A 142,130-nucleotide genomic window follows, 5' to 3' on the forward strand; every position below is an offset into this window, starting at 1 on the left:
CTCGGGTTCAATCTCTGGCCCAGGAACTTCTGTATGTCATGGGCATAGCCATAAAATTAAACGTAAACAACTACAACAACAAAATTAGTGGTTACACATATAAAGTCCCTACCAAGTACCTGGTACCCAGTAGGTGCTCAACAAATATCAGCTATCGTTCCTGCTGTTATATGTAACAACAATGACAACAGAGATGTCAAGTAGAGTTGACCCTTGAACAACATGGGTTTGAACTGCTTGGGTCCACTTACATGCAGGTATTTTTCACTAAATACTATAGCATCCCCCTTTGATGTGGATTCAACTGTGGACACAAAGGAACCCCATATAAGGTGGGTTGACTATAAGTTATATGTGGATTTCTGACTGCCAAGAGGGTGGGGGCCCCTACCCCTGCCCTGTTCAAGGGTCAGTGGTACTAAGTTTGAATCTCTTCTGACCTTCACTTTCATGGAGCCATGCTCCTCTTTCCTGCTCTCTAAGTGGTAGAGGCACACGCTCCTAGATTCCTGGAAGAAAGAGAAGGAATACCATGCCCTCTGACTCATTCCATGGGGTGACCAGGTTGTCCTGGTTTGCCCAGGACTGTACTGGTTTTAGCTCTGGAAGCCCATGGCCTTGGATTTAAGACAAACTGGGCTGACTGATCACTCTACTCGCCATTAGCCTGCATCTAACCACCAAGCCATTTTCCAGAGTATTAAGATTTGTACTAGAAATCTGGAAGGACCCAGAAATATTAGCTTGAAAAGCCACTGTAAGTCCTCTTGATTTAAGGCAGGGGGTTAAATAAGTGAAAATTTAAAAATTAGCTTTAAGGAGTTCTATCGCGGCACAGCAGAAATTAATCCGATTAGGAACCACGGAGTTTCGGGGTCAGTCCCTGGCCTCGCTCAGTGGGTTAAGCATCTGGCGTTGCCGTGAGCTGTGGTGTAGGTTGCAGTCACTGCTTGGATCCTGCCTGTAGGCCGGCAGCTGTAGCTCTGATTCGACCCCTTGCTTGGGAACCTCCATATGCTGCAGGTGCGGTCCTAAAAAGCAAAAAAAAAAAAAAAAAATTAGCTTTAAGATTCATTATGTTAGGTGTAAGAAATACACAAAAAATCAATAATGAAGCCCATACATTGTAGGATTCTGTACATGAAATGTCCAGGACAGGCACATCAATGGAAATTGAACGTAGATTACTGGTTGCCTAGGGCAGGGGGTGAGGTGCAAATGAAATGATGAGTGATTGTTAATGTGTATAGAGTTTGTTTTTTGGGGACCATGAAAATGTTCTAAGATTGATTTTGGTAACGGGAGTTTCTGTTGTGGCGCAGCGGAAATGAATTCGACTAGGAACCATGAGGGTGGAGGTTTGATCCCTGGCTTCGATAAGTGCGTTAAGGACTTGGCGTTGCCGTGAGCTGTGGTGTAGGCTGCAGACTCCGAAGATCTGCCGTTGCTGTGGCTGTGGCATAGGCTGGCGGCTACAGCTCCGATTTGACCCCTAGCCTGGGAATCTCCATATGCCGTGGGTGTGGCCCTGAAAAGACAAAAAGACAAAATAATAATGAAATAAAATAAAATAAAATAGATTGTGGTAATGATTGCACAACTCTGTAAGTATACTAAAAAGCTATTGAATTGTATACTTTAAATATACAATTATACATTTAAATTATGAATAATACGGTGTGTGAATTGTATTTCAGTAAAACAGTTGAATTTTCCAAAATATTAAAAAATTTGAAAACAATTTTTTAATTAAAAAAAATCAATGGTTCCTCCCACTTGGGACTCTCCAAATCTAAATTACTCTTCCAGTTCATCTTTGGAATTATCTTTTTACTGGCATGGAAATATTTAACCTCTGCTAGGGAATACCACCTCCACCCTTGATTTTCAGGGGAGATGAGCAAAGCCCACAGGCAAAATGTAACAGGAGCTTCTGCTCAGCTCTATAGAGGAGGCCAGTGGAGCCTGAGGCAGGAAGGAGAGTGGGGGGGGGGAGGCCAGAAGAGGCTGGGAGCCAGTGTTTACAAAGGGAGGAAAGAGACCCTGGCCGTATAAGGCAGATAGAAACAGACGAGAAACTGAGGTTCTTCCAAAACACCACACAAGGGTAGATAGGCAGCTCTGGAAAGGTTGCAAACAGTTAAGTGGGGAGGGCATCCCAGGCGGAGGAAACAGCCTGGGCCAGGGCTCTGAGATGTGAGGGGAAGTGGCTTGTTAGAGGCGTGCAGGCTGGAGCATGGGATGTGCGGAGGGAGGGAGAGGACCTGGGCCAGGTTGCAGGGCACCCCGGACACAGCCCACCACGTGCTCTAAGTTTAATTTTGTCCTGTGGACACTGGGAGGTCCAGGGAGGATTTTTAGATAGTAACAGTTTGCGAAGGGTCTCAGAAGCCATGTTACAATGTGAGAGGTGGAGGGTCTTGCATGAGGTCACCAGTCAGTGGTCATTAGTGGTCAAACTGACTGCAGTGCTAACCTAGGGGCTCCAAGGTCTGGCCCACTCCATCTTCTCTTATGCCAAGCTGCTTGCCAGGACATTCTGCTTGTCCTTTTCTTCTCCCCTCCTCGGTCTTCTCTAATTCCTCCCTACCCCTTCCCTTGCTTCCTCTCCACCTTGTTGCTTTCAGAGGCCTGGGGTCTGGCTGTGGCTGAACTCTGTTGCAGATCCCGGAAGATCTATTATTTGCTTTTAACCCTCTTGGTGGTCTGGGTGCTGTGGCCCCCGTAGTGGGAGAAATGAGTAGGAAGGGAGCGTGTCCATCTTCTCCAGTGAGTCTGGACCTAGGAAATATTAAAATTTGGCACAACATTGTTAATCAAGTATTCCTTAAATTAAAAAAAAAGTAATTAAAAAAAGATGAAAAAAGACCCTCCAAAATTCAACCAAGTAAATCTGAAGATCTAATTGGTTTTATTCAATGGTTCAGAAATCAGACAGTGTCTGTCTAGCAACTAGAAGGGCACTCAGAGGGGTTGTACAAAATGGAAGGGTTTTATAGGAAGAATAGGGCAAGGGAGCTATTAGTAAAAGAAAATAAAGAATTATTTTTTTATGCCCTAACATCTTCTTTTTTGGAGGGAGAAAACTGGCAAGAGTTTTATCATGCAGATTGCCTCTTCTTCCTCTGGGGAATGGTGAGGGTCCATGTGACAGATTACTATGTGACAGCATCTCATTGGTGCTGGCCAGAGAATTCGAAACTGGTTAAGATTACATTTATGGTGAAGGTTGAAACTGCAATTAGGTTAGGTATTAAATCTAGGTTTGGTATCATGGGCTTTGGCACAAGTGACACCATTTTGGGCCTGTGGGTTTTCTTCTTAACAGAACTCAAGGAGGAAAGGAGGCAGAGCAAGGACAGGCTTATAGAAAAGGAAGCAACAGCCGTAGGTTCTGTGGGGCCCAGGTTGGACGTGTTCTCTGGAGGATGCGTATGTGGGCATGATGGGGTGGGGGCTGCACTCTGCTTGCTTTGTTTTTGCACTTCTTTGAAAATGAGACCTGATCATTCATAGCACTTTTCTAGAGAACCTACTAGAACTAGGCTAGGTGAGAGGCCCAGAGAGGGTGTGTCCTCCTCCAAAGGGCATCTGAGACCCAAGCTGCAGCATAGGCTGAAGTCTCTGGTACTGATTCTCAAGTAGGAAAGTTTCCACATTCATTGAGCACCTCTGAGACCAGGCACTGTTCAAGGGCCTGGAGCAAAAAATAAAAAGTCATAACCATTGTCATCAAGGGGTCACAAGTCCTGTAAATACTTACAGAGGATTTATCTCCTAGGCCCCCAGTGGGATCACCAATAGATGCTGTTTCTATAAAGTACACAACGGTTGGCATAGTATAATGTTGGAAAATTGCCCCAGGAGACAAGGCTCAGAATGGGAAATAAAGTTAGGAATGTGGTGGGTTCTAGCTCCAACTCTGCCAGTCTTCACTCTGAACTTCGGTTTTCTGAACCTTGAGATCTGTTGCGTGCTTTTTAGTACGCTGAGGAATCACTTAGGAATGCTTGTTAAAATAAAGATTCCAGAGTCCAATCGTAGTTTTTTGAATCAGAATGGTTGGATGTGGGACCGCGAATCTGCATTTTTACACCCCCAACTTAGGGGCAGTTTGAGGTAGGCAGTTGCACCACAGTTTGAGAAGTACTGCTTAATGGGAAGATAACGACCTGCCCTAGCGACAGGCCTGGAGAGCGATTCAGGAGCTAAGAAGGCAGCATGAATGAAAGCCTTGTCAAAGGGAAAGCAAACCAATTTTTGCAAATAATAGTAAACCAATAATACAAATAATATCCTAAAAATCCAAATAACGATACTACTACTAATTGTAAAAGAACTGGAGAGCGCACCGCAAAAGCACCGCAGTCTGAGTCTGTACCATCAACTGGTCCACAAGAGCGAAGTCGGCGCGACTGTCCCTTTAAGACGAGCCCGCCCCACTCCCGGTCTCACCCGCCTCGGGGCGTGCGGGCCGACGGGCGGCGCGTGCGTGCTGGCAGCCATCGACCGGCCGATCCTCCCAGCCGGGCGGTCGCGGCGGCGCGACGCCGGCGCTTGTTGCGTGCGCGCCTGGCCCCGCCCATTGCCCGCCCCTTCCCCTCCCCCTCCGCGGGCCTCCCCCGCCCGCGCGGTACAGCTGGGCCAGTGACGCGGAAACTGCTGCTGCCGCCGCCGCCGCCGCCGCCGCCGCCGCGTTCCATTCTCCTAAGCCGGCGACAGCCTGTTTCCCGACTCCTGCTTCCTCGTTTTGCAGCGCCGCCCGGCGCCAGCCAGACAAGGGTACGCGGGGTCTCGCCCAGACCCTAGAGGGCCGCGGGTACGCGCAGGCAGCGGAGCTGATTCCTGCGCGGTGGAAGGTGCGAGCGCCCCCATCCCGGAGGTCGCCACGCCGTTCCCCGGGTGAGTTGTCACCGCGGCCGGGGGGCGGCGGGGACCGGCATTGTGTCACTGGACCGCTGGCTGGCTGTCAGGGGCGCAGGGCCAGCGCGCACCGCCCGGGAGGGATGCTGGGGAGCTGGGGCCGGCCACCCAACGTCCGCTGCTCTCCGCACTCCCCGCGCCGGCCTCGCTGTCACCTCGACGCCCGGCGGCGAGCCCTGTGCCGGCGTGGGCCGGCCTGGCGCGGGACTGAGAGGGCGGCGGGGTGAGCTGTGCCGGGCTTGGAGAAGGACTGGGCGGCCGGTTTGCGGCCGGGAGCTTGGTGGCGGGGGTCTCGGCGCCTGGGGTCCTGCTCTGGTCGGTAGTTCAGGACGGAGACTACGCTTTGCAGATCGCTGGAGTGTAGATAAATAGGCAGAGGCTGTCTTGCTGTTACTATTAGTGTTACTGTTTTGCACTCAGACCGACTAAAGCTTTGGATCCTGCTCCGGGCAGGGTCGGCTTAGCGACGGTGGACCTCGAGGACACCTTGGAGCCCGGGTATGGAAGCCCCGGAGCTTTTTGGAGTCCCTGTGCCTGTTCTGGTCTTTAACCTCAAAAACTTTTCTTATTATCCGGGCTGACAGACACCGAAACCACTTCCTGTTTATGTATGTAGACTTTCTATTTTACTTCTGGCTTTTAGGGACTCCAAATACTGGTTTAGGTCTGACCTTCCCACGGGGTTGTGACTGTGGGGCTGCAGAATTGGGAACAATTATCTGTAAGGAGATCAGGAGGGGGAAGTGGTTTTGAGGACTCTAAGACCTGGGAGAATAGAGGCATCAGAAACAAGTCTTTGGCTGGTTCCAGGGAAGTTCACAGCTTGGCAAAGAGGCCTGATGCTGTTGTTCCCATAGAATGCCCCCTCGGTGGCAGACAGCTCCCTGGGTTCTTTTGCTCCTGCTAACTGGGCTTGTGTGTGCTCTGTAGAGAGGTCCAGTAAAACTACCCAGTTCAATTAAACTGTAGGTCTTCACTGCCTTTCTAGGTCTACTGAGGTGGCGAGTGTGCCTTTTGTCCCTTTTCATTTCTCTTGTTTTCCTCAAATTTTATTGTAATATAGTTGACTTAAAATTTGTATTAGTTTCAGGTGTACAGCAAAGTGAATCACTTATACATAAATGTGTATCCATTTTTTTTTCTGTATAGGTTATTACAGAATGTTGAGTAGATTTTCCTGCACTATACAGTAGATCCTTGGTTATCTATTTTATATACAGTAGTGTGTATGTGTTAACCCCATCCTCCTAATTTATCCCCCTCCCATGGTTTCCCCTTTGTGACCATAAGTTTGATTTTGAAATCTGTGAGTTGGAGGGGAGGCTGGCCCTAGCTCATCGGTTCTTTTGAAATCTAAGAGTTGGTTTCTGTTTTATGAATAAGTTCTTTTTTAATTAAAAAAAAATTTTAAATTATAGTTGACTCACAGTGTTGTGCCAGTTTCTGCTTTCCATCCTTTACACTGGTTAATGCACTTCTTGTTTTCATCGCTGTCATTTAAAATATATGTGTGAATGATGTGAATGCATACACACACCTTTTTTGTTTTGGGAATTCTACACCCAAGTTGTCATATCTAGTGGAGGCTAGTAGAGACATGTGCTTGGCATTGAGTTTTGAGTTTTCTGGGCTGTTCATTTTTAGCCAGATGCATATTCAACCAGAAATGAAAATTTTCATAGAGTTGGGGGGGAGGGTTGTCTGCCTGCTCCTCAGTAAGGAGGTTATTTAACAAGATAAAAATATTAGCAATAACAAGGAAAAGCTCTTGAGGACTTACTGTGAACTGAGCTTTGAGCCAAGAATTTTCTTGATTTTATTTAATAAACAACAAGCTTTTTTGGTAGATTTTGTCTTTATTCCCAAAGCCAAAGCAAATAACTCACCCAAGATCACAAATGTAGCTCCTGGTAGAGGGCACACTCTCAACTACTAGATTATACTCTTAATTTCTAGTTTGCTTACCATTTGGTCAAATTGAAACTGGAGTCTTTTTTTTTTTTTTTTTTAATGTCTTTTTGCCATTTCTTGGGCTGCTCCCATGGCATATGGAGGTTCCCATAGGAGGCTACGCCACAGCCACAGCCACACTGGATCTGAGCTGCGTCTGCGACCCACACCACAGCTCACGGCAACGCCGGATCCTTAACCCACTAAGCAAAGCCGGGGACCGAACCCGCAACCCCATGGTTTCTAGTTGGATTTGTTAACCACTGAGCCACGTCGGAAACTCCGAAACTGGAGTCTTTCTAAAGTCTTTCCAAAGCACTACTTCTATTTCTCGGATCATGTGTATCCTTATCTCTTTCTCCAAGGTACACGTTTATGATATGTTTGCACAATATTCGTATGTTCATTCATTTATTCAGTACTTATAAGTATATGTGATGCAGAAATTGTGCCAGGCACTGGGCTAGGTATTGGGGTTACTGCGATGAATAAGACAGAACCTAGCCATATCCTTATGGCGTTCACAGTCTTTAAGTCAGTTTATTTTGGCTTATGTTGTTAGTTTTCCTTGGTGGCCATTTGCTGCTTAAGGACATTCTGCCCAGTGTGTGAAAGAGAGGACAATACTGGTACGAGGCCTGATAAGTAGAACTTCCTGTCTATAGGGAGGCTCCAGGGTGGCTTTTCTGATACCATTGTAGACATGGCATATGAAACAAAACCTCACCTACAGCTAGACAGAGACAGGTCCCTGGGTGCTCAGAGTAGGACCCACCTCCCCTCTGCCTTTCAGTGTTTAAACCCTGAGAGCAAACCCATTGTGAAATTTATTTGCTGAGGCTTGCCTTCTCAAAGCCCAGCATTTGGGTGGATAGAAAGAAGAGGAGGAAAGGTAGAATGAGGTGTTACAGATGCAGGCTGGCAGATGAAGAGACCTCAGCACTTTTTCGTTTCCTGGCAGGGCTCCATCATGTGGTGATTGAACTTGTGCTCTTATGTAATAGTGCAGCTCCTGGCAGGGGATTTCCTCCCTTGCCATTGCGGGGGCAGCAGTTCCTAGAGCTCCCCCCCCCCCACCCCACATACACATGTATGCACCCTCCAAAGGGAAAGATTCGCCTGGCTTCTTCAAAGTGAGAACTAATTTCAGGTTTATGGCTACTCATCATGGTTGCACTCCCCCCATGCTTTTCCATCCTCCAGAAAAAAAACTTGCCTTATGTTTTAAATCTTTCTTTGTACTCTTTTTCTATATGCTTAGTTCTTCTAATACCAGGTGACTACTGGCATCCGTCTTTGGGCTCAGAGAATTATAATATCTTTTTGAAACTTAGTAAGTCACATAATCTTCCTCATTTCTGTACTGAAACAAGTGACCTGGGGAGCATGTCTTTAGTGGGGCTGCTTGCAGGCAAAGGAGGAAGGCCAGATGGCACCTGTGTTTGTCTTTCCCTCTGATTCCCTTTTTCTCAAGGGACGATTCACGGAGAAGCAGCAGCAGGGACATGATGCCTGCTTTCGGGCCTGAAATGCCCACTTGGAGGTCTGATCTGCAGACCCCCTAGGCCCAGTTGTGTAATTGCCATGCACGAAGCATTTTACTGAGCCCCTGCATTGACATGTGATCCCCTAGCGAAAGCTGGCAAGCGGGCTTCATTTTCCCTCTTCTGTCTGCCTGGACGGGAGGGAAGGTTTGTATAGTGGGCTTTCCTTCAAGCAGTAGGAGAGAGGTGAGAAGGAATAAGGAGAGGACGAAGCCCAGTGCTGTTTTTGGTCTTGTCTTTTGTAAACTTTGAAAGCAGATATTGCAGTGGTGCAGACTTGAGGACTGAGGATTAGGGCATTTGGGTGAAGGGCAAGCACGGGGGTAATTGTGTGATAATTGAGACTCTTTCCCCTGCTTTCTCCTCAAGATGGCTTCAGTCTCGGGGCCGCCCACATATTCCACTGTGGTAAGATTTCACTTAATGGTAGGTTTTTAAAAAATTAATGCTCTGAAGTTATGTTGCCACAATGCAGGAAACTTGAAAACTAGAGCAGTGAGAAATAATGCCTGTGATGTGGTAGAGCCGTTTCCCTGTGCGTGAGAATGAGGGTGCAGCTTGAGGCTGGGGCCGGGGTAGGGTGGGGGGGATTGGGACGGGTATTTGAAGCGGCTCACAGCTGTGGATCTGAGACCAAAGAAGCAGGTTCAGGACGGCGTGGGGGTGACCGTCCTTGAGCATCAGGATCTGTTCACTCCCACCCTGGCTCGGAGACAAGGCAGCGGCCATTGTTCCCTTAGATGGCTGAACATTCCAATGTCTCTGGGTAAATCCTTTATCTGAAAAAATAGAGGTGCTGGGGAACGGGGCACCTTTTACAAGGGTTAGGTTTTAGCGGCAGAGCCTGTCAGGCACCTGTGGGTGTTGCCTTTTGCAGGCGCTCACCTGTGTCTGTGATGGTGCCCTTTTTTCTTTCCCAGTTAGTCCTTTGGCCTGGACACCAGCAGGAGTTCTCTACTTGCTCTGTCATCTTCTGGTTCTTACCTGAGTGTGCAAGGCTCCACTCTGTGGGCAGCCCTCACAGTGGTGTGCAGCTGTGTCACTTCAGCTGTGAAAGGCCACCTGTGCTGCGGCTCGGGCTGGGGGACAGCCAGTGTCTGTGAAGGTACCAGTGCAGCAGCAGCAGCAGCAGCAGAGAATGCAGCGCCTCTAGTGAGGACTGAATGGGTCTCACAGACAGGCGGGTGTTGCCTCTGCTGTATTCTCCCTGGCTCCTCAGTCTCAAAAAAGGAAAATAGCCACCCTTGAAGCATCTGAAACTGCAGGCCAAGAATTCGTGCAGCACTCCAGAAACAGGATATTGTTGAAGCATTTTTCTCAAGCAGAAACAGATGCAGTTCTCTGTTACTGTCGACAGTGTTAGCAGATCTTTAAAATTACCTGATAGCATTGGGCCTTTCAGTGGACTCCCTCCTCCCACACACGTATCCAGGTATTATTTATTAATTTTTTCTTTTTTCTTTTTTTTGGCAGAGCCCCATTGCTTGATTTGGGGGAAGTTAGCTTGGGATTCCTGATAATAGCAATAGGTTCTCAGTGGGTTTGCCGCCGGCAGAGGTGTTGACTGACAATTCTTTATTACTCAGAAGAGGATCTTCTGTGGTGATAAATTAAATGACTCAGGATCCTTTCGTCCAGTAGTTGGAGATTGGATGCAAAAACCTCACCAATAGGGGCTTTTTCTCAGCCTCCCCTTTCTTTCTAACCTTTCGCAAGGAGGGCGAAGGCCTGTCTTTCCAAATCCTACTTCCTGCGGGCAGTGACTTGCCTTCACCCACAGAGGTTTGAGGGTGTGAATTGCTCGTGTGTAGACTCCCCTGCCTGAATGTTTGGCTAGACGAGGCTTGGGCTTCTGACAAAGCCGGGAAAATGAAACTGGCTTATGGGAATGGGAGAGGAGGAGTGTTTATCCTCTTCTTCCTTCTTTGGGCTGTTCTCAGTTGATCTCAATACAGTAAGTGGACAGAGGTTTAAAAAAGGGAACTTGAAAAAGAGAACAAGGTGGTTTTGCTTATTTTGCATTTTAAGTTGTAGTCCAGGCAAACCGAGAGGGTTGTTTTTTGTTTTTTTTGTTTTTTTTTTTGGTCAGTGTACTGGGACAAGATTACGGAAAGCTTGGAAAATAGAGGAGGGGAAATTAATATGATTCTACCATGCTAACACAAAAAAGTATTCTACTTTTTCTTTTAGTTGGTAGTCCTTGTACGTTCAACTTTGTATTTTTTTTCTTTTTGATGTAACATTATAGCATAAACATTTTCCTGTGCTGACACGTAGTTTTTAGAATTATTTCTGGTGGCTTTATAATATCCCATCAAGTAGGTCAAATGTAATTTAAATACCCTCTCTCATGCATCTAGATGATGATGATGATGATGATTATTTTTTGCATCTATATTATTTCTAAGTTTGCTCAAGAAGATTTTTTTTTTTAGAGGGGTGATTTTATTTTATCATATGATGTTTTTAAAAAACAGCTTTATTGAGACATAATTTATATATCAAAAAGATCATCCATTTAAAGTGTACAATTTGGCATTCCCTTGTGGTACAGCAGGTTAAGGATCTGGCATCATCGCTGCAGGGGCTTGGGTGGTTGCGGTGGCAGGGATTCCATCCCTGGCCTGGGAACTTCCACATGCCTTGGGCATGGCTGGAAGAAAATGTGTACACTTCAATGGATTTTAGTATATTTACAGTGTTGTCCAACCATCACTATGATCTAATCTAATCTAGTTTGGGAACATTATCATGTTCCCTGCCACTAATAGTCACTCCCTATTCCTCTCCAACCCCCCCTAGCCCAGGGGCACTGCTAATCCCCTCTCTCTCTTCTATGGTTTACCTATTTGGAGATTTCCTCTGAATGGAGTCCTACAATATGCCGTCTTCAGTGATTGGCTTCTTTAATTTAGCATAATGTTGTGGAGGTTTATCCATGCTGCAGCATATATAAGTACTTCATTATTGCTGAATAATCTGTTGTATAGACATACCATATTTTGTTTATCTGTTCATCAACTGATGAACATTTGGGTTGTTTCTGGTTTTTGGTTATTATGAATAATGTTGCTACGAACTCATGGGTTTTGTGTAGACATATGTTTTCATTTCCCAGGGAGGTATTTTAAGAACTGCATCCATATTTCTGCATTGGGATTAACATTTTACTTGGTTATATAGTTTGTTTAGGCAAGAACAGCATAGCAAAATCTCTTGGTTCTAGTGTATTGAAGATATTGCCTTGAATTAAGAAAAAGTGCTACATACATCTGTATCTATATACATATGTACACAGGTACATATATACACACACACATACATATGTATATATACTGTATACATATATATTTATGAAGTTTGAACTCTCCGATAGCATTGTTTCCAAAGCTTTGGTGCAGAACTGAACTATTGTGAGAGTTGACAGAGAGCAATAGTGCCTAAATTTGGTACGCATGTATCGCTACTTAAGGAAAGCGGGGGAAGGTTCAGCAGGAAGCCTCAGTGTCATTGTGTCTTTTGGAAAGGATGTTACCATGAACCCTACAGAGTCTTCCTTATCAGTATAATTTATAATTCTCAGAAATTTTTCCTTTGCTTATGAAAAATTCCCTGCGAGGGTTCTGTGCACCTGCTTGGAGGCTGCTGCTAGGCTGGAGAGTGGAGTGCTTGCTGAGTAGAGAGCCAGCCCTTGAGTGGGCAGGGAAAGGGGCTGAGTGTGGTTTAACATGAGTCTGAGGAAGAATGCTCTTTAGAACAGCTCTTACAGGCTCTCACTGGTGGACCTTATTTTAACCCGAGGTTAAAAATATAGATCATGCCAGACACAAAGAGGAACAGATGGTGCTGCTGAGAGTGTCATTTCCTCTACAGGATCTACCCCTTGTGGTTTTACATCATAGCAGCCTTAGCACTGAAATAGTGCACTGCCTCCTTTCGCCCTTGCCCTAATTGCAGCTCCTAGCATTTGTGATCAGTAGCTGGTCTTGCTTTTCCTGCTCCTAGATCCCTCCCAAAAGCTTTTGCAAGTGTGCATGTGCAGGCTGCCTAAGGGCAAGAGGGTCAGGATGGTCCTACCTCAGAAATATGTGGGACACAGGGCACATGCCCCTCGTCCAACAAGCCCGACAAAAACTAGGAACTTGAATTATCTTCCTTTGTACCTGGTTTAACTTCCCATACCTGGCACTAAGCCCAAGGACTAGTTCTTCCAGAAAGTTCCCTTGTGTGTGTGCGCACACATATGTGTGTGTGTGTGTGTGTGTGTAAATGTGTAGGTATGCAGCCACAACTTCCCTTGAGTATTGGAGACAGGGCCAAGGAAGAAGCCAGGGCTCCAGTTTCCTAGTCTAGTGCTTTTTCCATGCCAGTGTCATCAACTTCTCTTCTCTGGGCCTGTTCCAAGAAAGGGGATTGGAGCCCAGAAGGGTGTGTGGTTCATATCGATAGGAACAAATTCATATCCCTTTTGTGATTGTGGTTTTGAATCTAATAGCGAAATTTCAAAGGGGAATGAGTCTTTAAATTCAGCACTTCTGAAGAAGAACTGTGCTTAAAATGGGAGTTGTGTTTAAGCTGAACCTGCTCAACTCTTTTCATCTCTGTACGGTGCTTCCTTACAATGTAGAACACACCACCCGACTCCAGGCCAGTGGATTTGTACTCTGAGTCATTTTCCCCTTTGGGTCCCACTTGCTCAGGTGGGACAGGGGCAGGTGCCGTGGCATCCTCCATGTAGTAGAACTGCCTGATATTAGGGAACATGCTATCTGGGAGGGCTGATGGCGCCTCCTTCCCACCCCATTGCAGACCGAAACCCTTCACAACTGTGGTTCTGATTTCCTCAGGTGCACTTTATGTCAGATCAGCCACTCATCCAAATGCAGTGTGAACATTTCTAACTGTGTCTCTAACAAGCCAGCAAGGAAACAGGCTTCTTGAGTTGAGGTCATGTATGCTAGCTTTCTCCATGCCGCAAAGCCAGGGAGCAGTTTTTTGTGTTCCATGGGTGCTGCTCCTTTAGTGGGCATGCGCAGGACACTTCTAGAGAATTAACAAATGGTATGTTGGCTAGCCCGCAGCTTTATCAATCCTTGAGGCTCATCTGCCCACAGATAGGAACTCTGCCCTGGGAAGGCCGTCTTCCTCCTTTCCGTCCTGTGGGGATTTTGCTTGTCACACAGCGGGGTGGCGAGAAAAACAGGCTTTGGGTTTCATAAGATTTTGTAGGTCCATCTTATTTTCCCCTTTACATGCACCTTCAAGTCCTTATGATCTGTGAGCTGAAACTGGTTGGGCTGTGACGTCAGGCTGCAGGGAGGTGAGTGGAGGGTTGCTGCAGAGACCAAGAGGAAGGAAGTAAATCAGTCATTCCTATGGTGGGGATTCGGTGAATGCCAGTGGTTGTTCAGTGCTGGGCAAACAGCCGTGAACAGAGAGCAATATGGACACGGCACTTGTCCTCAGGAAGTTAAGAGTCTGGGGAAACACCCATGGGGTATTTAATTTGATGGTAGTGTTGAAGGACTGTCATGTAAAACGGGCTTTCACCTTGGCTGCTCCGAAGGAGTGGCCCTGGCCTTTTCAGGGACTGTCACCGTGGAAGGGAGGAGGGCTTGAGAAGTATCCTTGGAGAATTCCTGCTAGCCTCCTGAGCAGGAGAGTAAACTGCCTCTCTCTGCAGAGCAGGCTTATTTAGGCTTAGGAGTTTGGTCTGGGGAGGATTCTTGCTTTCCGGCTTTACCTAACCAAGCTTTTTTCATTTTGTTTTTAAGTTTTTAAAAAATGATTTTTATTTTTTCCATCGTAGTTGGTTTACAGTGTTCTGTCCATTTTCTACTGTGCAGCAGGGTGACCCAGTCCCACACATACATGTATACATTTTTCTTCTCACATGATCATACTCCATCATAAATGACCAGATACAGTTCCCAGTGCAATCAAGCCTTTTTTTAATGTGGGAATGTTTTCTGACCCTAAAGTATCCTTTTTTGCAGTTAAGAGAGAGAATAGCTCTTCTAGGTTCAACAGTGAGAAATTGGGAGAAGGGAAGTAGGTAGGGCCAGTGTTGTGAATTCCTTACAGAATGTTTTTTCTGCATTTCCTTTTGGCCTCAGTTTTAGATATATTAATTTGTGATGTCTCTCTTTCTGATACATCTGTGGCTTTATAACCTGCTGGGGGCAGTATAGGACCTAGTACCCTACTAGCACAAATGAGGGTCCCCCAAACCGCACATACCTGTATGGTTTACCTCTGGGGATAAGCCATGTCCATGTAGGCTCAGGTTCCAGGCTGAGATTGGACGTTCCCTGAAGTCGGTGACTGTCTCATCCTCTTTGTGAGAGGGTGAGAGAGCAAGGTGACATTGAGACCATGGGCCTCGATGACAAGGAATGAAGGAGCGGTATTAATGATGAAATTCTAAAAAGAGGCATTGGAGGGAGGCCTAGCTTGAGTTGAAAACCAAATATAAACAAAGTGATAAAAAGCTGTTAACAATCACCAAATTCACGCTGACTGGTGCCAGGAAAAGAAGACAGCTGAGGAACCGTGGAGGTGGGGGGGGCGGGGAAGAGAGGGTATTGGCTGTTGTCCAAAATGTTTTAGCAAGGCCAGTCAAAAACAAGTTACAGGACCCCTTAAAATTTTTTATCCAAGACCAGGGAGTCACCCCTTCTAATTTTCAGGTGCAGGTCTTTGTTTCTGAAAAACTCTGTCATTCTTTTCAAAGCCTCAGGAGGCATGAATCATACCCTAAATCCAATTTATACGTGTGATCTGCTTGCTCAGCCTTTTTTACATGTATATGGCATCCATGGTGAGTTTGGTTGCAGGCAAAGAAGTAGTTAACCATGATGGCTTATTTCTGTTTGTTCTCCAGAACTGAGCTCTCCTGGGGGCGGTTCTTTTACGTCTGAAATTATAAAATATAATTGTGGGGTCCTCCTCTGAAGGTCTGTGCACACGTTTGAAAAACCACATCTTTGAAAGAAGGGCTGCTCTCTGCAACTGTTGACTGCTTTTCTTGGGATGTATGTGAGCAGCAGTGAATGAACAGATTTCAGAGCCTTTGGTGTTGGTAAAACTTTCTGTGGATGGTAACGAGTAGATATTTTTCAACTCATTTGAACTCATTTATTAACTGAACAAGTGTTGAATGCTCTTTGCCATGGAATCATCTTCCCACAGGGATTCTTTGCAACACAGTCTCACAAAGTTTTTGAATTGTTCTCCACTGTTTTGGTTAGTCTTTTCCCCTCATAGATTTCAAACTCCTTGAGGAGGGAAGGGCTCTTTTAAGTTTCCTCTTTGTTTACTTCTGCAGGTTGGGCATTTGTATTAATAGCAGTAAAGATTTCTTTGTTTTACAAAGTACTTTCACGTAAGACAACAGCCAGTACTGTGAGGAAGGTTTCAGTTCTGTTTTACAGATGGGAAAGCCAAGGCCTTTGGTAACCAGTAGACCATTTAGCATCCACTGTTCTTGTAAATAGGGACCCTGAGTCAGCTGGGGCTCAGGCTGAGTCAGACCTGGGTGTCATGCTGGGCAATAGGAAAACTCCTGGAATTGCAGACTTGATAAATGTTAACTTGCGTGTGAAAGGCAATATAATGACCCCTTTCCTCATCCCCTACCCACCCCCATCAGCGTAGGTAATCTCAAGGTCGCTGTGTCCGTGTGCTTTTGGGTACCGATGGGACAAAGATGTGAAAGTGTACATAGTTCAGAAGGACAAGTGTCCTCTCCTTGTGGGGGAAGAGCATTGCTGTATAGTTTGAGAAGCTTTCATTTTTATTTTTGGGGGGAGCAGAGAGGCCATAGGGGCAAGGCCCTTGCCTCTAGAAACCCATGCAGTTTTCGGGTTATTAGAGGGTCCATTTGGGGGTAAGCCTGAGCGGAAATTCCATGTGCCTTGGGTTCTAAGGGCTCAGTGATGGGGATTTTGAGGGCTCTACAGCCTTCCTCTTTATGGGCATTGTTGCAGTCTCGTCCTGTCTTTCTGCAGGTCTGTTCTGACTCTAGGCATCAACTGTGGGTGCAGGGCCTGTCTGAGATGCCCACACCCCACTGTTTCCAAAGCGGGGGGCTGTCTTTGCCTCAGAACCCCTCGGGCTGAGGAATGTCCATCATTTTTTGCTGACACACCGTAGGCCAGGCTTCCTCTTCCCTGTTGCTCCGCCTGTACTTTCAGAGGAGAAGATGAGCCTGAGTGGGCAGGGAGGAGGTTAGAGGTGAAGATCCTGCCTCACCCAGGGCAGCTTAGATTTGAAAAACACAGAGCCATGCTCATGTTCCTGGGGAAGGGTGTGCTCGGACAGCCCCGTCTGTTTTTTCCATTTGGTTGGGAAAGTGGAGGAGTAAGACTGGCTGCAGGCCAGGCATAGTTTCCCCCTTTCCTATGGTGAATGAAAATGGACGATTGTTTCGAGAAGTGGGTATGAGTGGGAGGCAGTAGAAGAGCGTGGCCTTGGAATCAGACCTACCCTGCTTTCCCACTCAGCTACTCAGCCAGCTGTGTGGCCTTGAGCAGATTTAGCCCTCAGAGGCTCAGTGTTACCACTTGTAGAATGGAGATGATAATGTTACCACTGCCTGTCCCTGGAGGGGGGTCACTACCAGAATATTGATGATTACCTGGGGGTGGGGGATTCTGGGATGATAAAGGGTAAAGGGTAACTTCTTAAACTTTCTTTTTGTTTTATTTGCTTCTCGCTATTGGCGTGCATAACTTCATTAAAATTACGTTGAAAAGTAACCCCTCATGCTGTTGTTATGAAAATCAAATAAAATGGGGGTATTTAAAACACTAGCGCAGTGTCTAACAACTAAAAGGTACACAAATGGCAGTTTATTTGAGGAAGAAGTGCTTTTAAGTAGTATTTGATCCTTGCTTTTTGTAGTGCTAGATTTTCCGCCTGGCTTGTGTACCTTGGGTAAGTCTCTTTGTTAAGCCCCAGTTCTTCAACTGAAAACGGGAGCTCACATCAGTATCTACTACATATGGGGGTTTGCAGGAGACACGTAAAGCGGCTAGCCTGGTACCTGGCGCATAGTAGGTGCTCAGTAAATATTAACCGTGACCAGCTGTTAGCCTTACAGCTGTGCTAGAAGTGAGGTGGGAGTGAGGCCCACTTGAGAGTTACCGAGTGTGAGGCACAGAGTGGTTTGGGACAGGTGTCCTGTCTCACAGCCAAGTGCTGAGTTAGCAGCCGGAGTGGCGATGCTGATGCTCACGTGGCCCATGGCCTGGGGGGCCGCAGGGAGGTCTCCCAGGTGGGCAGACACCGAGCACCGGCTGGGGCTGTGGCTGGGAAACACGCCGCTGGTCTGGAGAGCGGGGTTTTTGGAGGGTCAGTGCGTCAGCGAAGGGGAGAGGCCAGTTTAGAACCACGTCCCTTCTCTACTTTCCAAGGCAGATGGACGGCATCCAGACGGACAGACTGAGGGCCTTGTTTCCTCTTGCTTCTCTTTCACATCCTCCTGGCTTGGCAGGTGTTGGACTCCTGACCACCGCCCTTGCTGTGGATTCAGTTTTCTCAGCTCCTTCAGTGCTGCGACTGGAGTCCCGCTGACAGCCCCCCCCCCCCCCCCCCCCGGCCCCATTCAGCCCCTGTCGGCCCCTTGCACCTCCTCTTTCCGTCCTGGAAGGCTTCAGGAGCACGCTCAGCTTCTCTGGGGCAGGCCCCTCTCTACACCACGCTGTCCCTGCCATGGTTTCCCAGCTGCTCCTCGATCGCGGCCTGTCTGCACAGCTGCACGTGTGAGTTAAAGCCAGACCTGGTGGGAAGTAGCTTTTGTGCTTCACTGTGGGCTCCTGCTCTGTGTATTCTCATTTTGACAGGGAAAAACCCCGAGGGATCTCTGCCCAGGACTGTTCCCAGAGAGTGAGAGCTTCTCCTCCCCGGACGAGGTCACGGGCCAGAGCTGATTGTGCCCAGCTTCTCACTGTGGGTTTGTGCAGTACCCTTCCCACCCTTGCCCTTTCATTGCTCACTTTATCAGACTTGACCACACTTGCCTTGCTCCCTTCTTCCCAGGGATCACAAAACACCTACCAGTTGGTGAAAAATCCAGGCAATGCAGTGTTTAAAGTTTTACCAATCCAGGTTTGCCTCATGGAGTGGGGGAAAGAGTGTGCATATTTGTAGACTCTTGCAGTTGATAGTTTTTAATTCTGTTTTCGTGTGTTTCAAATACACCCTTTTCCATTTGCATTGAGTGGTGGCTGGCGAGCTTGTACTCCATGTTTTTTTGGGGTATATCCTTGCTATAGATCTTGGGTTCAGGTCTTATGATTACTTGCCTGTCACGGCCTGAAAAGTAGGCCTACTTTTGAGGCATCACCAACCAAGTCATTGCACCTTGAGACAAGTCTGCTCTGACTCCTAGGCTGCTTGCCTTTCCTTATTTATGGCGGCCTGGAGACCTCCATCAAGTGCATCCAAGTGCTTCCTGTTGGCTTGGCAAAAGGAAGATACTTGGAGGATCTTGAAGACCTCTCGGAGGGGACCCTTTTACTCTTAGTTAATTGCAAAATGAGACTCTTTAGTGGAGAAGCTGCTCTCCCACCCACTTTATGAGAGCCCCTCTAGGACACCAGTTGTTCCGGCTGGTTATCAAGCTTCTGTAGTATTTATGTGTTTTTTGAAGCTCGACTTGCTTCAGTTGAGCAGTTATAAGGGTGATATCTGTAAGTTTTAGAGGAGATACTTAGTAAAGAACCAGACTCTGGGTTTCTTTCAGGCCTAATCATGAACTGGCAGGAGCAGCTTTAGGGCTCCAGGGAGAGAGGAATGGCATGGTGCCTTGGAGCTGTCATCCAGGATGCCACCTTTTGGGAACCAAACTGTAGGCAGTTCCTGGCCTCTGTGAAGTTGTGCCTGGGCCTTATCAGAAATGAACCAGATGGTGTTTCTAGCAAAACTGGCAGATGCTCTTGCTGTCAGAATTAATTTTAAAATTTTACATGTAAATCTGGAATTATGGGAATTTTTCTTTTGGGGTTTCAGTTGCATGTGGAAGCACTACACTTACCTTCCAGAGGCCGTTCTTTATCTCTTGCTTCTGGCCAGAAATGACTCTCAACTCCGTGTCCTCCCAGCCCCTCTGGTTACCCTCCTCACCAGGTGGGTCCCTTGCGGTGGGCAGATATAAAGTGACTGGTCCTCTCTTTAGCGTAATTTGAAGGTTGCTGGTGGGACCCTGAACCCAGAACGTGCCTAGCGCAGAGATGACATGGGTGACTCAAATGTTCATCATTTGAATCACTCCTTTGGGTTGAGGCCTTCGGATGTAGCAGGTATGATACCTAGAAAAAGTGACTGTATCAGAGTCACAAAGCCTAGAAGAGAAAGAAGAGAAATCCTGTGGGGAGTGGGCTCCTTGCAGGAAGTGGGGAGGGGATGCTCTTGGCCGGACATGCGCTGTGCCTGGGTGGGCCTGTCTCCACTGTGCAGATCAGAAAACCAAGCTCTGAAAGGTTGAATACTGTAATTTACTGCGTGGGGCTCGAACCAAGGTTGGAGTGATCCCAAAACCTGTGCTGTTTTCATAGCAGATAAAAAGTATATGGATTAGGAAGTTGGGATGGAGGATGAGGTGGCTCGAGAGGCAGAAAACAAATGCCTGAGAGAAGAAGTGGGGGGGGGGGAGGTGAGCTTCAGTGGATGGTCCCGGATGAAGGATGTGGAAAGGCGGCGTTGATTAGCAACAGTAATCAAGTGGGGAAAAAAGAAGGAAAAAAAGGGTTGTGGTATCACTCGGGGGGCGGGGTGTACCCTCGGAGGATGGCAGCTCTTCCCTGAAGGAAGCTCCGTGGAGTTTATTTGGGGTCTGCCGGTGGGAGTTGGGGCCTGCTGGAAGCCTCGTAATCCCTAGTATTTATAGACTGGCCTGTACTCTACTCGGAAGCAACTCCCTTTTCAGTTAGCGAAGGCAGCATTATCTGCCTTTGAAAGACCGCATTTATGGATCCCCATTTGGCCCAGCAGGAGGGGCTGGGTAATGCCCTGTTATATTATCCTGGTTCCCTGCTGCCTCAGAGGTTGTGCAGGGACAGTTCTGCCTTTCTTCTAAGTGACCTCTGGCTGCTCCCTCTCCTGCAGATGCTCCTTCCTCTCCGGGATGAGGCGGGGGTCAGGACTAGGGAAGTCAGCGCTCCTGTCTCTGTGTTCAGGGTAGCCAGGACTTCCCCAGAACCGTGATTCTGATTTGTTTCCCAGCGCCTCGACGTAAGGCTTGGGTTACTCTGTTCATAGCCTGGTCAGCCCTAACTGTAAACCTGCAGTTCAGCATCGATTTATTGACACCTACTGGCGTGTGTGTGGGAAGTGCTATACAAAGATGACAAGGACAGGTCCCCGACCCAGCCACTGGGACTGATGAGCAGACAGCTCATGAGGAACAGGATGGGTCAGTTCCTTTTCCTTACAGCAGAAAGAGTCAGTAAACTTCCCTGTCTAACTTAAATGGTGACTGTGAGGGCTGATTGTAATAATTATGAATTGAGACTGCTTCGGAAGTATAAAATGCTAGATTCATGCAGAGCCTTCTTAATATTACGAGATGGAGTCATAATAAAAGATAACACATATTGAGTGCTTTCCGTGTGCCAGGCAACTGTTCTAAGTGCTTTATATGTATTTATTTAATCTTCACAGCAGCTTCGAAGTAGGTTGTTTATATCCATTTTATAGGTGTGAGAATTGATGCCAAAAGTGGATTAAAACACCCCTACCTTTCTAGGATGGCACAGGTGGTTAAGTAGCAGCAGACCCAGGCAATCCAAAGTCTCGGCTGCATTGTGCAGCCTCTGTAAAGGAAGCCCTTTACAGAGCCCTGCGGAAGTCAGAGACTAGAAGGAGTCCCACCTTAAGGGGAGGCAGCAGCCAAGGGCTTACCCTCGGAGAGACCAGAAAGGAGCCGGGAAAGGTCAGGCTGGTGCCCAAGAAAGCATTAGCATTTCTGCACAACTTAATCACATCACTGAAACCGTTTCCGAACTTGGAGCCATCTTTCTTGGATAGTAATGTAATTGAAATAGATAATTTAAGCCAAAGAGGAAGGACAGAATTGATGAGCTCGCATATGTGGATGGACACTTTATTAACTCTGACTAAAACACAGAGAGGCAGGACCTTAAAGCCAGTGCATCTTTATTCAGTTTACAAATGAGGGCAAAGACCCCGGCACTGTGCTTGGGACTTTTAAAAAACACACATTTGATGGGACATGATAATGTGAGAAAAAAGAACATATACATGTGTGTGTAACTCGGTCACCTTGCTGCACAGTAGAATAATTGACACAACAGTGTAAACCAGCTCTAATGGAAAAAATAAAAATCATTATAAATGAAAAAAAAAGTACAGTTGATTTGCCAAAAAACCCTCAAAAAACAAAAAACGCATTTTAAAAAAATACCTTGGGAATTCCTGTAAGTGGCTCAGTGGAAACGAATCTGATTAGTATCCATGAGGACATGGGTCCCTGACCCCACTCAGTGGGTTAAGGATCTGATGTTGCCGTGAGCTGTGGTGTAGGTCGCAGACGGGGCTCGGGTCCCGCATTGCTGTGGCTCTGGCGTAGGCCGGTGGCTACAGCTCCGATTGGACCCCTAGCCCGGGAACCTCCATATGCCACTGGTGCAGCCTTGAAAAGACAAAAAATAAAATAAAGACATCTGTAAAAAAAAAAATAAATAAAAAATACTCTTCCGGAGTTCCCGTCGTGGCGCAGTGGTTAACAAATCCGACTAGGAACCATGAGGTTGCGGGTTTGGTCCCTGCCCTTGCTCAGTGGGTTAAGGATCTGGTGTTGCCGTGAGCTGTGGTGTAGGTTGCAGACGCGGCTCGGATCCCGCGTTGCTGTGGCTCTGGCGTAGGCCGGTGGCAACGGCTCCGATTCAACCCCTAGCCTGGGAACCTCCATATGCTGCGGGAGCGGCCCAAGAAATAGCAACAACAATAACAGCAACAACAACAAAAAAGACAAAAAAAAATACTCTTCCCTTCTTAGCCCTTTTGTGTTGAGGTTTCTGTTAAGGATATGGTTATTAATATGCAGTGTATCCATCCTTGGCAGTTAGTTTTCACAGGAATCAAGTTCATTGTAGGGGGTGTGGGGAGGCAACTTCTAGCCAGGTTATTTCAGATTTAGAAGACTGGGGGCAGATTTCTTCCCCAGACGCAGGTCTGTAAGGAGAGCTTTGGGAGTTAAAGTCTCAGAATTCCTTTTTCGTCCACTCTATTCTGTCAGCTTTCTTTCTTTCTTTCTTTTTTTTTTTTTTAACATTTGAACGTATTTATTAATGCTATAATGTCAGCAGCTTTCTTAACATGCAGAACCTCTGACTGAAAGTGATTATCTGTCTCATTAGCAGTTCAGGGGAATTAGCCATCAACATCTAATGACCTAGTTCTCAAATCCTGCGGTGGCTTTAGCAGTTTCCTAGAATACCCCAAAGCAGTGTTTCTCAGAGTATGCTCTAGACTCACCTGGTCCACCCTGTGCCTTAAGGAAGCCTTCCCTTGTTGATGGGGCCCTAGAGTCAGCCTGCGAGTTAAAAGCACTCCCCTCTGCTTAGGATCTGAAGTAAAGCCGGGGATTCAAGTCCAGGCCCACTCAAGAGGGTGTGGGGCTGCAAGCAGCACTGTGCACAGCCTTCAAAGCTTCCTGTTTTCTTTTTATAGTGAATGGAAATTTTGCCTCTTATTCCATAATACATCCAGGATAATTTTAATATTTAAAATGAATTACATTACCTAACATGGAATTGATTTGAACTTCTACCAAGAGTGTATGCTTCGGGGGTCAGAGTGCTGAGTTTATAATCTTGGTCTCATGAATTGCTGTCTCTGTGACCTTGGGCAAGTTATTTAACCTCTGGGCCTTGTCTAAAAATGGACATAGTAATAGTACCTACCTTTTAAGGCTGTCATGAGGATTAGTTCAGGTATTACATGGGAAATGCTTAGATTCATGTGCAGTGATTAGGCAGTCAAGTTCCAGGTAATAGTAATGGTGCTATTATTTTTATTATCCTGAGGTTTTGTGTTCCTGGGAAGTATGCCTACCCCAGTTACAGAGTAGAGTCCTGCAGGCGAACAAAACATCCTCTCCCATTGACACAGCCAAGGCACGGGCTGATAAAAGACCTTTTGCCGTCCCTAGGAAGCCTACACCGAGCCCTGGGGAAATGCTTTGCAGTAACACACTCTCAGATCACATCCCAGTTTTAGTTCTCTGAGCGCCCGTGTGGTGTGACTGTTCTCAGGCAGTCCAGGTCTGCCGCAGGTGGGAGGGAAGCACTTGTTCAGAAAATGTCAGAGAATCCACCACCAGCCGAAGAATGGCAGCTGTTCTTCCTTCAGTCTGCACTCTTTTTTGCCCTTGTTTAATGGTTTGGAAAGCGGGCTAAATCGCACTTTTCCTCTGTAAAGGCACCCATGTGAAATTCATTTCCCCCGCCAACTTACTTGTTTTCAAGAAGTTTAAGCACTCAAAAGTTCTGCATGTTTCTTGAAGAAAAGGTAGGAAATCCAAGTTAGACTTGCACTCATGGAGGGAGAAATCACCTGTGATTTCTCTTCCAGTGATCACCCCTGTCCACCTGTCCCTGTGCTCCTTCTGTCCAGGACGGTCGGGGATGGCAGAGTGACCAGCAAGGTGTCAGAGTTCAGAGGAGGGGCTGCATTTCTGGGAGCCAGGCTGGCCGTCCTGTGGCTCTGAGCCTTACACTGGGCAGCCCTATTTTGGGACAAGCACCTGGCAAGTCCCCAAGTGTCCTGTCCCCTCTGAGCAGTTACTGTGGAAGGCCAGCCGCCTGTTTCCATAGATGCGGCGTCCTCAAGCGTTTCTGGCCTGGTTCCTGTTGGCTCTGCCCTCCTGATTTTGTGCTCATTTTTCACAGTCAGGTGGGATGGGATCTGGAGCCTCTTTTCTCCTCAGGAACTGGTATTGGCTCTCAGGATTGATCTTTCTCTTGCCTCTGCCCTTGCTAAATGTCCCTGGGGAGGCTCTGCCTAGGAGGGAAGCTCCTTGGGTAAAGAGGACACTGCCTCAGGCTTTGTAAATGTAACATGTCCCCCCCCCCCCCCCCGCTTTTCCCTTCTTCCCAGAATACAAGCTGCCTGTAAAAGTTTAGTGCAGAACTGTTGCGATGTATTTATTACTGTTGTGATGGACAAAGGAATTGTCGCTCCTCATTGATCTCCTTCACCCCCTTGCAAATGGGAATTACAGGAAATCACAACTCGCATAAGAAACTGTGGGCAGATAGGAAGAATGGACTGTGCAACCCTCATTCCCAGAAATGGACAGAATGACGGAGCTGACTGACCTCCGAATTAGGCAGTCAGTGAACCAAAGCGTGGCCTGGAGATGTGTCAGCATCTGGGAGTTGAAACCCGAGTCTTCCTGCTCTCTGACTTTGTGTCATCACGACTCCCCTCCTCTGAGCTCCTCCTGGCTAGTCAGTAACCAGCTCCTGCCAGTTTTTCCTTACCTCAAGTGAGACTAGGTAAGAGGATGCAGACCTGTGGGTGGGGAAGGTCACATTTCCATCCCTTCCCAGGTGCTGGTGCTCCTTGAGGGCGAGGACCACAGAGTAGGCTTTTAGTAAATGTTTGTTGCATTGGATTAGGTCATGTTTCCTGCTCAAGAACAGTTGTTAGGGGACCACGGACTGAAACCGGTAACAGCAGTTTGCATGACTTGTCTCACAGCAGGAGGTCCTGACCGGGAGCCTGGTGCTGCTCTGAAGACTAACTGGAGGGTTAGGGAGGGACCCACAGGAGGGAGGAGACAGCCGCCTTCCCGGGATCCTTGGCGCTGGAATCCATCTTGTCTGAGAAGTGCGTGTGCTGCCAAGAAGGACCCTGAGCCAGACCCAGACCAAGTGGGGACTGAGCAAGACGATTGGCCAGAGACCACCCGGAAGCGGACCCCATTCCCGTAAAACCTGAGACTGTGAGCCACCCGGCAGAGCAGGTCTCCTGGGTTCCCTCACCCTGCTGCTCTTTCCCCCCCCCCCCCCCCCCGCCCGCACCGGCACCAGCGCTCCTTCCCAATCAAGTCTCTTGCATTGTGTCAGCACGTGTGTCTCCTCGGACATTTCATTTCTGAGTGTTTGCCAAGAGCCCATTCTCAGGCCCTGGAAGACATTCACGGGCTCCCCACTACCCACTGATCCAAGCAAGCTCAGTTTCTTTGCCTGTTTTTCATGGCTCTACATTCTGGCCTTATTGTGAGTGTACATTTGAATACTTAATACTTTGCAGAATAATCAGAGTATGCTGTGTGATGGAAACCACGGAAACCATAAAAATTGTCTCTTGCCCTGAAGGATCTCAAATTTTCTTTTTCTGCTATTCTTCCCCGATTCTTGGCCTCTCTCTTCTTTCCCTACCTCTACCTTGCCAATTTATCATGCTTACTTAAGCCTTTCAGCCCCAGAAATTCCCTCTTTCTTTCTTCATACTTATTTGGCACTCGAGGCTTTCAGATCACCTCTCCCCCGACTCCACTTTGTTTTTGGCCTCGCCTGTGACATATGCAAAATTCCTGGGCCAGGGATTGAATCTGTGCCACAGCACTGATAGTGCCGAGTCCTTAACTGCTATCCCACCAGGGAACTCCTCCCTCCTTTCGCTTTTAAGACCCTCTTTGATTGTCTTGGTTCAGATCCATTGCTGTCTCTTTTTTTCTCATTCTTTTGTCTATAACTCACAAGTAGTTGCTATCTGTTCTTCCTTATTTTCTAAAATTCATACCTCACCATTTAGCACCACATAGGATACTGAAACAGATACGTTTGCCTTATTGTGTGCCTCGAATGTTTGCTGTCTGGGTACATTGTCCCAAGTTCCATTCCTGGTGAATTGGGGCCTGTGCTGCTTTCTCTGTATTTTGCACCTGTATATAGCAGACTGACAGGAGTAATGATTTGTGGGGTAAACAGAGGTGAATGGTGATCCGACAGTGCTCCAGAGTGCCGTTCTAGCAGGATTTTGGATGGCTTGGAGCAGAGCAGAGGTTGGAGCCCAGAAGACCATTATGGAGTTTTAGGAGTCTGGAAACCAAGATCCTACAGAAAGTGGGAAGGTCTTGTCCCCTAAGAGTTTGTCCCATTCGGAGATTCTCTTGAAACTCCATCCACATGGAAAACGTGTTCATCCTAGAAGTCAGTTGGCCAGTGTTCTTGGGGAATTGTGGTGGGGCCAGGTGCACATGTGACGAGTGCTCTCAAAAGAAGGGTGTGTAAGATGCCTGGTGTGTAAGATGCCTGGCCATAGGGAAGCGGGGAGCTTAAGGGGGACAGTTAGGGGCAGTAGGGAGTGGACATGTATTAATGGCACTTGTATTGATTCCTCTGGGAAGTTTGGGGATTTAAATATATTGTGTAAATACAGACTTCTTTGCTTTGTTACTGATGGGTTTATGGCTTATGTTACATTTTTTCCTTCTAATAATAGAATCTTGCGTGAAATTAAAAGCAGGGTCTTCTTCTGATTTGGCCCCTTTTATTTCTCAGATCCAGCTAGGACTACGAAAACAGGTTAGTAACATCTGTGGCCTGGGACCAGTTTCAGCCAGCTAAGTTCCCTGTAATCCAGTTTAAATCTAAGGGGTACATCTGAACTTACTGGAATTCTAGGTAGGAGGTGTGGTTGCAGAGGCAAAGCCATTTAATTGTAGCTTGTATGAAAATAAAACCAGCTTGAATTTTCTGCTCACAAACTTTGTCTGAAAAGCTTCTTCAGATCTTTTATTTTTGGCAAATGGGTTTTGGGGTGGCAGCCTCATTACGTGTGATGGAGAGGTATAATAAGCCAGTGGGTGATTTCCCAGAATCCTGAGCCTTTGAAAACTGCTGTTCCTCTTGGAAAGTAATAAGCGCAGAAGCCGGGCTGCCTGTCTCAGGCTTATTAGGCCCTCTTCCCATTCTGTTCTCAGCTAGTAAATACTCTGGCCTCAGTCTGCCTAAAAACACAGTGGCTTAAATTTGTTTAAATGTCTGTAGCCGTCGGGTCATGAAGTTCAGTCCTTTAACGATCTCATGACGATGACAGCGATGATGATGAAAAATTGACATTCAGGAGCAGGTCCACTGCCCGAATTGTGAACTAGTTCTTTTAAGGCTCCCAGGAAGAAAATCACTAACTCTCTTTCTATGTTAGAGTCTTAGTGTTGAGTAGAGGAGGCACCAGCCGTGAAGGGTAGAGAAACCATCTGCCCAAAGGTTACCCTTTGGAGAAGTACTTTGAAGGCGGTTGTGTGTTTTCTGTTTGGAATGGGGTGTGTTGCTTCTTTGGAGAAGCCTTTTCACAGTAGTGTAATGGTTCCTCTGGAACTCTTAGCAGGGTTCTTTTTCTGCCCTCTCCTGTATTTACAGCTGCTTTTCCCCTAGGGGAGCATTCATCTGTTTAAAAAAGCAAAGAGAGAAAACAAGTTCTCTCAAACAGTGAGGTTTGGAAATCAGAACTGCATTGGCCTTTCAGGAGGGCAAGTTCTAAAGGGTTGTTGTTTGGATGAAAGAGAAGGAAGTCGAGCTATAATATCTTGATTCCATTCCCCCCACCCCCAAAGCACACCCCCTTCACCCCTCTGCCCAGAGGTTCCTTATGGCAGATGTGAAGGCGTTTGGGGTACACGGGGCCCATTATGGCCTCTTTGTTGTACTAGGCCAAACATTGCTTTTCAGCCCTGGTGTAAGTCAGCTTTTCTGGCATGCCACTTTTTGGCCCTGAATATCTATGTCTAGGATCCTGGGCTGGTGTTGGCCCTGAAGGCCAGGTCCAGCTTGTGATGATTGCACTTGAGTGTGGGGTCAGAGGCAGCATCTGAGGGCATTTAGATTTCTGATCATTAGGGTGCTTTAATTCACTGATGCTTCAAGGCCTTGGAGCTGGGGTTTGCCAGGCGTCTAGATGAGGTTAGTAAATGGACTTAACCCTAGTGCCCCTTAGCCTCTTTCAGCACAATTTTAACCAGCTAGCTGGTTGTAGACATGCATCTTTGTTTGGTTATGGGAAGAAGAGGAACTCTGCTTTGCAGTTGAGTAACTGTGCTTTTTATTTGGATTCTGTAGAGGGTTACACTTGAAATGCTAATGAGAGTGTTCTTCTGGCCTGCACACTCACTGATCCAGAGTGGGCTGCCGGCTGGAGGCTGGGGAACCTTTATGGAGCAAGTGCTGTTGAAGGTGGATATGGAGGTGCCCTGATGCTCCAGGCCTGGTCCCTGGCTGATGGCCCGTCCCCCAAGGCTAGGTCAACAGCGAGGTCTTCAGCTTCCCTGAAATGACTGCTTCTCACAGCTAAGTTAGTGTGACCAACCAGAGGAGAGGGTGGGCTTCCTGGGGAAGAGTCTTAATTAAGCCTGTCTGGTTTGGCAGTAACTCAGACTTGCCTCCGTTTCTGTGTTGGCTGATAATTTCCTTCAGCTCTCAGAAGAACCCTTCTTCGTTCATGCACGCGCGTGTGCGCACGCACACGCAAACACACACACACCCACCCACACCCTCCAAAACTACAGCCTACCTTGAGTGTTGCCGTGTGTGCTTTCTGACTCCTTTCTGGAAGAGGCAGGTTAGCAGCTCTTGTTTGTGCACAAGCTGCGTAGGAGTTCCTGGAGACTGTGTTGCCAGACTTCCTAATCTGGCGGGGGCCTGGACGTGAGCCATTCCCGGGGGCTCCGAATGGACAGAGCACAGGGCAGAACAGTGCTGGGACTGGCACTCTGTCTGAGGTTAGCTTACGATTGGGAGATCTTCAGGGAACCTTGCTTAGTCAAGAGTTGGAAGAACCAAGGTTTAGTTCAGCTACTGACAAGCCCTGTGTCCCCAGGCAAGTCCTGGTCCCTGTCTAGGCCTCAGTTTCTCCCTCCTAACACGGAGAGATTGGACTTTCGGCTCTACTGTGTTAAGGTCCCAAAACAGACCCATGAGTCTGCTCCTGGTGAAGAAGGTGACTGACCAGAGGCAGCAGAGGTGTGTGCAGGAGAACCTTGGATAATGCTAGAGTTGTTTTCGAGGTTCTTCTCGTGGTGGCAGAGCACTGGGTGCCGTTGCCACCTGCCCCCAGGGTGCTCTTTCAAGGTGCTGCTTCCACCCAGGTTGGGCCTGGACTTTGCACCGCTCCTCTGGCTCTTTGTCAGCCCTGGGGCGGGGCGGGCAGGCACGTGCAGATGGCCCCTCTGCCAGCTGCCTGGCTGGGCCATCTGCTGCTTCTGCCAGCGGGTGGGGTGAGGGGTGAGCAGCAGCCTAATCTCCTTCAGGGCACTGAGTGCTCAGCTGAGCCCAGCCCCCTCCCTCCCCTCCTTCTGTCCTCTCTTCCAGCGCTCTCCCTGTGACCCTTCATCAGGGTCTTGCTTTGTTCCAGCTGCCCCCACCCCCGGGAGAAGCCTTGCTGTGTTTTTGTTTACTGTGTGTGTGTGTGTGTGTGTGTGTGTGTGTGTGTGAGCGCTTTGCCCTTTAGCCCGTGCCCCAAGAATCTTCCTGTAATGTAAGACAGCAGCAGCAAAAAACAAAAACCAAAAAACTTTAGAAATGAAACTTCGGACCCCTGTTGGTCTCTGTTCAGATGCAGATGATGAGTCTCTTCCCATCAGAGTTTGTACCTTTGGGTTCATCACCCCCTTTTCCATCCCTCTCCTGGGGCGTCTTTGAGCAGCAGGAGTGGGCTGAATCACTGGGAAAAACTGCTTCGGCCTGTGCTTGACGCCTTGCTTCTTCCTGGCTTTGTATGGATGTAGGAAAGAGGCAGGGAGAAAGGAACCTGTCCCCGTGACTCTGGGTGACTCTGGGTTTGGAGGTCTACAGTGGTGTGTGTGGGTACATGTGCACAAACTGTGCAAGGAGGTGCAATGAGGGCAGAATGGGATCAGAATCTTGAAAGCCATCCTTATAAGTGAGGAGATGACAAAGCAGGTACTAGAAGGGCAGCATGTCCTAAACCAGGACGTCTCGAACTTTAACTAGCTTAGGAGTCACCTGGGGAATCATATTAAAATGCAGATTCTCAGTCAGTAGATCTAGGATGAAGGCTGGGATTCAGTGTTTCTAATAAGCTCGCAGGTCATGCCAGGGCTGCTGTTCAGTGGCCCATACTTTGCAAAATAGCAAGGGCCTAGCCTCCCCCTCCTCCTTTTAACACTGATGGAAAAGCCTGAACCCAGAAAAGCAGGAGGGAAGCTGTTAAGGACTTTCCTATTTTACACCCAAGGGCCTGGCCTTTCCTGGGCCCCTGTACCTGAGCTCCTGGCTTCTCTGGAGCTCCCCTTGGCCAAGTTTGGGCTCCACGGTAGAAGAGATGGACCTGCACACTTACCGCTAAACTGGATCCTTCTCCTTTCTCTTTGGCTCATAATAAGGCCAAAGCTAGCGTTTCAAATAGAATTTTTAGAGCTGAAAGAACTGTTCAATCATCTTTTCCAACCCTTCTAGTTTACAGAGGAGGAAATGGGCCCAGAAGAGTTTTGTGGCAAATGCAGTGTGGCTAGTGGCAGAGCTGGACAGAAAACCCAGGTGTCTGAACTCTTAAGCTTCTCTCTCTGAGGGACCATAAACCTGAGTTAGGGACAACAGGAGGATCCAGATGTTCAGGGACAGGTGGTAGGACAAGAGGCCTTCCAGTGGTATGAGGGAATTTGCGAGATGCGCACACATCTCTTGGCATCTGCTGCAGCTCAGCTCTGGTCCCCTAAGGCCAGGGTTCTCAGCTGCAGCACTGTTGACATTTGGGGCTAAATAATTTTGTTCTAGGGGGGCTGTCCTGTAGGATGTTTAGTGGCATCCCTGAGCCCTACCCTCTAGATGCCAGTAGCACCCCCCCCCCAAGTTATGACCATCAAAAATGCCTCCCGATGTTGTCAGATTCTCTGGGTCGGGGGTGGGGTGTAAAAGATCCCCCAGCTGAAAACCACTAGTTCGGGCAGCAAGTATTTTGTGAAGGAGGGCCCCTCCGTCTTAGGCACTTATGCAGTGGTTTTTTGAAAACAGGGTTGTCTCAGAGTTACAAAGAAAGCATAAAAAACAGATGGGGCCCCGGTTTTCCTGGGACCTTGTAGTTTAGTTTATAATTTAGTGGGGAGACCAGACCAGCCAGTGCCTGGGACAGATAAATGCCCTTTACCCCTGGAGGGTAGAGCCCCAGCCTGGACTTGGAAGAGTGAGGTGCCACCCAGGGTGCTTAATGAGGAGGAGGTTGTGCTACCCTGGGCTGGATCGCATAGCTAAAAATGGAGTACCTCCCAGCCACCTCTGAGTTATTCTTACCTACTTCTCAAGGAGCATGCTCTCATTTTCCAAAAAAAAAAAAAAAAAAAAATTTCATCTGAATCTGTAAAGGCCAGTCAGCCATATTAATCAATAGCTGTGTCGTTGAAGGGAGAGAGGCCCCCTCCCTCTGGCGGGGCTAACTCAATCCTTAATGAGATTTACGATTTATTTCTTACTTGGTTTTCTTCTGCTATGCGATGACTCCTCTGATAGACCTTTCTTGTCTATTTGCCGATGTGTTGTGTTGTCTACATCAGAGCTGTAATCGCTCTTGTTCTGAGTACATAGTTATAAAACATGGGTAAATGCCCCTTTGTATGAGCCTGAGATGGTCTTTAACCCCTTTTTATTCTTCATAGGATACTGTACTTGCAAATGTTTCTAAGACCACTGAGCTTCCATCCTGTGCTCACTGCAGGCCTCCCTGAAAAATCTTACTGCGGAGCACAAAAAATGATGGGAACTTAACTGGTGTCAGACTGGTCCTTAACTGGTCCTTAACTGGTGTCAGACTGATTTTTTTCTCCCAATACTTTAAACATGATGCTCCATTGCCTCGTGGGCTGCATTGTTTATAACAGTAGACTTGCTAGAATTCTTTGTTCTTCTCCTACTCTCTCATGGCTGCTTTTAATATTTTCTCTCTAATGCCAATTTTCATCATTTTGACTGTGATGTGCCTTGTATTTTCTTTTTGCGCTTCTTCTTCTTGGAGTTTGATGAGCTTCTTGAATCTATGAGTTTATAGTTTTCATCAGATTTGTAAAATTTTCAGTCATTTTTAAAAAATTGTGCCTACCTGTGCACCCTCCTCATGCTCCAGTTATACACCTGTTAGGCTGCTCGATATTGTCATCCTGATGACTGATGTTTCTGTGTGTATCACTTTGGGTAATTTCCGTTGTTAGGTTTTCAAGTTCACTAATTTTTTTTTTTTTCCTTCTGCAGGGTCTAATCTGTTAACCCCATCCTGTATATTTTTCATTTCAGATGTTTGTATTTACCCCTCTACAAATTCAATTTAAGTCTTCTTTATGCCTTCCATAGCTCTCCTCATCATGCTCACGCCTTCCTCTTTTCTCTTGAACGCGTAGAGTTTATTTGTCATAGAGGTAAGAACATCCCTGTCCACCAGTTCTGTCGTCTGTGTCATTTCTAAGTCTGTTTCTGTTGTTTGATTGTTCTCGTCATGTGACCATATGTCATGGTCATATTTTTCTGATTCTTTGCAGGCCTGTTAATTTTTTTTTTCTTTTTTGGTGACACCCATGGCATATGGAAGTTCTTGGGCCAGGGTTCAAATCCGAGCCACAGCTGCAGCCTACGCCACAGCTGCTGCAACACCAGATCCTTAACCCACTGTGCTGGGCTGGGAATCGAATCCACGCCACCGCAGAGACAATGTCAGGTATTTAACCTGCTGCACCACAGCGGGAACTCCTCTTTGCATGCTTGTTAATTTTTGAGTTGAAGCCATAGTCACACATTGTTGGGTGCTGGCAACTTTTGTATTCCTTTAAATACTTTTTGGCTTTGTTCTCAGGAGCAATTCAGTTAATAATTAGAATTGGTTTGATGCTTTCAAGCCTTGGTTCTCAGCTTTGTAGAGTGGGTCCAAGCCAGCCTTTAGTCTAGGGCTAGGATAGCCCCACTTCTGAGGCCAAACCCTTCTGAAGATTCCTTCCAGTGCCTCGTGATTAGATTTTTCCACTTTGGCCAGTGGGAACCTGTAAATTTCTGGCTCTCTGAGCTCTGGGAGAAAAACTGCCTCCTTCTTCCCTGTGGTTCTTCCCTTAGCCTTGCTAGTTTCTGCAAACATATGATGGATCAGGACTCAACCTCTGCAAATCTCTGGAGTTTTTTCTCTCTATAGCTCCCTCCTTTTGGTTACTTTGCCCTACATGTTCCAGGCATCTTGGCATCCCCAAATTCCCAACTCTGTCTCTTCAGCCCAGTGGAATTGTTGAATGCTTTCAGCTTTGCTATCCCTACTCTGTGGCCTGAAGATGCCTTAGGGAGTTAGATGGGGCACTAGTAGGGCTCACTCTATTTCTTTCTCTTTTCTCAAGGATCACTGCCCTTTGCTGCTGTTGTTGAATGTCTGAAAAACGTTATTTCATGCATCATATCTTTTTTAGTTGTTAAGAAAGGTGAGTAAATCTAGACCCTGTTATTCCATTAGACTCCTCAGACCAATTTTTAACCTTGAATGTCTTTGTCTGCCTATGTTTACTTGCTGAATGGATCCATTGAGACAAATTTTGTTGGGAATTCAAGCTAGGTTCATGTAAGTTTGTCATTTATTGAATACCTACATTGTCCAAAAGAAAAGCATGGTGTAGTGTCACGCTGCACATGGTATAATCTGTAACTGTACCTGTGATCTAATGCTATGCTTTCTAGCAGAACCCTGGGTGTGTGCTTCCAGGAGTTATCCTGGCATGAACGTACACATATACTTACTCTTGGAGCTCTTTCCTGTACCTCCAGACCATCATCCCATTGTACCTGGGTAACTAATTGAATAGGCACAATTCGATGAGCAAATAGCAGGTGCTCAGCTGCCTGCCCATTTAGGGCCCCGACAGTCCTGTGGGGGGAGAGGAGGAATGCTGAATTTCTATGTGCAGTGGCCCTTCCATCTTAACCTGGTTTCACTCTGTGCCAAATACTATATTAAACTCTTTAAAAATGGGTGAATCACGAACTCTTCACAGTTCTCTGAAATAGGTATTTCTACCCTAATTTTATATACGACAAAGCAGAGGCTCGCTGCAGGTCAAGCAGAACACCCCGCACCCCTCAGAAGCAAGAGGCAGAATTAGGATTTGAATTACCTTTGTATGACTCTAAAAGCCACATGGTAATTGATTCTGTAATTAGCTTTTATTTCCCTCTTCTGGCTCCCATTTACATTCCTGTTTTGTCTTTGACACTTTGGCTGTGTGTTCCCATGTGTTTTTACTTTCCGCCTCATTGTAGTTATTTGTGTTACCTGTCTGCTGGGGAGCCCAGTAGATTGTAAACTCTTTAAAGTTGTGACCCCCCCCCCCCCCAGTCTTTGTACCATACATGGAATCTAGCATGAGTAGGTGTCCATTATATGTGTTGAATGAAGTCAGTAAGTTCTTTAGGAAAGGTTTGTGTTGGGAATTAGTCCAGATAGCTTGTCTGGAGGGAGATATCAGATTCCCTCATTAATTTATGATGTTTCTTTCTCTCTCTCTCTTTTTTTTAGGGCCGCAATGGTGGCATATGGAAGTTCCCAGGCTAGGGGTTGAATCAGAGCTGCAGCTGCCGGCTTACGGCACAGCCACAGCAACACCAGATCCGAGCCACATCTGTGACCTACACCACAGCTCACAGCAACACCAGATCCTTAACCCACTGACTGGGGCCAGGGATCGAACCATGTCCTCATGGATACTGGTTTGTTACCGCTGAGCCACAACGGGAACTGCTGATGTTCCTTTCTCATCTGCCATGTTTATCACAATCCCTCTTAACATCTTCTAGAATAATCCCTGGATTTTATGAAGTTCTTCATTTGCTACCTCTGCCTGAACTTTGACTAATTTGATTACTTTTGAGCCTGTGTTTGGAGAGCTAAGGGAATATTCCTTCTTGTGGATTAATCGGATTTCTTTCTTCCCCAGGCTTGATGGAGAGAGCTGGAGCTAGAACTAGAGGGACGCTATACCTAGAGGGGGTCATGTAAGGGCAGAGGTGGGGCTGGGGGGTGGGACTAATCATGAGGGAAGGAACAGTAGTAGGCAGGCTCCTGCGTTTCATTTTTGCTTGAAGCCTCATAGTCCAGCCTTGACAGCTGACAGGAAGTTTGGGCAATTTGTGAGGAGGAGAACAGGAAGAGTCATGGTTTGGTTGTAAATTAGGAGGCGTCTCAGAACTTACACAAGGTGGAGAGCATGTGGAGTCAGAAGACAGTGTCTTGTTTGCTCTGAATGTTCAGGGGACTCTCCATGGGGTTGGGGGTGTCTCTGAGCTCTCTGGGAAGTTCTCTGGGGCTGTTAAGCTTCAGCAGATGGAGGTGAAGAACATGCTCCTAGGATCCTGAACCTGACCCAGAAGCTCCAGGGAAAATACTCAGGTGACATTGGAGTGGAAAGGAGGGAAATAGCAGAAACTGAGACCATATTTATGGAGAGTTTTCAGGCCTGAGAGACACTAGGAAAGGCCATTTCTCTGGCCCTGCCACTAGGTTGACCACTTGTCCTGAATCCTACAGAAGAGGTAGGCATTTTGGAAGAGGGGTGATGGCATGGAGAGCCTTTTGCTTTTGTTGGAGATTAAGGAAGCAGGCAGGTCTTAAATATTCATCTCCAGTGTCTCCTTAGCATTGGCCAAATCATAGTGTGTAGGAGTGTCAGCTCAGGGGACACTCCATGGGGTTGGGGGTGTCTCTGAGCTGTCTGGGAAGTTCCAGAAGCTTTAACTCAAATCCTTGGGTTAACCGAGAAGGTACAACTTATACACACTTCTCCTGGCCATCATCCAGTCTGTCTTCTCCCTTCTTTTCCAGTTCCTTCCTTCCCCCCTGCCAAAGTTTTGACCCTTATTGTGTCTGCTTTCTCACTTTGAATTCATGTTAAATTCAGCCTGATCTGGCCTCACCAGTATAGTCAAATTGTTCTTGCTGAGATCACTAGTGATAGCCCAGTGGCCAGATCCAGTGGGCGTTATTTTAGTCTTCATTTACTGGACCTTTGCTGCATCTGCCATTCCTCCTCACATCCTCCTTGCATCCCTCTGTCCCTTCCTTGACAGCTGTGATGCACAGGCTCCTGCTCTCCTTGTGCTTTTTAGGGTGCCTTCCCTGGTCTCCCCTTCCTCGATGTGCCTGTTGGGAAAGTTACGTGTTCTCCCGAGGATTCTGTCTTGAGTCTCTTCTCACTCAACTCTCTCACCCGGGTGAGGTCATCTCTTTCACATGATTTGAACCCTCACGTACAGGCTGATAACTCCAGGGCTGTATCCCAAGCTTGGAGCACTTTGCAGAGCTTCATCCTCATTTCTGATTTACCTGCTCGATCTTTCTACTTGGATATCCTTTAAGCACCTGTAATTCAGCCCGTCTGAGAATAACCTGAGTTACATTCATCACATTCTTCACCAAGGCCTGCCGTCCATCTGTGTTCTTTTCCTCCTCCGGTACCTTCAGCCTTTCACCCAGTCACAGGCCAAAAACCTAGGCATTACCTTTTATTGCTCTCACTCATCTCAAGCCGGTTCATTTTTGGCTCTTCTACAACCTTTGGCACATTGTGGATGCTGAGTGAATAAGAGAAAACATTTTTTAAATTTCATCTGATTTTAGTTACAGTTTAGCACTTTGGCCTTGATAAAGCCAAACACCTCTGATTTCACTCTAATTTGGGGACAAGGACATTTGATTTTTGACCACATTCAAATTATATTAAGGAAAAGGCACTTTTTTTTGGTTCAAAACAGGAATACTTTGGGGGGGATTAGTCATTATTAGAAGTGGGTGGATTGGCCACCTGCTCTCTTGGAGCTGCTCCTAGTTAAAGATGAAGTGGGTGAAATTGGATTGTGCTGGTGCAGGAGGTCGTTTGTCCTTCATGCACAGGGCAATAGAGGCAGTGTGTTCGGGGTGAACTTGCCATGTGCTGTGGCTTCATTGCAAGTAATAGGTAAGACTTCTCCCCTGGGGAGAGTGACTTGCCCCCTTTAGCTCATTGATGGGTTTCCTTAGTTGTATTTTCTAACATAAACATTGAGGATGCGTTTGTAACTGTCATGCTTCCCCAAGTTGACCTCCCCTTCTTTCTATCTAATGCCCTTAAAAAAAAAGGAAAGAAAAGAGAGAAGGAAGAAAAGGAGACGATGACTTGAAGAATTACAGGATTTTGGAGCCAGAGATGCTCTTTAAGCAGTGGTCATCTAGCTCAACCCTTATATTTTCAGATGATGGTGACAGTAATGATGGCTGGAAATAACTATAACACTTAGCATTTTTGGTGACTTACTATGCTAAGTGCTTTACATGTATTTCCCGTATGATACTTGTGGTAGCCTTGGGAGGTAGCTACTATTAGTGCTATTTTATAGATAAGGAAACTGAGGTCCAGAAAGATTGGATAACTATATTTGGGTTAAGAGGATGCTGAGCAGCTATTTGTGCAAAGAGATGAAGCGTCTTGCTTAGTCAAGGTCAAGTTTTCTGGTTAGAGGCAGAACGTGAGCAGACTCCAAGTCTCCTGACCTTGAGCTCAGGGAGCCTGTATTTTTGTTTTCACCTGGGAATTCATTCTCGCTGGTCATTTTTGTCTCATTTCTCGTTCAGCCCCTTTTAATTTCAGTGAAACCGAATGAAGCAGAGGAAAGAGTGGTTTAGAGTTGAGGTTTTGGGTGAGTTTTTACAGTTTATTTTTAAATAGGCAGCCTTCCCAGACCGACTGGGAATGTAGCAGAAGGCCTGAGAACCAGGAAGTGACACAGACCTGTTTATACCATCCCACTTGTGGGCCTTTGGAAAGCAGTCCACAGAGATGGTAAAAAGTAAACATAACTGCTTTAGCCATTTCTCTTGGATTTGCTATTTTTGACCTGGAGGAGGTGTTTCCTGCACAGCTATGAGTGAGTACATATTTGAAAACCTAAATCTAGCACCTAAACATCCCCATGAATGAAGGTAGATAGATATTTATTTCTTGCTGCCGACAGCAGCATTCAGAGGGTCTTGACAGACAAAATTATCGCTGTTTATTTCTCCTCTCTCCCTCTGCCATCCTCTTGGTGAATTGTTCTTCCTCTTTTTTTTCTTCCTTTTTAATTAGCCCTATTCATGCAACACTGTCCAGAGAGCTCACCAAATCTGTGTACAGTCTTCAAGGTCCAGCTCAAAGCTTTCTCTTTGACTGCCCCCCCCCACCTCCCAACCAGAAGTCTTCATTCTTAATTTCCTCTGTGTTCTCACGCCACTTTTTAAAATTAAAAACAAAACCTAGTTACAGTTTCACAGCGTTGTATAGATAAACATACAGTTCCTCTCACTAGATTGTGAATTCCTTGAGAGTAGGAGCTGTGCCCCACTTCATCTCTCTGTTCACCCAAGCCTTGCACTGAAGACAGCCAGTAAATATTTGCTGAATTGCAGTATAGTCACTGCAAACACAGAGCCCTAAGAAATCAGATTTAGCAAATCAGCTTCCCAGAGTGTATTTGCCAAGTGGGCATTGAAGCCTGCTCCACTCGGCTCTGATGGGAACCAAGCAGAGGGGTGTGATGACACATAGATGTATCTCTGGGCTCCAGGAACCAATTTCAGCCACTTCTGCCAAGCATCTGTTTTGCTACCTGGCAAAACTTGAGGACTTATGTACCCATTTCCCCTCATGTTTTATATCTGCTGCTACTGTGCCATCTTGTATTTCCTACAGGAGTTATACCTTTGGGTTTATCTTTTTTTCTCTTTCAGTGAACAAGTAAATGTTGAGCACTTTGGGGCATAGACAGAGGCAGAGTTGGTTGTCTCTGTAGGCGTTTACTACCTGCAGTAAATGCAGCATTCAGCAGTTAAGTCACTGTGAGCAGGCCTTGGGGAAGGATACGGTGGGTTCTCCCAGTCTTCCAGGCAGTGATACTCTGGGTTCAGAAGAGCCTATCATACTTGTGGGCTCAACTGATGAATCTTCCCAGAGGAGATGCAAATAAGCTTGACCTTGTATTTGGAAAAAAGAGCAGGGAGCCCTTTGCAGTAGGAAAGCAGGAGGAGGGAAGACTTCGAGGTCCCTTCAGTTCCATGTATCTGTAAAGTGAGGGTAATGGCACCTATATAATGAGGTAGTGAGTGTGTGTATGTGTCTCAGACATGTAAGCTCTGTGCCCTTATCCTTTGCTACAATATATTCGGGCTAGAAAACCTAGGTTCCCTGAGACACAAATAACATTTCAGTATATTTACATACAAGATTATTAACGTTGAGGGGAGGGAATGTTAAGTTCCTTAAAAGAAATATTTTTAGCACTTTATGGGTGAGACTTTTGGAGGTTCACTTGAACTCATTGGCTCTTCTTTTATCTAAACTAACTTTGTGTTTTGAGCCTATTCTCAGGGCATACATTTCCAGCCCAGCTGAAGTGGTGACCTTTGGCAGTCTGGTGGGGGCTCAGTCACAGGCTGTTAGAGCAGAAAGGGGCCTTCGCCAGCACTAATTTGAGGTCCCAGTATTCCACACACTGGAGTTCCCGTTGTGGCTCAGGGGCTAATGAACCTGACTAGTATCCATGAGGATGTGGGTTCAATCCCTGGCCTCACTCAGTGGGTTAAGGATCTGGCATTGCTATGAGCTGTGGTGTAGATCGCAGACGTGCCCTTGGACCTGGTGTTGCTGTGGCTATGATGTAGGCCCGAAGCTACAGCTCTAATTTGACCCCTAGCCTGGGAACTTCCATATACCGCATGTGTGGCCCTAAAAAGACAAAAAGACAAAAAAAAAAAAAAATTCCACACACTGTCCTGAGCCTTTAGATTCATCTTTATTTCTACCTCGTCACAACCCAGTGAGGTAGATATTACTTAACGTAGTTTATAGTTGGGAACTGAAACTAACTTACCCTGGACCACCCAACTGAGACCATCCAAGCAGACCAGAGATGCTGGCCCAGGTCGCCAGGATCTTTCCATAGATCCAGCCTTCCTGAGAGAGATGCATTTGAATTGTTTCGTTTTACTGATGAGGAAAGAGAGGCTCAGAGAGGCGAAGTGATTTGTCCTAGTTCAGCCCGTCCGTCTAAAGAAGTAGTTTCCTGCCTTCGGAGCCAGAAATTTATGGCCTGAGCCAAGTTCCTGCTCACAGGCACTCTGCCTTCTCTCTCCTTTTTTCTGTCCTGTCTTGAGACTGTCTTGTTTTCTTCTCTTCTGTCCTTCTCTTCTGCCTTTTCTCTTTCTCTCTCGATTCCTATTGCCTTGTGTGTGTGTGCACACCGTGTGTGCAGAAGCTTTTGTTGTTGTTGTTAGATGTTTGTTATTTTTGGAAAGCACTTTAGGAACACTATGTACGGATGGTCTATACAAATGTGCTGATGGATTGATTAAGCTCTAAATGGGAAAGTGGAGTCTCCTGAGTTTGCTGCAGTGCAGAGGGAGGTGGATGCTGGGATAGGTCATGGGAGCTGCAGGGGGAGAGGACCGCTCACGAGGAATAGAGGATGGATTTAACATTTCTTCCTTCTAGTGGGACCTTTTGTTGACATATGTTTTCAAAGGAAATACTTCGGGGCTCCTCCTCTTCCCTAGAAGACATTCCAGATTCCTTAGAGCTGAAGGGACAATTGGGGATCATCCAGACCCGTCCCCTGAGGACCAGGAGGCATGATAGGCTTGCCTGAGGCCAACCCACCATTGAGGGGTGGAGCCGGGACTCAGGGCTGTCTCCTGCATTCAGGTCCATGCTACAGTCATCCTGCTGCTAGGTTCTAGGAAAGAGATGTTGGAGACTGTAGAAGGTTTAGGGTGTCTGCTGGTATTCTTGCTGTCTGCAGCGTGAGGAGCAGGGCAGGGGAAGGTGTGAGACCGAGAAGAGGCAGTGAGCATTTCCAGACAGACAAGACACCTCCCCTACCCTGGCTTAGGTGGCTTCTGAGAAAAGCTGAGGGTTAGCTTTGTGGTTTGTAGCAGGTAAGTTTGAAGACAGTTTTGATGTTTGGGTCCTTTGGGCTTTGGAGAGGGAGATGAAAAGGAAATGGATAAAGTAACATTATGGCTGTCAAGGATCTCCAAAGTCCAGCAGACAACCTTGTACCTGTAGAAGCTGTCAGAAGTTAGTGGCACAAGAGAAGGGGGCGATACAGAGGTTGTTAGCAGGATTGGAAGGAGCCGTTTATCTCCAGGGAGGAACAGAGTAAACTGAAGCCACCTAGAAGTCATGTAATTTGGTCGTTTGGAGGCGGGGGAGTGGGAGGCATTAAGATCTGATAAACATTTTTGTATGTTTTGCAGCTGTGGCTCAGCCAGTTTAGGGTGAGTGGGAGAGAAGAAGCGGGGGGACCTCACGGGGGTAGGTAAGGGAGGGCACCCCTTCTCTTGCTACACCCTCTGGGGAGCTTTGGACCTCACAGTTAGCACTTCTTATCTTCACAGGCTAGGACGTCATGGTTGACTTCTGTTCCGACTTCATGAACTGTTCCTTTGTCTCCCCCTGGTCACCTGGCGGTATCGGGCTTGGTGACGATGGCTAATCAAAGGAGCTAATGCTTATTCTAGAGTTTCCAGACTAGTCTGAGGCAAGGAAAGGATTTATGTTGGCTTTACCTGTCCAGGTCCCTCTCATGACTCATGGAGAGATTGCTGTGGTTCAGGGAATAATCTGTCCTGAATATTCTGTGTGAACCGAGGCTGAGCTCATGGAGCTGTAGAGAAACCCACCTCGCCCCTGGGAGCCAAGCTTGGCCCAGGCAGGACCCTCTGCCTCCAGAGAGGAGAGCTCAGGAGAGTGTGACACGACTGTGACGTTCCCCATCGTAGGGATAGGCCCCAGGGCGACCAGGCCTGTGGGCTGTGGAGATCGGCTCTGGCGCTGTCTAGGGGACCGGGGGCCCTGGCTGCTTCACGCCTGGCCCTGCCAGTGCTGCTGCCTCCCTAGGCTGGGAGTCATTTTTCAAGGTGACTCTAAGGATATTGTTAATCTGAGCAGGCTCTTTGGTTAATCTGGAAGCATCTATGGCAACAGCAAGCAAGCAAACTATGTGAACTTTGAGCTTGAGTTACGGGTTGTTTTCAGCACCAGAAGCCTGCCATGCCTGTCATCGTTTTTACGAGCAGCTTCTCAGGTCGCCCTCTGCTGTCTCGGCTTGTCGGCTCAGACTGGAAATAGAAGGACCTGAGCCTTACGGGTCTCCAGAGCAGTCCCTTACATTTTGTCCCCCTGGAGCCTCACAGGAGCTGGTGAGAGAATTCAAAGGAAGCAGCAGCTCCATTTTGCAGATGCTGAACCAGAGGCAGAGACGAGGGAAGTTCCTGCCCAAGTTCAGAGTCTTCCTCTTGGAGGCCCGTCCTGGACAGGAGACGAGAGTTCCTAATGTCACCCTCAGCAGAGCACAGTCACTCAGCTTTTGATGTTTTGGATTCACAGAGCGGGGAGAGGCCAGATTCTCACCCTAAGGGGCTGACAGTAGCTCACGGGGGTCTCCTTTTACCACAGGCTGTCGGCGTGGCAGCCTCAGTCCCAAGAAGGAAGATGAGAAGGGAGAAGGCAGATCTTCCATGACTCCCCCTCACCTGGTGTTCAGAAGGGAAAGCTGGCTGCTGGGGGAGGAGATGGTTATGCAAAGAGAAGCACGTGGCTGAGAGAGAGACCCCAGAGCCCGTCTGTGAAAATGGGAGCCAGAGAACCTTTAGGACCAGCTGGCGGTTGGTGGCAGCTGGTAACGCCAGGCCGTCTCCTGTCTCCTCAGCTCTGGTTTAGATGCTGTACGCCTTGCGAGGATGGCTGGGCGCAGGCTGGGAGAGTGAGGCGTGTTACTTCCAGCTTCCCCTTTAATCATGATTTTTCCCTGGTTTTGTTTGCTTGTTTGTTTGTTTGTTTTTTAATTGTGGCAAGATACACATAAAACAAAATCCACCATCTTAACCATTTTTAAGAGTAGTATTAAGTACATTCATAATGTTAAGCCACCATCACCACCGTCCGTCTCCGTAACCCTTCATCTGGCAGAACTGAAACTCTATACCCATTAAACAGCAGTTCCCCATTCCTCCCTCCTGCCAGCCCCTGACAGCCACCGCTCTACCTTCTGTCTCTAAATCATACGTTTTTGGTTTTTTTTAAATCAGGGGAAGTGGTCACCAGCATACCAAAGGAATACTGAAGTGAAAATTTTTTTCTTTTTTTTTAGTCTTTTGCTTGTGTTTCTCTAGGGATAATGAATACCAAGTCGTAGTTTGTTCTAAGTGTTTTTCTTTTTACTTGATCTAAATCCACAATTCAAGGACAGACGTTATTTTTTTTTTTTAATTCAGTTTTCAAAGCAGATCCTTTCTTTGAATGATTAGATATAGTGTGACCCTTTCTCCACGGGAGCTGGGTTTTCCCATTTTGGGCGATAACACTGGGGTGGTGGGGATTCACTTTTCTCTGTACTGTTTCCGAAGCACTAGCCCTTGGCTCAGCCATGTGTGTGAACAGTCCATGACTACCCTCTGTTCATCTTTTCTCTGCAGAGCCCCCATTCCCACCACTCAATCTTTGTTCTGCACTTGGTCAGGTCTTAGGCTTCATGATGGAGTTGGTCCCTTGGCCCAGGTAGCTGCTTTAAGTGGTAAGGTGGGAACCAGCTGTTTCCTTCTCATAAGTGTGCGTCTCTCCCTGGTTCCATACTGGCTCCTCCCATGAGTATTCATGAGCTTGGCAGACATTTGCTGCCTGCCTGTCAGGTACCAGGCCCTGTGCCGACTCTTGAAGATTCCAAGTTGAGTAATTCACCAGTACCTGCCTTCAAGGAACTTGGAACCTAATAGGGTGAGACAGATAAACAGATGAAGTAACCTGCTAGGGTGCGATCAGAGCAGGGTGCTCAGGGCACTTGAGAGTAAGAAGAGTTCTGCTGGCGATGGGCGTGGTGTGACGTGTCAAAAAAGAATTCCTCCAGGACGTGACCCTTGAGCTGAGCCTGAAGCTGACTGTGTTCCTGGCAGAGGGAGCAGTCAGGTTTATTGGAGTGTCGATCAGTCTGTTGAGGGAGGACATAGGTTGCCAGCAGGAAGGCCTTGCTGTGTTACTTTTATTCTGTGTTTTATCCATTGGTGTGAATAGGCAAGGCAGACACAAGGTGCAGCACTCAAGGATGCTGAAGGGAGTACACACAGTGAAAGGTGAGTTTTCTTCCCTGTTAATACCAGTCCTCCCTCCCTGACGGTACTTGGTAGCTACCAGTTTCTTGTGCATCAATTCCAGAGAGAGATTTTCAGTGTGTACAGGGGTGTGAGTGTGTTTAAAAACACATGCATACACACAAACGGTTTTCCTCACATACGAATTTTGGAAGCCATTCCATAGTAGTACAGACTGAGCCCCCAGTTCTTTTTAAACCACTGCATGGTATTCTATTATATGGGTGTGTGGTCAGTTATTTCACTCAGTCCCCTTTCAGTATGTTTCCAGTCTAAATAACACACTGAATATCCTGCGTGTGTATCATTGAATACATGTGATTCCTCAAGACAGATTATAGCAGCAGAATCGATGGGTCAGAGAATATGAGCATTTGGGGGACAGATATTGTCACATTGTCCTCCAGAGAGCTCTATATACCGTATTATAAAATACTAAATGTAAGGGTCTTTACCGCATGGTAGCCACCCCCGCCCCATGCCAGTCCTCCAAAATCCTTGCCAGAGTGATCTTCCTAAATGAATTTGGTGTTATAACTTTCCTATTTATAATCCTTGTAAGCGCTGCATGGTTTTCTGGATAGAGTTTTAACTTAGTCTAGCCCCTGCCTCTAGCATCTACCAGGAGTGCTCTGTCCCCACTGCTCCGATCCACTTGAACTTGGCGTCTCCAGTTCCTTTTCCACTAGGCACATCCTTGAGCAGTCTGTTTGGCATCACCTCTTCTGAGTGATCTTTCCTGATCCCCTCCACTTGTCCGCCAAACACTGAACGCCACCCTCACCTGGCCTCGTGCGTTCACTGCAGAGGTATTTGTTGTGCACGTGCTGTGACGTGGCACCAGCAGGTGTCATCCTCAATAAGCCACTGGTTTTTGCCTCGAGGGGATGATGACTGTCTGGTCGGGTTAGCTGCTGTGGCTGCATGTACACCATTGCTGCCTGGCTGGTGGCCCTGGGCACATCCTTTAACACTTTGGACCTTAGTTTTGGCATCCGTCAAAAGAGGAGGTGAAGCCTGGTGACCTCCAAGATCCCTGGTGCTCAGATCTTCTTAATAATCAGGACGGCAATAGCAGCTGGTGTTTTCTGAGGACTTGCAAAGTACCAGGCACTGTGTCAGGCGCTTTGTGATCCTAATCCTTACATCAACACTATGAAGATGGTGTAGTTAATTGTCTCCATTTTACAGATGAGAAGACCGAGGCCAAGAGAGTAATTTGGCCACAAGGTCATAAAAGAGGAAACAGATTTGAATTCTGGCATTCTGACCCTACCATTCTTAGCGACATAAATGTTGACACATTCCACACATTTACACACCCATGGTTTTGGGTACTGTTTTGGGTCACTCACAGACTCCCCCACCAGACCTCTCCATGAACCATGCCTGTTCTCTAGCTGTAAAGGCTCAAGGTGGAGTCTGGGTAAAAGCTGGGGACGGAAGACTGCTAGTCATAACTATTTGGTGGTAGTGGAAAAGGACCTAGTGGCTAGCTCTGCTCTCAAACCCCTGGCTCATATTCATGGAAGACCCTCATAGATGGTTTTACTTTGGACTGAGATCATTCCTATTGCTGTTTGCAGTAACTCTCTTCAGAAGGGTTGCATAGCCCTGCGTCCAGCCTTCATACATGGGTTAAAATCAGGTCTGGGTGACATCCCCGGCCAAGTCTCAGGGACCTCCTTTATTAGGGTTGCAGATGGCAGGCTCCCTTACCCGTTTCCATAAAGCCTTAGTGGAGAAGGAGGTGTGTATGGAATTTAAAATGAAAGTGTAACCTTATTAATTGGAATACCTGTTATAAACTAGAATACGTGAAATCAAATGCGTTAACTAAAATACAGTAGGCCTATATCATGATATATTGTCAATCCTTCTACTTCTCTGAAGACAAGTAGAAAAAAATCCTTAAAAGTCTTGATCCCTAGTTTTTGTTTTGTTTTGTTTTTTTAAGATATTGGTTCCTATTTTTCTGAAGTCTTTGTCTGAGCTAGAGTGGGTGGTGGGGCTGATGAACAGTTATAACCCGTTCTCCCCTCAGTCACTGTCAAGTACAGCCAACACATGTGGCCTCTGGGGTCGCAGGTGTGCTGGGTGAGCCTTGATTAATTAGTCCATTTTTGAAATTCGTGGCTGTCGAGTCAGAGCAGATCCTCAGGGCTCATCCAGCCTCTGGTGGTTGAGCAGGCCGAGCCAGGGGCCCTTGGCTCCCGCTGCTGCATTCCTTCTCTAGGCGGTGCATTTCTCCCTTTAAGACACGTGTCCTCTATTTTTTTTTTTTTTTTTTTTTACTATTTGGTTAGTTGAACTTGCTCTGAGTCCAGTGGCAAAGGCAAAGCCAGACTCTGGTGTAGCAGCTCTCTGTCAGCAGCTGTCTCTCTCCTCCTCTTTGCTGGAGCCTCCAAGGCGGGCAGCAGGGCAGAGCCGTAGCAGTTTCTGAAAGCTCTGCTCAACCTGGCCTTCTCCATCTCTGTGTCCTGTTGCAAGGATCTGGCTCCTGGATGCTGACGCTGGTGGCAGCTTGCTGTAGGCCCTGGCATGTCCCCAGGGAGGAGTTGAAAAGCCACTTGTGTGCTTGTCTTTTCTCCGGGCAGCAAAAATTCAGTTGCTAGAATTCTTTCAACTTGGCGTGTCATATGGCTTCCTTACCTTATGTCCTTGTTTTTTATTTTTTTGTAGGTGAATCTACCCTGGGCTGACTTCAGAGTTCTTACTTCTGGCTTTTAATTTTTTTTTTAAATAACTTGCACGGATAAAAGATGTGCCATGGCAGGATAGCACCAAAGAGCACCTCAGCGTTTGCCTCGGCCTCTGTAGGACATGGAGTCTTCCTTCGGCTGGTGATTCTCAGCACCCTCCTTGGAGACGGACTCGCCTCAGGTGAGTCCCAGCCAGCCTTCTGTGGTGGGGGGGACCGGCGGGCAGGCGGTGGGGGGCAGCCTCAGCACCATCCTTTCTCCCGAAGGCTGGTGGAGGGGATTCCGTGTCTGTGCCGGAGCAGTTGCCAAGGGAGCGGAGGGTGGGGGCTTCTGTGCTGTGACAGAGCAGGGAGCCAGCCAGAGGGCTTTGTGTAGGAACCTGCTGGGGATGACATCGTCACCTCCTCCCCCAGCAGTCATCATGGGCAGGACGGAGGTGTAGAAGTTGGAGTGTGATGTGCAGGTAAGGGTGAGGGCCTTGGGCTCAAATGGCCGTGTTCACAGCGCTGTCCTTCTGCTTGCCGGCTCTGTGACCTGGAGGAATCTCTACCACTGTAAGCCTCAGTTCCCTCACCTGTGCTGTGATGGCAGAGTTGAGTGACACAGACCATGTGCCCCCCCACCCCAGAGCCCCAGATATTTAGACTTTAAATTATTTGGCCCTTTATAGAAGAGGTTTGCTACCTTACCCTCAGCCCAGAACGAACTGTGCTCAGTACGAGTGCATATGAGTGGAGTGGCTGTCGGAGTGGGAAAGAAGCACTGGGCAGGGCTAGGACGGACTTCAGAGGCTGTGCACCTGCCCAGGGTCTCAGGGCCAGCTCATGGCAGGGCAGGACCAGAACCTCGCCTAGTGCCTGGTGCGCTACTACCACCACTGTCCTTTTCCGGGGCTCTGCTGGGGCAGCGTCTCGGCGTGTTACTCGGCAGTGTTCGGGCAGAGCGTCTGTCTTCATGTCTGAAGGCCTTGGCCTCTTGAGCTTCATTAAACCATCCCCCAGTTCCTCCACTCTCTTTTATGGGCTTCCTCCTTCCCTCTTCCCATCCCCCACCCCATTTTCCATCTACCCACACCTTCCCAACTTTCCATCCAGGGTCTGAAATCAATTATCAGGGACTGATGGTTCCAGACTGGCTGGATAAAGGGATTATTATTCTCCAGTATGGAAAAATATATGGCTCTAGTGTGGGCTCAGACCAGGATGGGAAAGTTGGCTGTGTCGTTTTTTATTTCCTCCCCATCTACAAAGAATCCTTCCTCCCCTGCCACCCCCACCCCCCACCCCTGCCCAGACTTTTACTCCCCATAAAACGCATGTACTGGCACAGAGCAGGGTTCAGGCAGGGGAAGGGGGTTCACCATTACTTAGATTCAGGGCACCACGTTGTGATGTTTTTCCCTCTCTCCGGAATGGCTTCTTGGGGGAGGCGCCCACACCTTGGCCTGAAACCCAGAGCACACCTGTATGGCCGTGCCTGCCATGAGCAGCGTGCCAAGCAAGCTTGCCAAGAAATCGAGACTCTCAGTCGAGGAGAGGCACTTCAGGTCAGGAAAGGTCTCCTGTTCCTCTCCCTGCATTTCTTACCTGCTCCTGTGGTTGCCCCTGAAGACTCCTTCCAGAGGTGTTTTTCAGTGGGGTGCCTGTTACGCAGTGAGCTCTTGTAGACCTTGCATATGCTCGTGTGTCCTCACACATTCCTAACTGTGAGAATCCCACTGTGTACGGGTCAGCAAGCATCCTCTGGGTGGGAGGTGGGGGGCATTTGCACAGTTTCTGGGCATAAATACAGCCCCTAGTCTTGGTCATAAGTGCTCAGGTTTGGAAGAAAAGAATCATGTGTGAAGAGGCACTTGAGAGTTCTGGGATGAAGTTCTAGGTAAAGTTACCTATGTCGTGTTCAGGGATCAATTTTCCATCCTGGTTCCTCTTATCTGCAGCTCAGGATTTGTGTTTATGACAGAGAAGGGGTTACAGAAAGCATTCAGTTCAGCTTCTCCCTTGGTCATGCCTTGAGCAGAGATGTAGAGAATTATTGAAAGTTCCCTTTGTAAGAGTGGCAAAAGGGCAGTTCCCATTGTGGCTCAGCGGAAATGAACCCAGCTAATATCCATGAGGATGCAGGTCAATCCCTGGCCTCACTCAGTGGGTTAAGGATCCAGTGTTGCAGCAAGCAGCGGTATAGATTGCAGATGTGGCTCAGATCCAGTGTTGCTGTGGCTGTGGCTCCCATTCGAGCCCTAGGACCTGCAGTCCTAAAAAAAGAGTGGCCAAAGAAGCCTATCTTATTCTTCACACTTGGTCGCCTGCAGGGGTAGACCAGATTTAAAAACAAGATCTGTGTTCATACCACGCAACTTGCCTTTCTTGGGCTGGGGAAGAATTAGGATCCCAAACCATCTTGCAGCCTCTCCCAGGTCTCTCTACCTGATCTTAAGAAACTTGCTCTGTGTATGGCTTTAGGTAAATCATTTGACCTCTTTGTGTCTCCTGTAAAACAGAAGTAAGATACTTAAGGGTGTTAGGTCAGTGTTGCATAGACTAATAAAAATGATTGGGAGGCACTCGACATATAACATGTGCAGTGTAATTCCTAAGTAATAATAACAAGGATGGTATGTGACCTACTGTTGAGTCATGCTGGGCAGGGGACTTCATGCAGGTGACATCTCTGCTGTCTTTGAAAAACAAAACTGGAGGAGTTCCCATTGTGGCTTAGTGGTTAACGAACCTGACTAGCATCCATGAGGACAAGGTTCGATCCCTGGCCTCGCTCAATGGGTTAAGGATCCGGCGTTGCCGTGAGCTGTGGTGTAGGTCGAGGTGCAGATCTGGCATTGCTGTGGCTGTGGCATAGGCTGGCAGCTGTATCTCCGATTAGAACCCTAGCCTGGGAACCTCCACATGCCTTGGGTGTGGCCCTAAAAAACAAAACAAAACAAAACAAAACAAAACAAAAAAAAACTGGAGAGGAGTTCCCATGTGGCTCAGCTGGTTAAGGATCTGGTGTTGTCACAGCAGTGGCTCGGGTTGTTGCTGTGGCATGGGTTCGATCCTTGGCCTAGGAACTTCCACATGCTGCAGGCACAGCTAAAAGAAAAAAAAAAAAACCACAAAAAAAACATACCCAAACTCTGGAGTCATTTATTGGGTTCGGGATGAGAGATTAGGAGGAAATGTCAAACTTGAAGAGTTGAGGAAGGATCCCCCTTTTGCCTTCCATTATCTGCTTAGTTGGGTGATCTTAACCCAGCTACCTTGCTGACTCATGTAAAAAGCTTTTAATTTTCGCTCGCTCCCTATTCTGAGCATATTTATTGAAAAAACTCAGTATCTTACTTGTTTCTGATGTTTTCCCCTTTAAGATATTGCCATGACACTCAGGGGGCCACAAGCACCTAAAGCAGGGCAGGCAGCCACTTGAGTTTCAGTGTGGCTGAGTGAGAAAGCCAGGCGGCTAGTGTTTACTGAAGACAGAAAACATTGAGAACGAGCCTCTCGGGAATGGTGTGGCTTTGGCCTTTAACAGGGCTGTGGCAAAGAGCTATTGGCAGGTGGCCCTGGCTCACCTCACCATCTCTGAAAGGACCTGGAGTCAGAGATAACACACAACACACGCCGAGCTGGGAAGAGAGGACAGGTAGGGAAACGATGTGTATGGAGCATTATGTATGTGTCAGACTCTGTGGTATCACATTTTAAAGCTCTCAGAATGCCTTTGAGCTGGATGGTCATGTAACTGCTTCACAAATGAGAAACTGAGGCAGAGAGAAGCTAGGTAACCTGCTCAGAGACCAACAGTTGGTAGGTGGTGAAGCTGCCGGGGTTTGTGCTCAGCCTGTCTGACCCTGTTGCCATGCTCTGCTGAGACCCACACCACGTGTGCTGCGTGGCAGGCTTCTTTGAGACCTGTTTCGTGTGGGTGCTCTATTGGGGCATTCAGATCAACCTTCAGAGGATTATTTTGACAGAGGAAGAAAGACACCGTCTGTCTTCTTCCCCGGATAAAGGGTACAGGAGTCGTCCCTGGGTTGCCCTGTTTACCTCTGTGGTTGTCTCTGTTCTGATCTACAGTGGCGCTTGGTGGTTTGGGTCCTGGTTTAGGCACACGGTTTGCCAAGGCAGGTCTATTCTTGGAAGGGAACAATAGGGACCACAGCAAATTGTTTGCTAAATGAGGCTGTAGTTCCCAAAACATCCGCAGAGCATCTTCCTGTCAGCTGCAAACCCTGCTGACGACGTGATGTAATCTCTCCAGGGTGCAATTACCTGTGACTATAAAAACACTTGGGGGTTGTGGGAGGAGGCTGGGTGGGTCATTATCGAGCTTGCTGAACCCTGGCGTCATGAAAAGACGTTGAGAAATGACCCTCTGCAGGCTGATTGTTGTGCCATGTTTAGAACATTACCAGCGCGTGGCACGAACTTTGCCCCGTAACTTTCCAACAAAAGAAACCAGGAGTCTACCAAACTGAACACCTGAGTGGCTCTCTTCTGGGTTAAAGCCCTCATTAAACACAGATTACACCTACCAAACAAAAGTGCCCCACTCCCCTAGCCTTAATTGCAAGTTTAGAGGTTGTCCTTCCCTGCCTAACTTTTTCTGCAAAAGGGGGGTCACACAAACAAAATAGGATTAGCATTCAGAGTCTTTAATTATTCTCGGTAGGTTTGCGGATGAATTCTTTCACCAGCTCTTACCCCCACTGGGAGATTCCTTTCCTCGGTGTCACCCCAGCAGTGGGAGCCTGCAGAGGGTGTGAGCAGCCCTCCCATCCGGGTGGCTGGTGCTGGAGTAGCTGGCTGTCTGGACTGTGGCCAGATCAGGAGTGACCTTGGCCTGCCTTGTGTTTGGTTTTGGGGCCCGGAGGGACAGCGGTGTTTATTTTTTATTTTTTGTCATTTTAGGGCCGCACCCACAGCATATGGAGGTTCCCAGGCTAGGGGTCCAGTGGGAGCTACAGCTGCTGGCCTGCACCACAGCCACAGCCACGATCCAAGCTGCATCTGTTACCTACACCACAGCTCACGGCAACACCAGGTCCTTAACCCACTGAGCAAGGCCAGGGATTGAGCCTGAAACCTCATGATTCCTAGTCGGATTCGTTAACCACTGAGCCACGACGGGAACTCCAAGGACAGCGGTGTTTAGAGACAACTTTTCCATGGTGCGGTGTGAACGGGAGGGGTGCAGGCTGCTGGTTTCCTCCAGCCCCGTTCACCTGCCTCACCTTCGGCCAACCTAAAGCCTGAGCTCTGAAGTCACTGGAAGATGAGAGTGAATACTGCCTCCACTCCTCCCTACCCATATGAACCGTAAATAATCTGCCTGCCTTCGCTGTCTCTGTTTCCTTAGAAAAGGGAAGACAGTGGGTGATCCTGCTTCATAAGATTGTTGTGAGGATTAAATAAGAGAGACTGTGTGATGCACTTAGAGGATTGCCTGGCATACAGAGAAGTAATTCCCAGGCTCGAAGACCAGATTTGAGCACCACTGATGCCGGCCTACACTTCTGACAGCACGGCTGACTAGCTCAGTTTGGAAGGTGCTCCTTATTTCTTCCATGTGTCTTGGATTTTGTCAGGTTCAGTTCAGTTCATACTGAGTTAAATACGTACTGCGTGAGTTCCTTGTAGTCCACAAGTCCCTACTTCTCGAATGCCACGTGTTGGCATCCCACATGTGAAGACAGGTAGAAAAGAGCAGTAGTGCCCCTTTGTGATGTTGGTGCCCAGGAACCAGCGGGGTGGCCTCACAGTAAGCCCTTTCCTTCAGCGAGGCTCAGAGCTGGGGTTCCTCATGGCTGCTTTGTGTTCGGAACTTGCAGAGTTATGTTTGAAACCGTATAAAACTGAGAAGGCCAAGGGTCTGTTCTTTTAAAGACATATTTCATGTCCTTAGCACAGTGATGTGATTAAAGGATTACATTTTATTTTTATTTTTTTGTGTTGTTCATCTTCTGGGGGCCCCACCCATGGCATTTGGAGGTTCCCAGGCTAGAGGTCGAATTGGGGCTGTAGTTGCCGGCCTACACCACAGCCACAGCAACGTGGGATCTGAGCCATGTGTGCTACCTACACCACAGCTCAGGGCAACGCGCCGGACCCTTAACCCGCTGAATTGAGGCCAGGGATTGAACCCGCATCCTCATGGATGCTCGTCAGATTTGTTTCCACTGAGCCATGATGGGAACTCCTGAAGGATTACATTTTAAAGGATTCCTGAACAACTCCGGGAGAATACGACATTAGACTTAAAAAAAAGAATTCTCTTCTTATCTCTCTATTCGGTAGGCCTTTTGTCTCCTCCTCCTTTCTTAGCTCTTATTTGACAGCCTTTCCTCTCGTAAGAGCCTTTTCCTACCTGGATTCACTTGCTTCCCCAGGGACGAGGTTTTCCCCTTGTTTGACTTCTTGGTTTTGCCAGTAGCCAGATCTTTTAAAAGTACACCTGTTTAATCATTCGAAATTCTGGGAAGTATTGTGGGAAAGATCAACAGATGATTCTCTTCAAGGTTTCTTCTCAGCACGGCTTTTTTTTCTTTTCAGATTCACAAAAGTATTTTTGGTGTGTTAGTCAAGGAAGGGAAATGTGTTTCAGGAAGCATGGCCAAGTACACGCAGGGTGATAAAATAATTCTGCTCTGGCCTTTGTTATTCTGAGGAACAGGCGACACTTTATGAAATACAGAGGGCGTGACGGTCCGCTCTTCATGTGTAGTGGACACGTGTCTCCCCGGGAGAGGGCGGGACCTGTGTGTGTACTGTTGCTGGCTTGAGTTCTGACAGTTTGGCCTTATTGACTCTGGCAGTGGTGGGAGGCACAAGAGAATGTCGTTGGGATTGTCACCACCAGACGGGGACTGAGTGGGCGTGGGGAGCTCCCTGTCAGTATTCGAGAGCACTGGTCTTGGCACAGCAAAGTGTGGGGGCCAACGTGAGTGGAGCCTCGGGTGTTTCTGCTTCGCAGTTGACCTCATTACGCCGGAGGCCAGATTGCAAAGGACCCGGTGGTGTCTTGAGCCAGTGCAGCTCCGCTCAGGCTCCTGATAACCATGTGTGGTGGCTCAGCATTGCTAATTAATGGCCCAGGAAGCTCGCCGGTGACGTCAGTAGGCTGTGTGGCTCTCGGCTTTATGCCCTTCACACAATAGCCCCCTTCAGTCTCTGATTTTTGAGGTCTTCCACTTGATCTTAGTTCATGTTCTTTGTTCTTGGTTTTGTAAGTGTTTGCACACAAGCCTCTTGAAAACAAAGTCCTTTGTGCTTCGTTATAACCAGGTCAGTGATTGTGCTGGGGTGGGAGGAGGGGCTTTGCTTCCAGCAGGATTGTGCAGAATGACGGCCCGACCTGTGTGTGAGGACAAGCAGGACTAGTGCACAGCCCTGTGCGCAGCAGCCACCTCATCTGCTTCCATAGAAGGTTCTGTCCCCTCGGTTCTTGGGAGTGGAGAAGAGTGTGATCGGGTCTTCATGCCCCAGGATGCAGGCGGCGGGGCTGCTCTGAGGAGGGGGGAGCGGGACTGCAGGCTGCCCAGAGAGTTCATCCAGAGCGTGCTAACCTGCAGCCTGAGTGAGGCTCTTTGAACCCAGCGCGGGCCCCCTTAGGTGATGAGGGAGGAAAGGTAGGCTTTCAGTACCCATGGGAGTGAAGGTCATGTGGAAGAATGCAGGTGACGACCATGCTGGCTCAGAAAATATCCTGACATTGGAGAGGCTCAGGCAAGGAGCTTGTGTGGGTTTGGCTTCCTTCCTCACCCACAGCTTCCTCTGCTTCTGTCCCTAAAGTCAAGGCTAAGAGGACTCCTACTCTGATTTCCCTGAGCAGTAGCACTTCAGACCTAGCCCCATTGTCATTTCAGTGGTGAGATTCCTGTGGCTGGAATCCCGCCACCTCCCTTTCCTCCCGTCCGTCCTTCACGTCATCCTTTGAGATCCATTTCAAAGTCACCTCTGAGACACTACCCACCCCCTTACCACTAGAATTAATGGGAGCTGAAGGAAGGAGAGTAGGCTTTGTGTGTATTTGTTGATTGGAATTAGCAGGAGCTCCTGGTCTCAGTCCTTTCTCTTGAGACAACGTCAGGAAGTTTTTCCTATGGACAGGATTCCAATTCCTAGAATCTTGACTGTCTTTGACTATTTGAAGGCATTGGACAGCTCAGTAATAAGACTTCTGAGAACTGCAGTTTGGGGAACCTGAATCCTTTGCTCTGCAGATCATGATGCACAAACCCTAACGACCCTGGGTTGCCAGGGTTACTGTGGGACAGATTGGGCTTGGTATTTTCATAAGTGGCATCAACTCATTTAGCAACGGCGTGTTGCTCTAAGGCAAGCAGGGACTACAGCAAGAGATGGGTAAGGCCAGGGAGCACTTTCCGGGGCCAAGTTCTAGACCAGCTCTTGCTGGAAGTTATCCCATGTAGTTTGGTCCTCACAGAAGCCTGTGCAAGGAGAGCAGCCGCAGGCAGGAGACAGTACTCTCGACAAGGAGGAGTGCAGAGGTGATGGCTTAGCCTTCTGACTTATCCGCAGTTACCTGCTGAGCTCCTGCTGACTGCCGTGACCGTGCCAGCGCCAATTCTGTACCACACTTGCTGTGAGCACGGAAGTCGGCGCACCCTGCACTGGAGGTCGCATGCGGGAGGGGGCTCCTGACTCAGGTGGGGATGGTCACGGATGGCTTCTCTGAAGGGGGGGAGTCCGCACGGAGACCTAAAGGCAAGTAGGGGAGTCAGATGGTGTTGTAAGGTTAACAGGCTCTTGGGCCAGGGTGGTCTGAAGCCTCGTTCTGCCACTAACATGTTGTATAATTTCAAGCAAGTTTCTCAGTGTCCCTCAGTTTTCCTCTGGGTGAGCTTAGGATAACATACCCACCGGATGGGGTGTGGTGTTCCTGTCCCCGTCGTTTATTGTGTGGCACCTCGGCCAGCGTCTTGGGGGCGGTCTTGAGGGAGGAGGGGGTGAGAGTTAGTTTTGTGTCTGCTGTGCTCACCTTGGCCCTTCCTTTGGAACTGGCCATGTCACTTCTGTTGAAACTTGGGAAGTCCAGTGCCTTCTGTCCTCTAAACTGATGGGTGTCCTACCCTGCTGGGTGAATTGAGTGCGCGCCTCTGCTTTGGTGGAGTATGTTTTGAAGCTGGGGTTTCAAAAAAGAAAAATAAAGTCTAGCCTTAGCCTGAGAGTTCACAGATTGGGCTGAGCCTCTTCCAAAGCACAGTTTGCAGGGAGCACCCAGAGGGAGAAGCTGCTGCTGGTGGAGGCAGGTAGGTGCCATTCCTGGCTGAGTTGTCAGAACGGTGGAGGAGGGCGGAGGAGGAGGAGGAGGAGGAGGCAGAAGCTTGGTGGTAAGAATCAAAGGGCTGAAGAAAAAACAAACACCAGTTCATGGATTAAGGGTTGAAGGAGTCTAAACAGGGACGTAAGGAGGGCTGGAGGAGGCTGTTGATTTGGATACCAGTTGTGGAGAAGATGAGGATGAGAAGAATGGGCTCCTGTTTGCCGTGGGAACAGGGAGTGACGGGCTGAGTAAGGCTGCCCTTCCAGGGGTCACTCGGGGCAGGCCCCCCATCCTCGGCCTCAGCCCAGCCAGCCTGTGGGAGGCGTGTCTGACAGGATGACTTATTTCAGCCTGTCTGATTGCACCACACAGGTCCCTTGTGGGTCTCTGCATCAGGAATTCCACGGCGAGGCCGGAGGGTATGGGGAGGGAGAAGAGGGCAGAGCAGCTGGCACCTGGGTAGGCGCGTGGATTCCAGGACGTGTCATCTGGGATGTGACCCTGAGGGCTGTCTGTGATTTGATGTGTTCGAGGTGCAGAGAAGCATTGTGACTTCCAGCGGGGTTGTGTGTTGCGTTTCTCGAGAGAGGCTTTCAGCAAAGGAACCCGTCCTCCACATCAGGCACTTGAGAAGCTTGGCATCCCTCTCCCTGGCATTCAGACATTCCGTTACCAGTAGTGGCAGACCCTGGCCCTGCAGGAATGATTAAGATTGTGAATAATGGAATTAGTGAGGTAATATATGTAAAAGTTCTAGGTAAACCATAAAAGTCTATTATAATGGAGAGGATTATTATACTGCTCTTTTTTTTCTTCCTTTTTATAGCCGCACACACCCCTGGCATATGGGAGTTCCCAGGAGAGGGGTCAAATCACAGCTGCAGCTGGGACCTACGCCACAGCCATGGCAATGCCAGATCCGAGCTGCGTCTGTGACCTATGCTGCATTTTGCAACGACGCTGGATCCTTAACCCAATGAGCAAGGCCAAGGATTGAACCTGCATCCTCATGGATACTAGTCAGGTTTGTTACCGCTGAGCCACAATGGGAACTCCTCTTTTTTTTTTTTTTTTTTAAAGAGAGCATCTTTCTGCTGAATTGCTCAAAGCACTTGGTTTGCATTAACTGGTTAATCCTTCATCCCTCGCTGGGCAGGAGGCCGGCATTTAATTAATAGCCTCGTTTGTATAGGAGATCAAACCAAAGTTTCCAACAGAGCCCCAAATCTTGAGTTTGAGGCCCAAATCTTTGGGATCTAAAGCTTGGACCTCCAAATGTGTAACTGCCTCACCCCTGGGAATAAAGGAGGTGAGAGGAGAAATTTAGGGATCACTAAAAAAAGGTTTTTTTCACAGCCACAGTCATGTCAGACAAGGTTGTTATAGTCAGGATTTTGAGAGGCCTGGAAATCTGACAACTGTTTTCCTCCGGGAAGCCCCAGAGTCCCTGTTGGGAATGAGGGCCAGGTGTAAGCTAGAGAAGTAGAAGGTTAATCATGGTAGGTTTGGCAGGGAAGCAGAAAGGGAGCTGGCCAGGTTCTTTGTTCTGTTTAGGCTGTGGCTGGTGGCACCAGGGTGCCAGCTTCCTGGCACACACCAGTGCAAACCTAGTCGCCACCAGTGCAAATCCAGTTGCCAACCCAGTGTGGCCCAGGCTGTGTCAGGGCACTCACAGCAGGTGCATGTTGGATTCTGTGGGTCCCGTGGTAAAGCCCGGTGGAGGTGGAGTCAGGAACCACCCTGAATGTCTGGCCCAGGCCAGTTTTCCTGTAGAACAAGTTCTACAGCCTCCATCAGGTGGGATGGCATCTGGGCAGATCAGTGTCATGCTAACTCTCCAGTCAGGAAGTGGCCTGAGCCCCTGGCTCATCATGGTCTCTTCTGAAGTCTAGTCTCAGCAGTTCGTAGCTGGCAAAGGGAGGTTCCGTTATCATTTCTAGGTAAGGCCCTTCAGGGCCGTTAAGATCTTTCTCTCCAAGCCTGTGCTTTCCTGCCTCTGGTCACAGCCTCAAGGACAGCCTGTGTACTTTTTTTTTTTCGGCTGCAGCGTGCACCGTCTTGATGTCAGATCTCAGTTCCCAGACCAGGGAGTGAACCAGGCCACAAAGGTGCAAGTGCTAAATCCTAACCTTAGACCACCAGGGAACTCCCCTGTGGTCTTGTACAAGGTCTTAACCCTGGAAGCAGGGGAAGAATATGCTGGGTTGGAAAGCTCTTCCTCCAGTGGAAGCTCTTTGGGCTCCTAGGCTTGAAATTCAGCTCATTCAGCTGTGCCGGTTAAGTGTCACCTACTTGCAAGAGAAGCAACAGGCTGAAGCTTGTAAAATATATGCACCCTTGGGTCTTAAATTTGAATGTGCATTAGAATCCCCTGGAGAGCCCAGATTGCTGGGCCCTGACTCCAGAGCTTCTCATTCATCAGAACTGGGATGAGGCCTGAGAATTTGTGTTTCTTCTTTTTCTTTTTTTTGTTTGCTTTTTAGGGCCATACCACAGCATATGGAAGTTCCAGCTAGGGGTCGAATCAGAGCTGTAGCTGCCAGCCTGCACTATAGCCACGGCAATGTCTGATCCTCGCTGCATCTGCGACCTACACCACAGCTCACAGAAAGGCCGGATCCTTCACCCACTGAGCGAGGCCGGGGATCGAACCCACATCCTCATGGATAACTAGTTGGATTCATTACCACAAAGCCACAACAGAAACTCCAGAATTTGTATTTCTACTAAGTTCTTACAGGTTACTGCTAGTGATCTGAGGACTGCACTTTAAGACCCACCAGTTTACACTTGGGGTGAGCAAGCCCACCTGACCTTTTCAGAGCTAATTTGGTAGTGTAGGGGCAGAGGGATGGAGAGATCATGAACCTGCTGGGAGAGAGAAGTTCAGAAGATACTGCAGGTGGACCAGCCTAACCTGAAAACCAGGCAGAGGCTGAATGGTTAAGGAAGTTACCATCCTGTCTCTTAGCTTCACCAGTCTGGCTCTGGTCCTCGCCAGCTATCTGGAGCCAGACCTGCTGAACCCCTGGTGGCGGCACCTCCAGCATCTTCTCCCTCCACTTCTTATTCTCCCCTCTTAGGCAGCAGTGGGCTCTGAAAGTCTGTCCCCAGCCTGGTCTGTGGTATGAAGAGCAGAGCCCTGAGCTGGAGTCCCGGCATCAGTCCCAGTACCACCTCGAATGAGCAGTGAACTTTGCTTGGGGCTGAGGTAAGGGTTAGACTAGCTCTCCAGGGCCCTTTGAGCTCAGATACCTGGGATTCTTTAATGCCTCCTCTGACGGCTTCCTCTGTGGGGTGGGGTACTTCTGCTTTCTCGTTAGTTTTTTTATTTTCAGTGTGCGAGAGAACTTCCGTTGGTATGCGGTACTGAAGCAGAACCCCATCCAGCTTGCTAAAACTGAAACCAGAGGCATTTAGAAATCGGAGTAACTTTTCTTTTGAAAGAGTCTCTGCAGCCTCTGCAGTTGTGCTGCTGTCCAGAGAGGAGTGACATAGCATCCCTGTCGGGTGCTGATCCCTTTACTGCAGGTCATCACACTCGTCATCGGCAGTGCTTCCCAGGCCATCTGATCCGTGCTCATTTCCAGGTGTTCAGAGTTGTCATCTGTCATTCCGCACAGGCTGGCAGCGCGCTCACGGGAGGCCTGTGGGAATACTTGCTGGTGGATGGAGTAGAGGGGTGTATCCGCGTGCCTCTCTCACTTCTGTCCGTTTCTCCCTTCACCTGGTGTGGGTGTCCTCCTTTGCCCTCCTCTCTGTCCTTCCTCGGTGCTCACTCCACCCACTCTGCGCTCCAGCAGAGCTAGCCGCCACTTGCACGGCGTGTGTGTTGGCGGCTGAGCTGTGCCTGCGGAGATCACAGGCCCCTGTGTCGGCCATCTCTGTGAGGGACACCACCGCCGCAGCTCCCCAGCCTTCCTCCTCTTCCCCTCTCTCCTTTGCCCACCTTATCAGGGGCAGCTGTGAGTTACCGTGTCGCCACCATCCTAGGAGAGCGTGCCGCTCTTCAGGTTGAATTCGACCCCGTTCGCAGCCTTTGTTTCCTGTTGTTTGTGTTGGCAGGCCAAAGGACGCGTGGGCTGGGGAAAATGAGCACGTCCTGCCTCAGAGCCATTGTCTGGCCCCCTCTCTCCAGCCTCTGTCCAGAAGGGCAAATGAAAGATTTCCCAGCCTCAGCTAATTGTCACTTGGCCCCTCTCTGATCTGGCCCGGATGGCTTTCAGGCAGCTCAGGCACTGATGAGCTGGAGGTCTGCCTTGAAACAGGGGAAGATTGAGGTTGATTAAATTCATTTTAAGTGAAATCACCGGCCTTTTGATGATTCCATTAATTTTCTCCCTTCTGAACACCTTCATGTTAGCAGTAATTGGAAATCCTGACTCTGTTTCTCATTTCCCCCACCACGCTGCTTTCATCTGCGGCAGCTGGATACTGCACTCTGCTTTCTCATCTCCTGCAAGGGCGGTTTGAGGAGGACCTGAAGGACTGGCTTTGGCGGTACTTCCAGAAGCTGAGACTGTTGCTGTTCTTAAGTTCTCACCCACGTGGAAGCCACCGTCTCACTCACTTTGCTCCTCTAAAACCCCAGTTAGTTCTTGGTGTGCAGGTGGGAGGGGTCCCTGTGAGAATGCCCTCTTGTTCCAGGTGGTATATGCAAACTTTTCATCACTCAGCACTTACAGGCCTCCAGGGTGTGCCAGGCACAGTCTAGTTACTGAGCCGCCCCCTGCCACCTCCTCCCTGCCCCAGTGGAAGCACAGAGGCCTGAGTGGGTGAGGTTCCAGCAGGGCAGGGACTAACCACAGACCTTGGGACTTGAAGTTTCTGAGACTTTCTCTCTGTGTTTTTATGGTTGCAATGCCTATTCCAGCATATTTCCTTTCTTGGCTCGAAAGAGAAGTAAATGAGTTGAACCACCTCCTGAGATCAGAGGAATAATGGGTAGTAATAGCTGTTAACAGCTTACTACTGTTGACAGTTGGCAGGATATAAAGCACTTTCTTATATATCATGTCGTATTGGTGTTCTCACAAAAACTTACCATGGCCAGTAAAGGATAAAGCTGGATTTGAACCCAGGTCCTCCTAGTGCAGATCAAATACTTTTTGTACTACATTGTGTGTGTGTGTGTGTGTGTGTTTAACACTGACTTTCTCACACAGTTGTCTTTAGCATTATTTCAACCACTTTAGTGTTAGGAAGCTATGCCCTGGGCCCTTTGCCAGAAACTGAAACCCTCACAGTCTAACTGGGGGGAAAGATAAGACACAATATGTCTTCGTTTCCCTTGAGTGGTTCAGGTGCTGAGTGCTGTTAACCCTGACATCGTCCGGGAAGGCTTCCAGAGAGCTGAGATTCCACCAGGCCTGGTGGGCAGGCGGGATGCAAACCAAGGGAGAGCTGAAAGGGGGAGCTTGGTGTTTGGCCACCTAAGACTGGGATGCAGAAAAGGTGGTGAGGTTTGATTCCTTCATCACACTTAGAAAACTGACATCCTCTGAGGTGATGCTTTTCCAGCTTTACTGTTGTTTGCTTTTAAAATCAGATTTGCACACATCCCACCCACAAAGAACCATTCAGTCGGTCTGGAGTGCAGCAGTCTGCATGCCACAGCCGCAGCAACGCCAGATCTGAGCCACATCTGTGACCTACACCACAGTTCACAGCAATGCCAGATCCTTCACCCACTGTGCGAGGCCATGGATCGAACCTGCATCCTCACAGATGCTAGTTGGATTCATTTCTGCTGCACCATGACGGGAACTCTGCAGTCTGCATTCTTTAAGAGTTTTTAATAATATCTGGCAGTCTCCTAGCCCTTCGGTTCTTCTCTTTCCTGCAGGGAAGAAACCAAGTGTGCAGGTTTCATCTGTTCCCTTCCGGAGGCAGAAGGGATTTAACTCACAGGTAGCAGATGGTGAGGGTGGCCTGTGTGTTGAGAAACACTGTACCCTGAGGGAATGCCTCCACGGCAGGAAGCATTAGGGGTTGGGATCTGGGTTTTAACACCATAGAGGCACCACTCCTGAGCACTGAGTATTTAAGATAAACTAAGGAGGAATGGGGCGGAGGCAGTAGTGTTAAATGATGCACGTTGACTCTGACAGCACCTGGGTCACTCTGGCTGCTCTCTTGAATTGAAGGTGGGGAGAGGCATTGAGGCTGAGTACCTTTGAAACAAAGTCCAAGCTAAGAGCTACGGCATGTTCCTCTGACTCCTAAGAAAAGCATTTTCACAGATGCTGTTTGGTAGCTTAGCTTTCAGATGAGTATTGGGGGCGGGAGCAGTCAGGGGTCAGTGGGGAAACTGGTCTGGGATTCAGGGTCCTATATACATTGAGAGCCCTGGCAGAGGTAATCTTTCGTCTTCCATAGGATTTGGCAGTTTGGGTAAATCTTAAGATGTCTGTCTGTATTTTAGAACCAAATGGGACCTGAGGTGGTTGTAAAGATTAGAAAAGTTACCAAGTTAGGGGGTTAGTGTTGTGGCTTGGTGGTAACAAACCCAACTAGTATCCATGAAGACACAGGTTCGCTCCTTGGCCCCACTCAGTGGGTTAAAGATCCAGCGTGTTGCCGTGAGCTGCGGTGTAGGTCACAGATGCAGTTTGGATCCTACGATGCTGTGGCTGTGATGTAGACCAGCAGCTGTAGCTCTGATTTGACCCCTAGCCTGGAAATCTTCATATGCTACAGGCAAGGCCCTAAAAAGACAAAAAAAAAAAAAAAAGAAGAAGAAAAGTTACCAAGTTACTAAATACCCTGTTAAGAAATGACATGCCTTAGTTTGGGGATGTTATAAATTACCTACAGTAAATGTGCAATCTGTTCCTTCGTTTGGGGGTATTACAAATTACCAGTGGTAAATGGCAATGGGTAATAGCCATTTTAAATCAATTATTTCATTCTTAGTTCTTCAATGAAAAATTTCAAGCATTAAAAATACAGAGGCTAATATTCCTGAGCACTTGGCTGCCCAGATTTAATATTTTGCCATGTTTTTCTTCATGTCTTTTTCTCCAGAGATATAGCCAGTATCCTAAATCGATGTGTATCCTTCCAGTCATGCCTCTGTGTTTTTATATACTTACACATGTATTTACATGTATTTTTTTTAAGGGCCCTCAGTCTGTAGAGGTTAGATTTTATTGTTGGTTTGTTGGGGTTTTTTTTTTGTATTTTGTATATTACATGTGCAAGGTTTACATACTCCTACATGCATTCCTAGGCAATATATACTATTGTTTCAAGTTTTTAAATGTATGTAATCTATAGCCTCCTTTTTTCACTCGACATTGTTTTTGAGATTTAGCCATGTTATTATTATCTTTGTTTTACCTACAATAGACTATTCCATTGTGTTAATAGACCAGAATATTTGTAACCATTCTCTCATTGATGGACACGTAGGCGACTTCAGTTTTTCACTCTTAGGAACAGTACTACCAGGAACATCCTTGTACATGAGTCCAAAATAAGTATACAAGATTTCTCTGATGTATACACCTAACAGTGGAGTTGCTGGGTTATTAGAATGTACAGCTTTAACTTCGTGTGTATTGCCAAGTAACTCTCCAAAGCAGTTGTTCATGAGTTCAAACCACTAGTGATGCCTAAGAAACCTCTTAGTTCTCCACATGCTTTGCAACAGCTCGTATTGTTAGATATTGATTTGTGTCCGTCTGACGGACATAAAATGGAATCCCCCATGTGGTTGAATTTTGTATTTCCTTGACTATCTTCTCCCAGTTTGTAGATTATTTTAACTTTCTACGGCAGTCGATCTCAAGAGTCCTTGGGGTCTTTTCAGGAGGTTGACAGGGTTGAAACAACTTTTATATTAATACTAAGATGCTATTTACCTTTTTGTACTCAGTTTTTTCACAGGTGTCTAGTGGAGTTTCCAGAGGTGACATGACATCGGTAGAAACAATCACTCTGATGTTAATTGTTATTATTTTAAATAAATTTATAAGTAATAATAAATTAGTTTTATTTTCAGCTATGGTATATAGTGCTGTAACACACAGACCACTCCTGGGGGTTGCTCAGTAATTTCTAAGAGTGTTAAGGGGGATTTGTAAACAAAGCGTTTGAGAATCACAGCTATATTATTCATATTTTTTCCTTTCTAAAGTGTGTTTTCTTTGACTTGTTTTAAGATTCTCTCCAAATTTCTCGAAGATGGGCTTTTATTTTCTTCTGGAAGCTTAGAAGCTTCATAGAACCTACTTTTGTGGGTGCCATCCTAGGCCCTTCAGCCACTGGAATAGTTTTTAAATTTTACATCTTCTCAAAACATTTGTGTAGTCTGAATAGAAGATTTTACACACCTATCTTTTTTTTTTTTTTTTTGTCTCTTTGTCCTTTTAGGGCTGCACCTGTGGCACATGGAGGTTTCGAGGCTAGAGGTCTAATTGGAGCTGTAGCTGCCGGCCTACGCCAGAGCCACAGCAATGCCAGATCCAAGCTGCGTCTGCAACTTACACCACAGCTCACGGCAATGCCGGATCCTTAACCCACTGAGCAAGGGCAGGGATCGAACCCGCAACCTAACGGTTCCTAGTCGGATTCGTTAACCACTGAGCCATGACGGGAACTCCTCCCTTTCGGCTTTTTTAGGGGACAGTTGCTCCATCTCCATCCCTTGGCTACACGTTCCTGCCCCATAAATTCTGTTTCCCGGATTGACTCCTGTCCTTTTGCCTCCTAGTTCTTTAGTAACTGCAAGAGAAAGGGATTTCTTTTTTGTGGTTAAGGAGCTGATGTAGACATCCTAATAAATTGTCTGCCAGCATAACTTGCCTGCAGGGAGGGAATGCACTGCGCAAATGAATGAAGGCACCTGGGCCCTCACTTTCCTGCCCTCAATTTAGTTATTGCTTTTTTGGAAAAATAATAAATTTGCATTTATTTATTTTTTAATAAATTGACATTTATCTTAAATTGACCGGCATATTTTAAAAGTGGTGCTTGAGTTGCCAGCAGAAAGGCCCTGCTCAGAAGAATTCTGGATGGTGCTGTTTTTCCTATTCAGCCATACCCAGCCTCCTGCCTCCCCACTAAAGCAGCTTGAAGAATAAGATTTCACAAATCCTAGAAATCTGTTGGAGATGCAAATTAGGTAGATTAACTTTTATTTTCTGAAAGAGCTTTGTAGCAGGAATCCACATGAGTACGGAGGAAGGGGGCTCCTGCTTAAAAGACGGTGGGCCTGCATGGGCTGCCATGAGAGGCTGGAGTGGGTACCAGAGAAGCAGATTCAAGGCAAAGACAGGAGCCTTCTTCATATCATTACTGTGTCTGCCTTTCTCTGGTAGCTTGTTTTATGGCCCTTTCGTTGGTTCTTGATGGGGTCAAGTAAGAGAGCAGAAGGGGAAGAGTTGGTCCTTGGCTCATGTTGCCGATGAGGGCACCCTTCCTTCTGGTCCATGCAAACAGGCTGAGGTGGGCATGAATTCTCAAGTTCAGGGAGAAGGGATTTATGCCAAAGAAGTGAGGTCTGAACACTCAAAAGCTGGTTACTAGCTGTGGAAACACCAGGTCTTTATACAGACACGTGAGACTGAGAGCTTTCCTTTGCGGTGATGCCTTTTCTTTCTTATTGGAAGAGTACTGCTAATGTTGCTGAACTGTTTGATTAGTAGTAGTTTTAAGGGCAAAATATGAGGAGTAGTTACATAAGCCTTGCAGAGCACAAAAACTGATACAGCTTTTCTCATTCTACCCCAGTTTGCTCATGTCCCCTCCTCCTCTGAAAGGCAGGCACTCTGGAATATATGAGGAAACAGTTCTTATAATCAGACCTAATACATGAAATGCAAAATCACCACACACACACAACCCAGTTATAAAAAAAAAAAGTATAGTTATTGCAGAAGGATTTTATCATCCACTGAAGGAGTCACTGTGCAGTTGTTTTTCAGAAACAAGTATTCCTGGTGTGCATGAGGCGTTAGCACCCAACTTTATAGGGTCATATCTGTTGTTTAAGGCCTGTAAGAGGAAGAGAAGATGGGGGAGCCTTCAGCAGCATCTCGGGCAGTGTCAAATAAGGCATTCGTTTGTACTCCCAACTCTGAAAACTCTGCCGTGGTCTATATCTGGCCATAAAGATATGCCTCCTTTCCCCCCTGCAGCTCTTGCCTCCCCTGTTCTGCAAAACAGGCTTCTTTGCCAAGGATGAAGAGCCTAGATGTCAAATCCTCTCTCTCTGCCCTGGCAGGGAAGCTGTTCTATTTGTTTTCCAAGAAGCCTTTTTGCACTTGGGGAATTTTTTCTTTTCTCTTATGGGAAGTTGCTTCATCATTTCCGAAAAGTATACCGCACCTCTTGTTTAAACAGGGTGCCCTTGAAGAGCATTGGAGCCTGAACTGGGCTGTGGGTGTTGTGAAATCCTTTGTTTGACGCTTTGATGCACGCTGGAATGCTGGCTGTCTGCAGGCAGAAGTCTCAGAGTTTGCCGGGATTGGGTCTTGGAGTAGGGTGGGGAGAGGGGAGACTCTCTGAGAAGCAAGAGCTAGGATCTTTAAAGAGCATTCAACTAGTCCATGTTGTAAGAGGTCTCAGCCTCTTTTGGACACGGGTTCCATCAGGTATTTGTCCAGTGCCTTCCGTGTTCTAAGGCCCGTGAAGGTGGTTTCTCTGTTCTTTTGAGATAACTCAGGACACCCTGAAGAAGCAAGACCAACTCACCGGTAGCATCGGCAAACCAGATGGTATGTGGTTGTGTGCTAGGTTGTGTAGCCACGGTCACTTTAGTTCAGAGGAAGGAAATTCCTGTAGAAAAAGGCCCTAAGATCAGGCCTTGCACCCTGGGGCAGATTTGAGTTGGGAGGGAAAGTGAGGATATTGAGAGGGGAGAAGGAGCTGAGAAGAGCCAGAAGGCTGATCTGAGGCCAGGAGCATGGGGGAACAGAAGCCAGTGGGGGTATCCTGGTGGGACTTGCCTTTGGGGAAACAGGACAAATCAAATTGTGGAGCATTCCAGAGAAACATTTAGACTTGTGGAACGAAATCCGCAGCCTTTCAAAGATTCTGAGAAGAGGACATCATTAGGAAACATTTGGTTTGGGGGAAGAGTAGCTGACCAGGGTAGGTTAGAGTATGCCTCCAGGTGGGCAGTAGGAGAAGCCCCAGCTCCATCCGCAGTTTTGGAGGAAGTCATACTGTTGGTTCCCGGGACCCAGACGTCCAGGGAGGAATGGCCTGGTGGAAGGCTTCTTCTGTCTTGCATGAGCACGGTCCCACAGTGCTTGTGGCCTCTGACCCCCTGCTGCTCCCCCTGGCAGTGCACAGCAACTTGGGCCATCATGTTGGTGCTGGCTGAGTAGACCAGCTGTTGGGTGCCAGCCCAGGTTAAGCTTTGGCCAGGCCCAGTATGGAGGTGATGTGCTCCATTGGGCCCAGTGGAGCCAGGTATAAGGTACAGCAGGGTCTCCACCTCCAGCTGGTCATTTTAGGCTATAATGGGCTAAGGATTATTGTTCAGGTCAGGAGCACGAGTCACCTCATGCCTAATCAGGAATAGGAGAGTGCTGTTTCCAGAATCCTTGCCAATGCTGAGTACTGTTACCTTCCCCTGTGCCCTGCACCCCCTTAACCATCTTAAATAAGGACCTTGGGTCACTTTGAATGACAAGTAAAGTCAGAGAGGATCAATCAGCAAGTGCTCTTCTTAGTAAACTATCTGGTAGCTGCTCTTCCTGAAAAATGGAAATTGAGAAAATAAATTTCTTTTGAGAGAGATTGTATCAGTGGGGACAAACAAGCATAAACATGTTATGTTTATTTCAAGATCTATTAATTTCCAGTAGAAAGAGGGCAAAGTAAATGACTGCCAAGGGAGGTATTGCCCAGTGTGCCTAAGTCAGAAAAGGAATGATAGTTTCAATACTGGCAGCTGGGCCTGGGCCGGGCCTGCCACTCCCAGCTGACCCATCCATCCCCAGCTCCCTGGCACAGACCCCCAGCATGGCCAGGGCAGACGACACGCTTGCAGCCCTGGGAAGGGAACAGTTCCTCTTTGTGAGTCATCCCAGCCTGTTGCTAGGCCAGGGTGTAGACCAGGCAGAGGGTTTGGGGGTCCTTGTGCAGGAGAGGCTCTGGAGCAACGCTTAGACTGGAGCTTCGAGTCTTCAGCTTTTATTCCATGTTACTGCCTTTAAAGATCAGTGCTTTCAATGAAATCCTACTGTATTGCACAGGGAACTATATCTAGTCTCTTGGGATAGACCATGATGGAAGATAATATAAGAAAGAGAGAGTGAGTTGTGTGTATGTTTGTGTGGGCACGTGCACCATTTTGGTGTACAGCAAAATTTGGCACAATGTTGTAAATCAACTATAATTTTTTTAAGAAGACAATCATCAATGGATCCAGTTTAAAAAAAAAAAAAAAAAAAGACCAGTGCTTTCTAGTAGATAAACTGCTAAAACCATTCTGAGCAATCACTTTGTTACAGTTGTGTAACAGGATGGTCTCTAAAACAAGGTTTGACTTTCCGTGGCCCTGCCCACATTTGCAGAAGACCCAGCTGTCTGCATTGTTTTTCTCTGTCCCTCTGAGAGGCAAGGCTAGCTGGGAAAATTGAGGGGACGGGGTGGGGAGAAAGCAGCAGGCCCAGAGTTCAGCATCAATTGCTCTCCAGCTTCAATGCTGGATTGAGGAGTACGGTTTCATTTGGTTGTGCATAAGGGCTGCAAGTACAAATGGACCTGCCCCAGAGCATCGCCCACCCACTTGCGTGGACTCTCTGAGGCACGTGGATTCTGTTCCCCACAGGCCAGGTTGCTCTCAGTGGCAAGAGAAGGCATTATTGTTCTTCTAAGATTATTCCGCTGCAAGATCTGGCTGGGGGCGTCTGTGAAGACTCAGGATCCCTGAGTGCACGCGTGATATGCCTTTTCCATCAACAAGGCGGAGAGGCCAGGGAAGCCCAGGATGAGCTGTCATCCTGTAATAGGCCTGTGGCAGGTGCTGACTAGCTTGACTTCCCTTTGGTGCCATGCAGACGTCTGGGGGCTGGCTTCTTTGTGAGATGCAGGTGTGCGTGTGTTGCTGAGTGCCAGTGATCCTGGACACACTCCTCATTCGTATCTGGGCTTTCCTGAGAGTATATTTTCTCTGGGTTCACCAAAATGATTCTGGGCCTTTGGGGCTGAGGGAGTGAGGGACCAGGGATCCAGATCTGCGGTGGTTCTGAAGCACTGCTGGGCAGTCATCCGCTTTTAAACATTTGTCTTTGGAACACCCTGTACCCTGGTACGTTGTAAATTGACGCCCCGGTGGCGATCGCCTTTGGGTGATGAATTTGGACTTTCGTGCAGCAGCTGAAAAAGAACCGGTGGGTCAGAGGTGTGGCTCCCTGCCAGCCTGCAGCGCACTCTGAGCAGCCGCACCGGCTCTGTCTGTGCAGCCAGTATGCTGCAGCAGTAACTTGAATTTTTGGACGTTTATTCTCTGCGGATGCGTTGAAAATGGGAAAATGACATTGCTGGTGGTCGTTAGAAGAAGGATAGTTCCTCTAAAGTGGATTTAACTGAGGAAACAATTTGGAAACTCAGTGTTCATGCCAGCAGTGGGGAGTCGTGAGTGTCAGCTGAACGCTGCTCTCAGACTCTTTAAGTCAGCAGCCTGCTCAGTTATGAAGAGGAAATAACACAGTTAAAGAACAGTGTGAAAAAATGCCCAAACTGTGTTGTCCGAGAGTGTGTAAGATAGAGTATAATTAGGTATTTTAGAATCTTGCTTGGCTTTTGGAGAATAGACTTCCTTATAATATGTAAACCTATTATTTGACTTTGGCGGGGGTCTTTCAGGGAGATGGGGGGGGGTGGACTGTCTATAACCAGGTTCCGCTGTGACTAAGGACTGTGCAAAAACAAAACCCTCTTTGTAAGTGTGCAAGGCCCTTCCGGACTGTGAGCCTATCCTTGGGAACACAGTCTCCATTGACCTGCTCTGTTGATGTATCAAGACCTTTCCCCCTGAATTGTACTCACTTATATGCTAATTTCTGTCATCTTTTTTCCATTTAGATACTTTTAACGTATGGTTTTTTAAAGCTGTCAGCTGGGTTTTATTTGGCTACTCAAATATTGCTAGCCTTCTGTAACTTGGAAAGTCCCAGGTTTGGGGAGGTAAGAGAAAAACCAACCACCAAAGAATAAACCAGCTCCTAGACTGTAAACTTTTTAATATACTCCAGTCTCAGTCCCCAATTTTGTGGGTATGCAGTTTTATTGTGTGTGTGCTTTAAGCAAATAAGTTTTTAAGGAAAAGAAAAAAAACAAAAAACAAAACTGACATCCCCACACCAGGGTACCATTATAATGGAAAGAGAAAAATCTCTTTAATTATAGCAGTGTTGTGGGCTTCTCCCATGGCTGGCCAGCCACGGCATGGAGTTGATAAGCATACAGTGTCTTTCATTCTTGCCATTACAACATGTTAATTAAGAGAATTCAGCTGTGGCACCAGCTGGGGATGTCTGGCTTTGTGGAAGATTGCAATTAGATGCTTTATTTTCTATTTTCTTTTTCCCCTTTCAACTTTGGTGGAATGCCTTTGAGTAGGGGCTTTTTAGTCTCCAAGTATAAATACTTTAATGTGCCTAATTATGTAATCATACACTCACACTCCTCTGTGTACACACACACCGTTGTATGGATTTTGGTCCCCCTTTCCAGTCCATGAAACATCTAGCCCGTTTTGGGGTTGGTACAGTGGAGCCAGACTTCTCCGTGCATTGGGCGGAAAGAAGAGGACCAGAGAATCATTTTCCTCTGATTATGGTCTGCCCCACTGCCCCTTCCCCCCTCTGACCCCCTTATGGATGAACCCTTTGGCTTTCAAATAATTAGCATCCCAATAGTTTCCTAGCAAAATCAAGCTGATTTAAAGGAAATTGGACTTTATAATACTGTTTCTTTCCATTAATTTGCTAGTGCAGTCTTTCAAAGTGTGTAGTGTTATTTTACCCATTCCTCTGTTCCAGGCAGGCATAGGCCATGAGCCTGGACATGAGAGCTCATGCGTGCGGGCACAATGGAACCCATTGATTTCTGGCATTCAGCTTCTGCAGAGAGGTCCTGTGACCCCAGCTGTTAGACCAGGACCTGGGAGCAGCTGCTTTCTGAGATCCAGTTCTCCAGGGATAGGCCATCTGCTGCCATGTGCGAAAACCCTGGGAAAGAAATGACCGCAAGATAACTTTGTCCTCCTTTTCTCTGCCCTGGTCCCTCTAGTTTTTTCCTAACCTCCATCACCTGGACAAACTGAAGAAGCATGATGCATCGACACTGGAAAACTCACGTGCCTCCTTCCCCTGTCCCCACCCCACCACCCCAGCACACTGAGCTCCGCTGGAAAATAGCTGTCAGAGGAGGCAGGGAGGTGTTTCAGCGGGATTAGTACTATAGCGCAGACTTTCCTTTTATTAGTAGTAACATGGCTTTGCATTTTAGGATGGGACAGGTCCTTAAAACCTTGTTTTATGGAAGAGGAAACCAAGATTTTTCATTCCTTAGCCTTATAATCAGGGCCTCCCTGTTCTGGTGCCAGACTACCTGTTCGAATTTTCCACCTGTCTCCTGCTAAACCTTGCTGCTTTCCACACACATACCACCTCGTCTCGCTTCTCTGCCTTTGCCCTTACCCCCCACCCCCTGTATGTTCCCATTCTTCTTTATCCCAAGCCGCAATGCCATAGTCACAGTCTTTTATCTCGTGGTCATGGTCCTGTCTCCCCCTAGAGCTAGACTTCCAAGACCATTTCTTTCTTCCTTTCTGATCTCTTTCTCAATGGCTTAACCCTTCTTCAGAACCTCCTGTTGTAGCCCATATTGATTTCTAACGTGTGTCTATTGTGGTTACTTATTAGACAGTAAACTCCCAGAGAGTAGGGCTTATATCTTCATCTTCTTTTTCGTCTTCCCAGCCTCCTTCCCCCCGCTGGCTGCCACAGTGCTTCGGTGCTTGGTAAAAACTTGTTGAAAAAAATGAATGGGTAAATGTAATCCTTACGTGAACTCTGGGAGATAAACAATAGATATTGCTGTTATTATAACCTAGCTGAGGCTTCTTATCCACATCCCCAGCGTCTGAAGTCTCCTCAGGGATAGAACTGTGTATTGTTCGCTCTTGAATTTCTAGCACCAACCTGGCACATTGGGAGATGCTTGTAGTTTTTTTTGTTACGTTAAGGAAGGCATTCCTATTAGGAAAGTGAAATCCAGAGAGGAGAAAGATCAGCACTTGCAGATGTTTTTTTAACTCTCTTCTGGGTAAAAGTCATTAAACACATTCTTTGGAAGACAAAAGATTAAAGGGTATTTTCTGTGCACTTGTGTGACATTTGAACACAGTTACCTGCAGACACACAGAGTGGGTGAGGCTGCAACAGGCTGCTACAGGTCAGTCAAAAGTGGCTTGCCAGGGTCCGGGGTCTAAAGGCCAGGAGAGGCCAAGGGAAGCAGCAGGAGCATGGGCTTCAGCGGGACAAATAAAAGCCCTTGAGACTCTACCCCTGAAGCTTCTCTAGTCTGTTTTGAAGTCTCTCTGTTCTGTGATCAAGGAGTCTCGACAGTATCTCAGAGCCAAGCTAATAAACACTCAGGCTAAAATCAAAGGGGAGGCAAGACCCAGACACGTGAGGAAGCACCTCGAGGGCCAGGGGCTCTGCCTTGGACCTCACAGCCGTTTGAGTGGTGCACCAGTGGGAGGCTCTGCTGTCTTCTCTGCTCCCCCAGTGGACAGAAGGGATCTGCTGAATGTACCCCTGCTCTGTCTGGGCCAGAACTTCAGAAAGACCCACAGGTTGAAAGTAGAGATGGACAAAAAGACCTCTGGGTGGATTTGACTCCTCACTGACCTTGAGCAGCTGATGATAGCACAAGGTGATAAGGGCCCCTTCTAGGAGATGCAGAGGAAATCAAGAAGGCCTGACAAGCTACTTTTCCTGTTGTGACCTGTGAGACAGGGCGGTTTAAACAGATGAAGTATTTAAAGGAGAGAATCCCATCCCCCACAAGCGGAGGAAGACTATCCAGATGAGTGGACTTTGTAACTTTTGACTCCACCTGCCCATGGTTCATTTGTCACTGTGTTCCTTGTCCTTGCTGGTGCAGAGGATAAAGGCAAGACCCTTAGCCCTAGCTGCTCATTCCCTGTGCCTCCCCCTCCCTCTCCAAACAAACGAAACCCCACCTTTTCTTTTTCCTTTTTTTTTTTTTTTTTTTACTTTTTAGGGCTGCACCCACGGCATATGGAGGTTCCCAGGCTGGGGATTTAATCGGACCTGTAGCCGCCGGCCTGTGCCACAGCCACAGCCATGCCAGATCCAAGCCATGTCTGCAACCTACACCACAGTTCATGGCAACACTGGATCTTTAATCCACTGAGCGAGGCCATGGATCGAACCTGCAACCTCATGGTTCCTAGTTGGATCCCTTTCTGTTGCGCCACAATGGGAACTCCAAAACCCCACCTTTTCTTTTCCCTTTTGTATTTCCTAGTTCTGTGGTAGGGTAAGGCCTGACACAACCCTCCTGCAGGTATACAGCACTTAATTCATGGCCTGCCTTGCTCTGTTATTTGCACCTTGTCTGTCACAGGGAGACCAGTCACATCCCTTTCTTCAACAAAGGCCATTCAGAGAGTGTTTTTTCAAAGAACTGTGGTGTTGGCTAGTTTTAGGTGGTAATTTCTGCCCTCAGTTGATTTCTGCACTGGGTGTGGCTAGATTATTTCCCTTCATTCTTTGCAGTCGTAGGGGCCTCCGTGAGTAGCTGTGGCTTGTTGAATACCTGGCATTAGTGGGGCACTGCTGGACTCACTTTTTGGTGGTCCATGGCAGAGGCTGTTCACCGGGGCTTTGGCAGTGATATCCGCTCCCCCCCCCCCCACCAGTGATCCTGTGTATTCTGTGTGGCCAGCCCTCCGTCTAATTCTAGCTCGCCTCCCCATTCTGCATTTAGCGGCAGCCCTCCTTTCGCATATCCCTCCTGGAAGCTTGTGTTCCCAGCGAAAATACCCCCATACCCTCTCCCACTTACAGCTTTGGGATCTGTGTGCCTTAAATAGCTCCATTGTTTGTAGGGCTCAGAGATTAGTGAAGAAAACTGTCTTGCCTTTTTCCCCCACTTCTCTGGAAAAAATGTGGCCCCATTTGAGATATGAGCTGAGTCCTCTGGGCACAAGTAAACTCACCAGTCCACATTCTTCTCCAAACAGGAATTACTGCAGCTTTTGTCAGGTGGGCTCCACCCCCATGCTATGTACGTTTTTCTAGTGGCATCTGTAGTCAAGGAACTTTGCTATGACAGGAAGAAAAGCAAGCCAGTTCGAATCCAGACTCTTAAACTAGATAGCTGTGTAACCCCAGGCCATTACTAAATTGTTCAAATCCTTGCTTCTGTCATCTGAACAAATTGAATATTATGCCACCTTCTTCATAGGGCAGGAGAATTAAATAGCATGGGAACTGTGTAGTGCCTGCTGGTAAATGTTAATTCTCTTCGTCACGTCTACCCTGTTGGACAAGAGAGAGATCTCAGCTTCTACCCTGTTGGACAAGAGAGAGATCTCAGTTTGTTTTAATTTTAAATCTGTGCTTCTTGAAGGCCCACCTTGTGTTCCTGGCACCAGACTTGGCATAAGGTGTTCCCATGAGATGGTAGAATTGGAAATGAAACCACAGCTCTGAGCTTTGTACCTAAGAGTCCAACCCTGTTTTAAACTCCAAGCCAGGCTCCTAAGTTAATGATCACTCACTCATCAGTTACCCTTCTGAGGCTGGTGAGTGCCTTAAAGCAGCTGCTTAGGGCCCTTCCTCCAGAGTACCAACCTGCATCCTCCTTGAGGTGGGGAGTTCTGAGGGCGAGAGCAGACACACGTGCAACTTCAGAGCAGACGCATGTGCAACTTCCTTAGATGATAGGATGAAGGAGATGAGACCAGGAAGTAGCAATTGCTGGTGAAGAAAAAATAAATATATGCCTTTCCTTTAACCCTTAAACTACCACTTTCAAGGGAACATTTATTAATGCACCTGGAATGGCCTGCTCTCTAGCTCTGCTGGTGTCCCACTGTCCTGGGGTGGCTGATGGTTGTGGGCAGTGCTCTGTAGGTCACTGTGTTAGGTGGAGAGCTTTAGACAGTGTGTGGCCCAGGCCTGGAGCAGCAGGAGAAGGAGGGTGGTCCTCCTGCCTGCCCTTCCTCTAGCTGTCATACATTGTCAAGGTGGGGTAGGGGTGTAGTACCATGTGGCAGCATGTCCCCCCAAGTCCCTGAGCTTCAAGAACAAGAGGCCTGAAGGGGTAACAGGCCATATGGAGGCCACTTGTCAGCCAAGAGCAGCCCAGGCTCTGCTGAGAAGAGAGATGGAGAAAGGAGAAGGCAAATTACTAAGCTGGAACAGGGGGAGCAAAGCACCCCCCCCCGCCCCCACTGAAGTGCTCATCCTGCTTTGCTCTCTGCCTGTCCCCTCTCCAGATATCCAGAAAATTCTAAAGCAGTCCTTTGTCTTTTCTTTGCCAGAGTCTTTGCCCTACCCCATTCCAAAAGCCAGAGGTAAGAATTCAGTTTACAATGTGAAAATAAAGGTTAAAAATTTATCAGTGCCTGGTATGTGCCAGGCATGCTGTAAGGACACTTTCAGGTACAAGGTTTTATCTGTCCTCTCAAACACTTCTTAGAGCTGAGTGTTGGCTGTTGAGGAAGAAGGCTCAGGAGGGTTCAGGCAGTTGACAAAGATGCAGAGCTGGAGTTCCCGTCATGGCTCAGTGGAAACAAATTTGACTAGCAACCATGAGGATGCAGGTTCAAACCCTGGCTTCGCTCAGTGGGTTAAGGATCCGGTATTTCCGTGAGCTGTGGCGTAGGTTGCAGACTCGGCTCAGATCTCACGTTGCTGTGGCTGTGGCATAGGCTGGTGGCTACAGCTCTGATTGGACACCTGTCCTGGGAACCTCAAGTTGCAGAGCAGGTCCCTCAGTCAAACCCAGATTCATTCATATGACACCCGGGACCACGCTCTGGCCCCTCGAGGCCCTGATCCTGGTTTGCTGAGAGTATATTTTGACAAGTAGGTACCAGTGTCAAGAGCATGAACTGTACGGTGCAAAGGGAGGCTCTGTGCTGTTTTCTGCCTCTGACTCATCTCAAATCAGAAACCAGCTGACCCTTTGCATTTGAAAATAAGACATTGGCTTGAAATGCAAGCAAAGTTTTGCAAGTCAAGTTAATTTTCTAAGTGTCTACTCTGCCAGACTATGCCACGATCTGGGGATGCAAGAATGAGCAGAGCAAATGCTTGCCGTATTGCGTGGGTGGGTGGGTGGGTTAGTGGAGAGGTGGCAGAAGGACTGACCTGTGAGAAAATAATTGCAGAGGTAACAAATATGGTGATGATTTATAGAGAGGCAGGAGGATGTGAAGGGAACAGGGAGGAGGGGTGGTCAAGCTGCTCTTTATCGAACACTTTGTGTGTGACAGTTACCTGCAGGGCTGTGATGCGTCTGCACAGCACCCTTACGAGGTAGATACCTTCAGTGTCCCCGTTTTACAGAGGAGGGAATGGAGGACTAGGAGGCCTGCCCCAGCCCACACGGTGGGTAACAGGGCAGTGCACAGCCCCCATGCTCCCATCGTAGGCCTGGCCTGTAAGTTCTGCCCCGGGCTGCTTGGTTCTCTTTGGGACCCTTTCCCAAGGTCTCTTTGGGACCTTGAAACTGAATCTTGAAAGATGGGTGGGGTTCCAGCTGACCCCATGTGCTTTCAGGTCAGGGGTTCCAGGCGGAAGAAAATGGCACTTCTTCTTTTGGGATGACTCAGAACGTTGATGGCTGCTTCCAGATGACAAGAGTTTTTATATTTGGGGCAGGGTTCAATGACGAAAGTGTTCTTCCTTCTTGTTGGCTCTGAAGCAGCTGGCTGGCCTGCCCCCTCTCCTGTCAGATGGGGGCACTCAGGGACGCAGGCGTGACACAAGATGGACAGGCTCCGAGGCCTGCCCACATGTGAGCAGCCAGTTTTCCCAAGCGGGACTTGGGCTGGGCCTCTCTTTGGAAGGTGGTGCTGAGGGCCTGAGCGGAGGTGCGGGTGCAGGGCAGCCAAGCCCCGGGGGGCCCTCCACCACCGTCCTCACAGCCGGCTGGGGCCCCGCCCTGGGAAAGGCTAGCGCTCTGCAGCTGGCCCTCTCTCAGCGCTGGTGGGAAGTTCTCATGAGAAAAGGGATCCTGGCCGGACAATGGGCTTCCTGTCTGACTGCCGGGAAGGTTGGTCTCAGAGAAGAAAGTTGCAAGTGGCATGAGAAATTGTCTCTTCCCTCCCGCTGCAGCCTGTTTTAGACTTTTGCCCATTCGAGTGGGGGTCAGGAAGGCAGAGAGTCAGGGAAGGCCATAGACAAAAGCAGCCCTAGGTTATCTCTGGAGCATCAGAATTCCTGCTGCCTGGTTCTCTGCTCCCAGATTCTCCTGCTCAGGTAGGAATCGGCCCTGATGATGGACGCAGGAGCTTCTGTGCAGATAGCATGCTTCTCCTCGAGCCTCTCCCACTCTGTGCTCAGTTCAAAATCACAGCGGCTGTGGGACTTAAGAAGGAACCTCGAGAGGTGATGCGGCCAGCCATCACCCAGCTTGACACAAATGTGCAGATGTCAGAAGAGACCTCAGAGGCCATCTAGGTCAGTATTGAAACTGAGGCCCAGAGAGAGAGCAGTGCACAGGCAGTACCCAGTGTCACTGGGCTCCCCTCTCCAGTATGTGCGGACGGGAAAAGCCGGGCTCGGAACCCTTGTTTCTGCCCAGTGCCGTGAGTGGGAAGCCAGTCTTCCTAGGGGCGGGTCCTGATTCTGCCTCTTACTTGCTGAGTGACCTCGAGCAAGTTTCTTAACCTCTCTCACTCAGTTTGCCTGTCTTTGCTCATAAGGTTATAATAATGTGTTTCCTACAGAGTTTTTGTGAAGTTTAAATGTGTTAAACTCATAAAGAGCTTCGACCAGTAGAGTAGATGGTCAGTAAATAGGGGCTGTTATTATTGAGATTCTTAAAGGAAGCCTCAGAAGAAGCCTTTGGACTGTGGTCAGATGTGACACCCCACCCCCGGATTTGCCTGGAGTGCTCCATCCGGCTTTCCTGGGGAGAATCGCCTCCCCTTTGAGCTGGCGTGCTCACCCCTTTGACATACGGAGTAGCTAGATGGTCCCAAAGCCCCGGGCTTAGGCTGTTGAGGGATGAGCCTTAGAACAACAGAGCCTGGTGTCCTGCCTCCTCAGCAGAGCCACGTTGGCTTTGCAGTCAAGCCTGCAGCTCAGGAGCCAGAGCACCTGCTAAGTCGTTTACGGGTGTTTGATTTGGGGCAAATTACTCATTTCAGCGAAGCCTCATTGTTCTTAGCTATAAAATGAAGAAAACACAGTACCTGCTTCATGTGAAGAGAGAGCTCAGAGCGTGCGTGGCACAGTAATAACGCTGTTTGCAGTGATTATTATTTTCCTTGTCTCATGTCCAAAAAGAAATGTGCACATTTGAATGCTCTTTTTCTGTTTCCACCTGACTTTTTCTCTGGCTCTCTTTCTCCTCCTAACAAACTGCTGAGGGCTGGAAGTAGAAATTGGACCTTTATATACTAAGAAAGGGTTTTGAGAGCAAGCACACAAACAGTGCTTGAGAAAACACCGTGAAGGACCCTCAGCGCTGCATCATGTCTTCTCTCTGCGTCTGCTGTTTAGTGTCCTGCCTCACATCCAGGCCCTTCCCACTGTTGTCGGATCCCCGCATTTGTGCTGCTCAGTACAGCGGTTGCTAGGCCTGCATGGCTGTCGAGAGCTTGAAATGTGGTTAGTCTGACTTGAGTTGACCTGTACGTATAGACTTACTGTGAAGAAAAGAATGGAGAATATCTCATGGATAAAATTTTATATTGATTATGTGTTGAGCTATCAAAATGTACTTTGCATATGTTGGTTAGATAAAATATTAAAGTTATTTTCACAGTTTTTCTTCTTTGATGTGACCACTAAGAAAATTGAAAATCACCTCTGTGGCCGCATTGTATTTCTGTCGGGCAGGATTGTGCTGGATTGTTGCTTCCCATCCATCCTTCCTCCCTGTTGTGTTTTTCGCTCCCTTTTCTCTTTGCCTGGGCTCTTACCTTCCTCTGGTTGCCAGCAGTTCTCAGGTGGACAGGAAAGATGTCCTTGCCCAGAGGGACACCCCAGGCTAATAGAAAAACACCTTGGAACACTTCCTTCTTTTGTTTGCGTTAGAAGTGGCTGTGTGGGTGTCTGTGTCCTCTAGACTGTAAGCTGTGTGAAGGCGTGGTCCTGTTACGTTTCTTTTATGGTCCCAGAGCATCTTATGAGAGGAGGCACGCTCTGTTTGATGGCGTTACAACCACATAGGCATGTGTGTGATACAACCTCAACTTGTGTCTGATGATTATGCCATCCATGTTGGTGCGCTGGTTTGGGAGAACCTCTTGCTCTTCCCCTGAATTCCCAGGAAAGCTTTTCTCTGGCCATCCTCTCTTTCAACACCTTCATCAAGCATCTCTTTCTCTGTGCCCAGTTGTGTTCTAAATGCTGCTGCGCTGGTTTTAGTTTAAGGATGTGATTTCAAACCTGGGTGAACACCGACATGGTTTCTTAAGCCCTTAGTAACTGTGTTCACGGGAGTCTAGTGTTTTCTTGATAACTGACATCAGACGGAAACCTCTTCTCTTGAGTCTTTTTAATGGCACCAGGTATTTTACAGGTCTGCTTCCCCTCTTCAGCTGATCTGCGCATTCCCTGCTCCCCACACCTTGTTTTGAAGGGGCTCAAGTATTGTAGTTTGTTGAACTGAACACTTTGACCCCAGGGTCTTTCCCGGAGCTTGTTTTTCGTTTTTTGGATTCTGGTTTTTTTTTTGTTTTTTTGTTTTTTTTTTTTTTTTTTTTGCTTTTTAGGTCCACACCTGTGGCATATGGACGTTCCCAGGCTAGGGGTTCAATCCAAGCTGCAGCTGCTGGCCTACACCACAGCCACAGCACTGAGGGATCTGAACTGCATCTTGGACCTACACCACAATCTCCTGGCAGTGCCACATCCTTAACCCACTGAGCAAGGCCAGGGATTGAACCCGCATCCTCTTGGATACTAGTCGGGTTCATTAACCACTGAGCCACAAGGGGAACTCCCTCGTGGAGCTTGTTTTGCTTTGCTTGTTATGGTACTTATAAAAGTTTGTTTTGCCTTTAATGAGCCTCTTTCTCCTGAAAGTATGGTCTCCAAAATGACAAAAGCAAAAGATGTTTAGAAGGGGGTTCTCGGTGGTTTCTGCTCAAGGTTTTAGGTTGTGGGGACCCGAGGTGGAAATCAGCTGGATCACTTAGTTTCTGCTCCGCCCGCACCCTCACCAGCTGGTCAAATGGTCTCTCACTCGATGACGTGTGTGCGCCAGGCGCTCTGCCGGGCCCCCTGCAGAATTACCTCACTGCTTCCTGTGCTTACTGGGGGCCTAAGTGGCTGCAAAAGATAATAGAAAGCAGTGAAGGAAGCTAAGGAGAGTTAATTGATTTTTTCCTGTAAAATTTCTATCTTTTGGCCTTCTCCCTCTCTTTTTGAAATTGTGCAGCTTTGCCAAATCAGATGAGTTCATTGTCTTCTCAGGGCTAAGAACAGAGCTTGAAACTCCCACTGCGGCCCCCGGAGTTGTCAGAGCACAAGCCTGACGCACGGATTAAGTCAGCCTCTTGCCCAGAACAGTGGCTTCCGGAAGCCACTGCTGATTTATTTGCTCTTCCTGATGTTCTTCCTGTTCCTGTTAACCCAGGCGCCCCTGAGAGGATGCGCTCGGACACCTGCCCTTCGCCACGGCTCTCTCGCTCTGCACTTTGATTGGGCAAGAGGGCCGTGTTTTTCCTTATATTCTTGGCCTCTGAAAATGATCTTGTGTTTTTTTAATTTTCCTTCTAAGGCCTCCTTATTTCTTCCTTGGATCTGAGGCCGTCCCTTTATGATGCTAGACCTGCTGTACTTCATTTCCTTTGTATTGATCTTCATAGACGAACAGAAAAGGACTTCTGTCCAGTTTATTTCACCACACTAGGGTTGCTCTGCTGTTGACTTGCCCTAAAGGCTCTCTCCACCTTATATCAAATTCAGCTCCTCTCGTAATTCTGCCCTTTGAATACAGTATCAACACCTCCTGTTGCAGCCAAGGCCCCTGTGTGAGATGGTTTCATCACATTATCATAATTATTTACTAATTTTGGGCAAATTTTCTCTTGCTACCAAGCTAACCTGGACTACTTCATATATTCTCTGGGCTTAACCTATACTTTCCTACTTTGGTGCCTTAGTTTCAAACCACCACCTCCTTTCCTGCTGAAGTCAAGCCCCACCGGCAATGCCACTTCCTCCATGAGCCTTTTCTAGCCACTTCCACACAAGGCTGATCTCTGCTGCTCTGGGCTCCCTCTCTTGTGGCGCTAATCCCATCCCTTGATGTGTGTTGGAGTTAAGTCTGTGCGGAGTATCTCTGGAAAGAGGCACTGAGTGACTAGGGAAGAAGTGCTTACTTTTCATGTTCAACCTCTTACTTACTGGATTTTGTACCAAGTATATATTTTCTGTAAAGGTATTATTTATGTAACAAAGACCCATTCTATAAGGCATTAGAAGAAAATATTGGAGAATATGTTTACGAAAGTGTCCTTATGCAAGACGTAAAACCCAGAAACCATGACGAAAACAACTTTTAAAATGTATGTGTGGACTTGTTTGTCATATCCCTATTTGGCCACAAATACCGGAGATGCTTATCTTTTTATTCTTTCTCAGAGCATTCACAGTGATGCTCACACAGTCATCAGTGAATGTTAGTTGACTTGAAAGGAAATTGAGTTGCAAGTTGCTCCTTTGTCGACCTTGCTGTTCTTCCCTTCTAAGAGGGGTGCTGGGTGAGGTCCCGCTCAAAGATTCTGTGGAGACGTGGGCTTCAAGGGCAGGAGTACCCAGCAGAGCAGGCACGGCTTTAGGATCAGCGGACCTCCCCCTGGGGCCGTCGTTCCCAGCACGCTGGGCTGAGTGGGTCCTGGCTGCTTTCAGGAGCTGCTCAGCATTAATTATGCCGAGGCAGTGCACCAGTTAGACACCATCCAAGGAGAGCCGGGGGCATCTGTGACAGGCTTGTTGCCCTGAACAGAAGCGGGAGAGTGTAAAGAGTAAAGCAGTTTGCTGAGGTTCCTTTGGAAATCCAGCCGGTCAGCTCTTTGAACTCCTAGGCCAGAGTTTGGAGAGGCTCCAGGAGGGGTGTGATGCCTGGGTCTCCTCCCTCCAGGGCAAGGCTTTGGGTGAGACGGATGGCGTGGGAAGTGTCTGGAGAAGGTGTGTCCTCAGAGGGAACGTCTAAGGCTTCTTTGGGCTCCATCTGCTCGTTTCAGGGAGGCTGCCTGGACGTCTCTGGTCCCTGTGGACCCCCCCCCACCCACTGCCCCGCCTTCTAAAAGCTCTTTAAAAGTGGAGTCTCTTCTCAGTGATAAGCAGCCTGAAGGCAGGGACCATCATCTCTTTTTCAACTTGGTGTCTCCCTCCAGCCGGGCTGGCAGGCAGTCTGCTTCATAGTAGTTTGTAGGTTGAAGGGAAGTGGTATTTGGTGAGAGAGGGGTGGGCGGTCCTGAGAAGGGAGAGCCCCTTATCGCAGAGTCAGAGACTCAGGTCTATTAGAGGAAGTGGAAAAAAGCCCAGCAGGTCTTATCGCATACTGATGTCCTTGTGGTAATTGGGGGCTGGCGGGGGACAGGGTGTTTTTGTGCAAAGTCAAATCTCCTTTGGAAACTCTCATCTTTCTTGCACTGGTACGGCTTTTGGTAAGTTGAAGTCTGTGGGTGCCTGGCCACCTGCCAGCACGTCTTTCCCCGAGCCCAGCCTTCCAAACAGTGATCCTTAGTGCCTCTCCTGTCCCTTCCTGTTTTCGCTCGAGATCCACTGCCTGGGGACTTCGTTTCTACAGTGTCTGTCCAGGCTCAGAAGGAGAGGCCTTGGAATCAGGCCACCTTTCTCCCTGGGCTGCTCGGACCTTCCAGCTCCTCCGATTTATCACCACAATGTGTCTACACCAGGGTTCCCACCACTCTTAGGACCTGCTCGCTGTCTCCCTAACTGACCTGTGTGAAGGGGAGGTAACCTTGATACGCATTCCCTGAGGGCCCACTCACCCCTGGGGGGAAGCAGTGGCTGCTGGTGGCAAGGTTACAGGTTTTAGAATCAGACCTGGCTCTGTTTCCAGGCCTGCCTTTGACTCTGCCTCACGCTTGGCTAAAAGTCATTTAACTTTTGTGGAGCAACGTCCTCATTCTCAAAGGGGAGCAGAGGTAACTACCTCAGAGTTGTCAGAAGAAGTAAGAGAGCAGCTGAACGAAGGTGCTTCTATAACTGAACAGTCCCACCTGAGTGAAAAATGTGGGATTTACTGTGGGATAGAGGCAGGTGATGCCAGGGATTGGTCTAGTCAGGGAATGGGTGGTGCGCGGAGCTGGGGAAGCCTCCCAGGAAATGCATCAGAAATTCCCTCTGACGCCAAGAAGGCACATTTTTATTATACGAGGAAGTCCTTTCTGGTATCGATGCTGGTAATAAGGCTAACATTTCCCCCGTGCAGGTTATCAGTATTTTACCACCTGTCACCCTGATCTGTTGTGTATTTCACTAGGTTTTATTGAAACCATATCACGCACTAGGTCTCTGTAAGTTGGGCTTTGCCCGAGTCCACCGTTCGGGAATGGATACGGTTCTCTGAGGGCGCAGCGGGAGGAGAAGGGAAGTGGTGCAGGTGGCCAAGCTTCCTCTGCGGCCAGGGCGCCTGCCTCTATCACGGACGACCTGAATGCCCAGAGTTTGGCCAGCAGCCTTTCCAAGGGCCTGGCCCTTTTTGCTCCAGGGGTGTTTCCTGCTGAAACTTCAGAACTGCCCCTCTCTGTGTCCCTGATGGGGCTCCTGGAAAACGTCACCACCGTATCATCCCTCTCTGTCTTCACAGTGTGTTCCCTGCCCCCGGAGCCAGAGAATGGTGGCTACGTCTGTCACCCCCGTCCCTGCAGAGACCCCTTGAACGCGGGCAGCGTCATCGAGTACCTGTGTGCCGAAGGCTACATGTTGAAGGGCGATTACAAATACCTGACGTGTAAGAACGGCGAGTGGAAACCAGCTATGGAGATCAGCTGCCGGCTCAACGAGGGTCAGTTTGGCAGATGGGAGAGGGGTGCTGCTGGGGTTCTGCTTGCTTTTAACTCCGGGGACGTGGCGCCCGTCCCCTCCGGAGCACCCCGTGCTCTGGGACAGCGCGGCCCCGCCGATGCCCTGCAGCCTACCTTCCTTTGGATTTCACGTCTCTGTGAAAGACATTGGGGTTGCTGGTGCGTGTCCCCTGCGTTTCAGCCGAGCCACTGAAGCATCTGCTGTGCTATGTCAGGTCCCTTTGACGCTCCGGATCTCTTGTTTGTCTAGCCAAGCGCTGGTGACCTTTGACCGTGTTCTGTGAACACATGCGCACAATACGAGCACCTTCTGTGGTGTCTCTTTTCTGTTGTTTGTCCTTGGATGGAAACGAACTGTTTTGTTGCGGAGCTGCAGTCCCACTGGACAGAAGACCTGCCCCTCTGCCTCCTCCTGTCACACATGACGGGAAATCCAGCCACCCGTGGGAACATGTGTCAGGCAGCCACCTTTGTGCTTTTCACTCACGCTTCAAGACTGTGACACCCCAGAGAAGGGTGGGGATGGGCCTGATATTTACAACTAAAGCTGCAGGATCTGGGTTATGACAGCCTAGTTCTTACAAATTTTCCTACCACATGGGGAAAGACGTGGGCGGGACTTTAGGTGGTGAAATGATGTGTGCATTTCAGTGGGTGATGTCTTCACCCTGCTGTTGAGGATGGGGTCAGAAGGTAAAGGTCTGTAAAGGTGAGCTCTCTAAGGGGAGAGTCGGTTTAGGTGTTAGATGGTCCCCAAAGGTCCAAAGTGAATGAAGAGAATTCTAAGTTCAGGAACAGGAGTTCCTGTCGTGGCTCAGCGGGAAACGAATATGACTTGCATCCATGAGGACACCGGTTCGATCCCTGGGCTTGCTCAGTAGGTTAAGGATCCAGCGTTGCCGTGAGCTGTGGTATAGGTCGCAGACGTGGCTCAGATCTGGCAATTGCTGTGGCTGTGGCGTAGGCCAGCAGCTATAGCTCCGATTCGACCCCTATCCTGGGAACCTCCATATGCTGCAGGTGTGGCCCAAAAGAAAAAAAACAAACAAAACAAAAAAAAAAGAGAAAGAAAGAAAAGAAAACTAAATTCAGAACCAGAATAGGGAAATAGCCCCCCTTCCTTGATGTAGAAGCCACTGTACTGTAACTCCAAAGATGGCCCTGGCCATACATAGCCTGTCTCAGTGTGACATCATGCTGGGGGACTTGGTGGGTACAAAACACTTCTGATGATGGCTTGCTTCTATAGACAAAGATGCCCATACGTCACTCGGGGTCCCCACGCTGTCCATCGTGGCTTCCACTGCCAGCTCTGTGGCACTCATCCTCCTCCTCGTGGTGCTGTTCGTGCTGCTGCAGCCGAAGCTGAAGTCTTTCCATCACAGCAGGTGAGTCCAGTGGCAGTGGGGGGCTGGCCTTTGACAGGCAGAGCGGTGCTGGTGGGTCTGCCGGCTGCAGCTGGTCTGTGTGTACCCCGGGAAAGGGGAGGGCCCCCGCCAAGTGTTGAGCTTCCAGGTGTGCCAGGCACTGTGCTTTTGCTTTGCATCATTATCTTCATACTCACAGGATCACTGCAGAGTAGGAGAAGGAGGCTCAGTGAGAGGTGCAGTCTCTCACTCCCGGTCATCCCTCTACATGAAGACAGAGCTGAGATTTAAATCCCAGACTGTCCAACTCCAAAGCCATGTCATTTCCCCTACATCAGGGGTTCTCAAAGTGTGGTCCCAGTGGTATCAGCATCTCCCGAGAACTTGTAAGGAATGCAGAGTTTCAGGCCCCACCCCAGACCCAGAATGAGAAACTCTGGGGCCGAAGCCCAGCACCATGGTTCCCCAGGCCTTCCAGATTATTCTAGTGCAGGCTCATGTTTGTGAGCCACTGCCTTGTCTCCCTGGTGGTTTTTCTTTCTTCTTTTTATTTATTTATTTTTTGTTTCGGGGTCAGGATAGCAACTACTTTTAAAAGGTCATTAAACAATTAGTACAATAAAGAGGATTCAGAGGGGACTGTTTATTTGCAAGAATTGGCTTTTTCCACATAAAGTCAAGCTAATCTATTTGTCATTTCATCCAAATTAGGACATATTTTCCCCTTTAACTAGTCAGTGTGTTAAAAATAACTGATTTTGCCTGATTCGAACGGAAGGGAGATTTGGTTTTCATTATAGACCCTGTTTAAATGTTATACATGTATTACTTTTTAAACAAGAGAATTAATTTGAATAACAAAAGTTAGGCAGTGCCAGCATGCACCCTGTTGCCGCTGCATCGGAGTCTCTCTTCTTTCCAAAAACCTCTGAGCACTTGTATGAGTGCCACCTCTGTCACCTTCACTGTGTACATGCCACTTGAACTGGGTAGCAGAGATTTTGGTCTGCAAATGCAGGTGAAGAAATTGAGAATGAATAAAACAGTCCAGCAATAATATGGTCTAGCTTGTAGACCTTGTGTGTTGCTGGCACAGCACAGAGAGAACGTGACGTTACAATCAGTGCTGTGGTGTGTAGTGTTCTGGGCAGAGGTTGGCCTGACTCTAATCCCAGGGGTGGCATTAGACAGGTCCAGATGGTGGGACATTCCAGGAGACAGCTGGCCTGGACTTTGTGAAAACTGTCAGTGTTGTGAAGGAAAATGATAGTGGAATGTTCTAGATTAAAAGAGATGTGAGAGACAGGACAGCTAAATGCAATGCATGGTCCATAGATCCTGGGCGAAAACAAGCAAGACAGCAGCTGAGACAGATACATTTGGAGGAGGTTGGGAAAGTTTGTGTTATAGTATTTATTATACCAGCATTATTTCCAGGATGTAATACTGTTGTAGTTTTATAGAAAAGGAGGTTCTTGGGAGGTGTGTGCCAACTACTTACTGCCTTATTTAGCAGGAAATAACTTACTTTCAAAGTGGTTCGGGAGAAAAAGTATGTCATGAATAAATCTCACCAACATAATGCTGAGTAAAATATGAAGCCAGATACACATGTGCGCACGTGCGTGCGCGCGCACACACACACACACACACACGACAATATCCCATTCATATAAAGATCAAAAATATGCAAAACTAAACTGGTGTTGAAGGGTTCATGTCTAGACTGTAAAATTATTAAAATAAAAGTCAAAAGAGGAGTTCCCGTTGTAGCTCAGTGAAAACGAATCCAGCTAGTATCCATGAGGATGCGGGTTCAGTCCCTGGCCACGTTCAGTGGGTCAAGGATCTGGTGTTGCTGTGAGCTGTGGTGCAGGTTGCAGACGTGGCTCGGATCCTGTATTGCTGTGGCTGTGGCCTAGGCCGGCAGCTGCTACTCTGACGATTTGACCCCTAGCCTGGGAACTTCCATACACCGCAGGTGCAGCCCTAAAAAGCAAAAAAAAAAAAAAAAAAAGGTCAAAGGAATGATTTTCATACAAGTTAGGACAGTGGTTACTTTGGGTGGTGAGGGGTCAGGAGGTGGTGGGGGTGCTGACAGTGCTCTGCTTCCTGACCTAGGTAGGGCTCATACACCAGGGTTACTTTTGGGATAAATCAGTTGTTCATCTTTCTATGGTGTTTGTCTGATATTTATGTCATAATTGATGTATTTTTGGTTTGTTTACAAAATATTAAAAAAAAGGCGAGCAAAGTCAAAAGAACAAAATTCTTCAGTTTTCAAGTCCAGGGTCCCATTTCAAGACCACAGTGCTGCTTTTTCTTCTCCTTTAAAAACAAACAAAAAACCAGCTTCGCGGAGATTTAATATACACAGCATACAGTGTACCCTCTCTTACGGAGTATGGGCAGGGGTGCGCATTCACGGGATTATGTGCAGCCGGCATTCTCTCTCTTTCCTCTTAGCTGTGCTGGGTGAATGGCATTTTTTCCAGGTCTCTAGGTTCCTAGTTTCTGCCCAGGCCCAGAGGTTAAGGACACAGTTTCTGGAAGCAGGTGGAATGGACTCACACCCTGTCTTCCTCCCTTACCAGCTGTGTGACTGGGCAGGTTACTTAGCCACTTCTCTGAGCCTCACCTGCTTCCTTGGTGACTCTCCACCTGAGGGGGCTCAGGCGAGGATCCTGTGGGATAAAGTGTGTAAAGCACTTAGCACGGCGCCGGCTCCATGGCACGTGCTCAGAAGCGGTTGGTGGTGTCGGTGTTGTGATCTTTGCTGTGAGTGTATTCTCATTCTCTCCTTGTCTTCTCCTCCCCCGGATGCAGGCGTGACCAGGGGGTATCTGGGGACCAGGTCTCCATCATGGTGGACGGAGTCCAGGTCGCGCTGCCGTCGTACGAGGAGGCTGTGTACGGCAGTTCCGGTCACTCTGTGCCGCCCGCCGACCCCAGAGTGCAGATTGTGCTGTCCGAAGGGTCTGGGCCCGGTGGGAGGAGCGGGCCGCGGGAGCAGCAGCTGCAGGACCAGGGGGCCTGCTCCTCTGCAGGTGGAGAGGAGGAGGCCCCGGGCCAGTCTGGACTCTGTGAAGCCTGGGGCTCCCGGGGCTCGGAGACTGTGATGGTGCACCAGGCCACCACCTCTTCCTGGGTGGCCGGCTCAGGGAACAGCCGAGTGGCACACAAAGAAGCCCCGGATTCAGAGAACAGTGACATGCAAAGCCTTTTATCTCTCACGTCGGAGGACTACACAGACGGTAGGTGGTCTGTGCTGATCAGAAGTGATTGTCTGCTCAGGGTCTTTGCTGGGAGGGAGCAAGGGCTGTGAGCCAATCTAATAATTGGTGTATTCGGGAGCATAGATAGATAATACCTGGGGGATTAGCCTCCAAAAACAGGATTTTACTCTCAGAGCTCCAGGTAGGGCTTTGGCTCTGCGCAGGAAGACTTTTTACTGTTGTCTGTGAATTTTGATAGGTTCAGAGTCTCCCAAAGTATTCATGGCCTCAGGGCTGTGCTAAATCAAAGGGTAGAGGTGGGGCCTGTCTTCTAGTTGTACTTTTTATGTTCCTGAAAGGACAGGAATGACAAAGAGGTGTGGGGTCATATTGCAGAGAAAGCTGGGGCCTGTCTCTCTTCCAGAGCATTCAGCTGCTTCATTTCAAATAGGAGTATACCAGCTCCTGTGCAGGCTGGTTTTCTTGCACTGTGTCCGTCAAACCTCACAGTGATCCTGAGAAGTAGGTATTATTACCAGCCCCATTTTACAGATGAGAAAACTGAGGCTCAAAAAGGGTAAGTCACTTGCCCATTGGTAAGTGGCTGAGCTGGGCTTTGAAGGCAGGTGGGTCTGCTCCCGAGCCTGCATTGTAGCCCCGTGGCGCCGTGCTCCACCCCACCCAGATGACTCCAGGTCCTTCCTGGAATGAAATTGCTGCCCCTTGACACTTTACTGGAGCCTAGAGAGTTGAACATTGGGATTGACTCTGTCCCTTCAAAAAGTGTCTTTACATAAAATCCCAGTGTGGTACAGGATGCAGAGTAAACCTAGATGTTTTCCTTCAGAAAGTGAGGACTCCTGTACTTACCCGGCGCCCCTAAAAGGGTCTTAGAGAAGACTTTATGCTTCCTGGGAGTCATGTCACAGCTTTAGAATATCCGAAAGCAGAGAAGTGGGAAATTCTTAGACGTACATCAGGTTTAAGGTTTCCTGATCATCGACAGAATGCCTCCTTTTTTCTTAGTGGGATAGAGAGCTTGGAAGGGGCCACTGAACAGTTGATTTGGGGTTAAAGGTGGAAGCTGGTGACCCTTTGGGCAGCCAGATACACATATTGTGTGTCTGCACATATTGGCACAAACCTCAGCCCTTGTCCTTCCTAAGGAGCCAAGGTGGTGCCAGCTCCTCTCCTCCTCCACGCTACCTTGTTACCTGGCTTTGTTCCATGATTAAACAAGCATTTTTCAGAGCCCGTCTTCTGCCTGGTGCTGGATTAGGTTGTGGGGGTGATGGCAAGAACTATGAAACACAAACACACTCTGCCCGCAGAGATTGTCAGCCAGTTGGGAAGGTGGGGCCTGTACTCGAGAAACAATAGAGCCAAGAAAGGCAGGGGTGGTGTCAGAATGAGGGGCACAAAAAACAAGACACATAGGTTATCGAGTTGGTTGCAGGCCAAGCTGGCAGTACCATAGGGAAGTCAGGACCCCAAGGTGTCGGTCTGACCCACTTGGCATGTGAGGACCCAGAGAGGGGAAGTGATTTACTCAGAGTCACATAGCTGGAGGATGACTTTAAGGAGGAGGTGAGACTTACCAGGGTTCAGTAGCCTCATAGGGTGAGAATAAGGACGGAAAGAGAAGCAGCTAAACTCGCAGAGTTAAAGCAGAGAGGAGGGCTGAAGGTAGTAGGACCAGAAAAGGTTTCAGTACCAGACTGAATGTTCAGATTTTGCCACACAGGCAGAGGGCCGGCCTGGAGAGGGGCGAGGGATTTGGACTGCTCACAAACGTGTGAGTAGGGCATTTCATTTCTTTCCACATGGGACCCTGCCATGGGGCCAGGTGTGCTGCAGAGAGACCGCGGGGTAACTGCTGTGCTTGCCTTCCCTCTCTGCCTGCAGATATCCCACTGTTGAAAGAAGCATGAGGGCTGCCACTGGCTTCTCTCCTCTCTGCCCTTCCTCCCTCTCCCTGTGGGTTTGAGCACCGTGTACTCCAGCCACCCTGCCCGGATACCTGAGCTGCCACCTGTGTATCTGTATTTCTGAGGGCCTGTGGGCCCACCTTGCTGGAAACTCAAGGAAGAGTCTCGCCATCTGCCCACTGGACAGCTGGAGGAGCTGGTTTTTGCCTGGCCCGGCCTTCCCATCTGCGTCGGGGACATATTTGAATGTGTTGACTGAACCCTTCCTTCCCTCGAGCCCTCTGGGTCCCCTCCAGCCAGCTCTTCGGTGGCAGCCCCACCAGCCCACGTGGGCCTCGGAGCTGCTGTGTTTACTTGTGCCTTCCTCCCTCCCCATCCAGTTTCCCTGTCACGCAGGCTTGTTGCCGTTCTGCAAGCCTTCAGGGCCGCACTGCTGCCCCTGCCTCACGGGATCGGGCCTGGGTCTGGCTGTTTCCTTTGAGGGCTGGCACCGCTGCCCTCCGCAGGAGCAGATCCAAGAGGGGCTCGAACTGGGGCAAGAGTGTGGGGCCCGGGCCTGCCCTTGGTTGACATCAGTGACGCATTGCCTTGGCTGAGGATGGAGGCTGTGGAAAATCACGCCACAGCCATCCCAGCGCCCAGCTGTCTAGCTCAGAGGGGGCAGCTCTGGCCCTGTTGAGTCAAGTTTCCAAGAAGCATCCAGAAGATCCCAAGGGAGGAAAGGAAGGTGGCTGATAATGATTGTCTTCCTAATATGCAAGTTCTCACTTCCTACTTCCAGCATCCGGCCTTCCTGACCTTGCTTTTTTTCTCTTTCCCTGGAGCAAAAGGGGAAGTTGCCTGCTGCCTCCTGGGTTCGATCCTGGCAGCTCCAGCTTCCTTGCTGGCCAGAGGCCTGAGGCGAATCATCCATGGGACGGGAAAGTTGCTGAGATGCCATGGAATGCCCTTCTCGTCACTGGCCGTTGGGGCCAGTTGCCCGGTTCTGGGTTCGTGGTGATGGCATGGAGCCTGAAGGGCACCGGCCGAGTCTCCAGGCAGCTGCAGGCAGCTCCAGCCCTGGTCCTGAGGGTCCCCCTCACCACAGTCACGTGCCTTAGTAACCGTGCCCAGGAAGCATCCTGCTGCTTGCTGCGCTGCTGCTTTTCCTACTTCCACCCTCCCCTGCCCCCCTCCACCCATCACAGCTGATGGACCACTCCCTGACCTTCCTGGCACCCAGCGGAAGGCCTGAGAGACAGTCAGCACACACACACACACACCCCAGCTTTCTGCTGGGGGTGGTTTGGGAGCAGCCTGGCTCCGGGGCCCTGGTGACCTCAGGGGAGTGGGCCCGGCAGGCCAGATGCTTCTGCTGGGGCGGCGGAGCTCAGCCGGACGGCTGCCTCTTCAGACGGTGCGGCATTAAGGAGCGCTTGTCTCTGTTTTTGAAGCACTGCATCTCTGCTCCTCCCCTGAGCCTCTCTGTTTGGGGGTGAAAATAAGAAAGAGCCCAGTTTTTTCAGTTCCTTACCTAACAGGGTAGTTCCAGGCATGGGTGGCCTCGAAGAAGAGGGGGATGAACGGCCTCCTCTGAGCCTCCTGCCTCCGCTCCATACACGCACGCACTTTACTCCCTGCTTTTCCCAGGCCTCTCGCCGCCTCTGTCGTCTTCCTTCCTCTCAGGTAAGGGCAGTGCCTGCTATGCCCACAGCCCTGGCCCACGTGCTTAGATACGGAGCAGGTGGGCGACGGTGCCAGAAAGAGAGCGCAGGAGCCTGAGGGAGACAGAGGAGTGGCGGGCCGGCCTGGGTCCGCCATCCGGAGGGGACCCCCCAGCCCTGGCCACTTCACCCGCAGAGGCTCTGCTCCAGCACAGGGTGCCCTGTCTTCCTTCTAAAGAGAGTGGGGGAGGGGGGCATCCAGAGCATCACAGAGCCTGCAGCTTTCATTTCCCAAGCTTCTGACACCTGAATTCCAGTCTAGAATATTTTTTTAAATGGAAGATCTTACCCTTTTAAGTATAATTACTCTGGGCTTTTCACTCTGTAAGAGATTGCACTTTTTGTTTGCAGTTTATTCAGCCACAGAGGTGACCAGCTTGGCCCTTGAAAAAATGAAAGGCCTGCTTCTGAAGCTTCTTCCACCCGCCCACCCCCCGGGGATCACAAGTCCAGACTTCCCTGTCTGGTAGGAAAAAGGGATAAGGCAGGAGCCCCCACATCACTGGCTCTGATGAGGCTGCCTCCCCGAGGCCCCTGGCCTGTGGGTGCAGAGCGAGGCTTTGTGTTGCTGCTGGCACCCGTACGGGCTGCTCCCGCAGTTCTCTTCTCCCCAAGCAGTTTCTCAGCCATCAGCCTTGTGCTGCTGTCTCTAGAGCTTCTGACTTTGTCCCTTGCAAAGGATTAGGCCCTCCCCAGCTGCCTTGGAGAGACAAGGTGGTGTTGGGGACAGCCAGAGGTGCCTGGAGCTGGTGGAAAGAGCCTCCACAACCTGGCTTCCCAGCTCACCTAGAGGGGAGTCCCCAGAAGGCTTGTCCAGGAGAATGGTCAGCACCAAAGGATTTTTAACAAGGATTTTTTTTTTTTTTTTTTTTTTTTTTGCGCACATGAGCTGACTCACTGCAGATTTTATATCCTGGCGACTTGCGGTCACATTCCAGTGACACCCAGGGGCCAGTATATGGTGAAAATCACTTAGTGTCTCCATCCCTTTCAATGCCTTAGTGGAGCAGGTAGGCTCTATCTGTTGCCATTTCGCAGTTTTGTGTGCTGTGTTCCCATTTCACTGGGTGTGAAGCATGAAATGGGACGAGTCCTGGCCGCTTTGACGACTTGCGGTTTTATAAGGCATTTTTCAGTGTACATCCGGCTAACACTCCATTTGCAAACAGAGCTAAAGCGGTCACCCCCATTCACCCTGCCCTCCCCCTCCCCCAGCTTTAAAGCTCTGTGGTGAAGCTGAATGACAAGACAGACAAAGGTATATTTTTCCTGCTAAGTCAGTGGTGGCACAGGAATCTTAGCATGGGGCCTGGCCCCTCCCTGTCCCAGTGGAGCTCAAACCACTTGCTTCCCACATAACAATGTCACTTCCATTCCCAGGGAATATCCTTACATAGAGAATGGAATATGCTGCAAACATTTCTAGATCCCTCCCTGTTTTTTGTTTGTGTGTTTGTTTTTTCCCTCCTCTTGAGCATGAAGGGACCCAGGCTTGACAGCTTAATTCCAGATGTGCTTGCTGAGGACAGAGCCTGGGAGCGTCTTGTGGAGCCTGCTAGAGGCCCTGGCTCTCAGCACAGGGCGTGTTGGTCATTGGTGTCCAGTGAGGGCTCGGAGAGGATTTGGTTGGGCAGATGTGTGGACTGAGCGGCTCCCTGGAGAGGGGAGCGCAGGCTCAGCTTTCCCGGGAAGCAGCTCCTGTTGATGTCCAGTTGGAAACCTAGTGGGATTTTGAACGGGAACCCCAAGGTTGAGCCCCCTGCTAGGCAGCTGACAGGGATGCGGGGGCCGAGCACTCGGATTGCCACGCCGGGAGGAGAGAGGGGCGAGGGTTGTTGCAGCCCACCACGCCCTGCCCTGGTTTCTCATTCGCACCACTATCGAGTCCTTTGCAGTGGTTTCACATGACACATGCATCATTGACTGTGCAGGATGTCACTTAAATCAGTTTGGGTTTGCTTTATTTTATTTTACATATATATTTTTTTGGTATCCTGTACATTGCAGTGGGTGTGAAGATAGTATTTTAATATTTGTACAAAGTTTAATTTAATTTTAATTGTTCTATGTATATAACTGCATTTCTAAATAATAATAATAATAATAAAAAAAAGTTCTTACAAAGACAGTTGTGAGAGATGTGATCCTTCCAGAAAGTTTTTGCAGAAACCCTACATCAAAAAGAGTATATGTGGGAGTTGCCGTTGTGGCTCAGCTATGTAACAAACCAGACTAGTATCCATGAGGTTGTGGATTCAATGCCTGGCCCCGCTCAGTGGGTTAAGGATCCGGCGTTGTCGTGAGCTGTGGTGTAGGTTGCAGGCGCAGCTTGGATCTGGCATTGCTGTGGCTCTGGCATAGGCCGGCAGCTGCAGCTCCAATTTGACTCCTAGCCTGGGAACTTCCATATGCCACTGGTGTGGCCCTAAAAAGCAAAAAACAAAAACAAAAAAAACACCCCATAACAAAGCTCACAAGTTCACAAAGCCATTGGAGATATCCCTCCACAGGAAAAAACAGAAAGGAAGGACTGCTTGTTTCAGTGAGAGGCAAGCCATCTCTCTTGCTGGAAAACAGGGGCAGAAACATGTCCCATCAGGTAAGGAATGCTGGGGAAGGGAGATGTCAATACGGGATCAACCGCGGGCTTGCCTTTCTCCTGATGACAGATGAGGGGGACAAAGGTAACAGCCCACAAAACTTGCCGAGCTGTTGGGGGAAGGGCCGTCTTTGAAGCGGTTGCCTCAGGTTGGGAGGTGGATGGGAGGAGAGAAAAGGAATTTCCTGCCCTGATGCTGGACCCCTGCCTCCCAGGTCGGAGAGGTGAGACCCTCTAGGCAACAGCAAAAATAGTAACAATCTCCAGGATGGGTCTTTTTCAGACTACTTTAAAATCCCTTTAAATACTCCAAAGTAATACATACTCACTTCCAAAGGTTTAGAAGTAGATTTAAAATCACCCATAGGGAGTTCCCGTTGTGGCGCAGTGGTTAACGAATCCGACTAGGAACCATGAAGTTGCGGGTTCGGTCCCTGCCCTTGCTCAGTGGGTTAAGGATCTGGCGTTGCCGTGAGCTGTGGTGTAGGTTGCAGACGTGGCTCGGATCCCGCGTTGCTGTGGCTCTGGTGTAGGCCGGCGGCTGCAGCTCCGATTGGACCCCTAGCCTGGGAACCTCCATATGCCGCGGGAGCGGCCCAAGAAATAGCAACAACAACAACAACAAAAGACAAAATAAATAAATAATAAAATAAAATAAAATAAAATCACCCATAGTATCAGTCCCTATCTATCAAATAAAATTTCATTTACATCATTTTTAATGGCTGCACAGTTTTCTAACATTGTTAATTGGACTTTAAGGTTGCTAAAATTTTTAAAATTCTTATAGCCAATGGTTTGATAGTATTTTAAATCATTTCTTTGGTTTTAAACTACTGGAAGTGGAATTGGTATATCAGAAGAAACATATTTTAGAGGGTTTTGATGTATCTCGAATTGCCCACCAAGAAGATTGTTCCAAATTATACTCTCTCATTGGCAGTGTTCACTTTCCCATGACCTTACTGACATGGGGAGTTATCATTTAAAAATATGTCAGCTGAAAGAAAATGGTATTTAGATTAAACATCTACCTGAAATTAATGACAGGGAGTTCCCGTCTCGGCTCTGCGGAAACGAATCTCTCTAGCATCCACGAGGATGCAGGTTCCATTCCTGGCCTTACTCAGTGCGTTAAGGATCTGGCATTGCCATGAGCTGCGGTGTAGGTGGCAGACTTGGCTCGGATCTGGCATTGCTGTGGCTGTGGCGTAGGCCACCAGCTGCAGCTCCAATTCGACCCCTGGCCTGGGAATCTCCATATGCCTCGGGAGTGGCCCAAGAAATGGCAAAAAGACAAAAACAAAACAAAACAAAAAACTTAAAGGAATCTAGTGGTGCACCAGCAAAGTACTTGGAGGGTGAAGAGGGAAAAGTTCATGTCTCTGGGGCATGAGCAAAGGTTTAGCAGGGAAGGTACCATTTGCTTTGCGTCATGAAGGATGAATTGTGGTTTAATACTACAGGTAAGGGGGTAAGTCAGCAAGGAGATGTGGGGTAGAAGCGTGAGGAAGAGGACTCTCCAGGCTGTAAGATCTACAGGAGCAAAAGCACTAGCATCTAAAACGATGAATCATCTGAAATTGCCATTTTTGCAGGTTAATAAGAAAAGGTCAGATACGGGCAATTTCAACCTAATAATTAAGATCTGCCAAAATTAGGAATGTTTTTCTTCTCTGGGTTGATTGAATATATATATATTTTTTTTTTTTCTTTTTTTCTTTTTAAGGCCGCACTTGTGGCACATGGAAGTTCCCAGGCTAGGGGTCAAATCGGAGCTGCAGCTGCCAGCCTACACCACAGCCACAGCAACGCCAGATCTGAGCCATGTCTGTGACCTACACTGCAGCTTGGGGCAACGCCAGATGCTTAACCCACTGAGCTTAACCCACAGGAATCAGACTCTCATCCTCAGGGGTATTAGTTGGGTTCATTTCTGCTGAGCCACAATGGGAACGCCTGAACTTTATATATTTTAATCACAAGAAATAAAATTCAGGACACCCATAGACAAGTGTCTGGGTTTTCCTGTCCCATGCTCTGTTCTCTACAAAAACAGCACTTGGGCATAGCTGATTTCTGGTCCCAACCTGCCAGCTCCTGCTTCTGCCTGCAGGGAGAGTCTTCAGGAATCGTGTGACCTGTTCAAGTCTCCAGTATAGGGTCAATTCTCTTGCTCTTTGGGATGGACAATGGACAGAACAACTGCTGCTTGCAACCAAGTTTCTGCCAGCGGTAGCCAGGCAGCCATCCCAATGTTAAGAGGTGTTTTTGTCCTTTTTATTTCTCTCAGACAGAAATTAAGGGGCAGTGGTTATATTCAACTACCATACTCTTGTCAAGTTTCTCTGATTTTCATTAGAACATTCAAAAATAAGCTATCTTGTGAGTAATACATGTGAAAACATCAGGAATAATATTCTTTTTCACCTATTGGATTGGCAAAAGAAAAAGCTTTAAAATACCCAGTGGGAGTGGAAATTGGAACATTCTCTGTGGAGGGCAACCATCAGATTACAATGCAGTTCCTCTTCCCTTTTCTTACTGAACAGTTCAATTCTAATGCCATTAAGTGGGGGCAGAGTTACACAAGCAGAAAGGGAAACAGAACAAATAGAACGAAGCCTGCAGTGTCCGATTAGAATTGTAGGTTTTCATAAAAAGATACACATATACAGATGTAATGCACAGATAGAATGCATGTATGCTTGTGTACACACACACACATTCCCTACCTCTTTCCAGAGGGTTTGGGAGCAGTGACACTTCAACAGCACTGAGCACACCTAGAGTTTGGATCTTAGCTTTTATTTAGTTAGTTTTTATTTTTATTTTTTCTATTATAGTTGATTTACATTGTTCTGTCAATTTCTGGATCTTGGCTTTTAAATAGCGTTTTCCACTGAAAGGAACCAGGGCTTCTTGGAGAAATGGCTGAATTCCAGAGCCCAGGCAGGAAGATTACTAGGTGAGCTTGAAACATTTTATTACATCAGAAAGCAAAAAAAAATATGCTCAAAAAATGATAGGTACCTGCCCAAAGGACTCCCATTTGAAGGGGCTTCTACTGCCCAAGTCGAGAATAACGTGAGCATCAAAATAAAATAGTGATGATAATGGATTATAATCCACTGAATAAAATAGGAGACCACAAGTTCATAGAGGTAAATAGAAGCCTGGTAGGCATTACTTTCATCAAGTTGGACAAATCAAAATCATGCACCACCTGACAGAATGCAGTGAGAGAACCCAGCCTCACCTCCATAACAAGCCTGCCAAAATACAACCTAACTGACAAGAGAAAAAATGAGACAAACCCAAATGGCATGATATTTTACAAAATAACTGGCCTGTGGTCCTCAAAATACCAAGGTCATATGAGTCAAGGAAACACTGAGGAATGAAGGCGAGATTCTGAATTGGATCCCTTTGCCATAAAAGACGTTATTGGGACAAATGGCGAACTTGAATGGAGTGTGAGGGTGGGATGGTAGTATAGTGTGTCCGTGTTGACTTGTTTTATTGGTTATATTCAGGTTATGCAGCAGAATGTCTTTGATCATAGGAAATAACATGTTAAAGTTTTGGAGGGGATTGGGCAACATATTCCCAAAGGTTCAGGAAACTCTAAGTTTGTGACTGTTGCTAAATAAAATTATTTATTTAAATTAAAAAATAGGAGTTCCCATTATGGCCCAGCAGTAATGATCCCAACTAGTATCCATGAGGACACAGGTTCGATCCCTGGTCTCGCTGAGTGGGTTAAGGATCCAATGTTGCTGTGAGTTATGGTATTTGTCACAGATGCAGCTTGGATCTGGCATTGCTTTAGCTGTGGTGTAGGCTGGCAGCTGCAGCTCCAATTTGACCCCTAGCCTGGCAACCTCCATATGCTGTAGGTGTGGCTCTAAAAAGCAAAAATAAAAATAAAATTAAAAAAATAGGTGTTCCCATTGTGACTCAGCGGAAACAAATCAGCCTAGTATCCGTGAGGATGCAGGTTTGATCCCTGGCCCCGCTCAGTGGGTTAAGAATCCAGCATTGCCGTGAGCTGGGATACCGCCTTGCTGTGGCTGTGGCATAGGCTGGCAGCTGTAGCTCCAATTCAGCCCCTAGCCTGGGAACTTCCATATGTCGTGGGTGTGGCCCTAAAAAGCAAAATAAAAATAAAAAAATATTACAATGCACTCCTTGACCTAGAAATTCTATTTGCAAGAATATTTCTGAAAGCTATCCTTGCATAATACATGAAATATCAAATGTGTACAAGCTATTCATTGCGGTTGTCTAATAGAGCCAAAAATCTGAAAATAACCTAAGTAATCATCAACATGCACTGGTTAAACACAAACGATACATAAAATGAGTACAGGAAAAAAAAGAGATCAAAGTAGCTCTGCTCTGGACTAATCTGCAGGATACATTGTTGTACAAAAAGGCCAGGTGCAGAACAGGATGCTGTAAGGCCATCATCTGTGCACAAAAAAAGATTTTAAAATGTGGCAACGCGCATCCTTTTCCATGCACAGAGGACCACTCCAATGTGGGCAGCACTGGGTGCCTCTGGGGAGGGAGAGTGACACCAGGTGGGGGGGTAGCGGGAGGGTCATTTTCTACACCTTTTGTATTTTTGAGTTTTGCAGCAGTTGACTATATTACATGTTCAACAAAATTCTTTCTTAAACAAAAGTGCATGCTACCTAGGCACAGAGAAGGTATATGCACCCAGAATTTTTGCAAATGTATCTATTTTCTCTTGTTACAAATTCATTATCCGCCTTCTGGGAAGGGACACACAGTGCTGGAAGAGCTTTGCTCCAGAAAATACAGTGTTCATTGCCTGTTGTTTCCATCTGCCTTCCTGGAGAAACTAAAAATTACTTCTTGGAATCTCTGGGGTTATGGACTGGTTGGTGTCTGCGCCCCCACCCCCCATGCCTATGCTGAAGCCCTAACTCCCAGTACCTTAGAATGGGGCCATATTTGAAGAGAACATATTTAAAGAGGTCACTGAGTTAAAATGAAGTCATTGGGTCCTCATCCAGGAGGACTGGTGTCCTCATAAGAAGAGGAAATTTGGACACAAACACACACAGAACGAAGAAGATGTGGAGATGGGGGAGAAGGCGGCCACCCACAGAGCTGTCCCTCTGTGCCCTCAGAGGAAACGAACCCTGCCGCCGACACCTGACACCTTGATCTCGGACTTCCAGCCTCCAGAACAGAGACAATACATTTCTATTGTTTAAGCCACCCGGTCTGGGGTATTTTGTTACAGCAGCCCTGGAAAACTAGTACATCAGATTTCCCAAGGGGGCTCTGACCAAGGCTCTCTCCATCTTCCCACAATGACGTATCCAGAGGCTGATCAGGAGTCCAGCCTGGGGGCAGCTAGTGAGGGAATAGCTAGGGACGTATGACGGCAGCAGCTGGAGCAGGACTGTGACAGCCGCCTTAAGAATCTGGATGTGATTCCACAGGCAAGTGGGAGCCTCTGAAGGATTTTGAAGAGCAGAAGGACAGGCTCTGAGTCTATTAGAAAAGAACTTGGTGGACAATGGATTAGAGTGGAAACCCAACCAGGAGACCACAGCAGGCATCTTGGTGAGAGGAGGAAGAGCAGCCCCCAGATGGTTAGAGCAGAAGTTGGGCTTGAGTGACTGTGCAAGAAATGAGATCTTTGCTCACGTGTTTGGGAAGATGGTTCGGGTTAAGAGTTCTGAGGTCTGTATGGCTGACTCTACGGAGAATAAGAAACAGAAGGGACCCTTGAATAACACAGATTAGAGCTGTGCAGACTCACACATATGTCGGTTTTTTTCAATAGTGAATGAGCTGAGGTTGGTTGAATCTGCAGATGCAGAACCAAGGATTTAGAGAGGGGACTGTATAATTATACTCACATCTTCCACTGCAGGGCTGGGCACCCCTGACTCCATGTGTTCAAGAGTCCACTGCACTTCCCTGCGACTAGAAGGAGAAGAAAAGTAAACAGGGAAATGCACAGAGGGCTTTGGTTGGAGAGAGCGCGTGTGTGCAGGAGTGTGGGTCTGAGGGACCACACCACAGGGAAGGATCCATCGCAGTTGCTCAGGGGGCCAGGGAAACCAAAGCCTGTTGTAGGGACTTGCTCCTGGGGTGAAAAGAGAAGTGGTTGGCCTCCCACAGGAAGATGTCAGGGAATTCGAAGGACCAGAGCACAGCCCACCTGGGAGGGCGGAACCCCGGGAACAGTTTTTCTGCTCCTCCGATCTCTCCCAGCAGTAACTCAAACTGAGGTTGGGAAGGATGGTTTAGGTGATAGGACCCGATTTCCTTTCTCTGATAGAACAAAAGTCAATTTTCTCGGAAGAATTTATGGAAGTCAATGTCTGTTCCGTTCCTCGTCTCAGCCTTGGGAGTCGGCCCACGGGGCGGCTCCTTGTAGGTGGTCCCCTTAGCCGCCCCTGGAGCCCGGATGCTCAGCCTGCTGGCGCCATCTAGTGTCAGGCGAGGAGAGAGGTCCTCTGCCGGTCAGAGAGGGTGGGCGAAGGTCAGAGCCATGGGATAAACTGGAAAGTTGAGATCACTCTGCAGCAGTTTTGGGCAGCAGCGACCTCCTGGAGTGATGGAGAGAGAATGTGAACAGGGGTTCATGGACAGTGAGTCTCAGATGCTATATTAAAGCAACAGAAAAGCTCCCACAGCTCTGGGGGCTGGAAGTGCAAAATCAAGGTGTCGGCAGGGCCCTTCTCCCTCTGAAATCTCTGGAGGGAGCCTCTTCCAGCTCCTGGGGGCCACCAGCCCATGTCGCCTATCAGTTTATAGATGCATCCTCCCAGTCTCTGCTTCCATCTTCCCTTTGTGTTTGTGTCCAACCTTCCCTCTACCTCTGAGGACACCAGTCATGGGGTTAAGATCTACCCAATCTGGTATGACCTCATCTTAACTTGATTAGATCGGCAAAGATCCTATTTTCCAATAGGGTTATGTTCAAGGTACTGGGGGTTAGGAGCTGGAACGCATCATTTTAAGAAACACAATTCAATCCACGACAGATTCCTCTCATCTGACAGATTTTCCCTGAACGTCTGCAAACTGCCAGGCCTGTGCCGGGGGCTGGGCTTGTGGAGCTGAAGGCATGGACAGGCCTATCTCCTGAAGTTTTCACATGTGCCCCTTTCATAGTCTTGTCACTGATCTGTCGCTTCTTGCTTCACCCTTGACTCCCCTGCACCCAGCAGGGCAGGTCCAAAGACTCAGCCTTTCACTGAAGTAGGAAAAGAGGATGGACAAAGGGCACGGGAGACAGAAGGTCTGCAGGAATGACGAGAAGGGAGATGACGACACGGGGGGAAAAGAGGTGCAGGACAGTTGGCTAGAGCTTTGCAGAGTAGGTGACATTTGAGCTGGGTTCTTGAAGCAACGCAAGTTTACCAGGCAGAGAGGAGATGAGCAGGGGAGGGCCTTCTAGGTAGAGCTAAAGCTGTGAGCCGTGCCCTGGAAGCATGAAGAGGCTGTGATGCTGGGAAGCAGGGGGGTGTTTGGTGCGGCTGGAAGGGAGGGTGTGCCGCCAGTGGCGTGGGCCTGGAGACTGTGGCTCTATGCTGAGGGTTTGGAGGGCCGTTCTCATGGCTTTAAATAATGCCTTATAGGTGGAAGGGCACCCTCGGAGACATGAAAGCATGCTCCAGGCGTCATAATTGCCATGGGCAGAGACTGCAGCAGTCATGAAAAGGGGTCCAGACAGCCTCCTAGATAAAAATCAAAATATCCAATCACAGAATTGCCCTTTCTTTCTTTTCTTTTTTTTTGCTTTTTGGGACCACATGCATGTTGCCACAGCAACGTGGGGTCCGAGTCTCATCTTCGACCTACACCACAGCTCACTGCACCGTTGGATCCATAACCCACAGAGCAAGGCCAGGGATTGAACCCTAGAACTCATGGATACTAGCCGGGTTTGTTACCACTGAGCCACGATGGCAACTTCTTCCCCCCATTTTCTAATAGCACCTAGTGCAGACCAAAACCATATTGCCTTGAAGCTTACCCAACATACTTAACACAAGCTTCCAAAGTAAGCCCCAGTTAGCATCTTCTTACTGTGGATTGCAAGCCCCTTCTGGCAGCAAATAAAAATACAGTTAAGTGCCTTTTAATCCCTAGTTTGCTGAGGGTGTTAATAATGAATGAGTTTAACTTTATCAAATGCTTTTTCTGCTAGAAAAGATGATAACGTGTTTTTCTATCATCTGTTAATGTAATGCATTGGATTGAATAGTGATAGAATTGATTGCTATGAAACCATCCTTATAGCCTTGCCAAACCGGACTTGGCTATGATAAGAGCATGTAGCCAGGTGTGCATGTGTGTTTTAAAATACACTGCTGTTAGGGGTTCCCATCGTGGCTCAGCGGTAAGGAATCTCTTCAGGGAGCTCCCAGAATCATACGTTATGTAGCTTTGTAGCTTTTTGAGTCTTTTTTTTTTTTTTTCCTCTGCACCCATAGCATATGGAAGTTCCCAGGCCAGGGATGGAGGTACACCTAGAACCCACACTATAGCTGTGGCAACATGGGATCCTCAACCCACTGAGCCACAAAAGGAACTCCAAGTCTGGCTTCTTTTATGCAGCATAATGCCATTGATTTTCATCCATGTTGTTACATGTATCAGTAAGTCGTTCCTTCTTACTGTCAAATAGCATCCCATCATTTGGAAGTACCAGTTAGTTTACTCATTCTCCAGTTGAAGGGCATTTGAGTTGGCTGTGTTTTTCACCAAAGATGTTGAGCATTTTTCCTGTGCTTATTTGTTATTCATTTGTCTTCTCTGGTAAAGTATAAGTTCAAATCTTTTGCTCATTTAAAAAACTGAATTGCTTATTTTCTTATTAAGGTTTGAGACTTACTTTCTATTCTGAATATAAGTTTTGTCAGATATGTATTTGTAATATTTGCTACCTCTTTTTTGCTGTTGTGTGTTTTTTGTTTTCTTTTCACTTTGTTAGCAGTATCTTTCAAAGAGCAGAAGCTTCCAATTTAAACAAAGTTCATAAGTTAAAAACCAACAGCTTGAGGTCCTGCATTCAAGCATAATGGATTTTCTTTTCTTTTGGTCCTCTTAGGACCACACCCATGGCATGTGAAAGTTCCCAGGCTAGGGGTCGAATTGGCGCTGCACCTACACCACAGCCATAGCAGTGTCAGATCCGAGCCTTGTCTGCAACCAACACTGCAGCTCCCTGCAGTGCCAGATCCTTAACCCACTGGGCAAGGCCAGGGATTGAACCTTTGTCCTCATGGATGCTAGTCAGGTTCATTACCACTGAGCCACAGTGGGAACTCCTGATCTATCTATTAATGATAGGGACTGATAGACTCTCCTACTGGTTCTTGGGATTTGTCAATTTCTTCTTATAATTATTTCAGTTTCTGCTTTCCATAACTTAAGGCCATCTTATTAATTCTCTATTACTGTATAACAAAGTACCCCCCCCAACTTAATGGCTTAAAACAACATGCACATTTACAACATTACATATTTATAGCCACATGGTTTTTGAGTCTGGGAGTCAGAAATGGCTTAGCTCAGTGGTTCTGGTTTAAGATCTTTCATGAGTTTGCAGTTGTCAGCTGGCGCCACTGTCCTCTGGAGGCGAGGCCAGGGCTGCTGGACTGCTTCCAAGCTCATACCCATGGTTGGCAGGTTAGTGTATCAGGCTCCCCGCAACGTGGACTTCCCCTGGGCTGCTTGAGGGACCACGGGACATGACAACTGGCTTTCCTTAGAGCAAATGATTCAAGAATGTGCAACATAGAAGGTGTGACGTCTTTTATGATGTGGTTTTGGGAACCAAATAATTCACCCTATGGGCTAAGCTCAGCCCATATTCAAGACAGGGGTTAGGCTCTACCTTTTGTCTTTTTGCCATTTCTTGGGCCGATCCCATGGCATATGGAGGTTCCCAGGCTAGGGGTCCAAGCAGAGCTGTAACCACCAACCTATGTCAGAGCCACAGCAACGCAGGATCCCAGCCACATCTGCAACCTATACCACAGCTCATGGCAACGCTGGATCCTTAACCCACTGAGCAAGGCCAGAGATGGAACCCGCAACCTCATGGTTCCTAGTCGGATTCATTAACCACTGAGGCTCTACCTTTTGAAGGGAAGAGGGTTAAAGAATTTGTGTGCATATTTAAAAATGATTCAGCTGTTAGACAATCTACCCAAGTTCATAATGACTACTTTTCTTTTCTTTTTTTTCTTTTTTCTTCTTTTTTTTTTTTGTTTTTTAGGGCCATACCCATGGCATATGGAAGATCCCAGGCTAGGGGTCGAATTGGAGCTACAGCTGCCAGCTTACGACACAGTCACAACAACGCAGGATCCAAGCCATGTCTGCAGCCTACACTACAGCTCACAGCAATGCTGGATCCTTAGCCCTCCGAGCAAGGCCAGGGATCAAACCCTCATTCTCATGGATCCTAGTCGAATTTGTTTCTGCTGTGCCACAACAGGAACTCCACTAACTTCTTTTCTTAATGGGGTGTTCTTTTATTATGTACCTTTCCTCTTCATCCCCTATTAATTTTTTTAACAACTTACAGTTTGCCTGTATTAGGTTGTTAAGCTGGCTTTTCATCCCTTTATTTTCAAGTTTTCTTTCCAGTTTTGTTGTAGGTCTCTCTCATGAGTAGCATTTTATTGGATTTGTAGGACTTTGATCTAAGCGCTTTTATTTTATTTATTTATTTTTGGCCTCTGTGTGCAATGGCTTGATGTGGGATCTCAGTTCCCAAGCCAGGGATTGAACCCAGGTCATAGCGGCAAAAGCACCGGGTCCTAACCCCTAGAACACCAGGGAACTCCAGATAAGTTCTTTTAATATCTAAATATGTTATGTTTATCTTTCTTATAATTATTAATACATTTGGACTTATGTCTACTATCTTATTTTGTAGTACTCTTTTATTTTTCTTCACTTTTACTTTTCCTACCTTTTTTTGGATTGAAAAAGTTATTAATTTCCTATAATCTTTATTTTTCCCTTGTCTAATTGGGAAACCATAGATTTATTTCCTTTCTTTAGAGGTCAAAGAAAACCTTTTCTAAAAAAATAAAGGTATATATGTCCATCCACCAAATATTTTGCAGGTCTTTGCCTGTCTTAATATTTTAAAAGACTCTACTATTATTGGAGTTCCCATCGTGGCTCAGCAGTTAATGAACCCGACTAGCATCCCTGAGGACGTGGGCTTGATCCCTGGCCTCGCTCGGTGGGTTAAGGATCTGGTGTTGCCACGAGCTGTGCTGTAGGTCACAGGCACAGCTCAGATCCCTCGTTGCTATGACTCTGGCGTAGGCTGGGGGTGACAGCTCCAACTGGACCCCTAGCCTGAGAATGTCCATATGCCAAGGATGCAGCCCTAAAAAGACAAAAAATAAAATAAAAAATAAATAAAAACTCTACTATTGTTATACATTTCTAATTGTATTGCTTTGTCATCAAAGAATACAGTCTGAATGGTTAAGGACCCTTTGGAATTTGTAGAGGCTTCCTTTACGGCTTGACAGGTTGCTTTAAAGTTTGCAGGCAGAGTGCTATACATAGCTAATAATTCAGTCTTATTAATTATATCGCTTGACCATAGAGGAGTATAGTGATATTTCAAACTTCAATTGTTGACTTACCTATTTCTCCCGATGTTTCGTCGGTTGTTGCTTGTCCTTTGCCAAGAGGCTCTCCTGCACCATCACAGACACAGCCGCATGGGTTTTTCAGTGTTTACTTAAGTTTAATGCCAAGCTCTCTCCTTACTTGCAACATTTGGTTGCTCAGGCACACGGTTCTCCTTCAAATTAGAATTAAAATCCTGATGAAGGTTTAAAAAGGTTTAATTTCATAAAATGGTGATAAGACACCGAAAATTGATTTGGTAATGAGGGATAAACCTGTTTCAAAACATTCATCGAGCTTTCTGACATCTGACATCTGCGACTTCACATCGCTCCGGCGAGACAGAGTTGCAACGCACATCGTCCACCAGATGGCGCACTAAGCACATAGTTTGGAGCTCATTTCTAACGGTCCAACGCCGGCAAGGGCCCAGTTAAGACATATAACGAAGGAATGGGAGATTTCCAGGGAAAGATCAGGAAACCTGTGTCTGTGTGTGTGTGTGTCTGTGTGTGTACCAGACCAGGTACTTAAGAAGAATAGAATGTAAGATCTGCACTGGATCTTCTGCACCCCCCCCCAACTCCACTCCTGGATTATCCAAAGGATGAAACAAACAAGAGGTTTCCTTATTCATTCATTCATTTGGAAACATTTCTTCATGTGTTTTTCCCCTTTTGTAATAAAAATACAAACCACAAAACACCACCCTAACATAAACATAATCAAAGTGATCCATTGCTTCTTTTTGTAAAACAATTATTTATGTTTTATTTTAAATTGAACAGGGATGACTTTATATTCCTGCTGCTGAGAAATGTGTTGGGTTGCTTTAGTTGTTGAAACAAACAAAAAAAATCACTGAGTTGTTAAATTTACATTATTGCTCGCTCCCACTGTTATTCACTTCGGAGACTTCTAATTCGTTTCATGCAGACACTTTGAACCATAATGATAAAGGTTATGTTGCTGTGTTGAAAATACTTAAAATACGGAAGGCAACAAAGAGAAGGCATAATATAGAATACCCGCTGTCATTATAATCACGTAAAGACATGCTCCTGTGGACATAGGTTGAAAGTGGGCCATGGAGGAAGATCCCTGGTGACAACAAGTTAAGGATGTGGCCTGATCACTGCTGAGGCTAAGGTGTGATCTCTGGCCTGGGAACTTGTGCAGGTGGTGAGTGCAGCCAAAAAACAAAAACAAAAACAAAACAAGAAAGAAAAAAAAAAGTAGACCACGGAGGAATAAGCACGTGGTTCTCTTAGGGGAGTGGAATTGTGTGTGGTTTTCCTCTGCTACAAATCACACATCATCACTGTAATAATTTGATAAGGAAGCCAAAAGTCTATATACTTTGATGTACAAAGCTTAATACAAGAGAAAATTGTCTGTGCTTCTTTTCTGGCCGTTCTTATGATTTGTTTCTTTCCATGGTTTTCAATGAAGATAATTTTGTAGAGTAGAAGAGGATGGTGTTTAAAAGTGATCTGTTCCAGTGGTGCCATGTACCTGGTCTGCCCTGTTGGACGCCTGGGTTCCCTCTGCTGCCCGAGAGTGAGAACAGGACTGTGTGAGGATTACGTGATCTGCATCAGTTATGTGAAATAATCACCCTATTTCAAATGCAAATGCACCAAGTTAAGAAAGCCCCGTCAGGAGTTCCCATAGTGGCTCAGTGGTAACGAATCTGACTAGGATACGTGAGGACACGGGTTTGATCCCTAGCCTTGCTCAGTGGGTTAAGCATCTGGGTGTTGCCTGTGGTGTAGGTTGCCGATGTGGATCAGATCTGGCATTGCTGTGGCTGTGGTGGAGGCTGGCAACTGCAACTCCAATTTGACCCCCAGCCTGGGAGCATGGGAACTTCCATATACCTCAGGTGTGGCCCTAAAGAACAAACAAGCTCTGTCAAAGGTGAGATGCGTGTCCTCCGTCTGGAAGTGCGATCCAGACACTTTTTTCTGGATGCCACTCCATCGTTGAAGCCACCTGCCAGACTGCAACAGGGGCGGTTTTGCCGCTGCTATGAGGTGGGTGGTGGGGGAGGCACCTCCTGGCCTCCCTCTGTTGCCCTCCCTGCAGCTGTCACAACAAAGATGCTGGTATTCGGCCAGCTGGGGCCTGGAATCAACAGTGCCCATTTGGCTTGGGAGTCGAGGTAGGAAAGGAGGAAGAAGAAGGCTTCAGAGAAAGGTCTCAGGTTGGCCTCTCCCTTCTGGACAGAGATGGGTGAGGTGGGCGGGGCTCTTTGGGCCTGGGGCGGGGGAGGGGGGCTCCCATCTGGTTGGTTCCATTGGCGCCACACCCTCTCCTTAGGTCCGAGGCTTTCCCCCGGGGGACCAGCACTGGGTACAGACACCGCGCGGCCTGTCCCAGCCAGTCTCACATTCTCCATCTCTCTCGAGGCCTCTCTACTCCGTCCAAAGATCTGCCCTCTGTCCTCCCGACTCTGAGGATGGAGAAAGCCCATTTTACAGATACGGGAGTTTATAACCTTTGAGATGCGAGAATGTCCTCAACCAGCCAGAGGCTCCGTTCTTCAGTGCAGGTAGCTTCTTGTTCTGGGGAAGGATTCAAACAGCAAGGCGGCAATGGGTCCTTAGAGCTGGAGTCCGCTCTGAAGAGGGAGGACTCTGCGTGAGCAGTGGTTAGACTGTGAGCTCCCTAAGGAGGGGGACTGGCTGGGTCATCTCTGTCCCCCAGGGTCCAGCGCCATGGCTGGCTCCCTGCTGGAAATGTATAGGGGTGGCAACCACCCATTATGTCAGAAATCGTCTAGGAGCCCGTTCAGGCCTTCCTGTGAGACTGCTGCTCTCACTCACCCCATCTTGCAGCTGGGACTTGCTTTTGGAGGGGTTAGATAACCTGTCTAGGGTGAGTAAGTGGCTGAGGCTGGGATCTGCATCTTTCGCCAGCATCCAGGGTGATTCTGGTACAGGTGGTCCCTTACCTTGGAGAAACATTGTCCTGAGGGACCTGGGCCTTTCCTTTCTTTTGTTTTTTCTTTTTTTGTCTTTTTGCCTTTCCTAGGGCCACTCCTGTGGCATACAGAGGTTCCCAGGCTAGGGGTCTAATTGGAGCTGTAGCCACTGGTCTATGCCAGAGCCGTAGCAACGCCAGATCCCAGCCACATCTGCGACCTACACCACAGCTTGCGGCAATGCCGGCTCCTTAACCCACTGAGCGAGGCCAGGGATCAAACCCACAACCTCATGGTTCCTAGTCGGATTCGTTAACCACCGAGACATGACGGGAGTTCCAAGACCTTTCCTTTCTAATAGGAGTATTGGTTTCAGCTTGATTTGACCACAGTTGAGTTCAGTGGTCCCAGCCTGTGACAAGGTGGGTGGCCTGGGCTCAGGGACCCCCACATCCTCCTCCTAGTTCCCTCACTAGCTGTGTGATTTTGGGTCAGTTGTTCGCCTTCTCTGGTCCTTAATTTCTTTATCTGTAAAATGAGAGGATTAGACTAGTTCAATCATTCTCAGACCTTTTCTTTTTTGGACGGCGCGTCCCTGTAGGAAACACATCTTATACAGCGCTTTCGCTGCTGCTGAGAGCCTAGATTCTCCCCTCTTCTCCTCTAGTTCACTAAAATTCAAGTGATTTCAAGAGCCACTAACAAAGGGAGACCCTCAGTCTGGAAACCTCTGGACTAAATTATCTCCTGACATTCTGTGGGTCCATAACCAAGGGCTGTGTGCTCAAATGCCCCTGGAGCCAGGCTGGTGGGGGGTGGGGTGGGGGAGGGGGGTGACCTGCCAGCACCCACAGCCAATGAGTCTGCAGGCACTTCTCCAGATGCTCTTAAACAAACCCAAAAGTACAAAATTTCAGGTGCAATCTCCCAATTTTTAATAGTTAACAGTAATAGGGAGTTCCCGTTGTGGTGCAGCAGAAACAAATCCAACTAGGAACCATGAGGTTGCAGGTTCGATCCCTGGCCTCGCTCAGTGGGTTAAGGATCTGACATTGCCATGAGCTGTGGTGTCCCAGATATGGCTTGGATCTGGCGTTTCTGTGGCTGTGGTGGAGGCCGACAGCAGCAGCTCCGATTAGACCCCTAGCCTAGGAACCTCCATATGCTGCGGGTGTGGCCCTAAAAAGACCAAAAAAAAAAAAAAAGAAATTTTTAACAGTAATAATTTTGATTTTAGACAAACTATTAGAAGTTTATTTATTTTTTTAATACTGTGAAAGAAAGAGAGAAAGAAAGAAAGAAAAAGAAAGAAAGAAAGAAAGAAAGAAAGAAAGAAAGAAAGAAAGAAAGAAAGAAAGAAAGAAAGAAAGAAAAGAAAAAGCCTATAGCCAGGGTGCTACAACAGGTTGCATGTTTGCCTAATTCACTGCCAGACCCTTCTTCAGCCTCCGGTCTCCTTGGCAAGCTCCTCTCACTAGAATCCTTGGGTTACTCGGCAACCACACACAGTGTGGGGCAGGGGCAATGCGGGTGTTGGGGCAGAAGAGTGCCTTAGGCAGGAGCAAGTGGGAAATGCTTCCTGGGGAAAAATTCCCCCAGCCATCCCCTTCCTGAGCATCCTTGAGCACCCACGGTCTGCCTCTAGTAGGTGCAGAGGGAACTCCTCCCACAGCCCCAGGTACTAATGACAGGCCAAGGCATTCAAGCCTAAGCAAGAGGCAGGAGGAAGCCAGCCTCCATGCTTCCTGCCTGAGGGGGCCCTGCGCCTGTGCAGAACAGCCACTCTCCTCAGCCCCCCTCCATTCCCCCCATTCCCCTCTGCTTCCCCCTGCAGCGTGAAGAAGTTCCCAGGGCCAGGGATCAAGCCCGCACATAGCAGCAACCCAGGCCACAGCAGTGACCATTTCAGATCCTTAACCGCTAGGCCACCAGGGAACTCCACACAGTAGCTTTTCTAGAGTGAGGTCCACCCGTGGTAAATCTCCCAAGTGGTCTGCTACTCCAAGCTGGCCACTCACCCCAATCTCCCCAAACCTGAGGTCTGGTCTTGGAAAACTAAAAATGGAATGTTAGAGCACACTCTTGCCTATGTTTAAAAATTAGTATGGGAGGAGTTCCCATTGGGGCTCAGTGCTAATAAACCCGACTAGTACCCATGAGGATGGGGGTTCGATCCCTGGCCTCGCTCAGTGGGTTGGGGAATCCGGCTTTACTGTGAGCAGCAGCATAGATTGCGGCTCAGATCTGGCATGGCTGTGGCTGCGGTGTAGGCTGGCACCTGAAGCTCTGATTCAGCCCCTAGCCTGGGAACTTCCATTTGCTGAGTGTGCGGCCCTAAAAAGCCAAAAAAAAAAAAATTATTATGGGAAATTTCAAACAGGCATAGGATTAGAGAGTAGCTCAACACACCACCATACTGTTCCTGTACTATAACAGCTATCAATATTCTATCAATTCCGTACACTTTTTAAAAATGAGTGGTTGCAAATATACTTACTGACAGGAAAACGTGTTTCTGGTTTATGGAAAAAAGCAGTTGAAAAAGAATTCATAGCCAAGTACAGCATGATTCGCAAGGTGTGAAAATGCATCTTCTGACATTTGGAACTGCCGACTAACCATGGGATGTATTTGTTCAGCTGACCGATGTCGAGCCCTTAGTGACTGTGCCCTGTCCTGACGGCTTCTTCCAAGAAGAGCTCGTCCTACTTAGGGGGACAACCTCCTGTCCCAGCCAGAGAGAGGAGCACAGCTGTCTGTCACACTTTCGCACCCCACTACCCACTAGTCACCCACTCAGTGTTGGGTTTCCAGTGTTGAAAAAACATCACAAAGAGAAAAAGCCACCAGGCCTTCATAACACTGCATATGGAATTCTTAAGGGACAAGCGGTCATTTAAAGTTGTGGTGTCAGGAGTTCCCATTGTGGCTCAGTGGTAACAAACCCAACTAGTACCCATGAGGAAGCGGGTTCGATCCCTGGCCTTGATCAGTGGGTTAAGGATCCAGCGTTGCATGAGCTGTGGTGTGGGTTGCAGACGTGGCTCGGATCTGGTGTTGCTATGGCTGCGGTGTAGGCTGGCACCTGCAGCTCTGATTCAGCCCCTAGCCTGGAAGCTTCCATATGCCGAGGGTGTGGCCCTAAAAAGCCAAAAAAAAAAAAGTAAAATTATTACGGGAAATTTCCAACAGGCGTGCGATTAGAGAGTAGTTAGTAGTAGTAGTTAGTAATTAGTAGTAGTAGTTAGTAGTTAGCAGTAGTAGGCCTGCAGCTTCAGCTCTGATTCGACCCCTAGCCTGGGAACCCTCTATATGCCACGGGTGTGGCCCTAAAAAGACCAAAAAACTAACTAACTAAATAAATAAATAAAGTTGTGGTGTTAGAATCAACTTGAGTAAGATGTTTGTGGTATATTCTTGCTAAGTGTAAAAAAAAAGTTATAATGCTGCCGACAATGTGGTCCTCGTTTTTATTTGACGAAAGGACAGATGCCTAAAACAAAACAACGCAAATGCTTGGGAAGAAGGCCCAGAAGGCTCCTTCCTGCCAGTGATGTGTTGGGAAGGGGGGCATTTATGGGGATGTTTTGGATTTTTCTTGCTTATCTGTACAGTCCACTTTTTTTCCCTTATGAGATGCATATAGAAAAATAAGCAATTTATTTAAAAGCAATTAAGCCACTCAAAATAAATGATTTTTAATTTTTTTCATTTTTTTATTACTCAAATGAATTTATCACATCTGTAGTTGTATAATGATCATAACAATCTGATTTCACAGGATTTCCATCCCACAGCCCAAGCACATCCCCCCACCCCCCAAACTGTCTCCTCCAGAGATCATAAGTTTTTCAATGTCTGTGAGTCAGCATCTGTTCTGCAAAGAAGTTCCGTCTGTCCTTTTTTCAGATTCCACATGTCAGTGAAAGCATTTGATGTTGGTGTCTCATTGTATGGCTGACTTCACTTAGCATGATCGTTTCTAGGTCCATCCATGTTGCTAAAAATGCTGGTATTTCATTCTTTTTGATGGCTGAGTAATATTCCATTGTGTATATGTACCACATCTTCTGGATCCACTCCTCTGTCGATGGACATTTAGGTTGTTTCCATGTCTTGGCTATTGTAAATAGTGCTGCAATGAACATTGGAGTATGTGTGTCTTTGCGAGTCATGGTTTTCTCTGGGTAGATGCCCAGGAGTGGGATTGCTGGATCAAATGGTAGTTCTATGTTTATTTTTCTGAGGAATCTCCATACTGCTTTCCACAGTGGTTGCACCAATTTACAATCCCACCAACAGTGTACTAGGGTTCCTTTTCCTCCACCCCCTCTCCAGCACTTATTGTCTATAGACTTTTTGATGATGGCCATTCTGGCTGGTGTAAGGTGGTACCTCATCGTGGTTTTGATTTGCATTTCTCTAATAATGAGTGACGCTGAACATCTTTTCATGTGTTTCTCGGCCATCTGTATGTCTTCTTTGGAGAACTGTCTGTTTAGATCTCCTGCCCATTTTTGGATGGGGTTGTTTGTTTTTTTGGTATGGAGCTGGAGAAGTTGTTTATAAAATTTGGAGATTAATCCCTTGTCAGTTGATTCATTTGCAAAGATTTTCTCCCATTCTGTGGTTTGTCTTTCTGTGTTGTTTAGGGTTTCCTTTGCTGTGCAAAAACTTTGAAGTTTGATTAGGTCCCATTTATTTTTCTTTTTATTGTCAATACTCTGATAGGTGGATCTGAGAAGATGTTGCTGTCGTTTATGTCAGAGAGTGTTTGGCCTATGTTTTCCTCTAGGAGTTTGATAGTGTCTGGTCTTATATCTAGGTCTTTAATCCATTTGGAGTTTATTTTTGTGTATGGTGTTAGGGAGTGTTCTAATTTCATTCTTTTCCATGTGGCTGTCCAGTTTTCCCAGCACCACTTATTGAACAAGCTGTCCTTTCTCCATTGTATAGTCTTGCTTCCTTTGTCATAGATTAGTTGGCTGTAAGTGCATGGGTTTAATTCTGGGCTTTCTATCCTTTTCCACTGATCTATATGTCTGTCTTTGTGCCAGTACCATGCAGTTTTGACCACTGTTGCTTTGTAGTATAGTCTGAAGTCTGGGAGCCTGATTCCTCCAGCTCCATTTTTATTTTTCAGGATGTCTTTGGCTATTCTGGGTCTTTTGCACTTCCAAACAAACTTTAAAATATTTTGTTCAAGTTCTGTGAAAAATGTCCTTGGTAATTTGATAGGGATTGCATTGAATCTGTAGATTGCCTTGGGTAGTATTGTCATTTTGATAATATTAACTCTTCCAATCCATGAGCATGGTATATCTTTCCATCTATTTGTGTCATCTTTGATTTCTTTCATCAGTGGCTTGTAGTTTTCAGAGTACAGGTCTTTTGTTTCTTTAGGTAGGTTTACTCCTAGGTATTTTATTCTTTTGGATGCGATGGTAAACGGGATTGCTTCCCTAATTTCCTTTTCTGCTTTTTCATTGTTACTATATAGAAATGCTATCAATTTCTGTGTATTGATTTTGTATCCTGCAACTTTGCCAAATTCGTGGATAAGCTCTAACAGTTTTCTGGTAGAGTCTTTAGGATTCTCTAGGTATAGTATCACGTCATCTGCAAATAGCGATAGTTTTACTTCTTCCTTTCCAATTTGGATTCCTTTTATTTCTTTTACTTCTCTGATTGCTGTGGCTAGGACTTCCAGAACTATGTTGAAGAGTAATGGCGAGAGCGGACATCCTTGTCTTGTTCCTGATCTCAGTGGGAATTCTTTCAGCTTTTCACCATTGAGAATGATGTTTGCTGTGGGTTTGTCATATATGGCCTTTATCATGTTGAGGTAGGTTCCTGTTATGCCCACTTTCTGAAGGGTTTTTATCAGAAATGGGTGTTGGATTTTGTCAAAGGCTTTTTCCGCATCTATTGAGAGGATCGTATGGTTTTTAGTCTTCAGTTTGTTAATGTGGTGTATCACACTGATGGATTTGTGGATATTGAAGAACCCTTGCATCCCTGGGATAAATCCCACTTGATCATGATGTACAATCCTTTTAATGTATTGTTGGATGCGGTTTGCTAGCATTTTGTTGAGGATTTTTGCATCGATGTTCATCAGTGATATTGGCCTGTAGTTTTCTTTTTTTGTGGAGTCCTTGTCTGGTTTTGGTACCAGGGTGACGGTGGCCTCATAGAATGAGTTTGGGAGTATCCCTTCTTCTGCAATTTTTTGAAATAGTTTCAGAAGGAGAGGTGTTATCCCTTCTCTAAATGTTTGATAGAATTTGCCTGTGAAGCCATCTGGTCCTGGACTTTTGTTTGTTGGAAGTTTTTTAATCACAGTTTCAATTTCAGTTCTTGTGATGGATCCATTCATCTTTTCTATTTCATCTTGGTTTAGTCTTGGAAGATTGTACTTTTCTAAGAAGTTGTCCATTTCTTCTAGGTTTTCCATTTTATTGGCATATAGTTGCATATAGTAGTCTCTTATGATCCTTTGTATTTCTGTGGTGTCCGTTGTTACTTCTCCTTTTTCATTTCTAATTTTATTGATTTGAGTCCTCTCTCTTTTTTGCTTGATAAGTCTGGCTAGGGGTTTATCAATTTTGTTGATCTTTTCAAAGAACCAGCTTTTCATTTCATTGATCTTTTCTATGGTTTTCTTTGTTTCTATTTCATTGATTTCTGCTTTGATCTTTATGATTTCTTTCCTTCTACTAACTTTAGGTCTTGTCTGTTCTTCTCTCTCAAGCTGTTTTAGATGTAAAGTTAGCATGTTTATTTGGGCTTTTTCTTGTTTCCTGAGGTGGGCTTGTATTGCTATAAACGTTCCTCTTAGAACGGCTTTTGCTGCATTCCATAGGTTTTGGAGTGTTGTATCTTTGTTGTCATTTGCGGCTAGGTTTTTTTTTTTTTTGGTCTTTTTGCTATTTCTTTGGGCCGCTTCCGTGGCATATGGAGGTTCCCAGGCTAGGGGTTGAATCGGAGCTGTAGCCACCGGCCTATGCCAGAGCCACAGCAATGCGGGATCCGAGTCACGTCTGCGACCTACACCACAGCTCACGGCAACGCCGGATCGTTAACCCACTGAGCAAGGGCAGGGACCGAACCCACAACCTCATCGTTCCTAGTTGGATTCGTTAACCACTGCGCCACGACAGGAACTCCAGTATTTTTTAATTTCCTCTTTGATTTCTTTAGTGATCCATTGGTTGTTTAGTAGCATGTGGTTGAGTCTCCACGTGTTTGTGTTTTTTGCAGTTTTTTTCTTGTTGTTGATTTCCAGTTGTATAGCATTGTGGTTGGAAAAGAGGCTTGATATGATTTCAATTTTCTTAAAGTTACTGAGGTTGGATTTGTAGCCCAGGATATTCTCAATCTTAGAGAATGTTCCATGTGCACTTGAGAAGAATGTGTATTCTGATGCTTTTGGATGGAATGCCCTATAAATATCTATTAAGTCCATCTGGTTTAATGCTTCATTCAGAGCCTGTGCTTCCTTATTGATTTTCTGTCTGGTTGATCTGTCCATTGCTGTAAGTGGGGTGTTAAAGTCCCCCACTATGATTGTGTTATTGTCAATTTCCCCTTTTAAGGTTGTTAGCAGTTGCCTTATATATTGTGGTGAACCCGTGTTGGGTGTGTAGATATTTAAAATTGTTATAACATCTTCTTGGATTGATACTTTGATCATTATGTAATGTCCTTCTTTGTCCCTGAAAATATTCTTCATTTTAAAGTCTATTTTGTCTGATATGAGTATTGCTACTCCAGCTTTCTTTTGATTCCCATTTGCATGAAATATTTTCTTCCCTCCTCTCACTTTCAATTTGTATGTGTCCCTAGAAGTGAAGTGGGTCTCTTGAAGACAGCATATATATGGGTCTTGTTTTTGTATCTATTCAGCCAGTCTATGTCTTTTGGTTGGGGCATTTAGTCCATTAATATTTAAGGTAATTATCGATATGTATGTTCTTATTGCCATTTTATTAATTACTTTGGATTTGTTTTTGCTGCTCTTTTTCCTTTCCTTCTTCTCTTGTTCTTTTCTGCCTAGAGAAGTTCCTTTAGTATTTGTTGTAAGGCTGGTTTAGTGTTGCTGAATTCTCTCAGCTTTTGCTTATCTGAGAAGGTTTTGATTTCTCCTTCAAATCTGAACGAGAGCCTTGCTGGGTAGAGTAATCTTGGTTGGAGGTTTTCTCCTTTCATCACGTTGAGTATATCATGCCACTCCCTTCTGGCCTGCAGAGTTTCTGTTGAAAAATCTGCTGATAGCCTTATCAGGGTTCCTTTGTATGTTATTTGTTTCTTTTCCCTAGCTGCTTTCAAGATTTTCTCTTTGTCTTTAATTTTGGTCAGTTTGATTAGTATGTGTCTCGGGGTGTTCCTCCTTGGGTTTATTTTGTATGGTACTCGTTGTGCTTCCTGGATTTGAGTGAGTGATTCCGTCCCCATGTTAGGGAAGTTTTCAGCTATTATCTCTTGGAATATTTTTTCTGTCTCCTTCTCTCTCTCTTCTCCTTCTGGCACCCCTATAATATGGATGTTGGTGCATTTCACATTGTCCCAGAGTTCTCTGAGACTCTCTTCTTTTGTTTTCAATCTTTTTTCTCTTTTCTGTTCTGCATCTGTAATTTCCACTAATCTGTCCTCCACCTCACTTATTCATTCTTCTGCCTCCTGTATTCTGCTGTTAGTGCTTCTAGTGAATTTTTTTTATTTCAGTTATTGTATTTTGCATCTCTTCTTGTTTAAGTTTTATATCTTGTATCTCTTTGGTCAGTGTTTCCTGTAAGTTATCCATCTTTGCCTCCAGTTTATTTCCAATGTCTTGCATCTTCTTCAGCATCAACAGTCTAAAGTCTTTTTCCTGGAGGCTGAGAATCTCCTCATGGCTTAGCTGTTTTTCTGGGGTTTTTTCTTTCTCCCTCATCTGAGTTATAGTTCTCTGTCTTTTCATTTTTATAGGTTTTTGGTGTGGTGACCTTTTTACAGATAATAGAGTTGTAGCCTCTCTTACTTCTGATGTCTGCCCCCCTGTGGCTGAAGTCATTATGGGGGCTTGGTGTAGGCTTCCTGATGGGAGGGGCTGATGGCTCCCCTGGTAGGTGGAGCCAATTCTAATCCCTCTGGTAGGTGGGGCTTAGTCTCTGGATGGGATTAGAGGCAGCTCTGTGTCTGAGGGGTCTTTAGGTAGCCTGTTTACTGAGGGGCGGGGCTGTGATCCCACCTGGGTTGTTATTTGCCCTGGGGCTTCTGGCTGGCTGACAGGTGGGGCCAGATTTTCCCAAAATGGCCACCTCCAGAGAAAGGCACTGCTGCTGAATATTCCCGAGAGCTTTGCTTTCAATGTCCTTCCCTCACAACAAGCCACATTCATCCCTGTTTTCCCAGGATGTCCTCCAAGAACTGCAGTCAGGCTTGACCCAGATTCCCTTAGAGACTTTGCTTTGCCCTGGGACTCAGTGCACGTGAAAGTCCGTGTGTGCCTTTTAAGAATGGGGTCTTCATTTCCCCAAGTCCCGTGGAGCTCTTGCACACAAGCCCCACTGGCTTTCAATGCCAGATCCTCTGGGGCTCTTTCTCCCTGTGCCAGATCCCCACACATGAGAGTTTGATGTGTGGCTCAGAACTCTCACTCCTGTATGTGAGTCTCTGTGAACCAGTTAGTTTCCAGTCTGTGGAACTTCCCACCCGGGAGGTATGGGGTTGTTTATATCGTGAAATCGCCCCTCCTACCTCTTGATGTGGCCTCCTCTTTTTCTTCTGGAGTAGGATATCTTTTTTAAGGTTTCTGGTTCATTTTGGTGAAGTGTGCTCAGTCTTTAGTTGTGAATTTTGTTGTTTTTAGGAGAGAAGTTGAGCTCCAGTCCTTCTATTCCGCCATCTTAATCCCGTCCAAAATAAATGATTTTTTAAAAAAATCAATCCCAGTATTATTGCACTTGAAAGCAAGAAGTATGGGTGCTGCACTCAGAGAAAGAAGGTCTTGGAATTCCCGTCGTGGGGCAGCAGAAACAAATCTGACTAGGAACCATGAGGTTGCGGGTTTGATCCCTGGCCTCGCTCAGTGGATTAAGGATCCAGCATTGCCTCGAGCTGTGGTGTAGGTCAAAGACATGGCTCGGATCTGGCATTGCTGTGGCTGTGGTATATGCCGGCAGCTGCAGCTCTGAATAGACCCCTAGCCTGGGAACCTCCATGTGCCACAAGGGCAGCTCTCAAAAGCAGAAAAAAAAAAGAAGGTCTGAGCTCATAGAACCTGTCTGACAAAGACAGGGTGAAGGAGGGCCCTGAAAACTGCATTGTTTCCTCAGGTGTGAGCGAGAGTGCAGGTGGGAGATAGAGGTGTGGGTGTGTATAGAGAAAACAAAACACCCCATAGAACCTGGGAAGATTTTGTACTGTGTGTGTGTGTGTGTGTGTGCGCGCGCGCGCGCGCAAGCGCTTGTGTGGCACGTTGGCCAAGTAGCCCTGACCTAGTGCAGCAGGGTTGAAAGGAAGGCTTGGCTCCGAGTAAAATAAGGTTCTCTTCCCCAAGGAGACCTTAGGTGATTTGAGCATGAAAACCAAAACGAAGTACAGAAGTAAAGCCTTGACAGAGCAAAGACAGAAGCCTTAGGTAAAGCAAGCAGTGGTTACTGATAAAAAGAGAACCCGTCCCTCGGCCTTAGCAGCATCTTCCTAGAAACCTCCGCACCCTGAGAGCCAAGTGGAGGAAGAAGCGAATGTGCAGGCTGAAGCCCAAAAGAAGGAAGATGAGGCAGAGGTCCCAGGAACTTGTCCACCCGTGGAAGCCACAGGAGCAGAAACAAGGAAAGGCCAGAGGCCAGGGACGGTGGTACGATTTGTTGGACTGCATGCCTTCTGTCTAGAACTTGTCTCAATGGATCTAGAACAACTGTTCGCTGTTCTGATCGCCTGAACCACTCTGCGACCCACCTTGCTCATATCAAAATGATCCCTTTTGGTTTTTTGCCCTGGACGTGTGACTTTCTGGACTAGTTCTTTTCTCAGTTGAGGCTGCATATAACAGGTGTACAATAAATTATCTGCTGTCTTAGCTGAAAAAAAAAACAAACAACAAAAAACAAAGAGAACCTGTATGAAAATATACGCACTACTGCAGTTCCCATTGTGGCTCAGCGGGTAACGAACCTGACTAGTATCCATGAGGTTGCAGGTTTGATCCCTGGCCTCTTTCATTGGGTTAAGGATCTGGTGTTGCCGTGAGCTGTAGTGTAGGTCACAGAGGTGGTTTGGATCTGGTGTTGCTGTGGCTGTGGCATAATCCAGCGGCTGCAGCTCCTATTTGACCTGTAGCCTGGGAACCTCCCTATGCTGTGGGTCTGGCCACAAAAAGACAGAAAGTATATTTACACACTACTGCATATAAAACAGGTAATCAATAAGGACCTACTGTATAGCACAGGGAACTCGACTCAATATTCTGTGATAACCTACATGGGGAAAGAATCTGAAAAAGATTGAATGTATACATATGTATATCTGAATCACTTTGCTGTACAGCTGAAACTAACCCAACTAAATCAACTATACTCCATATAAAACACAAAGTAAATAAAGAGGGAGTTCCCGTTGTGGCTCAGAGGTAATGAACCCAACTAGTATCCATGAGGATGTGGGTTCCATCCCTGGCTTTCCTCCGTGGGTTAAGGATCTGGTATTGCCCTGAGCTACGGTGTAGGTCGCAGATGTGGCTCAGATCCTGTATTTCCATGGCTGTGGTATAGGCCAGCAGCTACAGCTCTGATTCAGCCCCTAGTCTGGGAACTTCCATATGCCCTAGTCTTTGAAGAACTGAAGGTCTTTGACTTTGTTGAATGGCTGTATAAATAAAATAAAATAAAAATTAAAAGAGCGAACTCTTGGCTCTGGGCAGTGTTAGACACTGGGAATCCTAGACCAGGACCCCCTGTGGTGCTTCTTTAGTGAGCAATCCCTTGTGGGCTAAGATTGAAATAAAAACGGTCCAACTTTTAACTGGCTGCAGCTCATGCAGCAGAAGGAAAGGATCATTTTACAAGAAACCTGGATGAATGATACTAATGCAAACAATGATACTACCACCTGCCATTTATTTATTGAGCCCTTATTATTTAAGAGGAACTTTGCATGTATTACCTCACTTAATTCTTATTACCACTGTGAACCATAAAAACCAATTGCATTATTTAACATCAATGACATAGAGCTGAGAAACTCTTTTCTCTAAAATCCACAGGCCGTGAGAAACCTTACAACTGAAGTCTTTGCCATGAGGATGGACCATCCCATTTTGGCCTGAAGGTTCTGAGCCATGCAGCTCATTATAACACACAGCACCTGCCATTTCCAACCTGGGTGCAGAGGTTGGGATGAGGGGAGCTGTAACATTCCACATGTAGCTTGATTTTGTAGTAAGGAAACCAGGTCCTGAGCTCACTTCTTAGCCCTGGTGGTAGTCAGGCAAAGCTTCTAACAGCATCTAAAACAATGTTGTCGGGGGCCCCGCATTGCTGTGGTTGTGGTGTAGACTTGCAGCTGTGGCTCTAATTTGACCCCTAGCCTGGGAACTTCCATATGCCATGGGTGTGGCCCTAGAAAGCAAAAATAAATAAATAAATAAATAAAAGTTGCTCAGGGGCTGTGGCCAAGGCCATGTGGCCAAAATTTTTGGTTGCCTCTGTACACAGATGCCAAATGGAAACTCAGAGACAGAGTTGGAGGAAACAGAAGAAGTGGCTTTACTTGCCAGGCAAAGAGGGAAACACAGCAGGCTAGTGCCTCAAGGACTGTGCCCACCCCCCTTGGAGGGCATAGTGAGGAGGCTTATAGTGTTTGGAGAGCAGGGTGTGATCAGCTCATGGCATTTCCCTGATTGATGGGTGGCGAGGTAAGTGGGAGTCAGCATCATCAACCATCTGGTTCCCACAGTCTGGGGTCTACATGCTGGTGGGCAGCATCCAGGTGACTTCTTCCACCCGCGCGGCTTCAGCACCTGCAGAACAGCCCCAAGGACATGCTCAGAATATTATCTATAGTCTTTGAAGAACTGAAGGTCTTTGACTTTGTTGAATGGCTGAATTAGTATTGCTGTTTTCTTTTTTCTCTGTGTTTTTTTCACTTCTCTGATTAAACTGGTTCTTTGACTAAAGCTTTACTTTAGATGAAAAGGCAGGTGGAGGACATGAGGGGAGATTTACTCTGGGAAGGCCTCTCGAGGTCCTGTTCGGTTACAGCCAGATAACCCCTCTCATCTTGAATCATTCGTACTTTCTTTTTTTTTTTTTGTCTTTTTGCCATTTCTTGGGCCGCTCCTGCAGCATATGGAGGTTCCCAGGCTAGGGGTCGAATCGGAGCTGTAGCTGCCAGCCTACGCCAGAGCCACAGCAATTGCCAGATCTGAGCCGTGTCTGCAACCTACACCACAGCTCACGGCAATGCCGGATTGTTAACCCACTGAGTAAGGGCAGGGACTCGTTAACCACTGCGCCACGACGGGAACTCCCATTCTTACCTTCTTACCAGTGACACCCTCGTTCCTCCAGGGAAGGAGCTTTCTAAAAAAATAGGGGAAAAAAAAGGCTAATTCAAGGAGTTCCCATCGTGGCTCAGCAGAAATGAACCTGACTGATATCCTTGAGGATGCAGGTTCAATCCCTGGCCTCGCTCAATGGGTTAAGGGTCCGGCGTTGCCATGAGCTGTGGTGTAGATCACAGATGCAGCTCAGATCTGGGATTGCTGTGGCTCTGGCATAGGCTGGGGGCTACAGGTCTGATTTGACTCCTAGCCTGGGAACCTCTATATGCCACAGGTGCAGCCTTAAAAAGCAAATAAAAATAAAAATAAAAATATCCGGAGTTCCCGTCGTGGCGCAGTGGTTAATGAATCCGACTAGGAACCACGAGGTTGCGGGTTCGATCCCTGGCCTTGCTCAGTGGGTTAACGATCCGGCGTTGCCGTGAGCTGTGGTGTAGGTTGCAGACATGGCTCGGATACCGCGTTGCTGTGGCTCTGGCATAGGCTGGTGGCTATAGCTCCGATTCAACCCCTAGCCTGGGAACCTCCATATGCCGCGGGAGCGGCCCAAGAAATAGCTAAAGAGACCAAAAATAAATAAATAAATAAATAAAAAATAATAAAATAATAAAATAAAATATCCTAGGTGTGGCTTGCATTATATTCCTATTGAACAGTGCTGGTTTAGATAATCATTGTTATACTGGAGGCAAAATGAAAAAAGAAAAAAGGAGATGAGGGAGGGGTGTTCTTGTTACAGCAGCCCTCTCTGACTAGACAAGGATCTTGGATGGCAGGTGGGTCTCCTAAAATGGAATGAAATGCCCAGATATCCCTAGGAATGTCTTCGCACCTCCCCCAGTAGGTCACATACCCCAGGTGTTCACACGCAGGCAAGCCAGGCAGAGCAGCTTCTGCTGGGAGAACTTGATGTAAAGATAACCTTGACCCCCTGGTGAGGAGGGGGGAGCTGCTTACCTGCTCAGGGTGCATTTTGGGACCCATCACCCCCAGAGCTGCCTTTTGGTTCAGCTGGTTCTCCCTCCGTGGGACAATGTCTTCTTGGCCTCATCCTCCCCTTCACGTAGCAGATTCTTTCCTTAAACATCTCTGGATTAAAAAACCTAAATTTTTCTTCAGCACATATAGACAATATTGAATTCTTTGCCATGATAGTAAAAGTTTGAGCTCTTTGAGACATACGGCTTAAGTTCAAATATTTGCTTGTGGTGTAACTTTTAGAAGTTACTTTCTCTAAGCCTCAGTCTTCGCTCATGAAGCCTTGTTTTGTTTCACGGTTTTAGTGATTCCAAGCACACGAAGTTCTGAGCTCGGTGTCAGAAGCAGTGAACCCTCAATAAACATAAATAATCATGTGATTATTGACAGTTGCCCTACATTCGGCCTATCTTTGAAGTCTTGCTGGGACAGGCCATGCTGGTAAAATGCTTTGAGGCCCAGAAGATAAATCACCGCACAGCTCTCAGGCTCTGCTCTTCCATCACGTTACTCTCCTGCTCCTTAGTAGCCCTGTTTTCCCGGAAGGTTGAGTTAGAGGGGCAGTGTGCTGAGTTAAGGCTGGGGGGAGTCAGTGTCAGGGCTTCGGGGAGGAAGTGGGACATCCACAGTGTCTGAGCCCCTCAGCCTGAACTCGATTTCACTTTCAGCCTCTGCTTTCCAAGGCACGTAGCTAGACTTGTCCACCTCTCCAATCCACACCAAAGTTAACCTTGGCCTTGGAAGGAGGTTAGATAGACATGAGTTTGAATCCTGCCCTGTCACTAATAGCACTCATGCTTGGGAAATAGACTTTTTGGGGCATAGCTCCTCTTCCATAAAATAGGCTTAGTATTGCCCATCTTAGGGTTAGTATGAAGGTCAAAGAAGATAAGTCTCTGGAACCCCTTGATAGGGATGGAGTGGGATAGTTACACAGGTAGTTGTAGGGGTCCCAGTAGGGGACCACAGACATAGAGGGAAACCTAGGGAAGTTTGGGAGATCACTGTAAGTGAACAATCACTCAGGAAAACCGTCAGAACTTCTTGGAACGAAGCAGTCTTGCTTAACTATACAACCACAGATAAAAGCATGAGATATGCCTCAGGTCATTAAGAGAAAGATAAAATGAAGCCTGCATTCAAGTTCAGCAAGATAACCATCCTTAGGATCAAGCACAGGAATTGAAGGAAAAGATGAGATTCCAAAGTTGGACGCCTTCATTATACAAAACCCAGAGATGATTTTATTTGAGCGCATGTTAGCACCCTTCTGATGATTTGAATAAGTACCATGACAGTCCTGGTTTGATCTCATAGGGTCAAGTACTCTTACTGAATATGAAGGGGAGCTGATGATGTAAGTCTGACGTCTACTCAAAAAAGGAGGAAGAAGGTGGTCTTTCCTCCTCTCTCCACTTTCCTTAGATTATAACACTATAGCCCACCTAATTCTCAGGGAAGAGCTTTTTTTTTTCTTTTTCTTTTTTTTTTTTTTGCTTTTTAGGGCTGCCCCTGTGGCAAATGGATGTTCCCAGGCTAGGGGTGTAATTGGAGCTACAGCTACTGGTCTACACCACAACCAAAGCAACGTGGGATCTGAGCCGCATCTGCAATCTACACCATAGCTCACGGCAACTCTGGATCCTTAACCCACTGAGCAAAGTCGGGGATCGAACCTGCGTCCTCATGGATACTAGTTGGGTTCTTTACCACTGAGCCATGATGGGAACTTCAGGTCAGAGCTTCTTTTCCTGCCCGCTTGCATCTCTTCACAAGCATCCTATCTTAATAGATCTATTTCTTGCCTATCACTTTGTCTCTCACTGAAGCCCTTCTGTGTTGAGACACAAAGAACCCGAGTCTCAGTAAGTCCAGAAACCAGGTGAGGAATTCTAATTAAAAACCTGTGGGAGTTCCCATCGTGGCTCAGTGGTTAACGAATCTGACTAGGAACCATGAGGTTGTGGGTTCGATCCCTGGCCTTGCTCAGTGGGTTAAGGATCCAGCATTGCCGTGAGCTGTGGTGTAGGTTGCAGATGCGGCTCGGATCCTGCGTTGCTGTGGCTCTGGCGTAGGCCGGCAGCTGCAGCTCCGATTCGACCTCTAGCCTGGGAACCTCCATATGCTGCGGGAGCGGCCCAAGAAATGGCAAAAAGACAAAATAAATAAATAAAAATAAATAAATAAAATAAAAATAAAAACCTGTGCATTCAAGTCTCGATCTGAGTTTAGCCTGGGTTTAGATCAGAGGTGTTTTGGTTTCACCCTGGCACAGGACTTGGCACATAGTAGGCCTCCAATTATTCCTGAATGCAACCAGGTAGGTAACTATAAGGGCATCTTCCTAGTTAGAGTGAAGAAAACAGTGCGCCTCAGGCAGATGAGATGGACTCACGCACCCTCTCCAGAGCAGAGCCTGGTGTAGGAAGACAGATAATCCGGTTTGGCCTGCTCTGATGGAAGGGTGGTGGGTGGTTGTTATGTTAGATCCAAGGCACACTGGGCCATTTTGAAGTTGAGCTTCTTGTTTGTTCAACATTTGGGGTGTCAGCCTAGTTTACAGAGTCCCCTTAAACTTCACCCTCACCTGTGAGGTGGGCTGTACCGCCTTGCATGTACCACGTGACCACACCTCCTCTGATTGGACCAGGATAGACACCTCCCCCAAACTGGGCTAATCAGATTTTCCTCTCCAGGGAACTTGGGATCAGGAGGAAGAGGTTCCACTCTCATGCTGGGATCTGCTTGTGGATGGAGGAGATATAAAAACTGGTTAACATGGTGTGGCCATTTTCTGCCATATGAATCGAGAGGAAAGGAAAGTCAGGATGCAGGGAGAGAGGAAACGAAATCAAAACAAAAAACAAAAAACAGACAAGAGAAAGGAGGCTATATTCCTGAGTTCTGGACTGTTCCCACTTCCAGCTTCCAGACCCCTTCTCAGATCTGGGCCCACATTCTTGCCCATGAATTTCATGAGACACTTCTAAGTTCTTAGTGATGAATCCATTTTCGTTTTGTTTTGTTTTTACTTTTTTTAAAAAAAACGAAGTATTGGGAGTTCCCGTGGTGGTGCGGTGGAAACAAATCCAACTAGGACCCATGAGGTTGCGGGTTCAATCCCTGGCCTTGCTCAGTGGGTTAAGGATCTGGCATTGCCATGAGCTATGGTGTAGGTTGCAGACTTGGCTCAGATCCTGTGCTGCTGTGGCTGTGGCATATGCTGGCAGCTGTAGCTCCTATTAGACCCCTAGCCTGGGAACCTCCATATGCCAAGAGTATGGTCCTACAAAGCAAAAAAAAAAAAAAAAAAGGGAGTTCCCGTCGTGGCGCAGTGGTTAACGAATCCGAATAGGAACCATGAGGTTTCGGGTTCGGTCCCTGCCCTTGCTCAGTGGGTTAATGATCCGGCGTTGCCGTGAGCTGTGGTGTAGGTTGCAGACGCGGCTCGGATCCTGCGTTGCTGTGGCTCTGGCGTAGGCCGGTGGCTGCAGCTCCGATTTGACCCCTAGCCTGGGAACCTCCAAGTGCTGTGGGAGCGGCCCAAGAAATAGCAACAACAACAACAACAAAAAAGACAAAAGACAAAAAAAAAGTATTAATATACAACATTGTGTTAGTTTCAGGTGTACAGCAAAGTGCATCAATCATACATATATATATATTCTTTTTCAAATTCTTTTCCATTATGGGTTATTCCAAGATATTAAGTATAGTTCCTTGTGCTATACAGTAGGTCTTTGTTGTTTATCTGTTTATATATAGCAGTGTGTATATGTTAATCCCAAACTCTTAATTTAGCTCTTGCCCTCCCCTCTGCTCTCTCCTTTGATAATGGTAAGTTTGTTTTCTTTTTCTTTTTAAATAATGATTTTTATTTTTTCTATTATAGTTGGTTTACAGTGTTCTGTCAATTTTCTATGGTACAGCAAAGTGACCCAGTCACACACACACACACGCACGCACAAACACACACACATTTTTTTCTCTGTTTACTATGTCTTTGAATCTATTTCTGTTTTGCAATGAGCTCATTTGCCTAATTTTTTGATTCCACATTTAAGTAATATCATATGATTATTTTTCTATGTGTGACATTCTTTTTTTTTTTTTTTCTCTCTCTCTCTCTTTTTAGGGCTGCACCTGCAGCATATGGAGGTGCCCAGGCTAGGGGTCTAATTGGAGCTGTTGCTGCTGGCCTACGCCATGGCCACAGCAACACCAGATCTGAGCCACATCTGCGACCTATACCACAGCTCATGGCAATGCCAGATCCTTAACCCACTGACAGGGGCCGGGGCTCGAACCTGCAACCTCATGGTTCCTAGTTGGATTCGTTCCCAGGTGGGAATTCCAGTGTGACATTCTTTATTTAGGACGCTAGTGTCTAGGTCCATCCATGTTGTTGCAGATATCATTATTCATTCTTTTTTATGGCTGGGTAATATTTCTGTGTGTGTGTGTGTGTGTGTGTGTGTTTATCCCACATCTTTATCTATTCACCTGTCAATGGACATTTAGGCTGCTTCCATGTCCTGGCTATTGTGAATAGTGCTGCTATTGAACATTGGGGTCCATGTGTCTTTTCAAATTAGAGTTTTCTCCAGTTTTATGCCCAGAGTGGGATTGCTAGACCATATGGTAACTCTATTTTTAGTTTTTTTTAAAGAATCTCTATACTGTTTTCCATAGTGATTGCACCAGTGTACCACCAACAGTGTAGGAGGGTTCTTTTTCCTTCACACTCTCCCCAGCATTTATCATTTATACACTTTAAAAAAATTAATTTTTTTGGTCTTTCTCTCTTTTTAGGGCCACACCTGCAGCATATGGAGTTTCCCAGGCTAGGGGTCCAATTGGAGCTGTAGCCGCTGGCCTATGCCACAGCCACAGCAACGCGGGATCTGAGCTGCATCTTCGAACTACATCACAGCTCATGGCAACTCCAGATCCTTAACCCACTGAGCAAGGCCAGGGATCGAACCCACATCCTCATGGATGCCAGTCAAGTTCTTTAACTGCTGAGCTACAATGGGAACTCCTAAAAAATTAATTTAAAAAAATGTTATGGCTGCACCTGTGCGTGTGGAAGTTCCCAGGCCAAGGATTAAATCCTAGCTGCAGCTGTGACAATGCCAGATCCTTTAACCCAGTGTATCTGGCCAGGGATTGCACCCACACTTCCACAGTGACCTGAGCTGCTGCAATTGGGTTCTTAACCCACAGTGCCACAGTGGGAACTCCTTATTATTTGTACTTTTTTTTTTGTCTTTTTAGGGCTGCACCTGCAACACATGGAGGTTCCCAGGCTAGGGGTCGAATTGGAGCTATAACTCCCGGCCTGCACCACAGCCACAGCAACATGGGATCCAAGCTGCATCTGCAACCTACACCACATCGAGTTGCTGGATCCTTAACCTACTGAGCGAGGCTAGGGATTGAACTCATGTCCTCATGGATGCTAGTCCAGTTCGTTAACCGCTGAGTCACAGTGGGAACTCCCATTTGTACACTTTTTAATGATGGCGATTCTGATGATGAGATGATACTTCGTTATATTTTTGATTTGCATTTCTCTAATAATTAGCGATATTGAGCATTTCTTCATGTGCCTGTTGGCCATCTGTATGTCTCCTTTGGAGGAAGGTCTGTTTAGGTCTTCCGCCCATTTTTTGGATTGGGTTGTTTGTTTTTAAATTTTAAGCTGTATGAGCTTTTAAACCCACCTTTTGCTGCTTGCACTGGATAATGCTGCTGGTTAAGTTACTGTGCACTCAAGCTACAGCTGCCAATGTGAGCTAGCTGAAGCAAAAAGAGGAAATTAGTGGAAGGTGCTGGGGCAGCTCATGAAATCCAGGAGGTTTGAACACCCCACTTTCTGGAGGTGCCAGAACCAGGACAGCTCTGGGTACATCAGCCACACACTGGGATTTTTTTTCCGGCGGTGTTCTCCCATTAAGATGCCTCCATGTGGACTGTTTCAGTTCACGACTCCAAATTCCTGGGGTGGAGAGAACCTTATTGATCCACGATGAGTACCTTCGTGATGCTCGCGGGGTAGCTCCGGGCAGCAGCAATGTGGCTGCTGAGAAAATGTACTATGAGAACAGGATGTGCTGCTCTTCAAGAACAAGCAATGGGCACTGATCAGCCAGTGCAAGTGGCGTCTGTACACTCTGGTTCGTACTGTTGACCGTGCACGGGGAATTGTGCTTCTCACTGAGTGGACTGCAAGGTTTTAAAAAACAGGGTCTCTGACATCAAAGAATTTATAATCTGCCTGCAAATAATAATACTTCAAGGCAGCCTGTGACAGCTGCCAGGGGAGATGTACAGCATGAAATGCCACAGGGATTTAGAGAAAGGCAAGATGCCTTTGAGCTGTGGGGACTACAGTCCAGACTCTAGGCCATGTCGGCTGGCAAATGACCTCCTGAACGAAACACGAAAAATACACATAACATGCCTTATGATAACAACCAGAAGGAGTATGCAAATCTTTATAAATCAATGCTCAATGCAATAAAACAAGAATTTTTTTTTTTTTGGATGAGGCTGTGGCATGCAGAAATTCCAGGGCCAGGGACTGAACCCGTACCATGGCAGTAACCTGAGCCGCAGCAGTGACAGTGTTGGATCCTTAACGTGCTGAGCCACCAGGGAACTCCCACTCCCTCTATGTCTTTGCCTCAACAAAAACCAGGATGACTTTTTAAATTTTCCTTGTCTCAGTGGTTATATATATGGGAATTCCTTTCAACTTGATCTTAGAAATGTCTCTGGCCCATATGGGTCTCCTATGCCTTAGACCTATAGGTCCTGCTGCCTGATGGAATCTCCTCCAAGGATGGCCCAGGTATTTCCAACTCAACCAACCTGAGTGATCGCATGGTCATCTCCTCTCCTCCTGTGTCCTCTATGGCACCCATACCACAGCCTAGAAGTGAGACGTGCTTCTTATCTCTCCCTTACCCACCATGTCAAATCAATCACAAAGCTGCTATAATTCGCCTCCTCAATACGCCTCCAATTTGTCCCCTCCCTTTCCCACTGCCCCATCTAGCCTGTGGTTGACTGAATGCACAACTGCTGGTATTACCATCTGTGTTAGTTATCTGCTGCTACATGACCAATTACCCCCAAACTTAGTAGTTTAAAACAAATGTATATCATCACCCATAGTTACCGGGAGAGTCTTAGTTGGGTGGTTTGGAGGGTCACGTCTAAGGTTGTGGTCAAGCTGTTGGTCAAGGCTGCGGTCATCTCAAGGCTCCAGTGGGGCTGGAGGAGCTGCATCCAGACTCACTCACATGATTGGAGGCTTCAGTCAGTCTCTCCACAGGTTCACAATGTGGCAGCTGCTTCCCCTGAAAGGAGTGTGTGTGTGTGTGTGTGTGTGTGTGTGTGTGTGTGTGAGAGAGAGAGAGAGAGAGAGAGAGAGAGAGAGAGAGAGAGAGTTCTAGGTGGAAGTCATAGTTTTTTGTTTTTTTTTTAAGCATAATTAAGTTTTAATTTCTTTTTCTTCTTCTTTTTCTTTTTTGGCTGCCCCACAAGCATACGGAGTTCCCAGGCCAGGGTTCAGATCCAAGCCATAGATGTGGCACCTGTGGCAACGCTGGATCCTTTAACCCACTGTGCTGGGCTGAGGATTAAACCTGCGTGCTGACATGGCAGTGATGCCACTGATCCTGTTGCACCACAGTGGGAACTCCTGAGGTTTTTTTTTCTAATTAACAATTATTTCTGGAGTTCCCATTGTGGGTGTAGTGGAAACGAATCTGACTAGGAACTATGAGGCTGTGGGTTCAATCCCTGGCCTCACTCAGTGGGTTAAGGATCTGGCATTGCCATGAGCTGTGGTGTAGGTCACAGATACAGCTCGGATCTGGTGGTGTTGTAGCTGTGGTGTAGGCCGGCAGCTACAGCTCTGATTGGATCCCTAGCCTGGGCACCTCCATATGCTGCAGGTGCAGCCCTAAAAAGCAAAAAAAGACAAACAGACAAACAAATCAATTATTTCTTCCTTTTCTTCCGGTTTTGTAGAGGTATAAATGACACACAGGGCTGTGTAAGTAAGGTGTACAGCACAATGATTGCTTTACATACAACATGAAATGATTGTCGAAGATACAAAATGAAAGAAATTTTAATTTTAGAAAAAAAAAGGCATAGTCTTTTAAAGCCAAATTTGCAACGTTTTCACTTTGGCCATATTCTATTGGTCACAGACCCAAACCTGGTACATGGAGGAGGGTGTGTGTGAATACCAAGACATGAGGGTCGTTGGGGATCACCTTGGAATTGGCTTCCACAACATCCATTTACCCTTTTTGTTGGGTAAAAGAATCTCTTGATTTTCCTTGGGGGGAGCCCCCCTCCCCGCCCCCCGCATTGTTAAGGTATCGTTTGAGTGGAGCTGCTACCTCCTCCCATTTCTGGTGAGGGTCCCCATTTGCAGTGTGGGTCCTGATTAGCTAAGGCTTATGGTAGCATATTCTCTTATGGATTGAATATTCGTGTCCCTCTCAGATTCATATATTGAAACCCTAGCCCCCCATGGGATGGGGTTTGGAGGTGAGGACTTTGGGAGGTAACTAGGATTGGATTGGGTCATGAGGGTGGGGCCCTCATGGTGGGATTTGTGCCCTTGTAAAAAGAAGAGGCGACACAGGCTCTCTCTTTGTGCTCACACCAAGGAAGGCCCTATGAGGAAGTGGGCTCTCACTGAGACTTCCAGCCTCCAGACCTGTGAGAAATGAATATTTGTTGTTTCAGCCACCCAGTCTGTGGTCTCCTGTTATAGCAGCCCAAATGGAATAAGACCAGTCACTCTGGCCTAAGTGATAGGGGTGAGTGATAGGAATCAACTAAAAGGCAAAAGACATTAGGAAATATTTGCTAAAACTTCTGGGAGGATCTCAGAATCTCCAGCAGGAGCTCCTGGAAGAGATGCTCTCTCTTCCTCTGGCCTTGGTGGTGTGAGGTTGTGAGGCTAGGGCTGCTGGCATCTTGTTGACACAGAGTGAGCCAGCCTGGGAATGAAGCTATACTCAGAGGAAGTCAAGTCAAGAGATGGATGCCAGACATTGCCATGAGCTGTGGTGTAGGTCACAGATGAGGCTCAGATCCTGTGTTGCTGTGGCTCTGGCATAGGCCGGCGCCTACAGCTCTGATTAGACCCCTAGCCTGAGAATCTGCACATGCTGCGGATGCGGCCCTAGAAAAGGCAAAAAGAAAAAAAAAAAAGGAAGTGGATGCCAGAGACACCATTTGAGCTCTGCATCAAGCCAAGCCTGCAGCTAGGCCTGTATGTGATTTCCCATTGATACTAGCCAATAAATAAACTCATTTTCTTAGGGTGGTTGTACAAGGGATCCTGTTCCTTACCATATAAAGTCCTAACTGGGAATTCCTTTGTGGGTTAAAGATCTGGCATTGTCATTGCTGTGGCTGAGTTGCTGCTGTGGTGCGGGTTTGATCCCTGGCGGGAGAGTTTCCACATGACATGGGCGTGGCCAAAAAAATTCACTAAAAATAAAGTTCCAACTGATTGTGGTCACTGTCTCCCTCACAGCCCTTCCTCTCTAAAACCTAATTCTGATCACGTTATCTTCTTGCATAAAATCTTGCAACGCCTACTCAGTGTCTTTTGGATAAAGTCCAAGCTCATGAATGCGGTAGTTGGGACCCAACTTCTTCCTCTCTGTCTCCACTGCCAGCCTCTTCCCTCCTTGCTTCTGTTTTGTGAAAGCCTCTGTATTTATACCCTCTGCCCTGCTGCTCTGAAGAAGGTCCTGGCCTGGGAGCACATGAGCCTTAATTAGGAATTTCGGTGGCAGAACCCATTAGATAAGAGTCGGCATGATCAAGGTCACCTGGAAGCCCCAGACCTCGACCCAGAAACGGTACTGGTTCTTATGTGCTAATGCCGGATCTGCTGGGCCCTTCCTGGTCACTAGCGTTTCCCCAGGCTCTGATCTTCTGCGACTCTGGTTCCTAATAAGTACCTCACTGTGGAGTCAACAAGATCTCTGCAGAGCGCAACAGGGTAGGCTTCACCAGCAGGATATCCGACGCAGAGCCTCCTTAACCCAAGGGCCGTTTGAATCAAATACTCAACGTCCCAGCTCTTAAATCAGGAGGCTGCTTATGTGAGGTACAGTGATCAGGAAGAAGCTTCCCGTTCCTTTTTATGACACTTTACCCATTTCTTTTGCCCTAAGCTTGGTCCACTTGTGAGAGCTCTGATTTATCAATCACATAGATGTCAAGTGTCCTGCACTGGATTGGTCCTGAGTGCCTTGACTCCACTTACTGTACCAGGGAAGGAATAATTTCCAGAGGGTTGATCTGGGGATATATGTACCCCCCAACAATGGCACTGTTATGAATTGGTATATGTAGTTCATACTTCTGAGGCCTCCAGTTTTTTTTTTTTTTTTTTGAGTGGTTAAACAACAAGTATTTCTTTCTTTTTTTCTTTTTCTTTCCTTCTTTTTGAGTAGTTAAACAGCAAATATTTCTTTTCTTACAGTTTTAAAGGCTGACACCAGCGTGGTCAGGTTCAGGTGAGAGCCATCTCCCTGACTTGCTAGTGGCAATTTCTTTGCTTTTTAGGGCCGCACCTGTGGCATATGGAGGTTCCCAGGTTAGGGGTGAATCAGAGCCATAGCTGCCGGTCTACACCACAACCACAACAATGCAGGATCCAATCCGCGTCTGTGACCTACACCACAGCTCACGGCAAGGCCAGATCCTTAACCCACTGAGCAAGGCCAGGGATTGAATCTGCCGCCTCATGGTTCCTAGTTGGATTTGTCTCCGCTGGACCACAACAGGAACTCCGCTAATGGTGAGTTCTTGCTGCGTCCTCTCATGGTAGAAAGAGAGGTCTGGTGTCCATTCCTCTCTTATAAAGACATCAGGTCTATTGGATCACAGTTCTGCCCTTATTATTATTATTACTGCCTTTTTGTCTTTTCAGGGTCTTATAGGTGCAGCATATGGAGGTTCCCAGTCTAAGGGTCTAATACGAGCTGTAGCCACTGGCCTACGCCAGAGCCACAGCAACACGGGATCTGAGCCGAGTCTGGGACCTACACTGCAGCTCATGGCAACGCGGGATCCTTAACTCACTGAGTGGGGCCTTGTGGATACTAGGTTGGTTCGTTAACCGCTGAGCCATGACAGGAGCTCCCAGCTCTGCTCTTAGGCTGAGGCTTCCTTCTTGATGTGAAAGATGGACAGAGCCCAGGAGCTGGTCAGTCCCCAGTTCCCGACAGCTTGGAGGGTTGGGTAGGTGTAGAGCATGGCAAGTACTGGGGGTGGCAGTGGTGGTGGCTTTTGGGTAGAAATGGCCCTTGTCCTGTTTGTTCTTTCTCTTTTTTGTAAATCCCATGGCTTCAGAATGTCTGTCTTTTATATTTTACCTACAGAGGATTTGGGGGCATGAGAAAGAAACTTCTGTGTTCTTTAAGTTACTGTCCTATTGTTTCTTGGTTTTTTTCTTTTAAGCCCACACCTGGGGCATATGGAGGTTCTCAGGCTAGGAATCCAATCAGAGCTTCAGCTGCTGGCCGACACCACAGCCACAGCCATGTGGGATCAGAGCCACATCCACAACCTACACCACAGTCGTGGCAATGCTGGATCCTTAAACCAATGAGTGAGGCCAGGGATTGAACCCACATCCTCATGAATACTAGTTGGGTTCTTACCCTGCTGAGCCATAATGGGAACTCCCCTGTTAGTTCTCTAACAGCGGTTTACCCTCCACTGTGATTTTTGTCCCTTAGCATGCGGCTGCCTGTATCTCTCATTAACGTTGCAGTGTGTGGAGTGTGCCAGGCCTTACATGCCTCATCTCACTGACTCCTCATGACAACCCTGGGAATGAACTGTTATTATGGACCTATTTGCTATGTGTGGACACTGAGGCTTAGAAAAGTCCAGCACCAAGCTCAGAGTCACAGATTCTCTCCGTCATGTCAAGGGAGGGCCTGCGATGTGCCGGGCCCTATCTTAGTCTCTGGAAATTACCATACTAAGTTTGGGGCCTGCTGTTCCAACACAAGTCTGATTCCAGCCCTGCACGCTTAACGGATGGCCTTAGCTGTTTCCCCTGAGTGATTCGGCCTGTGGATATCCCCTGTAAAACAGCCTAGATACTTCCGTCCGTGCTGGTAATGGTTGATGCCCAATCCATTTATACCTTCTAGCTCACACCTTTGTAACACAGAGACAGAAATAGGACTCAATTTTGCCCGTGACATGAAAATTGCTCTCCCGATTGAAAAATGCTTTAAGGTTTTGGACTTCCCCTTTGAGTAAGTCCTTTAACGTTGGAAAGAACATCCTTTGGAACTAGAGTTAGAAAAGGCACACTGGGTGGAATTCAATGTTCCTGCTGTGTGACTTTGAAATTTGGTCTCAATATATTGAATAATAATAATAATAAAAGGATACGAACTGACTTTAGAAAGAGAGTTGTACAAAGGCTGGAGTGGCTAAATACATCCAAAGCTCCAAGCGCCATGCCTGGTGCATGTTAAGGGGAAGATGGAGAGCAGCTTTTATTAAGGAGGCTGAGGGAGGTCCCTGGTGGCTCAGTGGGTTAAGGATCGGCATTGTCAGAGTTCCTGTTGTGGCTCAGAAGGTTGAGAACCTGACTAGCATCCATGAGGATGTGGGTTCAATCCCCGACCTTGCTCAGTGGGTTAAAGATCCCGTGTTTCCGAAAGCTATGGCATAGATTGAAGATACAGCTCATATCTGGTGTAGACCAGTAGCTGCGGTTCCAATTCAAGCCCCTAGTCCAGGAACTTCCAAATGTTGCAGGTATGGCCATGAAGGAAAACAAAATCAAAACCAAAAAAGGATCCAGCATTGTCACTGCTGTGGTGCAAGTTTGATCCCTGGCCTGGGAACCTCCACAAGCAACAAGTATGGCAAAAAAAAAGAAAAGGAGGATGATGATTATAAAGAGGCTGCTGGATTTTGCAACTGTATTGATAACAAACACCGAGAGCACTTCCGGGGAGAGGTGGGGTGGATGGCTGGCTGCAGGTGAATGAGAGCTTGAGAAAGTGGCACCTCAGAGTGTAAAAACTACCTGCTCTGTTAAGAAATCTATTGGCTTAGGAAAAGTGACATGGGCAGCTTTGAAAGTGACATAGGTAAAGAGGTGGGTTTTGGAGTTCCTGTTGTGGCTCAGTGGTAATGAGCCAGATTAGTATCCATGAGGAAACAACTTCTATCCCTGGCTTTGTTCAATGGGTTAGGGGTCCAGCATTGCCGTGAGCTGTGGTATAGGTCGCAGATGTGGCTTGGATCTGTCATCTCTATGGCTGTGGTGTAGGCCGGCAGCTGTAGCTCCAATTGGACCCCTAGCCTGGGAACTTCCATATGCTGTGGGTGTGGCCTTAAAGAGCAAAAAAAAAAAAGTGGGTTTTTCCTAGGTTTTAAAGAGGGAAACTAAGCAGGTTTGACAGTTAAGGTTTAAAGACGTAGGAGTTCCCATTGTGACTCAGGAAAATGACTCTGACTCGCATCTGTGAGGACACAAGTTCGATCCCTGGCCTCGCTCAGCAGGTCAAGGATCTGGTGTTGCCATGAACTGCAACTGGTGTTGCAGATGCGGCTCGGATCTGGCATTGCTGTGGCTGTGGCGAAGACCAGCGGCTATAGCTCCCATTTGACCCCTAGCCTGGGAACCTCCATATGCTGTGGGTGCAGCCCTAAAAAGACAAAAGGAAAAGTTTAATGATGTAGTGGAGAGGATGGGACCTAAGATAGGAAAAAAAAAAAAGAGAGAGAGAGAGATGATTGATGGAATAAGGTCTGGAATCTGGTGCACGAAGGACCAAAGTTTTGGGAATAAATTGAGTGCCTGCTTTCTTTGAGACCAAGAAGGGGAAGATGAGTGAAGATACATGTAATTGGAAGATGGAGGGGAGAGAGACCAAGGCAAAGGCGGCCTGATAAATGCTATTTTCCATGTGGAGCAGGAAGCGGTTAACCTCCAAGATGACCCCAACCATCCCTCTCCTGGTTCTCACAGGATTTCCCTTCTACATTGTACCAGGTGTGGGCTGTGTGACCACTAGCACGTCGCAGAAGCTAGGTGTTACAGGTTGAATTGTGTCTCCCCCAAAAGGTAGGCTGAGCGTCTAACCCCCAGAACCTCAGATGTGACTTTGTCTGGAAGTAGGTCTTTACATAGGCCCACCCTATGAGGTCATTAGGGTGGGCCCTATTCCAATGTGGCTGGTGTTCTTACAAAAAGGGGAAATTTGGACACAAATTCAAAGAAAGCTAGACTGGAAGGTAGATGATGCGAAGACACACATGAAAAGATGTTCATGGGACTGAAGCGATGCATCTCCAAGCCAGAAATGCCAGGAGTTGCTGGTAAGCACCAGGAAGTAGGCAGTAGCGAGGAAGGGTCCTTCCCCAGAGCTGTCAGAGGGAGCGAGGCCTTGCTGGCAACTTGATGTAGGACTTGTAGCCTCCAGAACAGTGACACAATAAATTTCTATTGTCTTAACCCCTCCAGGTTCTGGTACTTTGTTATGGCAACCCAGCAGACTGATATGCCACGGTACGTCACTTCTAAGATCAGTTTATGAAGACTCTAGTTTCTGCGTGTGTGTGTGTGTGTGTGTGTGTGTGTGTGTGTAAACACTTTTTTTTTTTTTTTGGTCTTTTCTATGGCTACACTCATGGCATATGGAGGTTCCCAGGCTAGGGGTCTAATTGGAGCTGTTGCTGCCGGCCTACACCACAGCCACAGCAACACCAGATCCGAGTCGCATCTGCAACCTATACCACAGCTCACTGGCAACACCGGATCCTTGAGGCCAGGGATCAAACCTGCAACCTCATGGTTCCTAGTCAGATTTGTTTCCGCCACACCACAACGGGAACTCCCTATTCAGCCCTGCTTTTGTGGCAGGACAACCCATGTAGATAACAAGTAAATGAACAGGAGTGGCGGTGTTCCAAAAAAAACTTTATTGATGGCTACTGACCTTTGTGTTTTACATAATTTTCATGTGTCATGAAATATTCTTCTGCTTTTGATTCCCCTCCCCATCATTAAAAATGTAAAATCATCCTCAGATCATACAAAAACAGACTGCAGGCTGGGTTAGATCCGCAGCCCATGATTTTCGGACCTCTGGATTAGATAAAATCAGGGATATGATGAATGAAACACCCCACAGTTATGCTGAAAGTCCCCCAAAGAGATGGCTTTGATAAACTCTTGTGTTAATTTTAATCTGTAATTTCTGAGCATCTTTTTTCCTTTATAAGATTTGCTACTCACTTGGATGTCTTAGGAAAAGGATGCCAAGCCATTTTGTTGAAACATTAACAAGGAACAGGAACACCCGAAAGAAGTGCTAATGCACATCCAGGCCTACAAATATTGAGACTTTCCTGTGTTAGGCATTTAAAAAAAAAACAAAAAACCATGAATAACACATATCTTTATTTCAAGTTGATGATGGAGGAATAGTAGGGGAGTGTATTGAGTTTCTTTGGATCACAAAGGAGAGAGAATAGTTATGTTCACAGAAGATGACTGTGTTTACTGGAGAAGCTGGTAAGAGAATCTGGTAGGGAAACTTACTAGGCAGTGTCAGAAAAGGAAACATTGCAGGAGATAAGTGGTTTAAAACACAGGAGATCACATCGCTAAGCAATACTAATGAACAATTTGTGGAAATCACAAGCTTTTTAACAGTAAATAAATAAAGTTCATAAAAAAAATTACTCCTAGAGTTCCCATCGTGGCTCAGCAGTAAAGAACCCAACTAGGAACCATGAGGATACAGGTTTGATCCCTGGCCTCCCTCAGTGGGTTAAGGATCCAGCATTGCTGTGAGCTGTGGTGTAGGTCACAGATGAGGCTTGGATCCCGGGTTGCTGTGGCTGTGGCGCAGGTCGGCAGCTGTAGCTCTGATTCAACCCCTAGTCTGGGAACTTCCATATGCCGCAGGTGCAGCCCTTAAAAAAAAAAAAAAAAAAAATCCTGAAGAAAACCACAACACCTTAGAAAGCAGCAACACTTTTATGGTGTGCAGCACCAGCATTCTTCTTTTTTCACCCCAGAAAATATTTTGCAGATAACTTTCTCTTATTGCAGCAAAAATAATGTTTAGTAACTGAAATCACAAGACTTGCTTCCATATCCAACAAAGAATGTAGAAAACAATTGGAAGATTGATTTTTTTTTAAATTATGCAGAAAGCAAACAAATGCAATTAAATAAATATTGGTTTGGGACAATTTATGCATTATAAAATGCCTATGTTTATCAGAATAGCAGCTAAAGGAGTTCCCATCATGGCACAGTGGTTAACGAATCCGACTAGGAACCATGAGGTTGCGGGTTCGATTCCTGGCCTTGCTCAGTGGGTTGATGATCCGGCATTGCCGTGAGCTGTGGTGTAGACACGGCTCGGATCCAGAGTTGCTGTGGCTCTGGTGTAGGCCGGTGGCTACGGCTCTGATTGGACCCCTAGCCTGGGAATCTCCATATGCCGCGAAATCGGCCCTAGAAAAGGCAAAAAGACAAAAAAAAAAAAAGCAAATGTATGAATGGACAAGTTCACATCATACAAATTACCCAAGTTGTAATCCAGAGATTTCCAAGGGCCCTGGAGGTCAAGAGTAAGGACTGGTAGCTCTGCTCTTTTTTGAACTACTTTATCTCTGAGTTACAACTCTAGTTGCAAGCAGCAATCTTACATTCTGTGCACCTCTTAAAAATGGGGTTAGAATTCCCGTCGTGCCTCAGCAGAAATGAATCTGACTAGCATCCATGAGAATGCAGTTTCAATCCCTGGCCTCTCTCAGTGGGTCAAGGAGCCCGTGTTGCCATGAGCTGTGGTGTAGGCCATCTGCTACAGCTCCCATTCAACCCCTAGCCTGGGAACCTCCATATGCCGAGGGTGCGGCCCTGTAAAGACAAAAAAAAAAAAAAAAAGTGGAGTTAAAGTAACTTTTTCACCATAACTCTCTTTATGTCTGAATTCCTAAGCCTGCCGACTTTACTAGGAAAATGCAGAGTTAAAGATGTGACTGGCTATGTTTCACACTCACTTTGAAAACACAATATATCATGTTTCTGAAGAATGGTAGACTTTGTGTTACAGTACAGAAACCTGAAGAGAGAGTTAACCAAATACCATTTGGATTTAAAAGTAGCTCGAAACACCATCTAGCCAGCACAGTCCTAGAGTAGTAGAAATACAGAGGCCTGCATTCTGGCCTCAATTCTTTTTTTTTTTCACAGTTGCTCCTGTGGCAGACGGAAGTCCCGAGGCTATAGGTCAAATCAGAACTGAAGCTGCCAGCTTACATCACAGCCAGGGCAATGCCAGATTAGATCCGCATCCAA

At 47.3% G+C, this 142,130-nt stretch overlaps 1 protein-coding gene across 3 annotated transcripts; it reads left to right on the top strand.

Moving 5' to 3' along the window:
* The first annotated feature begins 4,596 nt into the window (after positions 1-4,596).
* SUSD6 (sushi domain containing 6) lies at positions 4,597-92,062 on the top strand. 3 transcript variants are annotated; one of them, XM_047796566.1, is made up of 7 exons: positions 4,631-4,902; positions 44,494-44,552; positions 47,253-47,453; positions 84,581-84,778; positions 86,047-86,185; positions 88,991-89,418; positions 91,285-92,062. In XM_047796566.1, exons 3-7 carry the CDS (start codon positions 47,333-47,335, stop codon positions 91,308-91,310), a joined length of 912 nt encoding a protein of 303 aa, XP_047652522.1. In that variant the 5' UTR covers positions 4,631-4,902; positions 44,494-44,552; positions 47,253-47,332; the 3' UTR covers positions 91,311-92,062. The 3 variants fall into 3 exon arrangements, with proteins under 3 accessions (XP_047652521.1, XP_047652522.1, XP_047652523.1); XM_047796565.1 differs by lacking the exon at positions 44,494-44,552 and having other exon boundaries at positions 4,597-4,902; XM_047796567.1 differs by lacking the exons at positions 4,631-4,902; positions 44,494-44,552 and adding an exon at positions 46,897-47,099.
* Positions 92,063-142,130: the final 50,068 nt, after the last annotated feature.

Source organism: Phacochoerus africanus, chromosome 9 (assembly GCF_016906955.1).
Source record: "Phacochoerus africanus isolate WHEZ1 chromosome 9, ROS_Pafr_v1, whole genome shotgun sequence".
Taxonomy (NCBI): domain Eukaryota; kingdom Metazoa; phylum Chordata; class Mammalia; order Artiodactyla; family Suidae; genus Phacochoerus; species Phacochoerus africanus.

Bases quoted from the DNA above. Each gene is read 5' to 3' on its own strand.
- SUSD6 (XM_047796565.1), top strand. From the start codon at position 47,333: ATGTGCCATGGCAGGATAGCACCAAAGAGCACCTCAGCGTTTGCCTCG. The intron at 47,454-84,580 runs GTGAGTCCCAGC...CTGTCTTCACAG, and splicing joins TGGAGACGGACTCGCCTCAG to TGTGTTCCCTGCCCCCGGAG. The intron at 89,419-91,284 runs GTAGGTGGTCTG...CTCTGCCTGCAG, and splicing joins GTCGGAGGACTACACAGACG to ATATCCCACTGTTGAAAGAA.